The 144,179-nt window shown below is 33.2% G+C and overlaps 1 protein-coding gene across 3 annotated transcripts; it reads left to right on the top strand.

The window, feature by feature from the left end:
* The first annotated feature begins 48,455 nt into the window (after window positions 1-48,455).
* LOC127712122 (dynein axonemal heavy chain 10-like) lies at window positions 48,456-131,069 on the top strand. 3 transcript variants are annotated; one of them, XM_052218385.1, is made up of 70 exons: window positions 48,456-48,753; window positions 52,061-52,219; window positions 54,485-54,642; window positions 55,325-55,555; window positions 55,836-56,644; window positions 57,247-57,445; window positions 58,426-58,542; window positions 59,236-59,484; window positions 59,813-59,989; window positions 60,451-60,610; window positions 63,734-63,748; window positions 65,249-65,370; window positions 65,701-65,787; window positions 67,446-67,559; window positions 68,547-68,687; window positions 69,144-69,332; window positions 69,833-69,993; window positions 72,018-72,504; window positions 73,040-73,198; window positions 74,751-74,867; window positions 79,358-79,460; window positions 80,134-80,312; window positions 81,234-81,445; window positions 83,134-83,290; window positions 83,730-83,963; window positions 85,082-85,204; window positions 85,766-85,999; window positions 86,539-86,765; window positions 87,258-87,527; window positions 89,469-89,652; window positions 89,951-90,085; window positions 90,690-90,842; window positions 91,377-91,712; window positions 92,261-92,452; window positions 93,536-93,654; window positions 94,301-94,595; window positions 95,241-95,498; window positions 95,851-96,058; window positions 97,690-97,967; window positions 101,220-101,372; window positions 101,594-101,919; window positions 102,303-102,510; window positions 103,099-103,263; window positions 105,177-105,498; window positions 105,891-105,979; window positions 107,324-107,474; window positions 107,913-108,001; window positions 108,126-108,323; window positions 108,929-109,162; window positions 109,863-109,960; window positions 110,494-110,675; window positions 111,481-111,623; window positions 112,276-112,493; window positions 113,306-113,527; window positions 116,871-117,018; window positions 117,486-117,621; window positions 119,949-120,103; window positions 120,350-120,568; window positions 121,121-121,498; window positions 121,842-121,997; window positions 122,314-122,652; window positions 123,004-123,204; window positions 123,661-123,966; window positions 125,097-125,268; window positions 126,389-126,520; window positions 127,181-127,392; window positions 128,089-128,256; window positions 128,987-129,167; window positions 129,534-129,679; window positions 130,343-131,069. In XM_052218385.1, the coding sequence occupies exons 1-70, from the start codon at window positions 48,537-48,539 to the stop codon at window positions 130,487-130,489; spliced, it is 13,959 nt and encodes a 4,652-aa protein (XP_052074345.1). In that variant the 5' UTR covers window positions 48,456-48,536; the 3' UTR covers window positions 130,490-131,069. The 3 variants fall into 3 exon arrangements, with proteins under 3 accessions (XP_052074345.1, XP_052074344.1, XP_052074346.1); XM_052218384.1 differs by lacking the exon at window positions 63,734-63,748 and adding an exon at window positions 62,689-62,736; XM_052218386.1 differs by lacking the exon at window positions 63,734-63,748.
* Window positions 131,070-144,179: the final 13,110 nt, after the last annotated feature.

The following is a 144,179-nucleotide window of genomic DNA, read 5'->3' as shown; positions in this document are numbered from 1 at the left end:
TACAAGAAAATGGGTAAAGCGCAAACCAGACGAACCAGAACTGGACACTTTGTCTGAATGGATCAAAGCTATTTGATCATGCATTCAGAAGCGCATTCAAAAACTACGATGTACTATTAATTAGATTTTAGTTTGGGTCAACTAAATTTATACGATATATTTGGTTTACAGTTTGATTTAGAAGAAACACCGACATAGCTAGATAATACTATTAATTATCTAATTACTACCACATTTTATATTAATTAGTATTGTAATTTTCATTGTTATTAATAAATGTTATATGAGTATTATAAACCAAATCTTTAATTCTATCCGTATTCTATCCTATTTTGGGGAAATTTCAGAAATTCAAATGTGACGTCACCCTTTTTTTGAGTTGATCTCTTTGGCTAACTCGGCTGTGAATTTTTATGTGCTGGTTTATGTTGTTTTATGTATCCGTTTTTATTCTGTAGTTAGTCACCACTTCGGTGTTATCATGTATATCTATTATATAGTCATGTTTATAAATTTACTGTTTGCAAAAGTATGAATTATTCTAAATACTAAGGATTTTTTTATCCCAGACATATAACCTTAGCCGTATTTGGCACAACTTTTTGGAACTTTTGGTCCTCAATGCTCTTCAACTTTGTACTTGTTTTGGCTTTCGTACTTTTTTTATCTGAGTATCACTGGTTAGTCTTGTGTGGACGAAACGCGTCTTGCGTATTAAATTTTAAACCTGGTACCTTTTGTTAGCTATTATTCGTGTGTTTCTCTGTCCTATATGTTCTCTCATGTAATGTTGTCATGTTAATGTTATATTTAACATTGCCATAAAAGCGGGAGGTTTGGCTAGCCACAAAACCAGGATCAACCCACCAATTTTTTCTTAAAATGTTCTGTACCAAGTCAGGAAAATGGCCATTGTTATATTATAGTTCGTTTCTGTGTGTGATACATTTTAATGTTGTGTTTCTGTTGTGTCGTAGTTATCCTCTTATATTTGAAGTGTTTCCCTCAGTTTTAGTTTGTAACACAGATTTGTTTTTTTTCTCAATCGATTTATGAATTTCGAACAGCGGTATACTACTGTTGCCTTTATTTACGTAATGGAAAGAAATTAAATTACAACCCAACTTCTAGGATATCCACTTGCATAAACAAACGTATTTGTAATGCCTCAGCAGCAATATTGTTAAACAAAAATGCACGTGGATATCCACAAATTTTTCCGTGCAATGCCAAAAAATGACTTACCTGTTTTAGATTAACTTCACAAAATACTGTTAGGTCAACAGTGAACGGGAGAGCTTTTTCACTTTCCTTTTCCTGTGACATTACCTGAAAAAACTCAAAACCTTGTATATGTGGTAACTTGAACCCAGCCTAAGTGTGGTATTCAATATGTGGGACAGACCGGACGAGAATATTACAGAAGAAATCAAGAGCACCTTTACCGCTTTCGAAGACCTTAAAAATTCAAAAGTTTGATATACCAACATTTAGATAAGCATAATCACAATCTAAAATTTATAAAATTCCAACCACTTGAAACCGTTCAGAAATAACCAGGAGAATCACACAAGAAATTTGAAAAATCCAATGAACTTCGCGAACTATTTTGGATAAAAAGACTTCAGCTTATCCTCTCGGTCTCAATGACAAAATATTGGGACAAGGGAACATGTCGAAAACTTCTATCGATGTAATTGATATTGTCGATAAACGACTAAGAAATAATAGGTCTCATGGTAAACGCAAAAACCGTAATCAATGTATTAAACATCGTATAAATTATACACTTGCTGATCGGTAATCTATATTAAAAAAATAATGGTAGACATCAAGTATTATGCAAACTGGGTCATATACCAATAAGTAAATTATATGATATTTTTCAGGAGTGAAAAAGTTTTTCATTTTTTAGACCGTTGTATGAATACACCCGTTTTATTACAGCGTTTTGTCATCACAGGCTGTTTCCTAGTATCGATAAACCTGAAAATCATAAACGGCATTGTCTTAAATTAAAATATATGAATAGAGGTATTGATTTTATTAACTTATCTAGTATATTCAATTACTCTACCATCCATAGCCATATACCTCCATATTTTTATAATACAGAACCACCTATCATTTTGTATTCGTTAAAAAAAACAGCAGAAGTTTGATTTTTAATTATACGTCAGTTACATCAGACTTCAATATAGAAAATAATGATCCTTCCACTTGAGACTGTGAAACATCTAGTTTTAGATATGTTCCATATGGTCATGTCATTACAGGAGACCTCAACATCGTCGAAGACCGTGAGGTAAACACTTTTCTGAAGAAAGGACCTACATATCGTCCTCCATCTATAATAGATTGGAAACAGTGTCGTCAGGTCATTATAGACGCTTTGTCTGCCTACTGTAAAAATTGGTGTAAACGTGAAAAATCTGATAAAAAATCTCTAGACAGTTATTTGAATAAAATTATGAATACTGTTGATATTCGTATATCTCATTTTGAAAACAATTCTGAAATTAATAATAGGGTCCATGATATACCCATTTCTGGAATCAAAAATAAACTCCAAGTACTCGCAAAGCGGTTTGTGTTCGTTCTGGCAGACAAAGAGGCCAATAATGTAGTGGTGGTGTGACGCATACACTACACGGAAGTTCTCCAAAACGAAATTATCAATTCGTCCACATTCAGGTCCGTACGCTCCACAGAGAGTCAAATTGTAAACAAGCATATCGCTGCCACTATCCAGCTTAAAGCCTCTTCCGAACATTTGAAAGTCCCGACTATGTACTGGTTTCCTAAATTACACAAACAACCATTTAAATTCCGGTTCATATCCGCATCTAGTAAGTGTTCTTCTACTATTCTGTCAGTTCTTCTAACTACCTCACTTACTACAATGAAAGAACTTGTTATTAACATTTGTAATAAACCTTATGAAAATAATGGTATTAATTATTTTTGCAGTGTTAAAAATTCTTTAGAGGTTTTAGATAACATACGTGCGTTTGATGGTCCTTTTAATCCTGTTGACAGTTATGATTTTTCTACTCTCTACACTACACTTCCACACAATGTTATCAAGAAAAAGTTTTTATATTTAATTAAATGGTCTTTTGATAAATCTCACTGCAAATTTATTTGTTGTAATTCGTTTTAAGCCTTTCTGTAACGAAAAAGGAAAGTATGATAGATACACTTACTTGAAATGTGAAGATATGATTGAAGCTTAAAAGTTTCTCCTGGACAACATATATGTACGTTTCGGCAATAAAGTGTATCGACAGGTAGTAGGTATTCCTATGGGCACTAACTGCGCCCCTTTAATAGCAGATTTATCCCTGTATTGCTATGAATCTCAGTGTATGACCAAACTTAGTAAAGACACGTCATTGTTGCATTTGGTTGATACATTCAACAATACCTACCGTTATCTTGATGATATTTTTTCGTTAAATAATCTAGAGTTCTCTAAATATTCAACCGAAATTTGCCCAAAGGAACTTACTTTAAATAAATCCAACATAAACAGCAGTAGTTGTCCTTTTCCAGATTTAGACATTTCAATTTCTAAAGGGAACTCCATACTAAAATTTACGACAAAAGAGACGATTTTTCATTCCCTATTGTTAATTTTCCTTTTTTAGACGGCAATGCTCCTTTGGCTCCATCATACGGTGTTTATATATCCCATCTCTTTCGTTATGCCCGTGTGTTTAGTGATGTCATAGATTTTAACGAACGTAATAAATGCATCACTGGTAAATTATTAAGTCAGAAATTTCGTTACCATAAATTACTTAAACCTTTTACTACATTCTTTCATAGATACAAAGATTTGATTAGTAAATGTGGCTGCACCTTTAGAAAACTTATTAAAAACGGTATTTCACATCCTAAATTTTACGGTAATAGTGTACTAAAAGCGCGGAAATCCGTGTAAACTCATCGAACCTTTAAACAAACTTATTAGTAAAGATTATCTTACCAATGTTGTAATTAGATCTTTGAATATAGTATCCATTGGCACAAATATCGATTTTGTCATCAGCAAATTAAAACATAACTAAATTTGTATTCTTTTCAAACGTTTTTTTCTGGGGGGGGGGGGGGGGGGGGGGGGGTATAAATACACATACACGTTCATTATCTATAGAGATTACTCTATTTATAGCATTATACATATTTATAAAAAGATTAACTCCTAACTATCCTACTACCTGTCGATACTTTTATTTTGGCATTGCACAAGTCATGTCTTCTTTGACTGTCCATGACGTTAAAACACTAAATCCCTGGGATGTGTATTAGTTGATTTTATTCTCTGATGCATGATTTTTTATTATTGATTGTTTTTGGCTTTTAACTAGCTATCAGTAACTTCCAATACTCTCATATCGTACTTTCGTGTTAATTTGACCTGTTGATACAATTTGTAATGCATTTTTGTTATTTAATGTTTACCTATTTAGTGTTATATCTCGTCACACTATTTTTGATAGATACCACCATTGATAAGTGTTTGGTATGACAATAATTTTCACGTCTGTTCTCGTACTATGAACAACAAAATTATTTATTTTGTATAACAAATATTTCCGTACTTCATGTATACCTTACAACAAATTATTTTTATTTACTTGTGTACGATATTTTATTTGGCGGCATTTTGTCCAAGGTTATTGTTGTCTTCTGATATTCTTTTACATCTAAACCCCTTGCTTTATTTATTTTGTATTTACATTGTGTCATAGATCAAATTTATTCGTGCAGTATAGGTTCACTTGATTTTGTTAATATGTCTTTTGATTGAGTTAAGCCATTTCAATTGATATTTTATAGTTTGTCTTTCTATGTTGTGATGTTACACTATTGATTCAGATGAGGGTGAAGGTTGGCGCCTATTAATACGGTTAAACCCGCTGCGTTTGTTTGCACCTGTCGTAAGTCAGGAACCTGATGTTCAGTAGTTGTCGTTTGTTGATGTGGTTCATAAGTGTTTCTCGTTTCTCGTTTTTTTTATATAGATTAGACCGTTGGTTTTCCTGTTTGAATGGTTTTACACTAGTAATTTTTGGGGCCCTTTATATATTGCTGTTCGGTGTGAGCCAAGGCTCCGTGTTGAAGGCCGTACTTTGACCTATAATGATTTTCTTTTACAAATGGTGACTTGGATGGAGAGTTGTCTCAGTGGCACTCATACCACATCTTCTTATATCTAATTATTTATTAAAAGGTGAACTCCTAACTATCCTACTGCCTGTCGATACTTTTACCTTTGGCATTGCACAAGTCATGTCTTCTTTGACTGTCCATGACGTTAAAATACAAAATCCCTGGGATGTGTTTTAGTTGATTTTAGTCTCTGATGCATGATTTTTTATTATTGATTGTTTTTGGCTTTTAACTAGCTTTCAGTAACTGCCAGTACTCTCAAATCGTACTTTCGTGTTAATTTGACCTGTTGATACAATTTGTAATGTTTTTTTGTTATTTAATGTTTACTTCTTTAGCTTCAATTCTCGTCTCTCATTTTTTAATATATACCAGCTTTGATAAGTGTTTGGTATGACTAGAAATGTTCATGTTCTCGTACGATGAACAACAAAATTATTTATTTTGTAAAAAATAATTCCGTATTCCATTACTGTATATCTTACTACAAAATTATTTTAATTTACCTGTGTACATTATTTTATTTGGCGGCATGTTGTTCAAGGTTATGATTGTCTTTCTGATATCGTTTAACATCTCACCCCTTATCTAATTGATTTTGTATTTACATTGTGTCCTCTGACATCGGACTCGGACTTCTTTTTAACTGAGTTTTACTGTGCTTATTGCTGTGTGTTTGTTTAATTTACATTAGCTAGAAGTATAGAGAGTGGGTTGAGATCTCACAAAACATGTTTAACCCCACCGCATTTTTGCGCCTGTCCCAAGTCAGAAGTCTCTGGCCTTTGTAAGTCTTAAATGTTTTTTTTTAATTTTAGTTCATTTATATGTTTTGGAGTTTAGTATGACGTCCATTTTCACTGAACAAGTACATACTTTTGTTTTGGGGCCAGCTGAAGCCAGCCTCCGAATGTGGGATTTTCTCGCTGTGTTGAAGACCCTTTGGTGGCCTTCCGCTGTTTTTTTGTGTTTTGTTTTTTGGTAGTGTTGTTGTCACTTTGACAGATTCCCCATTTCCATTTTCAATTTTATTGCTCTTTGGTAGTGTTGTTGTCACTTTGACATATTCCCCATTTCCATTTTCATATTTATTGCTTCCTTTTCGATCTCCTTTTCCTCAAATTGATGTGTGGAAAAGACGTTCAAATGAACTGTCGATGTTGAAGGCTTGGTGATGGTTCTACAGATTAGTTATGATAAAAATATTCCGACGATTGACTTGTCAGCGGTAGATCCTTACACAGGCAAATTTTGCCTACTTGAATTTCACATGGTTATCGATCATCATTCTGTGATGAATCTACGAACACAGACAGATGAATGCTTAACCGTCGTTTATATTTCCAATTTGTTTCAACTACGTTGATCGCTCCTGTGTCGTACCTGTAATCACCTGTAATGACCTCTCTTCCTTTACACATGCTAGCGTGATGAATTCCGCTACGTACGTTTTGCATCGTTTTGTAGAAGTACAATACAGTCACTCGGTGTAACTCTACCTTAGTGCACTCTGTCGGAAGAGCTCATCTGAACAAAAAATGCATGAACGTGTATCTTCTTTCTTTCCTTCTTACGTGTGTCTGTACATTTGACCTTATTGTATGATCTCTATTTGGGTTGCGTTCCAGTGAACGATGTGGTTGCGTGCAATCTGCCTGACTCCTTGACGCCTTATCCTGAAGTGCCGAAAACCTACTGATATAAAAGGAGAACACTCTCTATTAAATAAAGCTATTCTGGTAACTTAAGATCCAAGACTGCAAAATATTGTCAGTAGTGGTTTGAGACACAGACATATGGTATTAACAAACTAATTCCTGATGGTGACCGCAAAACGTATCTAGTACACATCATGGAACTGATTTAGATATGACTATTAATAAAATTGGATAACAAAAAAATTGGATTTTTTTATCAGAAAAGGATGCATGTTTCTTAACATGATGGCTCGATAAAGTTGTGACTTTTTGTGTACAAAAGAAAACCCTAGGAATTAAATCAGTTTTGTTTAAACAACCTCTCTGTAATGCAAATTAGAATTATAAAAGTGAATCATATGATGATAAAACATTCTGCTAGTATCTTCATTAGTAAAAATAAAAAATTAAATCAGAATTCATGTATAAGGACTCATCTGACATTACAGCTAATACTGTATCTTTAACAACTTTTATGTAAATTGTGATTAATATCAAACTATATATAATGTTTCTTTTTTTTCTATTCATAGCAAGCCGAATAGGTAGATTCGGCAAAGTGGTTCCACCAAAATGAAGGACGGAACTGTCTCTTGATAAAAAGACGGGGTGGATAGGGGTAGATATATGGACTTCCAACAGGCCACCTACGGACATCTTAAAAAGTTGTTGCAATGCTTCTGGAGAAATCAAACCAGGGTATCTTTTATCCTCTAGTCAAGCATTGGGATTATAAGGAGGGATTGACAAGGGACTATGCGTATTGTACCACATAATGACACTAGTCAATAGTAGTATAAAACACATACAAAGAGATTTTAATTATGTTTTAACACATATCCTTACCAATTCTTATTATTTCTAGTTTGACTCAAACATCAACATCCTTTTCAAAACTTTGTTATCTGCTGGTACCATTCAAATAATTTCTATTAATTTGTATGTTAATAAGAAGAAAACAAAACGTGTACTCTACGAACTGATTATAAAGATTGTGCTGCTAAAGACAAAGTAATGTCTAAGAGAAAACCGATTTGCGGCGCCTCAATTTTTTCGGGGCAAACTCTAGCTTTCTTCAATTTGATGGGAACATTTTTATTTTTTTTGAAACGGAGTAATATCGTGAAATACAACCAGATAAATTTAAAATAACTTGAAAGCCAAGACAAAAAAACCGTAATAAAACTTTGTTGTTTCGAATTGGGAATTTTATTGTAAAACCGCTTAAAATCTTTGTACATTTAACCTTTTGCTTTGTTTGTTTTTTTTTTGTTTTGTTTTTAGCATCAATGGCCATAGGAGCATTTCAGACAGTTGAGTCATACACTTGATGACTTTAACCGCATGAAAATCCTAGTGACTGAACAAGCCATTCACTGGAGTGATGCCTAGCGACAGGTTCGGGAAAGCTTTTGGATAAAAGAATTAAATATACATCATCTAAACGGCACAAATAGAAAAAAAAAAGAAGTTTTATTTTACACTCATTTCGGGTTTTATATATACAAAGTCACGTCTATTGAGTATCGAGTTTTGTTTTTAATTATGATGAACAAGACTTGGGATTAAAAGAGGGACGAAAGATACCAGAGGGACAGTCAAACTCATCGATCGAAAACAAACTGACAACGCCATGGCCAAAAATAAAAAGACAAACAGAAAAATAATAGTACAGATGACACAACATAGAAAACTAAAGACTAAGCAACACGAACCCCACCAAAAACTGTAGACCGAAACTTACCTGTATTATTGGGCTATTTTCAACATACAATTAGCATTGTTAAAATTATTGACACTGACGAAGGCTATTTGTTAAGCCGAAATATTAGTCAAAACGATTTTATAACATCATCTTCGTTTATAACCATCTGATATTAGTACCGTTGTGCAAATCTTTAGACTTATATATATATATAGTCTATCCTAAATTGAGGTAAATTATATGGCCTTCTAAATACCGTTTCGATTCCTAACATCACTGAAGATACATTAATTGTCGAAATCCGGATATGGTGTACAAATTTTTGCACCTTGTGTTTGCGATATACCATCTTTTCCGCAAGTGTATTGTTTTCTGTTTGGCATTAAATTGATAATAAAGATCCATTTTGTTACATCTTGTGATCCGTTTATTTGGCAATCGCCAATGGCAGTCAACAGGGTTTAAGAACATCCGTTGTTCGACCTGTTAGTCAAATGCGTTTTGTTTAAATTTACTTTTTCACTTTTGTGGTCTTTTGGAAAATGTTGTTTGTGCTGTATTTAGGCCCATCTACCAAGAAATTTGTTTTGCATGCACAAGTATAAAAATTGCGGTTTTCATCCAACGCAATCATAGGTTTGAACGTTGTTTTCAATTAAGACTTATTTATATTTTTTCGTTTGGGCTTGTATTACATTTGCCTTCGGGTTTATATGATCCGTTCATCCTATTTCGACTCTTCAAAATCAAAGAGTCTATCCTAAATTGAGGTAAATTATATGTCCTTCCTAATACCGTTTCGATTCCTAACATCACTGAAGAGACATTAATTGTCGGAATCCGGATATGGTGTACAAATGTTTGCACCTCATGTTTACGGTATACCATCTTTTCCGCAAGTGTATTGTTTCTGTTTGGTATTAAATTAATAATAAATCAGTTAGTTACTTTTTCTGATCCGTTTATTTGGCAATCGCCGATGGAAGTCAGCTGGGTTTAGGAACATCCGTTGTTCGACCTGTTAGTCAAATGCGTGTTGTTTAAATATACTTTTTCACTTTATTGGTCTTTTGGAAAATGTTGTTTGTGCTGTATTTAGACCCCTCTACGAAGAAATTTGTTTTGCATGAACACGTATAAAAATGTCGGTTTTTATCCAACGCAATCATAGGTTTGAACGTTGTTTTCAATTTAGACTAATATAAATATATATATATATACATATGTATTTTCAGCCTTGTGTCACCATCACTGCTGGTGATCCGATGGATCAAATCTGTTGTAGAGTCGTCACTGGTTCAGACGTACTTATAATATATTTATTTCTGTTAATGCACCTTACATTAATTTGTAGGATCCTTTACAATAGATAATTCAGCTGATCTGTAACAATTCCATATTCATGCCGTAAATATCATGTACTATGTTACGACGCTAGATAGAAACTGACGAGGGAAGGTAACACCCGGCCACCGCAAGCTTTATTATTATAGAGTCTAGGTGGTCCAGTGGTCTAGCGCGTCGGTCATAGTGCAAGGCGATTTGGTGCCACGATATCTCAGTAGCATGAGTTCGAATCCCGGCCAGGAAGAACAAAAAATTTGCTTCTGCAAATTTACATCCGATGGATATAATCTGTTGTAGAGTCGTCACTGGTTCAGAAGTACTTATAATATAATTATTTCTGTGACTGCATCTTACATTAATTTGTAGGATCCTTTACAATAGATAATTCAGCTGATCTGTAACAATTCCATATTCATGCCGTAAATATCATGTACTATGTTACGACGCTAGATAGAAACTGACGAGGGAAGGTAACACCCGGCCACCGCAAGCTTTATTATTATAGAGTCTAGGTGGTCCAGTGGTCTAGCGCGTCGGGCATAGTGCAAGGCGATTTGGTGCCACGATATCTCAGTAGCATGAGTTCGAATCCCGGCCAGGAAGAACAAAAAATTTGCTTCTGCAAATTTACATCCGATGGATATAATCTGTTGTAGAGTCGTCACTGGTTCAGAAGTACTTATAATATAATTATTTCTGTGACTGCATCTTACATTAATTTGTAGGATCCTTTACAATAGATAATTCAGCTGATCTGTAACAATTCCATCTTCATGCCTTATATAGCATGTACTGTGTTACGACGCTAGATAAAAACTGACGAGGAAAGGTAACACCCGGCCACCGAAAGCTTTATTATTATAGAGTCTAGGTGGTCCAGTGGTCTAGCGCGTCGGGCATAGTGCAAGGCGATTTGGTGCCACGATATCTCAGTAGCATGAGTTCGAATCCCGGCCAGGAAGAACAAAAAATTTGCTTCTGCAAATTTACATCCGATGGATATAATCTGTTGTAGAGTCGTCACTGGTTCAGAAGTACTTATAATATAATTATTTCTGTGACTGCATCTTACATTAATTTGTAGGATCCTTTACAATAGATAATTCAGCTGATCTGTAACAATTCCATCTTCATGCCTTATATAGCATGTACTGTGTTACGACGCTAGATAAAAACTGACGAGGAAAGGTAACACCCGGCCACCGAAAGCTTTATTATTATAGAGTCTAGGTGGTCCAGTGGTCTAGCGCGTCGGGCATAGTGCAAGGCGATTTGGTGCCACGATATCTCAGTAGCATGAGTTCGAATCCCGGCCAGGAAGAACAAAAAATTTGCTTCTGCAAATTTACATCCGATGGATATAATCTGTTGTAGAGTCGTCACTGGTTCAGAAGTACTTATAATATAATTATTTCTGTGACTGCATCTTACATTAATTTGTAGGATCCTTTACAATAGATAATTCAGCTGATCTGTAACAATTCCATCTTCATGCCTTATATAGCATGTACTGTGTTACGACGCTAGATAAAAACTGACGAGGAAAGGTAACACCCGGCCACCGAAAGCTTTATTATTATAGAGCCTATGTGGTTGAGTGGTCTAGCGCGTCGGGCATAGTGCAAGGCGATTTGGTGCCACGATATCTCAGTAGCATGAGTTCGAATTTGGAATTTAATAAGCACACGAAGTGTGCGAAATAGAATTCTTATTTTATGAATAACCGAAACAAGATATGCAAGTGTTATCTCTTGCTGCGCACGCAACCTGATTAGCCAATCCCTAAGATAATGCATGTTCCACGTGCATTTCCTCGTTCTCTTACTGAAGAGCGTCCAGTGAAGAGAAAAAAGAATTTGACTGCAAAATCTAAACATAGGCTCAACGAAATCAATCAGAAATAAACTTCAGGAAACGACTGACGATAAACCCCATTAAAGAAAGCATGTCCTTCAGTGGATAATTGTCTCATTTATATTATACCACATTTCATAATTATGTACTTCTTGTTGATTTTATAAACCTGTTAACATTTGTGTATTTTTTTGTTTATTGTGTTATCTATTTTAGAACACTGAAATACAAATACTCTAAACAAAGCAAAACATTTAATATCATTTATTTTGATAATCCTGGTCCAATCTTGGTCATCAATCTTTCTTGGTTCCACCAATACTCCTTGGACTGTTCGGAATTCATCCCTGTTCCCTTGTTCTACTTCCCAGATCTGCAAAATACAGAGATAGAATATAAGATGTAAATAGTGAGTATATCTAGTAAATAAAATAGAATAACCGATAAATTTGAAAGTGATTAAAGGCGAGTGAGGGAGGGAACACTTTCATATCTTGTTTCGGTTATTCATAAAATTAGAATTCCATTTCGCACACTTCGTATCATAACCTCAACTAGATATTCCAGTGTTAGTTCAAAGCTTACCTAGTAAGTACTGCTTGTTAAAAATTATTGGAAATTATAGGTTTACAGTAAAATCTCATAAAAGTAGACTCATTTTTCCATTTTGCCTGATCTATTACATCTTAGGTAGATAATCCAACGCGTTTTGCCTTTGAAGTAGAGGCTGAACGTGTCGAATGACCATTAAAAAGGGATGAGAAACAAGATTTTCTTATTGTCTCTTTTAACACTCTTGCAACTAATGAAGGAACTATATGATGATGAGGTTTAACAACACTCAAAAGGAGCCACGATCTATCAATATTATCTCCTTGTTCTCTCCATGATTGTGTGCGAGACATATAGTCAGTAATGCAAGTAACAACACATAAACTCTTTTCATTAGGGAAAAAGTTGAAAGCTATTGATTTAGTTTAAGAACCAGGACGACAAGTTTTGGTTAGTTTTGGTAACTCAAACAATATTTGTGAACCTTGTTGTTTCATATATTTACAATTTAACATGCCTATTTCAGATGCTCTACCAGCTGAAGATAGAGCCAACAACATCACTAACTTCCATGAAAGGTGTTTAATGTCTAAAGCTTGATTTGTACCCCATGATGAAATTTCATTCAAGACAATATCAACATCCCAAGAAAACTCATATTTTGACGTTGGTGTCCTTTCATTGAAAATGGCTCTCATATGTCGAATAACAAGAGGATGTTTTCCTACTTGTAAACTATCAATTAATGGAGGATTCTTTGAAATTGCAGGCCTATAAGTATTTATTGTTCTATATTGTAAACCATCTCTGAACAATTTTTGAAAAGAAATTCAATGACAGTGGCCAAAGGGGCCTGAAAAGGATTAACTGATTGTTCACTACACCAGCTGACCCATTTTCCCCAGGAGCTCTTGTAAGAAAGTTAGGTTCCTGGTCTCCAAGCTTTTTCATGCAACTCTGCAGCTGCTTTTGATAGTCCCTCTGTAGTACTTCGTTCCCTGAAATTTTCCATGCCACAAGATTGAGAGACTCTGTTTGAATCAGTAGGTGTGGTTCCCCCTGGGGTGACATCAAAAGATTTTGAAATATTGGTATTTTTATTTGATCTTGTATTAACATTTCCAATAACATTGGATACCATGGTTGCGCTTCCATGCAGGGGCTATTACTTATAACGTTGCCTTCTCCTTTCTGGCTTTGGAAAGACAGCGACCTATCATTGAAAAAGGGGAGAAGACATAGCCCTTTATTGTTGTCTATGGCATCAGGAATGCATCTATCGCATGACTGATTGGATCTGGTTTCCAACTCACAATTTTTTTCAGTTTAAAATTTAGTCATGAAGCAAACAGATCTATCTCTAGGGGACCGGTTTGGTCTTGAACTTGTTGAAAAATATTTTGATCTAGACTCCAATCGCTGGTGTCGTTTATATTTCTCGAGTGCCAGTCTGCTATAAGATTTTCTTTCCCTGGGAGGTGCTCTGCAGTGAGACTTATCTTCCTTGCCTGACACCAGTTCCACATGTTTTTCATTATTTGATTTAAATCTTTTGATTTTGTGCCCCCCATTCTGTTTATGTATGATATTGCTGAAGTATTGTCTATTCTTAAATGAAAGGCCAAATGAAGCCTTTATTTTGCGAATGTTTGCACTGCAAAAAAAGCTGCCAATAGTTCTTTTGCATTGATGTGGAAATTTGATTCTTGCTTTCCCCATATGCCACCTGTACTTTCGTCTTGAAAGGAAGCACCCAGCCTAAATTTGAGGCGTCTGATGTGATCACAATATCTGGACAAGGCGTTATTATTGCCTTTCCATTGAACTCTTCTATTTTAGTTACGCATCAAATTAATTCGTCTCTTGCTGTTTGTGAGAGAATTATTTTTTGTTCGTAGGACTTTTCCTGCAACAGACACTTTATTTGATCCATTTGAAGAAAACGACTTTGCAAATTTACTGGAAACATTGCTTGCATAGAGGATGACAGCTTTCCTGTCAACTATGCTAATTGCCTTACTGTCACAATGTCTGCACTTAACATTTATCTGCATTTTGTATTTATCTGAGATACCTTTTCTGTTGGTAGATAGAACATCATTTCTACTGAATTTATCTGAAAACCCAGAAACTCTATCTTTTGAGTTGGATTTAAGCTTGATTTTTTCCAATTTATCAGAAATCATAATTTTTGGAGAAGAAATAATGTTGAATTTCTGTGAATTTCCAGTTTTTGGGGGTTTTCTGCCATTAGGAGTATGTCGTCTAGATATATGATCATACGAACACCATCCTTCGCAATATACCTATTATTGGTTTCATTATTTTGGTGAATAACCTTGGACCCTCTGCAAACCCGAAGGGTAGGGCTGTGTACTCAAACAAGGTTCCTTCCCATTTGAACCTCAGAAATTTTCTGTGGTTTTGACTGATGGACAAAACTGAATATGCCTCCTTTAGATCTATTTTTAGCATGAAATCGCCCACTTTTAGCAGGTCTTTGATCACGAACAAGCCCTTCATTTTGAAATGTTGGTACATTACATGTTGGTTTAATTGTTTTAAGTTTAACACTGGCCTTTGACACCCATCTTTTTGGGGTACTAAGAACCAATTGCTTAGGAATTGATCCCTGCATGGTTTTACTGGTACAATGACTTTTTTTGTCAACATTTCTCTGACCTCTGTTGACATCAGGTGTTTTTCTTTTTGATTGAGTACAGTCATTCGCGGATCTTTCAGTTGTATCGGACGTGACTGAAAATTTACCTCTACATTTTGGATATCTTTTAGTATCTTTTTGTCTGAGGTGATTATTTCCCAGTTCTATACAAAATGTTTTGACCTTCCTGCTATAGGAATGTGTTTTGATAGTGTCACTAGGTTAAGACTATCCAATGAGATTAAAATATTGTGTGTTTTGTCTATATTTTTTGTGTGACAAAGATTTGAAACAAAATTTAACATACCTGATTTCACCTCTTTTATTTCCTCTGTGAAAACCATTTCCACGGGAGTTGCATCTGCCTCCTGAGTTTCTTGCTCCCGGAGGCCTTGACTAAAAGGGCGGTTTATCTTGATGAGATTCCTTTTGTTCCCATCGTTGACTTTGTTGCACCTGACGAGGTGTGTCATAGTTGATCACCTTCTTCTTGTGACTCTTTTTCTTTCCTCCGAGAGCTAATGCCATTTCGGAAGCTTCTTTCTTTGTTTTGCTCCATTCCTTCAGCTCTTCCTTGAATTCACTTCCAAACAGATGCTTGTCGTTTTTCGCTAAACATTCCTGTTTGTCTCTAAGAAGTGATCTAGCCTTCTTTGAATCTTGATTGTTTATTCTTTGAAGGATTGACAAACGTCGCTGATAATTTATTGCAACATTAGATTTTCCTACCAAACAAACTGTTTTCTCTTACAGATCAAGAATATGACGGAAGTCAACATTGTCAACATGCGCCTGCGCACTAGGATCGTCACACCCCTTAACGATTTTTGATCGAATATCTTCAAATAACATCCATAAGTTACCAAGAGGCCCCATGGTGTCTATAAGCTTTGTCTGAATACTGACGAAAGCTTTATCCAACTGCGTATTTGTAATACGACTTTGTTCTTCCATAATAGAGAAAATCAATGGATCAATAGATCTGATAGTAAAGCCCTCGTATGATGGGACGGACATCGTGTTCAAAATTAATTCCTGAACTTTATGTGAAGGAATAAATCTATTGAAATTGTCATCAAGAAATAATTCCATATCTTTGGAAAACTGGAGTCCTGTTTTTTCCTTCTTTTGAGGATTAAAACGATGATAACTTTTGTTGCCGTTTTTGTCACTGTATGTTAAATTAGATACAGTTTCACTAATAACGGACCTTACTTCTTTGTCCGACTAAGAATCGGAAGAAAAGTCATCCTTCTTTGAGGATTTTTTGCTTTTTCTGCCATACTTTGTGGCTTTAGATTTTTTCTTTCTGTGGGAATAATCTTCGCTCTCCGACTCCGAAGAATCAGAAGGAAAATCACGCTTGGCATACTTTGGCCGTTTCCTTTTCTTCTTGTGTTTGTCAGTCAAACTATTGTCACTTTGGACATATGACTGCGAAACACGTGCTTTTTCAATGTCGGCCGTGTGGTCAACATGGAGTTCGTCGGCTAAATCACCAAAAGCACTATTGTCTTCTAATGAAACCTCGTCATATTTTAAATCACTCATGACGACATTTCAATATAAAATCCCGGCGAAAAAATAAAATAAATCCCAAAATCTACTAAAGTAAAACAACAAAAACAGTTTGTTAATTAGCAGGGAATTTCTTGGAGCTCTTCACTCGACGCTAGCCAATACGAGAATGAGGAAATGCACGTGAAACATGCATTATCTTATGGATTGGCTAGTCAGGCTGCGTGTGCAGCAAGAGATAACACTGGAATATCTTGTTGAGGTTATGATATGAAATCCCGGCCAGGGAAGAACATAAAAATTTGCTTCCGCAAATTTACAGATCTAACATTGTTGGGCTGTTGTTTAGACGAATTATATAAATATATATGTATTTTCAGCCTTGTATCACCATCACTGGTGATCCGATGGATGAAATCTGTCGTAGAGTTGTCACTGGTTCAGACGTACTTATAATATAATTATTTCTGTGAATGCATCCTGCATTAATTTGTAAGATCCTGTACGATAGATAATTGAGCTGATCTGTAAGAATTCCATCTTCATGCCTTATATATCATGTACTGTGTTACGCCGCTAGATAAAAACTGACGAGGAAAGGTAACACCCGGCCACCGAAAGCTTTATTATTATAGAGCCTAGGTGGTCGAGTGGTCTAGCGCTTCGGGCACAGTGCAAAGCGATTTTGTGCCACGATATCTCAGTAGCATGAGTTCGAATCCCGGCCAGGGTGGCACCAAATCGCCTTGCACTATGACCAACGCGCTAGACCACTAGACCACCTAGGCTCTATAATAATAAAGCTTTCGGTGGCCGGGTGTTACCTTTCCTCGTCAGTTTTTATCTAGCTTCGTAACACAGTACATGATATATAAGGCATGAAGATGGAATTGTTACAGATCAGCTGAATTATCTATTGTAAAGGATCCTACAAATTAATGTAAGATGCAGTCAAAGAAATATATAGTATTTAGTTGAAACAAATCTTGTAATCAAAAGATAAAATAATAAAATGAATACGACAGGTACTCTGCTAAGACAAATAAATCATTGTTGTGTTTATACCTTATGTATCCGCTTCAAAAAATAAAATTAACATATCCTGTACCAATGTTCCACCAATGAACATAACATGTCCTATTCCGTCTTATTTCAAGCTACACTATTTAAAGGTAGACGAATTACGTTTAATGTCATTATATTTTGTTCATATAAGACAGGTAAGTTTTATCACGTTTTTTTTTTATAATTAAACAATTAAAGGAATTAATATTTAGCATCGTAATAGATTTTATTCAACTTAAACAGGTTTTAATGATAAATATGAATATGAATATTAATTTTATATCCATATTTTATATACGGCAGACTTCTATCATTTATCTTTTTCTAGTAAATTAAAACTTTAAAAAGATTCCAAGTTTATCATTTGATACACCAGACGCACGACTCATCAATGTTCGAAAGCCAAAATTAATTGCAAAATTTTTAAATACATGCATTTAGAATTAAAATTTTCATTAGGTCAATGTTATTCGTGAAGAACTTGTGTAACGTTGAGTGAAGGTCTGTACAAGAGAGGCGAACGATACCAGAGGGACATTCAAACTGATAAGTCGATAACAAACTGACAATGTCTGTAACAATATCATAGTATACTACTATTGCCTTTGTTTATTATTCATACATAATTTTCATTTAGCACTTGAAAACTTTCCTACCCATAAGCTTCTTTATAATTGTACGAAATGAGAACTTTATCACTTCTATTTCATATTAATTCGATAAAATGGATTTATATTACAGGACTACAACAAAATGAGAGCCTTCGTTGCCTTTTGCATCATGTTGGTATGTTTGTCGGGTAAGTAAATATTATTGTTGCAGAAACAAATCATGAATTTTCAAATGTATCATAGTTTGTTTGTTTTTTTTGTTACCTTCCACGGTTCATAACGTGTTCGAATGAACTCCACGTTGAAATAAACCAGTAATCTATTAAGAAAGAAAGGCAATATGGTATTGGTGCCAATGAAACAAATGTCCACCATATTACAAGAAACGAGGATGTTTAACATCTACATGTACGAAACAAATTCTGTATTGTTAACCATGAAAAGCAAAAAAGTGAATTTATTCGGAAAGAGCACTATAGGACAGATTCAAGTACGCAATATAAAATAAAAATCAATATGGCCGACTTCGATCAACGACAATATCTTGACTACAGACTCTTGGTTTGTTATAGGCATATATAAAATAGTGTGGGTAACAATGTTTGCGAGTGTTCAACCATCCAAAACATTGAACAATGGTGTACCAACACAAAATAAGAACATTTTGAAAAAAAAAACGACCGAGGATTAAAATTGCAGTTTGGGCAGGATGTTGGTAACAATGGAGCATGGCTAACAATTTAAAATTAAATCTAGGGAACTATGAAATGCTTAAAGGGTATATATTTTGAAATAACTCAATGAAAGCTGCACACAAACTAAACTTTGTAAGAAGCTCCAAGAATATAGTATGATAACAAAATGTGGTACAGTCTTTCAGTCTTCAGTTTACTTAAAATATTGTTAACTTGCCAAGTATGAAAGGAGACTTCAATTAATCAAACAAATCCATAATAACTGGTCAATAACTTCAATATGTGTGCAATCTATTTGTGAGGTTTCATTGTGTTATTGTACTACGGTAAATTTTTGTATTCTTGTCTTTCGTTTTTTGTTAATGTGCTTTGTCTATATGCCTTTTTGTTTTTCTTTGTTGATATATTTGTTTGTTTTTATAGTAATTAAGATTATAACACAATGTTGACTGCTGTACTCTTATTTTTGACATTTTTATCTATTATGTCTGTTTTTTTTGTTCACACATTGTTGTCAATATAATGGGATTTTATACGACTGTCATACAATTGAGAGGTTTAGCTAGCTATAAAACCAGATTTAATCCATCATTTTCTACATAAGAAAATGCCTGTACCAAGTCAGGAATATGACAGTTGTTATCCATTCGTTTGATGTGTTTGAGCTTTTGATTTTGCCATTTGATTAGGGACTTTCCGTTTTGAATTTTCCTTGGAGTTTGGTATTTTTGTTATTTTACTTTTCATTACTCTAGATTCAAAACTCGAGAACTTGAATACACAAAACTTGAAGTATGTTTTGCTAATTTTGTTGAACAGCGCCTAAGTTCTCAAATCTGCAAAATGTTGAAAAAAATTCCCTAGGTTAATAACAAATAGCAGGTGCACAATTTGAAAATGTATGCAATCGGTGTATAAGGTGTGGGCAACCTGCGTTGAAAACTGTATGAGGAGTTGAGTACACTTAACTGGTACCGTTTTTTTTTTGTGTAAAATATGCTGAAAATTGTTTTTAAGTCTAGAAAATGGAATCAAATTTTTTAAATACTTTCATAATAGTTGTGACAAAGTTTCATCGAGCGTGTACTAAATTTGTGACGTGTGAGGAATTTGGATATAAAAACTGAATGAAGAGTTGATTACACAAAACTGGTACTGTCTTTTGAAAAATGACGGAGTTCCTATTCTGGATTTTTTTTTTCGAAATGCTCTATTATTGTAACGATAGCAGGTGCACAATCGTAGCATGTGTGCAATTTATCTGTGAAGTTTCAGAAATCTAAATTGAAATTTGTAGTAGAAGTGCATTACAAAAAAAAAGGTAAGAATTGATCCCGGGTCATTCCCCCACCTAACCATGCCTGATGTCACAATACTACCAGCCGGTCTTTTCAACCTTGTCCAACCTGGTTAAAAGTCAAATGAAAAGGACTTGACTCCTTTAATCTACTCACAGTTGCTGAAAGCTAGATGCCATGTTTCCAAAACTATAAATGTCAATCAGGACAACTTCATTAGATTTAGTGTGTATACATAATAAGTAGTTAAATCCATTAATAAGTTTTACGCATCACTTTACACTCTGTTAGATTTACTTTTATTTCTCTGATATGAATAAACTCATCATAGATACCTCGATTAAAATTGTGCACGCCAGACGCGCCTTTCGTCTACAAAAGACTATCAATGACTTTATTAATTTATTCCGGTATAGAAAATCCTAAGTATTTCGAAAAATTAAAAAAACTGATAAACAGTTAATTATGATTAATACCATGTTAATGATAGTTCATGTTAACACATACCGGAGGGCTGACTATTGGGCTGGTGATACCCTCGGGGATGAAACCTCCACATGTAATGATCCAGTGGTTGTAAATAACCCCATCATAAATATCAGGATACAAAATTTGTACGCCAAAAGCGCGTTTTGATAACTATTTACACCACTGGGTCGATGCCACTGCTGGTGGACGTTTCGTCCCCGAGGTTATCACCAGCCCAGTAGTCAGCACTTCGGTGTTGACATGAATATCAATTATATGATCATTTTTATAAATTTACTGTTTGCAAAAGAATGAATTATTCGAAATACTAAGGATTGTCTTATCCCAGGCATAGATATCCTTAGCCGTATTTGGTCATAAATGCTCTTCAACTTTGTATTTGTTTGGCTTTCTAACTTTTTTTATCTGAGCGTCACTGATGAGTCTTATATAGACGAAACGCGCGTCTAGCGTATTAAATTATAAGCCTGGTACCTTTGATAACTATTTGATACAAAAGACTCATCAGTGCTCGAATAAAAAAAGTAATAAATGCCAAATAAAGTACAGAGTTGAAGAGCATTGAGGATGCGAAATTCCGAAAGGTTTTGCAAAATAAAACTACGGTTATATATTCCTGTGGTATAAAATCTTTAGTATTTCATAAAATTCAAATTTTGAACAACAGTTAATTTAAACTTTTGACCATATCAATGACAATTCATTTCAACACAGATAGAAGTGCTAACTATTGGGCTGGTGATAGCCTTGGGGAGGAAAAACCTCCACAAGCAGTGGCATAACGAGCAAGCAGGAGCATGATAGCTTCGATGGGTACAAGTTCAAACCAAAGGCTTTAGAATTTTTTAATAGCTATATTGGAGAATCTCAAACACCAATGCTTTATAGCAAATATAATTCCTTTAAAAAAAACGCGATCGCATTCTAAGAAAACTGTTGATCTGAATAGTTACTTGTAATGTTTTATAGAATTGGAGTACACTGCTGCTGTAAAGTGCTTTACTAGTATTGGCTGTAACTATAGTGGATGCAGATCTGTTTGTGATGCCAATGGTTGTGGCAGTAAAACTGATTGTGTAAACAACAAAGAGTGTTGTTGTGATGGTTGTAGATCTCAGTAATTATAAATGAAAGTCAGAAAATAAAATGCCAATTTCCAAGGAATACGTTTAAAATGTTTTAATACTAAATAATTACAATCAATGTGAATTTCATTTCATTCTTCTATTCTGGTTAGTTTTATGAATTAAAGTTCTAAGGCCACAAATAACGCACACTATTGGACACACTCACATTAACCGGTACTACTTTTCATTCATTTGCATGAACTGTATATACAAAATTAAGCCGACGGTAGTTTACCGATATTTAAATATTATTATATCAATTAGGAAGAACAAATCAAGATAACCAGCATATAAAGAAGGTGTTGTATGAACTCAAAAGGAGCGAGACCGCTTGTGTCGACAAGGTTAAGCGTCACCGGATATGCTGCATGACCTGCCATGCGAATTCACATTCAGTATGAATATGGGAGTTTTATTCAGCTCTAAAACCACCCACCGTTTTCTTCGGAAAATGCCTGTACCACGTCAGGAATAGGGCAGTTGTTTTTCACTTGTTCCGTTGATTAATTGCGCTTGATTTTGTCAGTTTTTATAGACTTCACCTTTTTGAATTTGCCTTGTAGTTCTTAGCCCACAAAAATATGTAGCAAATGAGAGGCGATAGATAACAAAGGCGCATTCAAACTTGTAAGTCGAAATTAAACTGACCATGGCCAAAAAAGAAAAAGGCCAACAGACAAACACCAGTACACAAAATACAAAATAGTAAACTAAAGATTGAGAAACACAAACCCCACCAAAAACTGGGGTTGATCTTATGTGCTCCGGAAGGGTAAGCAGATCTTGCTCCACATATGGCACCCGTCGTGTTGCTCATGTAAGTACAAACCCGGTGACAAGTCCAAATCGGTAGGTCACATTTGGGGAAAAGAGGACGGAATTGTAGTTAAGACAATTGGAACATATCCGTCATCATCAGTGAAACAGATATTCCATAACGGTGAACCAACTTGTGATTGCGTCCGTAAAATTGTGCTATCCCGTTTGAAATAATTGAGTAAGTTTTCTTACAGGTACAGTCAAACTTCGAAACCAAATATGTATATCTATGCAAGAATTTAGTAAAGGTTTTAAGCAATTTGTGGTAACGAAATCCCTGACTTAATAATTTACCAGTAATACATAGATTACGTTCATTGAAATCCAAAACGTCACAATAGACATGGGCATAGCGAACGAGTTATGATATATAAACACCGTAAGATGGTGCCAATGGAACATCAGCGTCCAAAAAAGGAAAATTAACAATAGGGAACGAAAAATCGTCCCTTTCGTCGTGAGTTCCTTTGGGTAAATTTCAGCAGTATATTTAGAATATTCTTGATTATTTAACGAAAAAATATCATCAAGATAACGGTAAGTGTTGTTGAATTTATCAATTAAATGCAATTTAGACGGGTCTTACTGAGTTTGGTCATAAACTGTGTCAGTTTGGTTTCGACTTATGAGTTTGAATTCCTTTTGGTATCTTTCGCTTTTATTTTAAGATAGAGCAACACAGTGTGGCCCCGACAAACAACAGTATTGGTCGTCTTGACAACGGATTGAGCACATCTGTTGTTTTTCTTTTCATCTGCCAGTTACTGGAAGGTTTTAATGATGACCTTCAGCTCTTAAAAATAATTTATTTGACCTTTTCAGGGAGCCTTAAATTTTTTATTCTATTTACTTGACAATAAAAAAATTTTATAATACACGGTCTAGAAATTTAAAGATGGTTAAAATACCTGGAACATTAGTTTAAAATCACAATTCAACCATATTATTGCATTGGCATTGCTGTTTACCTATTCTGTTTTAGTTGTTATGTGGTCAGGTTAGTGGTTCTTATTTTATCTTCTTTATTTTTTTATTATATGTAGCATTTTAGCTTACGTTTACGGTTGCTATAATATAAGCGAATGCTGAAGTGGTCCACAAAATAAAACAATACCAAGAGAACAATCGACTCATTTGTCATTGAAGGACAGAACAAATAGATAAGGAGCTAGACAACATTGCATAAAATGTGCAAAGCACTTAATTTGAAACTTAATAATAAACAATAAGATCTAAACCCGACAATCGATCCGGAATTCACTAGGCTCAATAATAGAATGAAATCTTGCATAAAAGGGTTTACGAATTAATTGTAATATAGTCAATTTAAATGCGTATGACTACCAGCATATCAAAAATTCTGTAGTCGTAAAATCGTGCTACTTTTGCTGACGTTTGGGCTTTTAATATATAACTGTCCGAATGCTGGATATTGAAAGTGCGTGCAATTGGCATTATGGAATTAGCATTATCAATTATCATTGTAACTGAGGTCAAGGTCATATGAACTGTGCCAGACAGAAAGTTTCACCTTACAATCATACCATACACCAAAAATGGTTAAGGGTATCCGAGAAACATTCCTAATTAAGAAAATTGAACATTGACCAATGAACCATGAAAATGCAAGGTCAGATGATCCATGCCAGACAACATGTACACCATGCAATCATTTCATACACCAAATATAGTTGATCTATTGCTTACAGTCTATGAAAAACAAATATAACCATGAAAATAAGGTTAAGGTCAGATGAACCCTGCCATACAGACATGTTCACCCTACAATATTTCCATACACCAAATATAGTTGATCTATTGCTTATAAATTATTTGATTAACAGACAAAACCATGAATGAAAACTAATCGTTGACCAATGAACCATGAAAATGAGGTCAAGGTCAGATAAATCCTATCAGACGGACATCTACACGTTGCAATCATTCTATACACCAAATACATTTGACCTAATGTTTATAGTATCTGAAAAATACGTTAAATTAGAAAAAAAACTAACAATGACCAATGAACTATGAAAATGAATTCAAGGTCAGATGAAACCTGTTAGTCGGACATGTACACGTTACATTCATTCCATACACCAAATATAGTTTACTTGTTGCTTACAGCATCTGAGATACGGACTTGACTTCGTAAAGTTAGCCTTGATCACTGATCCATGAAATGAGGTCGAGGTCTGACAGATGAATCCTGTATAACGAACATGAAGACCTTGCAAGGACCCCATATACCAAATATAGTTATCCTATTACTCATAAGTGAACAATTCACATGACTTTTGTCGCAGGCGATACAAAGACTACAAAAAGAACTGTGTATAAATATAAACAAACAAAAAAGAGATATATTACGTAAAAAATAATTATTATGTGGATTCGGTTGTCTCATGGGTACCAATTTGTCTTTGTGATTATGCCAAGGTTTGCAATTTTACTTTATTATATTACTATTATATCATGTATATATTATATTCGTTCTTCTGTAGAAATTTTCAATTATACTACATACGTTTTGTTACAATATGTATGAATTATGATCTCGTCTTTTTGCATAAAATTTATTGCTTCAAATTTTCTCATTTTGCAATCCCAAGTACCACATTCTATGGAGATAAATGCGTCTTATTTCTTTTTAGTAATGTATTGTTTCGATCATTAGAAATGTATTGTTTCGGTCATTAAAAATGTACTGTTTAGATCATTTGAAATGTACTGTTTCGATCATTAGAAATGGATTGTTTCGATCATAAGAAATGTATTGTTTCGATCATTAGATTGAAATGTACTGTTTCGATCATTAGACATGTATTTTACGCACGTATACATTTTTAATCTTACGACGTTGTTCATGTTGTTATTATTTCAATTAACCCAAAACGAAAAAGAATAATAAATCATGTCAAAAATTATAACAGATCTTCACAAATGTATATACAACGGGGATATAATTACTCTTAGCAGTTTAAGTACATTTCTCATTAATTTTGTCATTTTTGTTTCTATCATGCATATAAATTTTGTTTTGTTTCTATAACTAGATAGTACGAGGTAAACTAAAATGGGTATAAAACATAAAAATTATCTTAGAATTTGACAATTAAGCACCAGATAAAAATTAAGTAGATAGCTTTCTGTTGTGGGGATGAAAACATTCTGGACAAAGCAATCTACCAATGAACATAATTTACCATGTTATTTATTAGCAGATTATGTCCTCGTATGATAAAATATGTAAAGGCATCAAATGACACTTAGTATTCTAATACCACGTGATCTGCATACACAAGCTACACACGTGTCCCTGATAATGTTACAACTTGATCTGCATACACAAGTTACACACGTGTCCCTGATAATGTTACAACTTGATCTGCATGCACAAGCTACACACGTGTCCCTGATAATGGTACAACTTGATCTGCATACACAAGCAACACACGTCTTCCTGATAATGTTACAACTTGACCTGCAAGCACAAGCTACACACGTGTTCCTGAGAATGTTAAAAATTTACCTGTATGCACAAGCTACACACGTGTTCCTGAGAATGTTAAAAATTGATCTGCATACACAAGCTACACACGTGTTTCTGAGAATGGTACAAGTTGATCTGCATACACAAGCTACACACTTGTTCCTGAGAATGTTACAAGTTGGAGATGTTGCTCTATTTGACAGGGTTTTATGAAAATTATTATTAATATTATTATTTCCTTAAAAATATCGGATCGATAAAACGTTTTTCCCGTGAGAAAATTGTGCAATAATTGAAATAAACACTAAACCTAAATATTTTAATCTAAGAATGCGTATAAACGCTGTTAGGAGCTATATGACCAAATGGACCTAGAAATCTTAGTCAATTTCGTCTATAGTTAATTTTGCCTGAGTGAGCTAGTTGGACCCTTCGTTTCTTGATAATTCCTTAATTTATGAATAGATAAGAATGAGTCATGTCAGAATCAAAGCACTGACTTCTGAGCTATTTTTAACCACAGGTACTGACATGATTTATAACATCTTCATTCGAACGCACGACATTTATCAATTGTTTATTTCATGTTAAGGGAGCTACCATTTGATTTTTATGGGGATTGGGGGGGGGGGGGGGGGGGGGATGAAAAATTTTGTCCTGCATTTTTTTTTAGTTGTAATCTTGTAATCTCTGTCCTGACTTTTTATTTTTTACTCTATTCGGTCCTGCCTTTTTTTTTATTAGTTTATCCTAACCTTTTGCATAAATTGTCATCCTGTCTTTTTTTTCAAAGTTGCTCATCCTGCCTTTTTTTTAACTCATAACTCCTGTCCTGCCTTTCTTTTCAAATTTCATCCTAGCCCCCCTCCCTAAAAATCAAATGGTAGCTCCCTAACAGTCTACCTGCATTATTATCGAATCAGTGCTAGTAAATGACATAAACACTTAATACATTTCGTGCGTTCGGAACGCTTTTTGAATTAACCATCAACAATTGGGTAAATGACCAGTTCTATTAAAACAAGAACATACATCTTTGTGGATAAACTAAGCATGTTGTCCTCGAGCTCAAATGAAAACGAACTGACAAGTTAATAGTCTTATATTCGAACTCTAACTACTCTGGTGATTTTTTTCTGGATATGTAACAATGTGTAACATTTTTATATGTTAGGTCAAGTGTGTTACGTAATTGTATCAGATTACATACATTTGTATTTTCACAAATAGCCATTTAATACAGTTAGAGATCATCAGAGATATTAATTAAGAGTTATATTTAGATTTCTTTGTTTGACTAGTGATCCCTAATGATTTGCATATGGTGCCCTAGTAAATGTATGTAAGGAGCACGGAACAATATAGGAGCCCGGATTACCGGAGCACGGAATACACGGAGCCCGGTTGCCCCAGTAGTCTATATTTGTATCCGGGCGTGTAGGAGTGATATAAAAGAGAGAAATAGCTTGAGATCAGGCATGAAAGGGGAGAGAGAATTTATAATGAGGAGAGAACCGTATTGTTGAGCCTGAAGCTAGATGTACATTTTGTTATACTTGTAACTTTGTTATAGTCGTGTGATTTTGATAATACAGTATTGAACTTTTATTCGACTTCGTATTTATGTTCACTTACAAGACTTCGTTCAGACTACACCAGGATCCATTTATTTATTTATGTGACCAGCTTAATCACGCTACCAGTAGATTTCTATGGTAACCCTATTAAAGAGTATACTTGGCATTTGTCGTCCGTGTACGAGTGAAAGGCACGACCTGAAACTTATACACCCTACAACACAGCACAAACACACGGATACACACTTTAGTTAAGTCGTATAACAAACTTTTCGTCACAAATGTAATATAGTTTTCATTATTAGCTATTCGAAATAACCTCAAAAAAGTGGTGCACACTTTTAAATAACCCGCTACGCAGGTTATTCAGTGTGCATCACAATTTTGATGTTATTTCTTCATAGACAGAAAAAATAGTACAGTCCTTCCTTAATTATTACTGATAACCGTCTCTTCCATTAGCATCTTTAATCAGCTCATCATAGATACCAGGATAAAAAAAAGTACTCCAAACGAGCGTTTCTTCTAACAAAAACCTCATCAGTGACGCTCGAATCAAAAAAGTTAAAACCTCAAAGCACAAGTACGAAGTTGATGAGCATTGAGGACCCAAAATTCCGAAAGGTTTTGCCAAAAAGAGTTAAGGTAGTCTATTTCCTGGGGTAGAAAATCACTAGTATTTCGAAAAATTCAAAGTTTTGTAAACAGTTAATTTACGATTATGACCATATCAATGATAATGTAGGTCAACACAAATGTGCTGATTACTGGGCTGGTGAAACCATCGGGGTGGAAAACTTCACCAACAGTACCATCGATCCAGTGGTTGTAAGTCAACTCATCATAGATACCAGGATAACAGAATTGTATCTTCTAACGTATTTACATATCCCTGTATGGCTTGCAAATGTTTGGGTTTGAGCATTCTAGATTAAGGTGGTACATAACACTACAGGGAGATAACTCTGTAAAAATCAGCTGAACGTTTTAATCACGTTCTATTGTTAAAGAAATATTAAGCTTCTCAATGATAAAAATTAATGTTTGTCAAACTGCTATATATCCAATGAAATTTTTCCGATAAAGTGTGTGGTTCAAGTTTTTTGAAATTTTTATATTTTTGTCAAAGGGTCAAAGTAAATATTTTGTCAAAATTTTATGAAAATTAAACGAGCCAAATTAATTTTAGTCGAGGTGTTTGATACCACCTTAAAGTAAATCCAGAAAATTGCTTAGGAGGCACGGACTTTATAAAAAGTTGTTTTCAATAACAAATGTAACGAACAGTCTATCGCGACTTTTTTTTATATATATTAACAAGTTATTAAATATATTTTACAGGACTTCCTTTGCTTCATATGAAAGCCTTATTTTGCTTCATCTGTATATGTTTGTCGGGTTAGTAATGAGTTTTGTTTTTTGTTAATAATGTCCTTCTTATATATTATTTTAATGTATACTTTAGATCTACATTTTGGTCATATGTTTAGTGATAAACCAAAAATAGTGTTATGATTTCTATGTACAGGCATGAAGCATTGAATTGAGTAAAGATTAAAAGACTTTTGAAAAATGGCCTGCGTGTGAAATAAGCTTAAGCTCAATAATACCTATACCGATTATCGAGGGTCTGCATGAATGAGGGTTCTTCATTTCTTTATTCTTTAGGTTTTTAGACCATTTTATATATTCATTATTAATTTTGCATATTATTCTTTGTTCTTTATATTTTACCACCCCATTACCGTATTCTCTATTCTTTTTTTTTCTATTTTTGTCACTTCTTTAATTTTTTCCCTTAATTTAGCACGTTTTGCCCAATATGCCCTATTCTGTAAACCCAATCCAGACCCTCATAAGTCCTGATCGTCAATTTTTGAAGCAGTGGTGTTAATTAATGTAAATTAAGGGGACAGTAGTTTACCGATGTTCAAATCTCGCATGTACAAGAATTACGGACATTTCAAGGCGAGATAACTCGTGTTACTTTTGTATTCTGGTTCCCATCTTGTTCTCATCGTCTGGTGACCAGTAGATAAGAATAGATAACTCCCCCTAAACGAACACCCCGCCAATAGATGTCACTTTGACGTTATGCCTATAGGGTAATTTATGATATTAGCAGTTATACGATAATTCCGAACGCAGTTGGATTTAAGAAAGAAACCCCGCGTACACTATACACAGATGAATGATGAAGAAATTGCCGATAGGAAAGAAATAATTAAAAGAAGAAAAGTTTTGCATGCCCTATGATGTAGAAAGAATATTTTCTGTCAACGATGGTTCAAAAGAGATACGTTTACATGTTATTATATTTCCTATATTTATAATATATGTATATCTCTTGATCAATACTTTTTAAAAAAAAAATTTTTAATCTAGTAAATTTTCTTATTGTATCAGTGAAATTTGTAACCCTGTTTATACTACACACGACCTTTTCGGAAGCTTTAAGATAGTCCAAATAATTTATCATCGGTGTTTCTGATTTTAACAAGTTCAATAAAAGCCGCAGGCACACTGATCTATCCTTGTAAATTTCTTTTTAATTGGGTTAGATGAAAATCCAATATACAAATCTTTTCAACATCAAGCAGGCTTGAGTATTATCTAGATTATGTTTTATATAAAAAAAAAATAGCATATAACTCTTCAACGTGATTCTGGAAAAGGATAGACAATTTATGAATATGACGAATACATAATCTTTCAATCAGTTTAATTGAAGTGTGGAGCTGGCATGTCAGTTATTGCTGTAGTAGTCCTTTAGTTTATTTATCATGTATCATTGCCATTTTGCTTAGTGTCTTAAAGACTTTTGTTATCTATTCTGACATCGGACTCGGACTTCTTTTAAACTGAGTTTTACTGTGCGTATTGCTGTGTTTTGTTTATTCTACATAGGCTAGAGGTATAGAGGGAGGGTTGAAATCTCATAAAACATATAAATAAAAGCTACAGAAGGCAATATCATAAATATGACAAGATGTACATTTTTTTTACTGTCAATTTTAGATTTTATTTGATATGGGTAGGTCACATGTATTCGACATTGACATTGTATAAGCCAGATGTATACTCCATGCTGAATTTTATTTGATCTAGGTAACACGTAAACTCATTAACACCTGTGGATTAAATTGTAATATTTTCCTGTCCTCTAGGAACATAAAACTTACATAATTCACTACCCTTAATTAGACATAGATATCAGTAAGTAAAACCGCAGACTTTCTCCTTAAAGTTTAGTGGTTTGTACATATATTGAAGGTGTGCATGTGGTCAGGGTTTAATATTTGCTCTTTTGGGAGATAGTTGAAGTTATTTTAAAATAACACTTTGCATCTGCGGAGGCATCATTTGTTTCTCCCAGATACAATTAAATCTCAGATAAAGTTCTACATTATCTTTGTTATGATACAGTTACTTCAGAGTGAAGTGCGGGGCATGATCACTTTATCTAGTTAATTTTATAATTATTTTTTTTGTTGTAATTAATCTTATTTGAAAATATTCCTTCATATTTTAGCCGTATCTCTTTTTTTTTTACTTTATAAAATTAGTTTATATGTGTTACCCAATATTCTTATGTGTAGAATACTCTTAAACATTTAAACATAAGAATAGAGGGCAACATACATAAATTATTATTGTTAAATCGCATTGATAACAGTTTGAACACTTAAGACAAGGTAAAAAAGTTGATGTGAAAAGACTTTTTTCAAATTATAAATTAACTGCAAAAAATAAAAAAGGGGGTCTCCCAACAATCTCTTTTGCATAGACTACTATATTTTCAATATAATACTTCAATGATAAGATAAAATAGTAACATATGGTATTGAATAGTGATACCGCACCGGAAAGGATTTGCCGTGGCACCATGGGACGCTTAAACAATATACTATGTAAATATTGACACATTCGTGTTTATATGTTAGCTGAGATCGATAATTATGGAGCTTTTCTTGAAAAGGACTTCGATGTTTTTCGTCATTTGTATTATTAAACGAAATTTTATGAATATACTAAACAAGGATTTGTATAGTACTATACAAATCCTTGTACTAAACAATAAGATTAATGTATGAAGGAGAACATAAAGATAGTATATCCTAACAATGATTTTGATGCTATGATATCTTACTGTATACATTCAAAATACTTGCATTTACTTCTCTGATCATTTCTTATAATGATAAGAATAATATTCCCTATACCTTTTCATTATACAAAACTTGTATAAAATTTTGAATGTTTTGAATAACATTAAAAATTGCACGTTGTCATCTTTTCTATTTCAATTTAGTTTTTCAGATTTCGTAGACATTTATTTTCAATAATACAATCATGCAATTGTGTATTAAAATATTTGATAATAATAATATAATTACTCAAATCAAAATAAGATTAATTAGACAGAGCCTTTAAAAAAGAACGAAAAAAAACCCAAATCTTTTTGCATATTTTTCTTCAAGATGTCAACAAAACCACACTACTTTTAAAATTTTGATGTTTAAAGAACTCTTTGGTATAGTAGAAATTAATATATTGTTTAAAACCTAACTAGATATTTAAAATGATGGATGTAATTAGAAAAGAAGTTCACATCATTAAAATGAGAATTCAACTAAATAACAAGACCAATTTGTCTTTGAATATGGTCAATCTTAGTTGAATGAATATACATCGTATTCATAAATAATGAAGTTTCACTTTCAAATGCTTAGGGACAACAGTAAACATTATTTTAAAATGACGATTCTTATACCATTTGATAGGAAAATTATTTGCCAATACTGTATAATTTGTTAATTTGATTTACAATAAAAAATGAATTTAATATGAATTTTTATAAAATATGTAAACCTCGTAATTTAACATATCTCAACCAAAAGAGAACCCGACGTTCAACATGATAGGGACACCAGTAAATATCAAGATAAAGTGAATTTTATTACACCATTTCAAAGCTAAAAAATTGGTGAGATCTCTATAATTTATTAATTTTATATGAGATTTATAAAATAGACATAGTACTCGTTTATTTAGCTAGTGGTCATAATTCCCCATAGACAATAACGTTAAAAAAATTTCAATGATTACGGTTCTCTGTGTGGTAGCTGATAAAACCATCCAGCTGAGCTGTCCGCAATTCTTGTGTATGTACATTGTTTTAAAACGCACAAATCAAGGTCACAAACAATAACTGAGGGAATCGCATCAACTCAAAAATTAGCGTCTCTTGCGATGCCTACATTACCCGCCATGCGCACTCAGTCAAAATGTCACAATTGGTTAAACTATAGATCAGACGGCTACAGTGGTATCCAAAGACCAACGACCGCCAAAACATGTTGCTAGCGAGCTGCGACACCGATACATCGTATCGGACAACCAAATCGTGTTGGTGACCGTATAACTCTGTTGGATGAATTTTTGTGTTAGTACATAACCGTTATTATTATACTTCATGTCAAAAATGTCATTTTTTTATTTTCATACTAGACGTGAAACTGAACTAAATATTCAATTCTGATCATTTGCTCTGCATTGTGCATTTGTATAGAAGGAAATACGGTGTGTGTATATAAATGAGACAGCAATGCAACATCACAACAACAATTAAATAAAAAAAAAAATTCAAAACATCAACATAAGGTCACGGTCACATTCTGTTTATACCATAGGTTATTTATGGTTCAGTAATTTTGATATTCCTCTTTAAGGAATTTATGGTATACGTGTAGCAGAAACTATAAATAGAATTTTTAAATGAAAGAACTATATATTTCAACAATTACTACAAAGAAAATGTCAGAAAAAAATATTATTTTTGTAGCAGTAGCTATATTATATTATTTCCTGAAACAAAAGAATTAATTGATTGTAGCATTAACAACATCTTCCCTTGGCTAGCGAAGATGCATTAACAATGAATAAATTCCTATCTGATTCTTAGAAAAGTGTAGTAATGAAAGGTAACTTTCTATATTTTGTAGGATTGGAATATACTGATATATTAATTTAGCTATTAAATTCGGTATGTATTATCAAACATTTTTCTATACTAACATAAGATCAAGATTACGAATATCCAATGTTCAAATCATGAAATTTTGATGGTCAAAATGACCATAACAGTACATCACTGATTGAATGGGTACCATCAAACAACACAATAAATGAAATGTTATTATTGCATAAGGGGACGACCGTTTTATGTTCTGTAGAGGGAGGGAGATTCTGACCTGATTATATAACTGAAAAAATAACATTGACAAAGACAAGATGAAAATGAATAGTCTGCACAACAAAATAGGGGAAATAAATGTAAACAAAAGTTAATAAAATGTTCGCGAATAAGCAGAACTAGCACAAGTGAAAATGAATATTCCGCACGGAAAAATCCTCCTGTAGTCTTAAATTTTTATTGAAATTTCCCTAATCCATTTTAAATACTGAAATAATGTATTTTCGTCCAGATTAAATCTTTATACAAACAACAGCAGGAACCGCGTAGTCCATAAGGATTTCCTCAGCTAATATAAAAATAAGATGTGGTATGATTGCCAATGAGACCAACTCTCCACAAGAGACCAAATGACACAGAAATTAACAACCATAGGTCACCGTACGGACTTCAACAATGAGTAAAGCCATACTGCTATAAAAGGCCCCGTAACGACAAATGTAAAACAATCCAAACCTCATAGTCCTCATTATTATTATCGGTATTAACATTGGTTATATTTTAATAGTTAATTACATGTATTGCTATCCAGGTATTAACAAGTATGGTCCTACAACCTGTCGATACTTATAGTTTTGGCATTTCCGTGACAAGTTCTTTCTTTTTCAGACTAAATTCGTTGGTCCAAGAAGGTGTTCTGGTTGATTTTGTTTAGCTCGGAGAACATCGTTTATTTATAAATTGAAATTGATTTTGAACTAACTGTAACTGTAACTATTATATTACTATTATATCATGTATATATTATATTCGTTCTTCTGTAGAAATTTTCAATTATACTACATACGTTTTGTTACAATATGTATGAATTATGATCTCTTCTTTTTGCATAAAATATTTATTGCTTCAAATTTTCTCATTTTGCAATCCCAAGTACCAAATTCCATGGAGATAAATGCGACTTATTTCTTTTTAGTAATGTATTGTTTCGATCATTAGAAATGTATTGTTTCGGTCATTAAAAATGTACTGTTTAGATCATTTGAAATGTACTGTTTCGATCATTAGAAATGGATTGTTTCGATCATAAGAAATGTATTGTTTCGATCATTAGATTGAAATGTACTATTTCGATCATTAGACATGTATTTTACGCACGTATACATTTTTAATCTTACGACGTTGTTCATGTTGTTATTATTTCAATTAACCCAAAACGAAAAAGAATAATAAATCATGTCAAAAATATAACAGATCTTCACAAATGTATATACAACGGGGATATAATTACTCTTAGCAGTTTAAGTACATTTCTCATTAATTTTGTCATTTTTGTTTCTATCATGCATATAAATTTTGTTTTGTTTCTATAACTAGATAGTACGAGGTAAACTAATATGGGTATAAAACATAAAAATTATCTTAGAATTTGACAATTAAGCACCAGATAAAAATTTAGTAGATAGCTTTCTGTTGTGGGGATGAAAACATCCTGGACAACAGACTCTACCAATGAACATAATTTACCATGTTATTTATTAGCAGATTATGTACTCGTATGATAAAATATGTAAAGGCATCAAATGACACTTAGTATTTTAATACCACGTCAGTCTGATGATCTGCATACACAAGCTACACACGTGTCCCTGATAATGTTACAACTTGATCTGCATACACAAGCTACACACGTGTCCCTGATAATGTTACAACTTGATCTGCATGCACAAGCTTCACACGTCTTCCTGATAATGTTACAACTTGATCTGCATACACAAGCTACACACGTGTCCCTGATAATGTTACAACTTGACCTGCATGCACAAGCTACACACGTCTTCCTGATAATGTTACAACTTGATATGCATATACAAGCTACACACGTGTTCCTGATAATGTTACAACTTGACCTGCATGCACAAGCTACACACGTCTTCCTGATAATGTTACAACTTGACCTGCATGCACAAGCTACACACGTGTTCCTGAGAATGTTAAAAGAGGGACGATAGAACAGATGACACAACATAGAAAACTAAAGACTAAGCAACACGAACCCCACCAAAAACTGGGGGTGATCTCAGGTGCTCCGGAAGAGTAAGCAGATCCTGCTCCACATGTTAAAAGTTAATCTGCATACACAAGCTACACACGTGTTCCTGAGAATGGTACAAGTTGATCTGCATACACAAGCTACACACTTGTTCCTGAGATTGTTACAAGTTGGAGATGTTGCTCTATTTGACAGGGTTTTATGAAAATTATTATTAATATTATTATTTCCTTAAAAATATCGGATCGATAAAACGTTTTTCCCGTGAGAAAATTGTGCAATAATTGAAATAAACACTAAACCTAAATATTTTAATCTAAGAATGCGTATAAACGCTGTTAGGAGCTATATGACCAAATGGACCTAAAAATCTTAGTCAATTTCGTCTATAGTTAATTTTGCCTGAGTGAGCTAGTTGGACCCTTCGTTTCTTGATAATTCCTTAATTTATGAATAGATAGGATGAAAAATTTTGTCCTGCATTTTTTTTTTTAGTTGTAATCTTGTAATCTCTGTCCTGACTTTTTATTTTTCACTCTATTCGGTCCTGCCTTTTTTTTATTAGTTTATCCTGACTTTTTGCATAAATTGTCATTCTGCCTTTTTTTTCAAAATTGCTCATCCTGCCTTTTTTTTATTTACTCAAAACTCCTGTCCTGCCTTTCTTTTCAAATTTCATCCTAGCCACCCCCAACCCCCCCCCCCCCCCCCTCCCCCAAAAAAAATCAAATGATAGCTCCCTAACAGTCTACCTGCAGTATTATCGAATCAGTGCTAGTAAATGACATAAACACTTAATACATTTCGTGCGTTCGGAACGCTTTTTGAATTAACCATCAACAATTGGGTAAATGACCAGTTCTATTAAAACAAGAACATACATCTTTGTGGATAAACTAAGCATATTGTCCTCGAGCTCAAATGAAAGCGAACTGACAAGTTAATAGTCTTATATTCGAACTCTAACTACTCTGGTGATTTTTTTCTGGATATGTAACAATGTGTTCTATATGTTAGGTCAAGTGTGTTACGTAATTGTATCAGGTTTACATACATTTGTATTTTCACACATTTAATACAGTTAGAGATCATCAGAGATATTAAGAATTATATTTAGATTTCTTTGTTTGACTAGTGAGCCCTAATGATTTGCATATGGTGCCCTAGTAAATTTATGTAAGGAACACGGAACACTATAGGAGCCCGGATTACCGGAGCACCCGGATTTCCGGAGCACGGAATACACGGAGCCCGGTTGTCCCAGTAGTCTATATTTGTATCCGGGCGTGTAGGAGTGATATAAAAGAGAGAAAGAACTTGAGATCAGGCATGAAAGGGGGAGAGAGAATTTATAATGAGGAGAGAACCGTATTGTTGAGCCTGAAGCTAGATGTACATTTTGTTATACTTGTAACTTTGTTATAGTCGTGTGATTTTGATAATACAGTATTGAACTTTTATTCGACTTCGTGTTTATGTTCACTTACAAGACTTCGTTCAGACTACACCAGGATCCATTTATTTATTTATGTGACCAGGATTCCCTTAATCACGCTACCATTAGATTTCTAGGGTTACCCTATTAAAGAGTATACTTGGCATTTGTCGTCCGTGTACGAGTGAAAGGCACGACCTGAAACTTATACACCCTACAACACAGCACAAACACACGGATACACACTTTAGTTAAGTCGTATAACAAACTTTTCGTCACAAATGTAATATAGTTTTCATTATTAGCTAATAATTTAATTTTTGTCTTCTGATTGGCTAAAAGCTTTTTGTCTATCAGCTCATAGACATATAATTTTGTCATGTGACCGTGAGGTCATCAGCGGTTTTTATTCATGATTTACTCCTTTAAATGGAATTTCGAATTAAACTATAAGGAAGGACTGTAATATTTTTTTCTATCTATTCGAAATAACCTCAAAAAAGTGGTGCACACTTTTAAATAACTCACTACGCAGGTTATTCAGTGTGCGTCACAATTTTGATGTTATTTCTTCATAGACAGAAAAAATAGTACAGTCCTTCCTTAATTATTACTGATAACCGTCTCTTCCATTAGCATCTTTAATCAGCTCATCATAGATACCAGGATAAAAAAAGTACTCCAAACGAGCGTTTCTTCTAACAAAAACCTCATCAGTGACGCTATAATCAAAAAAGTTAAAACCTCAAAGCACAAGTACGAAGTTGAGGAGCATTGAGGACCCAAAATTCCGAAAGGTTTTGCCAAAAAGAGTTAAGGTAGTCTATTTCCTGGGGTAGAAAATCACTAAAATTTCGAAAAATTCAAAGTTTTGTAAACAGTTGATTTACGATTATGACCATATCAATGATAATGTAGGTCAACACAAATGTGCTGACTACTGGGCTGGTGAAACCCTCGGGATGGAAAACTTCACCAACAGTACCATCGACCCAGTGGTTGTAAGTCAACTCATCATTTATACCAGGATAACAGAATTGTATCTCCTAACGTATTTACATATCCCTGTATGGCTTGCTAAGGTTTGGGTTTGAGCATTCTAGATTAAGGTGGTACATAACACTACAGGGAAATAACTCTGTAAAAATCAGCTCAACGTTTTAATCACGTTCTATTGTTAAAGAAATATTAAGCTTCTCAATGATAAAAATTAATGTTTGTCAAACTGCTATATATCCAATGAAATTTTTCCGATAAAGTGTGTGGTTCAAGTTTTTTGAAATTTTTATATTTTTGTCAAAGGGTCAAAGTAAATATTTTGTCAAAATTTTATGAAAATTAAATGAGCCAAATTAATTTTAGTCGAGGTGTTTGATACCACCTTAAAGCAAATCCAGAAAATTGCTTAGGAGGCACGGACTTTATAAAAAGTTGTTTTCAATAACAAATGTACGTAACGAACAGTCTATCGCAACTTTTTTTATATATATATTAATAAGTTATTAAATATATTTTACAGGACTTCCTTTGCTTCATATGAAAGCCTTATTTTGCTTCATCTGTATATGTTTGTCGGGTTAGTAATGAGTTTTGTTTTTTGTTAATAATGTCCTTCTTATATATTATTTTAATGTATACTTTAGATCTACATTTTGGTCATATGTTTAGTGATAAACCAAAAATAGTGTTATGATTTCTATGTACAGGCATGAAGCATTGAATTGAGTAAAGATTAAAAGACTTTTGAAAAATGGCCTGCGTGTGAAATAAGCTTAAGCTCAATAATACCTATACCGATTAGCGAGGGTCTGAATGAGGGTTCTTCATTTCTTTATTCTTTAATTTTTTAGACCATTTTATATATTCATTATTAATTTTGCATATTATTCTTTGTTCTTTATATTTTACCACCTCATTATTCTCTTTTTTTTTTCTATTTTTGTCACTTCTTTAATTTTTTCCCTTAATTCAGCACGTTTTGCCCAATATGCCCTATTCTGTAAACCCAATCCAGACCCTCATAAGTCTTGATCGTCAATTTTTGAAGCAGTGGTGTTAATTAATGTAATTTAAGGGGACAGTTGTTTACCGATGTTCAAATCTCGTACATTGTTTTAAAACGCACAAATCAAGGTCACAAACAATAACTGAGAGAATCGCATAAACTCAAAAATTAGCGTCTCCTGCGATGCCTACATCACCCGCCATGCGCACTCAGTCAAAATGTCACAACCGGTTAAACTATAGATCAGACGGCTACAGTGGTATCCAAAGACCAACGACCGCCAAAACATGTTGCTAGCGAGCTGCGACACCGATACATCGTATCGGACAACCAAATCGTGTTGGTGACCGTATAACTCTGTTGGATGAATTTTTGTGTTATTACATAACCGTTATTATTATACTTCATGTCAAAATGCCAGATTTTGATTGGTTAATACGAGGGAGACAATTTACTCTATCCTATGGTAAATACTCTATTACCCTTCACGGAGACGCTTGATCAAGTGTGCGCTTTATTAAATACGAATGGTTGTTATGTACAAGACGTCATAGTTTATTACTTTGAATTTGAAATTTAATAGACAGTAATAACAGAACATTCAGTATAATAAATTAAATAACACATATATGAGAGGGTGATAGAGCAGATTGTTACCCCTCGAAAAGACATTGTCAACCTTGGCTTCGCCTCAGTTGACAATGTTTTCTCGGGTTAACAATATGCTCTATCACCCTCTCAGCTATGTGTTATTTATATAATTAAGTCCGTATAGTGTGAACATGCACGAGTATAACGTATTAACTGAGACATGTAAACGAAAAATTCTTAAATCAAGTAGTTACGTTGGTTGATACAGTCGAGAGATTGGTTTTGTCAGTTTTAATGGACTTTTTAAAATTACATGGGAAATTACCTGGGAATGGGGGAGAGGGGGGGGGGTCATTTCATTTTTTTATTTTCATACTAGACGTGAAACTGAACTAAATATTCAATTCTGATCATTTGCTCTGCATTGTGCATTTGTATAGAAGGAAATACGGTGTGTATATAAATGAGACAGCAATGCAACATCACAACAACAATTAAATAAAAAAAAAACTTCAAAACATCAACATAAGGTCACGGTCACATTCTGTTTATACCATAGGTTATTTATGGTTCAGTAATTTTGATATTCCTCTTTAAGGAATTTATGGTATACGTGTAGCAGAAACTATAAATAGAATTTTTAAATGAAAGAACTATATATTTCAACAATTACTACAAAGAAAATGTCAGAAAAAAATATTATTTTTGTAGCAGTAGCTATATTATATTATTTCCTGAAACAAAAGAATTAATTGATTGTAGCATTAACAACATCTTCGCTAGCCAAGGGTTACGATCCACTTCCCTCCTGAGTGGATCGTAACCCTTGGCTAGCGAAGATGCATTAACAATGAATAAATTCCTATCTGATTCTTAGAAAATTGTAGTAATGAAAGGTAACTTTCTATATTTTGTAGGATTGGAATATACTGATATATTAATTTAGCTATTAAATTCGGTATGTATTATCAAACATTTGTCTATACTAACATAAGATCAAGATTACGAATATCCAATGTTCAAATCATGAAATTTTGATGGTCAAAATGACCATAACAGTACATCACTGATTGAATGGGTACCATCAAACAACACAATAAATGAAATGTTATTATTGCATAAGGGCACGACCGTTTTATGTTCTGTAGAGGGAGGGAGATTCTGACCTGATAATATAACTGAAAAAATAACATTGACAAAGACAAGATGAAAATGAATAGTCTGCACAACAAAATAGGGGAAATAAATGTAAACAAAAGTTAATAAAATGTTCGCGGATAAGCAGAACTAGCACAAGTGAAAATGAATATTCCGCACGGAAAAATCCTCCTGTAGTCTTAAATTTTTATTGAAATTTCCCTAATCCATTTTAAATACTGAAATAATGTATTTTCGTCCAGATTAAATCTTTATACAAACAACAGCAGGAACCGCGTAGTCCATAAGGATTTCCTCAGCTAATATAAAAATAAGATGTGGTATGATTGCCAATGAGACCAACTCTCCACAAGAGACCAAATGACACAGAAATTAACAACCATAGGTCACCGTACGGCCTTCAACAATGAGTAAAGCCATACTGCTATAAAAGGCCCCGTAACGACAAATGTAAAACAATCCAAACCTCATAGTCCTCATTATTATTATCGGTATTAACATTGGTTAGTTACATGTATTGCTATCCAGGTATTAACAAGTATGGTCCTACAACCTGTCGATACTTATAGTTTTGGCATTTCCGTGACAAGTTCTTTCTTTTTCAGACTAAATTCGTTGGTCCAAGAAGGTGTTCTGGTTGATTTTGTTTAGCTCAGAGAACATCGTGTATTTATAAATTGAAATTGATTTTGAACTAACTGTAACTGCGAGTACTCTTAAATTGGTACCGTTTATTTTTGTCTCTTTGATAGGTCTTTTTTTTTGTGTGCTACGTTCCAATCTAATGATTCAAGCCCTTTTCAACTTGTTTAACATTTTGTTATTACGTTGTGCTGTAACACCGTTGTTCATTGTTATTGGGAGCATTGGGCGCTCACAGACATGTTTAAACCCGCTGCATTATTGATTTGGCTGCCCCTAAGTCAGGAGCCTGAAATTCAGTGGTTGTCGTTGGTTGCTGAAGCCATTTTTTTCAATTATTGGTTTTAGTATAAGTCGGGTAGATTGTTTTTGTTCATTTAAATTGTTTCACATTTTGCAAAACTAGGGCCATCCATGGCTTACATGTTGATACATACTTGTGTGCTCCTTATTGTTGAAGGCTCTATGGTGACCTATAGTTTACATCATAGTCCGAAAAGTTGTTTCATTGGCAATTATATCACATTTGCTTATTTTTATATTAATTGTCGTGTGTAAAATATGTCATTTCATAATTCAATATGCAGATTTCATATATTTTACTAAATCTTACAAATAAAATATATTATCAAGTTTATCTTTATTACTTTATGTGTAATTATAAATAGTTAACACATATATTAAATATTTAATCATTCGATTACAATCATACACCTTTCATAATACTGTCACCTACTCATTCAATTATACACTTATATATCACTCACTCTTGGATATTAAAACTGGAATGTTATTGTAATGAATATATTAGTAATAAACTGACCTTATAGAAGAATATGATAGTCCTAGACTATTTCAAAGGTAAAGATATAACAACTTCCAAATAAGCTGAAGAAAATGGCTACCACTTCATATAAAGACTTTAGCCAACTGTCCAAAACAAAGAAAAGTTAAACAAAAGATTCCCGCCTAAATCATACTGACCAATAGAAAAGAAATTAATCAATAGGTAATGTTCTACCTGAATAAACTAGCAGACTACAAATTATAATAAATGTAAATAGAATATATCAAGTATATATTCTAATAACATAAAACCTTAATTAATGTAAAACATAAAAATATAGCTCTACCACAAATATTATATGGAACGTCATGGAATTTAGTAGAATTTATTGAGGAGGGAACATGTAACTTAGTATTTTTTGTTCCTCTTTTGTGACATCTGGATGCCAAAGGTCCAACATCAAGACAGATCTGTATTTGTTTTCATCTTTCACATCATGTGTGTATTCTACACCATGCAAATAGGAATCATCAAATAAAATGACTTTCCCGTTTCTCCATGATTTTTTCTGCCCATCCACAACTATGGAACAAAATGGGGATGTCTGCAGGCCTGAAAATATATTTATCATACATTTAGCGTTGATATCAAAATTACTGCATGTGAAATGTGAACACATGTTATCTAAGGTCCCTCATTTTGCCACTATCAAGATTATTGCCTTCCCCTGGACAAATGCAGAATGTAATACCACATGTTATATAAGGTCCCTCATCTGCCACTATCAAGATTATTGCCTTCCCCTGGACAAATGCAGAATGTAATACCACATGTTATCTAAGGTCCCTCGTCTGCCACTATCAAGATTATTGCCTTCCCCTGGACAAATGTAGCATGTACGTAATCGTCTGCCACTATCAAGATTATTGCCTTCCCCTGGACAAATGCAGCATGTAATACCACATGTTATATAAGGTCCCTCGTCTGCCACTATCAAGATTATTGCCTTCCCTGGACAAATGCAGCATGTAATACCACATGTTATATAAGTTCCCTCATCTGCCACTATCAAGATTATTGCCTTCCCTTGGACGATTGCAGATTGTAATACCACATGTTATATAAGGTCCCTCGTCTGCCACTATCAAGATTATTACCTTCCCCTGGACAAATGCAGCATGTAATACCACAGGGCTCCCGTAGTCTTCTTTCCTGGGTTGCTTATGGATATTATATAACAGAGGAAATTGGAATAAGACGATCTATCAATTAAAAAAAGACGATTGCCTTCAAACTCAATACTGATACTGATATCATGCCCAGCTAATGACGTCACATTTTCATTTATGGGATTGATATCCATATTACATTGCATTAAAAAAATAAACCTTAATATGTTAACAATTAACACGGACATATATCATTGTGACATGGCTATTTTGTCCACATTTAGTGAACACACGGCCGAGTTTGAACAAACTATATTTTTTATTGAAACAATTAAGGTAATTTTGAAGGCAAAACTTATAATTCTTTTCAAATACGGGCTTTTAATAGGTTTATGGGTAATCAAAATTCCATAGAGTACATACGATCTAACTTAGATCTAATCTAATATAAAATCAAATAGTGAATTATTTAGCCTTTACACTAGTATTCGTTATTTTATAAACGTAAAAGAAGGAATGGCCAACGTAGATGGAAATATCTAGTTTTAGGAAGGGATCAAACTTATTAAGCAAAAAACACTTCGATTCAAACCAAAATTGCTCTGACACTGACACCATGCTTGTTTTTTTTTCCCATGATAGCATTTTTGTTACATATGGATAACGTGTTTTCCAAATATCAAACAGTACTATTGGAAGCAATTGAGTTTCTTGTCTTGTTAATTTGTTCCTTTTTTCATATGAGACAAACTTTCTACAAGAACGTTACAGAAAGAATAAAAAGAAGCTAGCATTATCCTTTAACTTCACGTTCCGCTATAGAAATGATGTTCTCTGACTAAATAATTCAGAAAAGTTTGGTGACTATGTTGAACGCATCTATCCCTTAAAAGTTTGATTAAAGGATACCTGTGACAGATACAGTTAAGTCTGCTCACATCTACATGATCTAGAAATTGACAATTCATACGACAAACATGACAAAAGGGATGATTTCAGCTTCCAAACTGTGAATATTCAATTTCTACGTAGCAGCATCCCAGCAGCGCCTGCATATTAAGTATATATCTTCCAGTTGATATTATATTCAAGAGCTTGCATTTTCTATCACGATTTCTTAGATAGAGTTTTTTTTTTTTTTTTGGTTACAAGGAATGTATTGAACCAAGGGTTTCTAGTGATCCCTTTGAAAGTTTTACAAGGGGACGGCCAAAAATAATAAGTCAGAAAAAAAAACAAAAAATACCATGGCCAAAAGTAAAACGTCGAAAAGACGCATAACAGTCTGCAAATCACTTTACAGTACTACCTGTGACATTATCTTATTAATGGTGGCCATAAAAAATATGGTCACCATGATGGCCCTAAATGTCCATCATTATACCTCCTGTTGCTTAATTAATACACAAGGTATTAATCAAAAACTAGTCAAGGATAAAGGGAAATCATGACTGCATTGAAGTGTTAAAATTATATAACTTACAGGTAAAGTGTCTCAGGTAAAATATATGTGTTTGTCAAATTTAATAACTGTGATTATGACAAGAAAATTCTAAAATAAAATGAAATAATAAATCTAGTTGAAAATATAGCTTCCTAACTTTTTTTTGTAAAATTTTTTTTCATGACTGTTTGTTTGATGTTATACCTTTTAAATAATTCCATCAATTTAAGTAATTTTTTACATGTATTTTTTGGCAAATGATTAACAAATGAATATCATCTTCTAATATAATGCAAACTTTCACAATGCCTGCCTTTTTCCATTGAAAAGGTGTTTCTCAAATTAATTTTCTAAAATCAAAATGGTTTATACTTACTGCATTTAACATGGTTTAACAAATGTTTAAGATGATCTTTAGGACTTATTCTAATAAATTTTAGCTATATATATATAGGCAGTTCATTATTTCTCTATTGAATAAATACATGTATATTCAAAATATTCATTACAGAAAAATTTGATAATATTTTTGTTGTCATATAAAAATATTACAATTTAATCAAGTTTCTGACAAAAAAAACAAAAACAATCATTATAATGCAAAGAAATAACAATTTTATAAGAAATCAAAACACATGGAAATAAATTATTAGGTTTTGCCCTAAGTTCTAATGACTTTTTTTTATAAAGGAGCCAGAGGTTTAGCATTTCTTTTTCTTTTTGTTCTTGGTTAAGATTTTATTCATAAGATTCAAGATTTTATTCATTTACTGGTCAGAGACATAATTATGAGAAGGTAAACAATTTTCAAATAGATTATCCCTAAGTTGTTATGTTAATTTTACAAACAATTCTATCCATTCTATCCTTTAATTGTAATAACTTTTATCCACTATTTCTATTTCTAAATTATGACCACTAATTCTTTACTGAGTGAAGCATTTGAGTTTACTGTTTTCATCATGAGTTTTTATTTTTTGATACCTGGTTAGCCATTTGGAAAATTTAAGTCTCTATAGTGATTCATCATGCACAACTCCAGTTTTGAGATTTGGAAAAATATAAAAGATAAACAAAAATAGTTTATTCCTATACCATATAATGATATTTTTAGTTTTCCTGAATAATAATCATGAATATAGATTGTACAACTTTGTAAACAAAATTTATTGTAAAAGGATTGATATTCATGATATTGATAATTTTAATTAGTTAAGAAACAGGCTTGTTAAATTACTTGCTTCATGGTTCCTTAAAACATATCATTTGCATGATTATAAGTTATAATTAATAATAATTCATTTAATAATGCAAACAAACAATTGAATACCATGTACATCATGTACAATAACTTTTTTTTACTGTAAAAATAATTTAAAGGATTCTCTGTTATGTTTTCAAATGCTAGTCATTAACTTAATTTATTTTTGAATTTTTGTCATTTCTACTCAAGATTCTTTCCAAGAAGAAATTAAAAGAATAAGAAGCAAAAAAACAAATAAAAAATAACATTATAAAAAAAGGAAAATATGTAAATATAAAGACAGAAAAATCAACAAATGATATGAATTAACAAAGACTAAAACAACATTCTATTCTACATTTTAAAGAAAAGGTGATATGTCAATTTGAGAAGAAACCTGAGTTACCTGTACAGGTAAATTTTAATGAAACATACAAGCTGAAAACTTCAACCCTGATTGATTTCAACAGGTAACATAATTAGATAAAACATCAACCTATGTTTTATGACCCCAATAAATGGCCAACATCTAAAAATTGAATACCCCAATAAATGGCCACCATTGGATGGTGACCATACAAGAGGGTGGACATAACTAAGAGGAAGTCACAGGTTGTACTGTACCATGTTTACAGAAAACTAAAGACTGAGCAAAACGAACCCCTTAAAAATAAATGATTGTATCTACATGATTTATTGGTTCACACATCGTTTTACTGAAGCAGCCCAAATCTTCCGTTCTGCATTTCGGTCAACCCATTTATGTTTTATCTACTTATTTAATCACTTCTTTAATTTGTTTTTGTACTCACGGAACCTGCATGAAATATTTTCTACTGGACATAAATCAAACAACAATCCACTAATCAATATGGACCCATCAATGTAAATACAAATATACATATCAAATTAGTTTGAATGCAAATTTATTTACCTAGGTGACAACGAAGTCGGATGTTGGTAGGGCCATAATGGTCAGAAATAGTTGTTCCTGGATAAACAACAGAAAACGCCACATTTCCAAAAACAGTATCTAGCATAACTGATTTTAAGTTTTTTATGAGATCGTATGTCTTTGGCACAAGCTGTATGTTCTTTTCAACAACGCTACCTTGGTTAACTAAATGAAATACTTCCCAGAAGCCATTAGGTGTGTTATTAATCAGCCAGTGGTCCTCAGAAGAATCCATTATTCGAACAAAATCTGACTGAATCATTGATATATTTTTCTCCAAGGTGTTCACATCTTGTTCAATGTCACTATTTGTTTCTGATGGCCAAGACTGGCTTTTAAGACTTTCCATGAAAAAGACATTCGGACATTGTTTTCTATTGTGCCTGGTATTGTTTATATCAGCCACTGAAGATTGTATCCTTGTCAAGTCACTATCACAATCGTCAATGTAGTTACTGTACAAAACAACTGCTTTTTCTTTTATTTCTGTATACTTCTTACATCTTACACAGTCTTTATCGTCACATTCGGTTATTTTTCTTTTTGGTCTCACGTTGAATATAAAAAGATACATGTAAACAGCAAAAGCTAATACAAGCCCAATAATACCAGTAAAAAATATTATGAAAACTTCCATTATTAGAGTTGTTGACGGTAAACTTTCGTTTTCTAAAAGGAAAGTAGCGACTGTTGGCGAACTTGTACGAAGATACGAACAAAAAGATACATGGTATGCCAACTGAAAGTTATCTCTATATGTGTAAATTTATAATTATCAAAGAATTAAATGAAATAATTTTTTCAAAATAAAAATTAAAAAGATACGATATAGCCTCCGTTGCTACCGTAACGTCGTTAAACAATATGGACGAAAGAAAGTAGTCCGACATAAAATATATTTATACGCTAGTTACGAATATATCAATTTTTATCATTAAATAAGTGTCAATTACATGCAAGATTAATTATGATTCGAAAATTAAAACAAACAAGGCTTTTGGTATATCTTTATAACTGAGTCACATTTTCATTCAATTGAAACTACCTCAGTAAACACGCACTATATGTCTGACTTAACATTCTCCAAGTAAACAGAAACAAACAGGCGCCCGCAAGTTTCAAAACACATTTTATAATATGAAGCTTTAGAAGAACATATATATACACCATGGATGATCCTCGGTTTGAATGGATTGCAAAGCAAGTTAATTTAGCACTTGGCATTTCAGAAAAGGATGTTTTTGATGACTTTTTAGAGCGGGAAGACGGATTATATGAACGTCAACTAAGCAAATTTTTGAATGACACTCCAGAAGAAAATGAAAATTCAATAATATTTTACAAAGTTATCCGTGAAGAAGAAGAGGATGTAGTTGTTGAATGCGGTAAATAAAGTCTATTTGTCTAGAAGTGTAATGATTACTGAAACAGCCTAATTTTATGGTTTTACAGTTCAAAGTACCCACATAATGCCATAATGATAATGGCACATTGCAGTCTGCCTTGTCTCAGTCACTGAGTCAGTCAGTGTCTGGGTCTGTTTGCCCAGATTGACATTCGTCCTTGGACCGTTCCCCTGTTCACCCTGTGTCAGTTCGCCTGATTCTTATATGAACTGAACTAAGAAAGCAACCATTTAACTTCAAGGGGGGGTATGTTTTTTTCGCACAAAGTGCAAACAAATTGATGTAGTTTTTCGACGCTTTCAATCAAATTATTTTTTTTTTAATTTATCACTATAAGGTATGGGGGAAACTTGCATCAAGAATATTTTTTTTTGTCATCTGCTTGATCTGCGATCAAAAATGTTGCAAAATGGTCGACGTTCACAGTCATGATCAGTCATTTTTAGTGCATGACGATGAAATATATATACTTTTTTCAGATGATAAAATTCCTGATCTCAGGGAACGTGCTGGGCGTCGCGATTTGTGATTTTTTATTTCATCTTGCGACAAAATACTGCTGCTGGCGCTAACAATTTCCTATGTCAAAATTTTCATTTATTGACTGTAACGGTAACAATATCGATCTTCATATTAATAAATTGTACAAACTTTACCTGGCGACAAGTTTATGACTTTGTTAACAACCCCAAGCTAATCAACGGTTACAACAGGTGTCATAATCTGTTGTTACAGGTAATCCATTTATTGGATGGGTCATTTAGGATCATCAACTTTAATTCATTCAAATAGAATCGCTCAGTCGGCATTTGTCTTTTCATTTAAAGAAATTTTCATACAACAACACAATTTGCATTGTTTACCGTAGTTTCATCTAGAAAACGTAATTGACAGAAAGTCGTAAACTGTAATCAACTTGTTAAAAAACACTGCTTTACTTGTTTTCTGTAAAAAATAGCAAATTCAGCTGACTTTTGATACGAAAATAACAAACCCGAGCGCAACTGTTGATTGTATTTACTTCTATTGCGTCCTGTGTATAACCCTCCGAAGAAGGAGCACACCCGAATAAAGAAAGATCACTCAATTTTAATTTTTCCTAGTATTGAAATACCTACCAAAGATATGTCAAAATACTTCTGACTTTAGAATTTATATGTTTAGGAGGCTAGGTCTTTTGAGTTATGGGCAAAGTTAAAGAGGGTCTTACAGTAGTAGCAGGATGGGTAGGGTCCTTTGGTCATCATTTTCTGTATTCTTTATTTTTAATGTTCATTATTCTGTAAATCTAAAACCCATTATTCTCTTTCTTTCATCTAGGAACAGTACTGTACAAATGTATATCAATATATATATGTTCCTGCTTTCATTCAAATTTCAATTCCCCATTTTTTCTATTCTTTATTTTTTGATTTAAAAACATATCTCTATTCTGTAGCATATACAGACCATATGATAATCATAAGGACAATAGTCATTATATAAGTCCCATTAGTCACTGTTTGGAGACATAAACATTCAAATAAAAACAATCAATATGCTGTTTTGCTTTGTTTTAATCTTAATTGTTATATTTTAATTCTTCTACATATGAAATGCTGACAAAGAAAATAATAGTACACATGTTTTTTGTTCATGTATATAAACCCTATGCAATAACTTACTTAGTGTAACATGCAGGGATCTCCATGGATGAAAATTGAACGATGGAGGAACTTTCACCATGACGAAGCTCCGCGTCTATGTCGTACGGCGTAGTGCAATCGAAAGTATTTCATTCCTCCATGTAAGGAGTTGTGAACAGGCTGATATATTGCTTATTTAAATTATATTTATTTGAATTTTCATTATAGAGTAACCAATATTTTCATTAATTCAATAATTGTCATTTGCAACAATTCCAATGCCAAGCCTGCATGGCTCCCCCTTCGTCAAGAATGACCAAAAGCTCTCCTTAATCCTGTGTTGTTTTCCGCTATTTTGGTAATAGTTTAAGGCTTAAAAATTGAGGGGATCTTTATTTTCACTATCAAATTCATAAGTCATGATGAACCGGTATTGCCGATTTGCAGCATCAACAAACAAAACGTTTCCTACCCGCTTTGTAGAAGGTTGAAGATATTTGGAGGGCAAATGTTTACACCTGAAAAGGTTTTAATGACTTTTACTAGCAAAGTTCATAGTTATATACTATGCAACATGCATCTTTCAATTCTGAATGTAAACTGGAAAACTGGATGTATCATTTTGATTGTAAACTACGAAATGAATTTGGAATTACGATACGAAATTTCTTCAGATTATCAAGTAAATATTTTTGTTTTTACTTTTTGACTTGTAAAGTGATTTGATACTATGGTTATTGCTGTACTTTTGTTATTTTGGCAGGAAATTATGTTCTGTTTAACGTTTTATTTTGTACTTGTTTAAAAAGGGGGATGCTGATTGTGTAAGTCAATATAAAAGCATGTGTTCGACTTGTTAAACTTTTTTCTTTGTAATTAGATTAAAAATATATTTATTTAATCTAAATTGTCAATTGCATTTGCTGAAACAGATTTATATAATGCAATAAATCAATCGTCTATCTTAATCAAGTGTTCTCCTGTCACCTGTACAAGTGATTAGCGATCCCTCAGGCGTTAAAACTGTAATCAGGAGGACCTTTGGATTAAAGTACAAAAAGCCTAAGGTTTATGCAATTGATTATAATTGCTAACAAAAAAGGCGGCTGCTAGAAAAACGAAAACAAATTTTGACAATGGCAGGGATCATTTGACGGTGGCGGAAGATATTTGAACGATGGAGGTGCGCCATCATAAAACAGGTCATGGATGATGGAGATCCCTGACATGTTAAATAATGTACATAGTTTCAATTTTGTAGTAGAAATCAAGACTCTAGCTGGCTCTGAAGTTGGCTCCGAGTTTTAAAAACTGGCGACAAAATATAGCAGCTGGCGATTTTTTGGCTCCAACTATTTTGGAGCCAGAGCAGCCCCTGGATCTTCTTATTTCCCTTAATCCAAATGATTGAAGTTACCCTGAAATAATTGTACATATTTCTATGATAAAGCTTTATTCATTATTCACTAAATGTCCAAAGAATGATTTCCCCCTATTTAATCATAATGATTAAATTTTTCAGAAAAACTATGCACCTTAATTTAGACAGTGTCAGACGACAGCCTTATCAGGGTACAATTAAGATTTCACTGATGAATCAGTGCCCTGTTTAAACTTAATGCAATAACCACTAAGTATTATATATAATTATTTATTTGTAGAACCAGAAATTCCTGACATACAAGAAGAGGAAGAAGGAGCAGAAGGAGAGACAGAGCAACAAAAAGCTGAGGATGAAGAAGAGGGAGAAGCACTTCCTGTTGCCTTGCCTACATCATCACCTACGGGAGACGATGAGAGTACATCACGGAAAAGTACAGGTAAAATTGTTAAATGGGATCAGATACATTTTGATAAAAATGATGCAGTATAAATAATCAATTAAATTGATATAGAAAGTATAAGAAAATGTTTCCTGTCAGTATTTCCCGTCAATGGGCTATTAAAATTGAGAATGGAAATGGGGAATGTGTCAAAGAGCTGACAACCCAACCAGAGAGCAGAAAACAGTCCAAGGCAACCAATGGGTCTTTATCACATTGAGAAAATCCAGACACTGTAGGCATGTTTAAGCAAAAACAAAAATGTGTTCTAGAATGTCTAGTTCAGAGAAAAGGGATGTCACACCTAACTATGAAACATATAAATGAACTAAAATTAAAATTTTAAAAAAAAACGCTAACAAACAAAGGCCAGAAGCTCCTGACTTGGGACAGGCACAAAAATGAAAGGGGTTAAACATGTTTTGTGAGTTCTCAACCCACCTATACCTGTAGGCAATGTAGAATAAACAAACACGCCTCAATACGGACAGTGAAATTCAGTTTTAAAGAAGTCTAATGTCAGTAGAACATGTAACAGAAGAAACTTAAGCAAAATGGCAATGATACATAGATTAACAAAAGACTACTAGTAGTTACTGACTGTAATTGACATGCCAGCTTTAACTGAATGGGTAATAGTTTTAGTAACAAGAACATGTTTGCTTCCACTTAATTGTCCATATCTTTTGAAACTGTTTACTGGTAAATTATATACTTAATACTCTTTTTCAGACAAATTTTGTTAAAATAGTAAATTTATTTGTCTATAATTTTATAATGAAAATACATACTGAGGTATGATAATCCTCTTTTTTTATTTTTTTATTTAAAACTTTACAACTAAGTGGAAACTAACAAATCAACAATAAAATTGAGAATGGAAATGGGGAATGTGTCAAAGAGACAACAACCCGACCATAGAGCAGACAACAGCCGAAGGCCACCAATGGGTCTTCAATGCAGCGAGAAACTCCCGCACCCGGAGGCGTCCTTCAGCTGGCCCCTAAACAAATATGTATACTATTTGTGTTTGATAGTTGTATCATTGGCAAATGTACCACATCTCATTATTTTATAGGAATATTAATGTTTTATAAAGAGTTTATTATTCACCTAATTTATGTAATATTATTATCATTATGACAGGAAATGTAACTTATAAAACAGAAATACAATATAGGTGTATTTGACACTTGTATGGAAATTTAAATTTCTGATTTTTTGCCAGCTCAATTAGGTTATAAATTGGCAGCATTTAGATAGATGACTAATATTTCTTTGACCACTTCTACATTCAATGTGAAATATAAGTATTGGTAATCAGTTTAACTTGAATAGTTAATTAATCATTTATTTAATCCTAAGTATTAACATAAACCAGGGTACGTAGTCTAGTATTATTTAATTTTAGACTATAGATGTAATTGAACGTACAGTTTAGGTAATTTTTTTAAAAAGGAGATTAGGTTATTTAGTTGCAGTTTAGAGGTGTTTTATGTATTATAAAGGAACGTGCAGACAAATATTGGCATCTTTAATGTATATACTATTCTCAGTATCCAAAGAACAAAAATATGTCCTCCAATATTTTGCAACCAAAATTAAAATATCGACATGTTTTTATTTCTTTTTTTTACACCAACATCATATTGATTAAACCTTGAACGCTGTATCCGCTACGTTTTTCTTTATGAATCATGATTGATTACATTAAAAAACACAATAAATTCTTTGAAAGAATTTTGATTATTGTGTTAATATACAAAGCATGTACAAAAGTGTGGACAATTTTTGGTTGGACCAAATGTCTATGAATATTGTGAAGACTGACATTATACTTCTAATTTTTATGGACGAGTCATTATTCTGTTGACCTCTTGTCTCCATTTATGGACTTGAGTCATTAATCTGTTGACCTCTTGTCTCCATTTATGGACTTGAGTCATTATTCTGTTGACCTCTTGTCTCCATTTATTGGCATAGAATGAAAAACATAATACTGCCTCTGAAACAATCTTTTTAATAGTTTGGAATTATAGTCACATAGTAGTTGTAATAGAAAACAACAACAACAAAAAAGGAAAGATTCAATTTGCATTGAAAAGTTAAATCCTTTTGCAACTGAAGTTTTTAGGTCTATCATGTTCGAGGAGCAATGGTATAAATAAAGTTACTTGGAAAAATATGATCATGTGATATGTCCAGGGTGTAACTGCGGTGTTGTAAAAGAGTCAGCTATTTAATTTCACTTTTTTTTAATAGGAAAACGAAAGAAGAAAGGAAAAGATGGTGCAGCTGATGAGAAAAAAGAAGATGAAGCTAAAACTCCACTGCCTGAAAGTGAGGCTGCCAAATCTGAGGCTGGAGAAACAGAAGATGACAAGGATGAGGATAAAGAAGAAGAAAAAGTCCCTAAAACAGTAAGAAAAGGAACAATTATCTTGCAACCCAAATATGATGAAATGAATAGAAAATTTAACCAAACAAAAAATATTGGGGTTCTTTGATTCTTTAATGAATCATTTCACCACTGATTAAATGCATGAATTACTGGTTTAGCAACTACAGCATTTTATGGCTGTCAATGTACACCTCTTGGATAAAAACTGGAAGATCCAATATATGTAAATCAGTGGTCACCTAGATATATAGCTGGATTGACTGTGATCCATGTAAATCAGTGGTCACCTAGATAAGAAGCTGGATTGACTCTGGAAGCATTTAAGTTTGCATTCAAGTCTAGTTCATATCAAAATATTAGAAATCATATCAGAATTATGTTTTACCATATTGGATGAATGTTTAATACAAGTGTCAGAAGAAGGTCCAGTCCAACAAAAGTGATTTAAGTTTTAAATAGTTTTGTGTTTATCAATAAGCTGTGTGTCATAGATGGTAGATAGGTTTATACAAAATCTGGATCTTTTCAACCTTATATATGCAAGATTGATTCACGTAAATAAAATATGAGTAACCGTTCAGAAGCAATCAGATACAACATTGTAAGATAATTATGTTAAACAGGTGAAAATGATAACCTGCCATTTATGTCAATTCACTTTCTATATTCTATATCAAAATCATATTTTTTTTATATTTTAGCAAATAATAAAACAGAAAGTACTAAGGACCTACTTGTTTATGTGTTACCTACATTTACCTGAGGAGGTTGCTGATCAGGTAGACTGTGTATACTTCCTACGTAATACCCCTGGAATGGTACCATTACCTAACAGTATGGAAGAGGCTAATGAAACACTACCCGCCTACTTTGAGATGGGAACAATCAACAGTAACTCTGTATTGGTCATGTTAGAACAGGTTATTTCACAGGTAAGTATATGTTACCTTTGGGGGAGTCTATATGATGGAGACCACAACAATTACTTTAATCATGTTATAACTGGTTAAAATTGTCTATTAAAAGAAATTAGCTAATACCATCTATATTCAACTTTGTCTGGGTTAAATTCAAGGTAATTCTTAACCATTCCATCTCTGTGAATAATTGAAATATAATTTGATTACAAGATACAAATACATAGATATAAATAATATTCACAGTTATAAACCATGAAGATATCTTTTAACTTCTTTTTTGAATTGATTTTAGGTATACATGCCATTACTGTCTTATAACCAACACAAAAATGGTGAAGGACCAAAACCTATTGAGAGAGCAGTTAGTCGAACAGATACACAAGTAACAGATGTATCTGTCAAATCAGATGGTGATAATGAGAGTAAAACCAGTGTTGCTGAAAGTAGAGCTAAAGCCATGCTTAGAGACGAGTTCCTTATTAACATGGAGAAATTTGCTGCCAGTATTAATAGAACAATTCAACAGATTGACGGTGAAGTTAAGTTAGATATACCTGAGGTAGATTTACCTGAGACAGTTGAGGAAGTCCTTCGCGATCCTACTCTTAAACAGTTAATTAATGACACATGTTCAGAATGGGCCAAGAAAGTTCGAACAGCTTTGGAGGCTCAACTTAAAAAAGTTCCACAGGGAAAAGGACCTTTAGCGGAAATTGACTTTTGGCGGGAAAGAAATGCTGCTCTTAGTGCGCTGACAGAACAGCTTAAAATTCCTAAAGTAAAACAGATGATTGATATATATTCAACATGGGATAATAACTTCGATGACACTAGAGCCGATCTGAATAAACATTATATCGAAGCTAAAGACAATGTCAGATTTTTATCAACCTTGGAAAGACATTTCAAAAATATTACTCATGGTGCTACATTCCAGGTTGTCATAGAAACCATTCCATCAATGATGAACGCTCTTAGAATGGTTTGGATTATATCCAGACATTATAATAAAGATGACCGCATGGTGCCATTAATGAAAAGAATTGCAAATGAGTTACGAGATCGTGTGGCAAAAGTGATCAACATCAAAACTATATTTAAGTACGTTTTTTTCATTAAATAAGTTCATTCATTCAATATTTTTCAATAGACTTTAAGATTATTTAAGATCAACATGAAGTTACATATAAGTTTATACAAAACATGATTGTTCAATTTTACAATAATGTATAAACCAAGACTGATTTCAATACACCCTGTGAAGATCTTTGCTTATTTTTTAATACAACACTTTCATATTGTAAATGTTCCGACAGAGAAGTATGATAATATGCAGGCAATGTTAATTAAAACTTAACTGAAAGGTTGTCAGGTATTTATTGAACTATTGAAGGTTATATAGTAAACCTTAGTTATGATTAGTTTTCTCATAAATTTAAATGAAAATAAAAAATATGGTTATAAGCCTGAATCAACAGACTAAAAGACAAAACCCATTCCACAATATGATGGAGTTAGAATAACCTCAGGAAAATGGCAAGTTATTTTGTGGATGTTAAAAACTGATAATAATTTCTTAATCAACCTCTAATTGTATATACGTAGGGAAAAAAAAGATATCAGCAGCCAACTTGAGAATTCTTTGAAATATAGGTAATTGAAATAAATTTCAATTTGATATAAATTGTTTATTTCACTATCAGAGAAGGGACAGAGGAAGTAAAAAGAAAGACAGCAGAAGCCAAACAGATGTTACAGCAGTGGGAATCATCCTACATGGAGGTCCGTGCCAAGATAGAGGCGTCAGGCAGAGATCAGAGATGGGAGTTCAACAAAAATGATCTGTTTAAAGATACAAAACATATGGCAGAAATATGTCAGAACTTGTACGATGTAGCTCAGGTAAAACATTCAGTTCTAGTTAAGCTGACAGAAAACTTGTTTCTATGATTTAATTCTCTCTTTTTTTTTAAATATCTTAATGAAACCAAAAGTTAGAAGGATGCTTTGGAAGGGGAAGCAGTAAGGAAGGATGCTTTGGAAGGGGAAGCAGTAAGGAAGGATGACATCATTTAGTAATGCAGGGGTCGAAAAATACATAAATGTCTACATTACACAGTGGTAGAAAAAGATTGAAGGCAAATTCTAACCTTGTAAAGACCGTCACAATGAATTAACATATTGAACTTTGTCTGAGTGATTTGGTTGTTAGTAAATAAAAGAATTTGATGTTATAGGTAGAAGCAGCAATTTTTACAAGGATTTGATTAAACCTAACAGCTGATTTAACTTTAAGCATATAAGAACAATTAGTAACAAAGTTCAATTTGACATTTTTATACGCCCATTTACGGGACGTATTATGGTATACTGTTGATCGTCTGTCGTCTGTCGTCAACATGTCGGACAATAACTCAAAAAAGCTTTGACCAATTTGCATGAAACTTTGGTGAATTGTTTATATCTATTGACCTGAGCTCCCTTTCGATTTTATAAATTTTAGATTTTATGTTTCCGAGTTATTGGGTTTTATTCAATAAAAAAGGGGGGATTTTCCAGTTTTCGGACAATAACTCAAAAGTGCTTTGAGCAGTTTTCATGAAACTTTGGTGACTGTTTTATATCTGTTAAAATAAACTCCCTTTAGTTTTTTTTATAAATTTCTGATATGACATTGAGGAGGAATGGAACATTATTGTTTGAAAAAGCGACGGGCATATCATGAGCTCATGGCGCAGCTCTTCTTTGAGCAAGGTACATTACATTGAAACTTTCCAAGATTTTGTCATCACACATACTTTCAGAGCAATTTGTTGGATCACTTTTCTGCACAACCAGAAATGCTTGGGAAAAGTGCTAGTATTTGTTATTTTTTTTATCAGGTGATAGAAGAATTTAAGAATATTTTTGGACCCGAACTAGAAGCAGTTACAGGTGATCCAAAGAGAATTGAGGAAGTTTTAGTCAGAGTTGGTAACCTAGTCAAACCATTGGAAGATGTGAGTCTATCAAATTTTTATATTTATCAGGGGAAAAAAAGAAAAATAGTCTTCATAGAAGTATTGATGATTAGGAAAAAAACTTAACTATTAGAAAATATTAGACATCAAGGAAGTCAATAACAAAGTACACTTTTTGTTTAATAAAAAAAATAATTATTTGGTTGCAGTCTCAAAAATGTATATACCTATTATTATCCAAAATGAACTTTAAAATGGATGTAAGAATGCCCATCAAGATACAAATAAGTGATAGATTTTTATCAGATATTGGCTAAGGTAAGTGCTTTACACAAGACACCAGTTTCCTCCTCAGATAAAACTGACCAATAAATTATTTAAAAGTAAGTAGAAAGAGACAAGAGTAAATTAGCCATGTTCAAACCTTATTACTCTGTTAAGAAGATTCAGATAAAGGTAAAAAACTAAAACAGAGAAATAACATGAACTCAGAAAGGATCTAATCACACTGAACAAACTGTTTTGAACTTACAGATGTTGCAATATATATAGCAAACATTTGGTTGTTCTTTTAAACAGCTTTATATATGTCCATGACGATATTAACTGACATTACTTTAAACAGATGTGTTTATGGCAGCAAGACAAAATGCAACAACAAAAATTCCTGAATAAGTTTCATTGTTCAAATGATCAGTGAGTCGTGTTTTCATCAAGTGGTTCATTTTCTAGGTGACCTTTGACCCATTTGTTGACAAGCATAAGAGTGCCTGGAACAATGTGATGGCTCAGTTCAACATGGATGTCAAGGCCATTGACAATGAAGCTAACAATTTCATTGATGATTCCTTCCGATCATTGAGGTCTGCTGAGGGAGCTTTTGATATGTTGTTGAAGTTTAAACACATCAGGTCAAGAGCAGCCATAAATGCAAGACTCATGCAGAAGTTTGAAGACATTCTGAAACAGTTTGAAAAGGAGGTATGTAAAAATTTAAATAATTTTCTTATTTGTTCAAATATTACAATTCAAATTATTAAATCAAATTTGAATTGCCACATTAGACATACATAATTAAATTTCCAGATAAGTGTGTATATATTTGATTTTAAGATTCTAGAAATGACCCTTCTTGTACCCCTATTAAAGAAATATATGAAATTCAGAAGTATGATATTTTATTCCACATTTTCCTAAGATCTTTACTATGTTTTCAATTTAATTAGTAGGTGCTTAATTTTGTAAAGAAGGAAAGGTCTATTTGAGTGTGTAATACAAGGATGGCCAATTTATTTTTTTATGCTTTCAGGTGGCAACAATGGAAGATTTGTTTCACGACGGAACAGATGTCCCTGCACTGTATAAGAACCACCCGCCTGTGGCAGGATCTATATTCTGGGAGAGATCATTGTTTCATCGTATGAAACACACTATCGTACGGTTCCTGACAATGGATGAGATGATGGAAGGAAATGAGGGACAACAAGTAAGATTTTGGTTCAGTTGATAAATTTGGAATTGTTAACTGTGGACGTATTTATATATTTTGGTCTTTATTTTTCACATATTGCATGGATCACAAAAATTTGTGTTCAACTTTGTAATGGCTTAAATCTCAATAATTACGGAAACATAGACTACCCACAATCAACAAAAACTGGCATCCATATATAATTGTACTTTCATATTTTTGTGAGCAAATTTATTTTAAATGCAAAGATTGTGGAAAAGGCATAGTTTGGAGTTTAAACAAGTGTGGTAATACAGATATAAAATTAGCAGATGGTACAAAAATTCCCATGAAATGCAAGAAAATATATACATGTATCAAGCTTAAGTCAATAGAAATTTAATCGCTGTTATTTTTTACGTGTGCTGAAAGATGTTTAGAGATTTTATAAGCAAAGAGAAGTAGGCGTTGATTTAAGAGCTTTTGTTTTACTGTAGGCAAAGGAGAAATATGCCAGAATAGGTAGAGAAATGTGGGGTTATGAGAAATACAAGTTTGCTAAATGGGTGGAGGAATCTGAACCTAAACTTAAGCAGCTGATCAAACGTAACTTGTTGACTAAACCATCACATCAACCTAAAGAAGCTGAAACAGAAGGTAATGTAGCCAGCTTATTGTGCCAAACGATATTTTTATTTTATTTTGTCAAGCATTTTGTAATATCTTTTTCTTTTTATACCATGATATTCTTGCAGTGTATTCCGTTTAAAAATGTACTGGATGAAAAAGTGAAAGAGTGCTTAATACTAAGAGAGAATGCAATCCAGAATCTTGTTATATGTAACCTAAAAAAATAGTGTAAGACATTTGAATGAAGGGAAATAGAAATGACACTGTTTCATAATTTAATGAATTTAATGTAAAGATGATATTTTCTGTTCTTTTATTACTTGATTTAGACAGAACTTTAGCACACTATCTCTTAGGGAACCTTTAATATGAATAAAATATGTTGTGTAGATATGGATGAGACCTCAAACCAAAACATTAAGTTAATTGAAATTGAACAGCCTGTGGTGAACATTTTTTGTCAAGCCTGCGACTTTCTGTCGAAGAAAGCTGGACATAGGGATAGTGTTCCGGCGGTGGCGGCGGCGTTAACTAACTTCTTAAAAGCTTTATATTTTAGAAGGTAGAAGACCTGGATGCTTCATACTCTGTATATAGATGCCTCATGTTATGAAGTTTCCGTCTCTCATATGTCCATGGTCCTTGACCTCATTTTCATGGTTCAGTGACTACTTGAAAAAAAGTTCAGATTTTTGTAATCTTAATTTCTCTCTTATTTTGAGTAATAGGATAACTATATTTAGTATATGCGTACCTTCCAATGTCCTCATGCCTGTCAGACAGTTTTCATCTGACCTCGACCTCATTTCATGGATCAGTGAACAAGGTTAAGTTTTCGTGGTCAAGTCCATATATCAGATACTATAAGCAATACGTCTACTATATTTGGTGTATGGAATGATTGTAAGGTGAACATGCCCAACTGGCAGGTGTCATCTGACCTTGACCTCATTTTCATGGTTCAGTCTTTAAAGTTAGATTTTTGTGTTTTGGTCTTTTTTTCTAATACTACATGCAACAGGTCAACTATATTTGGTGTATGGAAATATTTTACGATGTACATGTCAGTCTGGCCGATTTTATTTGACCTTGACCTAATTTTCACGGTTCATTGCTCAGTGTTACGTTTTTGTGTTTAAGCAATAGGTCAACTATATTTGGTGTAATGAATGATTGTTAGGTGTATATGGCTGTCTGGCACGTATCATCTGACCTTGACCTCATTTGCATGGTTCATTGGTCAATGTTAAGTTTTCATGGTTAAGTTTGTTTCTTAGATACTATAAGCAATAGGTCAACTATATTTAGTGTATGGAATGATTGCAAGGTGTATATGTCTGTCTGGCAGGTATCATCTGACCTTGACCTCATTTTCATGGTTCATTGGTCAATGTCAAGTTTTCATGGTTAAGTTTGTTTCTTAGATACTATAAACAATAGGTCAACTATATTTAATGCATTGATTGATTGTAAAGTGTACATGTCTATCTGGCATGGTTCTTCTGATCTTGACCTCATTTTCATGGTTCATTGGTCAATGTTAAGTTTTCCTGATTAAGTTTGTTTCTTAGAAACTATAAGCAAAAGGTCACCTATATTTGGTGTATGGAATGATTGTAAGGTGTACATGCATTTCTGGTTTAGTTTATCTGACCTTGACCTCATTTTCTTGAATAATGTAAAGTTTATGTGATACTTGTGGTAAAGCTTTATATTTAGGACTATCAACATAGAATTAATGGTCAGTAAAGCAGGCGAGACATTTCAGCGTGTGCACTCTTGTTTAAAAGGTCATTGACTTCACTTTCTTCTTGACCCCATATAAAATCTTGGAATTTCAACATCATCCACAGATCTTGTCCACATTTTATTATAATTGCATCCGTCTTTTGTTTAATGTTATAAATATGGAAATACATCTGTTCTTTACATCACCCCCTGTGAAGGACAGATCTTGTCCACATTTTATTTTAATTGCATCTGTCTTCTGTTTAATGTTATAAATATGAAAACACATCTGTTCTTTACATCACCCCCTGTGGAGGACAGATTTTGTCCTCATTTTGTATATCTATATTGTTTAAAATATGTCATGGTGTTTGTAGCCACAGATAATGCTGAATCTGGTGCTCTTGAACCAGTCAACAAACAGGGTAAAAAAAACAATTATCCCATACACTGTGTGTGATGTGCTAGTCCTTCAAAAACAATTATCCCATACACTGTGTGTGATGTGCTAGTCCTTCACAAAGATACAAATTTCTCTTGTCTGAATTAAATGGAATATATTAACTGAAAAAATTTAAAACTTTTATTTAAGTTTGTCAATTTGTGATTTTTTTGGAAATTACTTTTTATTTGACAAAAGAAAGAAAAAACAACAAGAGAAGTTTATTGATTGTTTGCAAGCCAGTTGAAATATTACAATTATTTTTGGTTGTTAAAATTTGCATTAGAATTAAATCAAAGAGAAAGACATGAACTTTGGAAATTATTTATGAATAAGTATAATAAAGTAATGTGAACTGTAGTTCCTTGGTTAAAAAGAAAAACAGAAAAATATTGATTTAGTAATTTAGGTAACCTATATCAGGGTTCTCACTAAGGTGAGTCCACGAGTCCTGGACTCTTGAAAATCTGTCTGGAATCATCATTTTCAAAACTGGTAAGTTCAAAGATGCATCAAGATTGTAAAATGTTGTATCTGTGTCAACTAAGCACAAATATAGTCATTTTATAACTAAAAATATTTTAAACTAGATGTCATTTCCTTGCTTTATTTTTTCATAGGACCGAAATACATGAAATAAGTAATGATATAGCATTTCATCAATATACTGTTGGACTTGCCATGATAAAAAATGACAAGTCCCTGGACTCGCCTTCAAAAATCCTTAATGAGAACCCTGTATATTGACTTATATATAAATTAAAATTGTGAATTGATATAATATATTTAGTAATCCTATAGGACATTTTTAGCTGTAATTTGAATTTTTAAAAAGAATTTTGTTTAAATTTTTAATCAACAACAACCAACAATAACTTAGGTATGTACAAGATAGAAAGCGTTAGTCGTCAGCCATGCTCCTATTTCAGATCATTCTCATCTTAGAAAGCATTTAGTCATTAGTCATGCTCCTATTTCAGATCTTTCTCATGGAGGTAAAACAAGAATTTTATTCAGAAATTGCTCTTTATTTTAAAATATATCCTATTTCAGAACTTTTTTCTGTGGTAAATGGGCTGAATAACATATTGTTTCTGATTGTTTCTGAAATAGTTTAGTAGTTTACTAGGCTTTTACAATCCCTTGAAATTAATGGCATCAAGTGTCAAAAGTTTTGCTTAATTCTGCAATGGTACATGGGAGTTTGAAACAGTCTGCTCTGGCTTTACACAATCATGCTTTAATGGATTTCTACAGCCTCCCTCCTTTCTGGTTACTACTTATTTCATTTTCCTTTCATAAAAATAACATTCCAAACTCACAATAACATTTGCCACACAAACTTGAATTGTTACAATAACATGTGCCACACACACTTAAATTGTTACAATAACATGTGCCACACAAATTTAAATTGTTACAATAACCTCTTCCACACAAACTTGAATTGTAACAGTGACATGTGCCACACAACAACTTGTGCCACATAGACTAAATAAAGTTTATTGTGTGAATTATTTACTAAGAAAAACTTTTATTTATTGCATCAATACCAGTGAGTACATCTATCTTAAAGAAGGTTAGATGTCCATTCACCATGAACACTTTGATAATACAATACTTGTAGTTAATATGAAAATAAGAAGACATGGTATGATTTCCAATGAGAAAACTCTCCACCAGAGACCAAATAACATAGAAGTTAACAGGTATAGGTCACTGAACGACCTCCAACAATGAGCAAAACCCATACAGCATAGTCAGCTATATAGGCCCTAAAATGTCGACAAATGCAAACATTTCACACAAGAAAACTAATGGCCTGATTTATGTAAGAAAAAAACAGTGAGGTAGTTAGGCTATTATGTGTGTCTAGCAAAATTAGGCCATAAATATCCTGCTTAAGCTAAATGAATTATCTTAAAATGAAATTATATTATTTTCTGAACTGGATGAAATAAAACCAAATATATATGTTGAGAAATTTGTGAAATTCTATTATTTAATGTATTATTGCAGACCTGAAGGATTATGCATATATACTCTTGATGAAATCAGAATGACTTTACTTGACAGGAACTTATTACTGAGAATTCTGCTCTTTTGGTGAAATTTCCATTGGCCACATTTTTTGTGTCGCCTTGACAGGGTATTAGTTTGTGATTAGGTCAGCTTATGGTGAACCACTATTGGTAGGTCAATGATATTTGGTATGCAGTTTTATTAGCATTGGCACATCTCATTTCCATAAAGATTGTTTGGCCCTGTACCTTCAGTCATGGTTCATTGACAGGATATTTTGTATAACTTACATGTTAACATATTGCTATTTTAATTTCAATATTTGCATTTTACTATCAAAATAACAAAAAGGTGAGATATATCTCTGTGTTAACATTTTATTTATCATTACTGGTGCTGACATTCACAATTATACATTCAGTGTTTAATTGAAATAGAAAGTTGCATGAATGTTTAAAAAAATGTTTTTGTAGGATTAGAAATCAAGTACGTGGTGGACTTTGACCCCAAACTAGGTGAAATTATTGCAGAGACACGTTACATGGAACAGCTTGGTTATCTTGTCCCTGAACAGTGTAGAAATGTGGCATTACAGGTACACATTGTTTTATAAGCATAGGATTAGTAGGAATGAGTGGTGAATTTTAATTTTAAATTCATGAAATTTTTGCTTGGACATGGAACTACTTTTTGCTTTACAAATATTTGTGGACTAACTGATAGAAGGTTAGAGAAGAAAGGTAGTGATTGGTCCTTAAAGGTTAAAATACCTCTGATGCAAGCAAACATATATAACATATATATCTATAATTTTTATGTGTAATGTATTATTTATTGAAAGGGACAACATTTAGGAAAATATTTTTAACTTTTATTTTTCAATTTCTTAAGAGAATTTTGTTGATAACATTGTTTAACTTTTCAGGAGGAGAAATACATAAAGTATGTAGATGGACTACAACACATGCTGGACAGCTACCATAATTTGTTAGGATCACTTGACCAGGCCGAGGTAGGTTTTAGATAGAGGAAGGCTGGACAGCTACAATAACTTGTTAGGATCACTTGACCAGGCTGAGGTAGGTTTTTAGATAGAGGAAGGCTGGACAGCTACCATAATTTGTTAGGATCACTTGACCAGGCTGAGGTAGGTTTTAGATAGAGGAAGGCTGGACAGCTACCATAATTTGTTAGGATCACTTGACCAGGCCAAGGTAGGTTTTAGATAGAGGAAGGCTGGACAGCTACCATAATTTGTTAGGATCACTTGACCAGGCTGAGGTAGGTTTTAGATAGAGGAAGGCTGGACAGCTACCATAATTTGTTAGGATCACTTGACCAGGCCAAGGTAGGTTTCAGATAGAGGAAGGCTGGACAGCTACCATAATTTGTTAGGATCACTTGACCAGGCCAAGGTAGGTTTCAGATAGAGGAAGGCTGGACAGCTACCATAATTTGTTAGGATCACTTGACCAGGCCAAGGTAGGTTTTAGATAGAGGAAGGCTGGACAGCTACCATAATTTGTTAGGATCACTTGACCAGGCTGAGGTAGGTTTTAGATAGAGGAAGGCTGGACAGCTACCATAACTTGTTAGGATCACTTGACCAGGCCGAGGTAGGTTTTAGATAGAGGAAGGCTGGACAGCTACCATAATTTGTTAGGATCACTTGACCAGGCCGAGGTAGGTTTTAGATAGAGGAAGGCTGGACAGCTACCATAATTTGTTAGGATCACTTGACCAGGCTGAGGTAGGTTTTAGATAGAGGAAGGCTGGACAGCTACCATAATTTGTTAGGATCACTTGACCAGGCCAAGGTAGGTTTTAGATAGAGGAAGGCTGGACAGCTACCATAATTTGTTAGGATCACTTGACCAGGCTGAGGTAGGTTTTAGATAGAGGAAGGCTGGACAGCTACCATAATTTGTTAGGATCACTTGACCAGGCTGAGGTAGGTTTTAGATAGAGGAAGGCTGGACAGCTACCATAATTTGTTAGGATCACTTGACCAGGCTGAGGTAGGTTTTAGATAGAGGAAGGCTGGACAGCTACCATAATTTGTTAGGATCACTTGACCAGGCCAAGGTAGGTTTTAGATAGAGGAAGGCTGGACAGCTACCATAATTTGTTAGGATCACTTGACCAGGCCAAGGTAGGTTTCAGATAGAGGAAGGCTGAACAGCTACCATAATTTGTTAGGATCACTTGGCCAGGCCGAGGAAGGTTTCAGATAATTGAAGTCAACATAGTATTCCTCAAAACATTTGGCTCTTAACATTCCTTATGAATCGAATTCCGAAAAGAGTTGTATGTTTTGTTTAATTAGACCAGTTGGAAATTCAGAATAAGCTAATTAAGAATCTAATGGATTGTGGGTAATTTCATTGTTTGTACATCACAATGAATATAACATTACACCATTGGTTGGATATCCATTGCTGAGGACTTTGTTAATCAATCACAATATTTTGGTTTAAGCTTTTAAAAACTTATTACCTGGATTCTGAAATGATTAATTCAGACAATTTTCTTTACTTTCTGTATTTCAGACTGAATTATTTGAAGATCATATATAATGCAGGTTTTTTGTATTACAATTTTTTCTGAATTTCAGAATTATTAGATTATATGAGGTAGATCTTTTATTATAATATTTTTTGTGTATTTCAGACTGAACTATTACAAGATCATATGAGGCAGTTAAGAAGAGTAATCAGACCCGGATCTAAGTTGCTTAACTGGAGTTCCCTTGGTATTAGTGATTTTGTACAGAAAAGCAGTGCAGTATGTTTTAATTACTATTCTTTATGTACTGACAGGTGTTTACCTCATATTGTAAACTAAATCTTCAAGTAACATATCACATGTGTAGTACTCACTTAATTCTGGTATCAAAATACATGAGACACAAATTTAGAACTATAATATAACTAGGGTAATTGCTGTATTTAAATATAAAAAAATAAGACAATGAGTGCCCTAATGGCACTTGTTTAAATAATGAAGAAATACAACAATTATACCTTTTATTAAACAGAAACAGAACATCAAAACACTTTTCAGTGTTTCCGGTGTTAAGTGGATTCACTTTATTGTTGATTTCACTGTACTTTTTTGAATATATGTGTATTGCACACAGTTGTCAAAATGGTGGATGTCACTTCAAGAAGATTAATGCACTTTTGTAATAAGGGTAAAGTGATAAGTTGTTTTAAATGCTGCTTTGATTAAATATTGATTTGTGACACTCTTAATCAATTAGTTTAAAGTCTCAAGTAAGTGTCCTGTAAAAGAAAGGGGAAGTCTTGAGAGTGAAAATAAATAATGATTTCACATTTGGGATTATAGGAATTTATCACAATGTTCAAATTCTTATGAATCACCACCATCTATATATAATAATATAATATTTGTTTTCTCTCTTTTATTGAGAACATTATACATATGTCATATTCTGGTAGGATTTCATCAATTTTTGCAATTAAATTGTTCAACTTTGCTTTAAAACAGGATCCAAGTTTAAACATTTTTAAGATGGAAGTCTGTAAGACATTTGTAATAAATGGAATAGTTGAATGAACCTATGAAATAAAGTTCTATTAGATTTATTCCATGGTCCATAGAACATTTTATGAATTAAACACAACATGTATAAATCAAAATTAGAAAGTCTTGAGATATTTTATTTAGCAGGAAAATGTTTGAACCATAGTTATTTGATATCAGTCACATGCAACAACAACTGATTGTAAAGAGGAACATTTTTTTCAGGCTATTGCTAAATTTGAATCTCTGGTGAACCAAATAAAGAAGAATGCCAAAGATATAAATCAGAGATTACAGATGATAGAAAATGCCAACCTGTTTAAAGCGCCAGTACAGAAATATCCAGACACATTACCTAGTTGTAAGGTAAGGTTCTATGTGTGTTATATGTGTGACAATAAGTTAAACTTAGATCAATGGACTAGAAAACAAAAATTAGTTATAATGATGAATGAGACATAACCTGACAGCATTTTTAAGTCTCACCTGCTGAAACATGCCAAAAAAACAAATATGCTAATATGGCTGCGGAGTGATGGAGGAGGGATGTATAGAATAGAATAATTGTTAAGTTTACATGTTCGGCAGGCTTGGTTCATCTGACCTTGACTTAATTTTCAAGGAACAATGATAATATTCAGTTAATGTTATACTTGTAGGAAAACCTTTCTCTTAAAGACTTCCAAAAAAAATTCAAATCATAACCAGTAAAGCAGGTCAGACATTTCTTGACCCGTGTTTAAACAATAATAGACATTTAGAGGTCACCATGATCTTCAAAAATGAAGCAGACTTTTCTAACATTTGTTTGTCTTTTTTTAGGAATACTTTGAAAATGTTGAGCAGGAGCGAGCCAAAGATTTTGAGATTTTAGCCAGAAAATACCGAGCTATTGGTCCTTTACTAACAAAGATGGAAGGATTAGTTGTCCATACGAACTCTGGAAGGTCAGCCAAACTAGCAGCTTATTACTCTCATTGGGAAAGAAAAGTTTTTGATTCATTAAATAAGGTTAGTATGTTCCTGCTTTTTGTTTTAAATGCAACTGTCTATCTATTGCTTCTCAGGTTATATACTAATTATAGTAATTAAGTAATTGATATGAAAAATAACTATTGAATGCTGATAATGAGTTTAAGAGACCAATAAATCAATGTTGACAGAGGTAGATGGCAGAGGCTATAATTATTTTACGACATGCTATTTTTAATCAGATGAGCACCTAGTAGCCCTCTAAATCAGACAAGCTGAAATATATATACGATCACAACAACTTATGTAGGGAAATTATATCTACGTAAGTCTTGTTGTATTTAAAACTTATGTGTGAAAATATAATGTATAATATAAAAGCAAAGAGACTTGGATTCCAAATAAGCTTTTATCTTTAATTGACATTATCAGCCTAAGAAATATTTATTGATTCTTGTCTTAGAATTTTGAAAGATTTTTGTATTTACAACTAGAAACTTATACAATTACTTATATCATACAATTTTGTTTGTTTTCAGTTGATCCTCAACAACCTGAGGAAATTTGAACTTGCCTTACGTACAGACAAACCTCTGTTCCAAGTGGAAACTCTCTTGGCTGCTCCTGATGTTGTTCTTCATCCACAGGCAAATGAAGTGTATAAACTAACATTACAGTGTGTCAGAGATTGTGTAGAGGGGTAAGTGTATAAACTAACATTACAGTGTGTCAGAGATTGTGTAGAAGGGTAAATGTATACACTCACATTACAGTGTGTCAGAGATTGTGTAGAAGGGTAAGTGTATAAACTGACATTACAGTGTGTCAGAGATTGTGTAGAAGGGTAAGTGTATACACTCACATTGCAGTGTGTCAGAGATTGTGTAGAGGGGTAAGTGTATACACTCACATTGCAGTGTGTCAGAGATTGTGTAGAAGGGTAAGTGTATACACTCACATTGCAGTGTGTCAGAGATTGTGTAGAGGGGTAAGTGTATACACTCACATTGCAGTGTGTCAGAGATTGTGTAGAAGGGTAAGTGTATACACTCACATTACAGTGTGTCAGAGATTGTGTAGAGGGGTAAGTGTATACACTCACATTGCAGTGTGTCAGAGATTGTGTAGAAGGGTAAGTGTATACACTCACATTACAGTGTGTCAGAGATTGTGTAGAGGGGTAAGTGTATACACTCACATTGCAGTGTGTCAGAGATTGTGTAGAGGGGTAAGTGTATACACTGACATTGCAGTGTGTCAGAGATTGTGTAGAGGGGTAAGTGTATACACTCACATTACAGTGTGTCAGAGATTGTGTAGAGGGGTAAGTGTATACACTGACATTACAGTGTGTCAGAGATTGTGTAGAGGGGTAAGTGTATACACTCACATTGCAGTGTGTCAGAGATTGTGTAGAGGGGTAAGTGTATACACTCACATTGCAGTGTGTCAGAGATTGTGTAGAGGGGTAAGTGTATACACTCACATTGCAGTGTGTCAGAGATTGTGTAGAGGGGTAAGTGTATACACTCACATTGCAGTGTGTCAGAGATTGTGTAGAGGGGTAAGTGTATACACTCACATTACAGTGTGTCAGAGATTGTGTAGAGGGGTAAGTGTATACACTCACATTACAGTGTGTCAGAGATTGTGTAGAGGGGTAAGTGTATAAACTAACATTACAGTGTGTCAGAGATTGTGTAGAGGGGTAAGTGTATAAACTAACATTACAGTGTGTCAGAGATTGTGTAGAGGGGTAAGTGTATAAACTAACATTACAGTGTGTCAGAGATTGTGTAGAGGGGTAAGTGTATAAACTAACATTACAGTGTGTCAGAGATTGTGTAGAGGGGTAAGTGTATAAACTAACATTACAGTGTGTCAGAGATTGTGTAGAGGGGTAAGTGTATAAACTAACATTACAGTGTGTCAGAGATTGTGTAGAGGGGTAAGTGTATAAACTAACATTACAGTGTGTCAGAGATTGTGTAGAGGGGTAAGTGTATAAACTAACATTACAGTGTGTCAGAGATTGTGTAGAGGGGTAAGTGTATACACTCACATTGCAGTGTGTCAGAGATTGTGTAGAGGGGTAAGTGTATACACTCACATTACAGTGTGTCAGAGATTGTGTAGAGGGGTAAGTGTATTAACTGAAATACACAAAATTCTTGTAATTTGAATATAATTTTGAAATAAACCCATAAAAGTTTCTTTATGTAAAGATATTTGATATTTGATATAATATTGTTAGATGTACGTTACACAACATTTACAATGGAATAACATGTACAATAAGTACAATTTATAAAACAAAATTAATACTCGCCATTAATGTGAAAATGGGCTTTAGATTAATCTAAATTTAGCTTTTTATTGAAGGAGCGAAAAAAGAATGTGATGAGAGAAACAGAGAGAGATAGAGATAGAGACAGAAAAGAAAAAAAGGAACTATAAATGAATTTCTGGAAAAAATATAGAATCCTTTTTGTTTAAGTATCCAGGGCTAGTCTGTCAAAATGTCATGAACTTTTTTCTTTGTTAATTTGCTAAGCTTTTTCAGATATTTCAGTTGACTTATTGTTTACAGCTATATTCTACTCCATGATGTTAACGTCAAGTGTCTAATCAAATAACTTGTACTATACATATATGCTGTAGAATCCACACAAACCTATTGTTTTGGGGAATAGCAAAGAAATTATAAACACATTTGTATTACAGGACCAAGTTATTTGTGAGATGGATGAACAGTACATGTATTGAGACCCCTCCACAGAAAGTAGAAGGCGAGGACGAACCTTTCGTGTTCAGTTTCTTCTCCGATATCTCAGTTAACCCTGTGGTTATAGACTTTGTACAGACAATTCAAAACAATATAAAGGGTACTCTTACTAACATGACGAGGTACCTCAACAGGTGGAAGAAATATAAAAGTATCTGGAAAGTTGATAAACAAGGGATTGCTGATAAATGGTTCCAGAAGGGACCAACAGTTGTTGCTTTTGATGATAAATTACAATATTATTATAAGACAATTGATGAAATAGATCTACAGCCATTAGTTAAAGATCAGGAATGTGTACGTTTACACATGGGACCATTGGCATCATCAGTCAAGGACAATGCTAAACAGTGGATAGCTTGTCTCGGTAAAATACTCAGAGACTCTGCTAAAGAAAGTCTCTTCAAAATCAGAGATGACCTAGATGTAAGTTTTTCTTCATGAATATTATTGGCTTATAATTGGTAGGAATCTGCTGCTGAAAAATCAGGGGAGAAAACTGGATATATTGTTTCCATAGTAATAAATAGAGTTTGTGCATTCTTGTTTTTTTAAAGATAAGTTCCATACATGTACAGAAATAATAACTATTCGAATTCATATGGAAAACCTCAAAGCTATCTGATTTTAAATGCCAGAGTATTTATATGTTTCAATACAAGAAGAACTATAGATTGGAGGGAGAATTATTCAACTTTTTTCATTTAATGGAGTATTTTTTGGAAATAACAGCATTAAAAAGCAGGTGATATATCAATTTGGGTTAAAACAAAAGGGCCAAATGCTCTATGTAAAAACGTATATAGATCATTTTATAGAGATATTCTTAATGAACTTGAATTATAAAAAAGATTTGACCATTTTTTCCTCAGTAGCTGTCTGAGAAGGAATATGCCATATATAAAAACTTTGTTCAAAATGATTAAGGACATTATCATGAATATGTAAAATAATTTTTCAGGACAAATCTGACGATTTAGAACAGTCACCTAACTCATTAGAAGACCTAAAGTTTGTTCTCACGACAATCTCCGATATCAAAGCTATGTCCCTGGATGTAGAAAATAAGATCAGAGACATACAAGAAAGATATAGGACACTGGCCATGTATGACATAAAGGTATGTTGTATATAAATACTCAGCCTCTGTTTGACATATTTTACCAGCTTATATCGATCAGTGCTGTTTTTTTGGGGGGGAATGTATTTACACGCAGTTGTTGTAACATCTTAACTGACGTCATTTGGAATTTTAGAGTTGTGCCAGTACATATCTCTAATTACTATTTTCATTTTAGGCATGTCTTTGAGTCGTTTTTTGGAAATTTAAAAAATTTATTAGCGTCTTTACATATGATGTTCGGGTGAAACTGTTTCACTTTTTTTATTGTATAGAATTCAAGATTGCTATAGTTTAATAATCAGAATAGATTGACTTGATCATTTTACATCGTGCTCATACTGATGAAGGATATCTGTTATCCGAAATATTTATAGTTACATTTGTTCGTTTATTGTCATTTTTTGGTGATGTTGTACCCTTTTAGACTGGTTATATACTATATTTTGTAGTGTACTGTATCATATTTATATGATCCATCGCCCTGTAAGATTTATCGTTGGCTATTATTCAGTCTTTTTATATATATATATATAAATTGAGGTAAATTGTATGGCTTTCCATTAACTTTTTCGATTCCTAACATCACTGAAGAGACATTAATTGTGGAAATCCGGATATGGTGTACAAAAACCTTTGCACCTTTTGTTTGCGGTATACCATCTTTTCCGCAAGTTTATTGTTTTCTGTTTAGTATTAAATTTATAATTAAGATCCATTTATTACATCGGTGATCCGTTTATTTGGCAATCACCAATGGCAGTCAGCAGGGTTTAAGAACATTTGTTGTTCGACCTGCTAGTCAAATGTGTTTTGTTAAAATATACTTTTTCACTTTTTTGGTCTTTTTGGAAAATGTTGTTTGTGCTGTATTTAGACCCCTCTAACAAGAAATTTGTTTTGCATGCACACGTATAAAAATTTCGGTTTTTATCCAACGCAATCATAGGTTTGAACGTTGTTTTCAATTTAGACTTGTATATATATATATATATATATATATATATTGATAATCCCTGATGTCCCTCGATGTAGAAAATAAGATCAGAGACATACAAGAAAGATATATATGACATAAAGGTTTGTTTTATATATATATTGACAATAAATAAAGAAATAAAGAGCTGCTGAACCAACGCCTCCTATGTTTTGTGCTGGTAGAGTTCCCTTAAGTGGATACCAGATGGTATGCAGGGTTGTCAAATTAAAAAAATCAAATACCGCTACATTGACAACAACACTTAAGTAAACTACATCTTTTATTGTCGACATGTTTCGCCGATTAGATGTAGTTTACTTAAGTGTTGTTGTCAATGTAGCGATATATTGACAATATATTGAGGAAATGTAAAAAACAAAATTAAAAGCAGCTAAGAATTTTCAGATGTTAGATGGATATTTTTTAAAAGTATTACATTTTTCAATACAGATGGAGGCTCATGTTATCAAGAATTCTTGCTACAAAACAAAATTTTAAAAATGTGGTTAAAAATGACTGTGTGCTGTTGCATGTTGCAGATTAAAATGCTAAAGATTTTGAATGTGTTTCTAGGTAACAGATGAAGAGAAGGAGTTACAATGGAAGATGTGGCAGATCTGGGATGAACTTGTGTACAAGTCTAAAAATACAGATGCTGGACTCTTTAATGTCAAGAAGAAATTCACTGAGGTATATAATTTAATGTAACAGTCTTTCTATTCAAAGTTTGAGCTTCATATGACCTTTCTATACAGAATACCTAACCGCCTCTGTGGTCTCCTAGCTTGCTGGCCTCGAGTGGTGGAGGTTGTAGGTTTGATCACCAGGCTGGTCAAATCAAAATATGAAAATTTGGAATAGCTGCTTCTTTGCTTAGTTAGCACCGGCATTTAGGAGTAAGAGCAAAGACTGGTAAGTCCAGAGTCACAACATTGTGTCCTTGCAGGATTGGTGATATGACTTCCTGGTGACTGGTACCTTACAAACTAGCATGTTCAACCTTGGCTCAGCATGTCAGTCCAGAGTTACAACATTGTGTCCTTGCAGGATTGGTGATATGACTTCCTGGTGACTGGTACCTTATGAACTAGCATGTTCAAACTTGCCTAAGCATGTCAGTCTATTACAAAGCAGGGTTCATAATGTACATCCTGAATATACATTTATTTTTGCCACTCGACATTAAACAGCCATCCTTCAACATCATCATAATACATAATATTTCATTATATTTCAAATGATTTCTATTTAAATAAAGCCATGTTGATAAGGTTAAAATTTGGAGGTTGAACGTCCACTCTTGTTAAGTCTCCCAAACGAAGTTTGGGAAGACTTATTGTTTTTGCTCAGTTCTTATTATTATTATTCTTCTTCTTCTTCTTCTTCTTCTTCTTCTTCTTCTTCTTCTTCTTCTTCTTCTTCTTCTTCTTCTTCTTCTTCTTCCGCCGCTTTTAAATTTGAACTTGTCCGCACCCGTTCTCCAAAACCGCTTGTCAGATTAACTTAGGGTTTCACAATATGTTAGACTAACATGTCTAGTGGTGCAATCAGGGTTTTGTTTGTGCAATGGGGTTTATAAAGGGGTACTTTGAGGGGCAAAAAGAAAAGAGGGTTTTACTATAGAACCCTATGGGATTTTATTTTTTTAAATTTTCAAATGATTATAAATTGAAAACCGTTTGTGATAGACACAATCTTTTTAATTGAAAATGTTCTAAATGATAAAGCCCATTAAATGAAATACAGGGTTAGTCCCCAGGGGTCACCCCCCACCCCCTGCCATTTAAGAAAGTTCTAATATCTTGTAAGTGGTCAAGATCCCCACCCCTAAACCATATATATTTTGGTTTGTTATGCTAAGATGGTTTGAATGATATACAGGGTTAGTCCCCAGGGGTCACCCCGACCCCCTGCCATTTGAGAAAGTTCTAATATCTTGTAAATGGTCGAGATCCCCACCCCTAAACCATATATATTCTGGTTTGTCATGACAAAGCACATCAAATGAAATACAGGGTTAGTCCCCAGGGGTCACCCCCATCCCCTGCCATTTAAGAAAGTTCTAATATCTTCTAAGTGGTCAAGATCCCCACCCCTAAACCATATATATTCTGGTTTGTCATGCTAAGATGGTTTGAATGATATACAGGGTTAGTCCCCAGGGGTTATCCCGACCCCCTGCCATTTGAGAAAGTTCTAATATCTTGTAAATGGTGGAGATCCCCACCCCTAAACCATATATCTTCTGGTTTGTCATGATAAAGCACATCATATGAAATACAGGGTTAGTCCCCAGGGGTTCCTCCCCACCCCCTGCCATTAAGAAAGTTCTAATATCTTGTAAGTGGTCAAGATCCCCACCCCTAAACCATATATATTCTGGTTTGTCATGCTAAGATGGTTTGAATGATATACAGGGTTAGTCCCCAGGGGTCATCCCGACCCCTGCAATTTGAGAAAGTTCTAATATCTTGTAAATGGTCGAGATCCCCACCCCTAAACCATATATATTCTGGTTTGTCATGATAAAGCACATCATATGAAATACAGGGTTAGTCCCCAGGGGTCACCCCCACCCCCTGCCATTTAAGAAAGTTCTAATATCTTGTAAGTGGTCAAGATCCCCACCCCTAAACCATATATATTCTGGTTTGTCATGCTAAGATGGTTTGATTGATATACAGGGTTAGTCCCCAGGTGTCATCCCGACCCCCTGCCATTTGAGAAAGTTCTAATATCTTGTAAATGGTCGAGATCCCCACCCTAAACTATATATATTCTGGTTTGTCATGATAAAGCACTTCAAATGAAATACAGGGTTAGTCCCCAGGGGTCAGTCCCACCCCCTGCCATTTAAGAAAGTTCTAATATCTTCTAAGTGGTCAAGATCCCCACCCCTAAACCATATATATTCTGGTTTGTCATGCTAAGATGGTTTGAATGATATACAGGGTGAGTCCCCAGGGGTCATCCCGACCCCCTGCCATTTGAGAAAGTTCTAATATCTTGTAAATGGTTGAGATCCCCACCCCTAAACCATATATATTCCTATTTGTCATGTCTCGAACATTTGAATGACGTATAAGGTCAGTCCCCAGGGGTCCCCCCCCCCCCCCCCCCACCCCCAATGTTCTAATATCTTGTAAATGGTTGAGATCCCCACCCCTAAACCATATATATTCCTGTTCGTCATGTAATGAACATTTGAATGACGTATAGGGCCAGTCCCCAGGGGTTCCTCCCCACCCCCAATGTTCTAGTATCTTGTAAATGGTCGAGATCCCCACCCCTAAACCATATATATTCTGGTTTGTCATGACAAAGCACATCAAATGAAATACAGGGTTAGTCCCCAGGGGTCACCCCCATCCCCTGCCATTTAAGAAAGTTCTAATATCTTCTAAGTGGTCAAGATCCCCACCCATAAACCATATATATTCTGGTTTGTCATGCTAAGATGGTTTGAATGATATACAGGGTTAGTCCCCAGGGGTTATCCCGACCCCCTGCCATTTGAGAAAGTTCTAATATCTTGTAAATGGTGGAGATCCCCACCCCTAAACCATATATCTTCTGGTTTGTCATGATAAAGCACATCATATGAAATACAGGGTTAGTCCCCAGGGGTTCCTCCCCACCCCCTGCCATTAAGAAAGTTCTAATATCTTGTAAGTGGTCAAGATCCCCACCCCTAAACCATATATATTCTGGTTTGTCATGCTAAGATGGTTTGAATGATATACAGGGTTAGTCCCCAGGGGTCATCCCGACCCCTGCAATTTGAGAAAGTTCTAATATCTTGTAAATGGTCGAGATCCCCACCCCTAAACCATATATATTCTGGTTTGTCATGATAAAGCACATCATATGAAATACAGGGTTAGTCCCCAGGGGTCACCCCCACCCCCTGCCATTTAAGAAAGTTCTAATATCTTTGTAAGTGGTCAAGATCCCCACCCCTAAACCATATATATTCTGGTTTGTCATGCTAAGATGGTTTGATTGATATACAGGGTTAGTCCCCAGGTGTCATCCCGACCCCCTGCCATTTGAGAAAGTTCTAATATCTTGTAAATGGTGGAGATCCCCACCCCTAATTTATATATATTCTGGTTTGTCATGATAAAGCACTTCAAATGAAATACAGGGTTAGTCCCCAGGGGTCAGTCCCACCCCCTGCCATTTAAGAAAGTTCTAATATCTTCTAAGTGGTCAAGATCCCCACCCCTAAACCATATATATTCTGGTTTGTCATGCTAAGATGGTTTGAATGATATACAGGGTTAGTCCCCAGGGGTCATCCCGACCCCCTGCCATTTGAGAAAGTTCTAATATCTTGTAAATGGTTGAGATCCCCACCCCTAAACCATATATATTCCTATTTGTCATGTCTCGAACATTTGAATGACGTATAAGGTCAGTCCCCAGGGGTTATGAATTAGGGGAGCTTCGTTTGGGAGACTTCGTAACAGCATCCTGTTACATTCATTTCTTGTTTTAGATAACATAAATTTGATTTCCATAGTTTATTTGGAATAGCTTTTCTATTTGAGTTGTCCAGTTCAAAATCTGGAGCAGTCTGAACTACATTTCAAAGGTTTTGATTGGTTAAGAAAAGATATTCCATCAATGCAGTAACTTTACATACAATTTGCAACACTTCCATCATGATACAGTCCCATAGCATTGGTTTGTAATCATGAGATAGTCTCATTGTATTCAATTATCAACGTGAGACACTCGTGCTATTTGTTATCATGAGACTGTCTCATGGCAGTCGTTTTATTGGACTATAAAACTTACAAGACAAACCATATGGCAAAATTTGGGGTACTTTGCTAATTTGCATAGCGGTCATATTGCCTTATCATGACGACAGCCATTAAAATAGGATTATACAGGCCCCTAAAATAAAAATGCAAATATGCCAATTCCAATGTCGAATTAACAATTTGTCAGCATATAGGTGAATTGTACATGTTTTTTTGCCTTCTGTCCATGTACAAATGAACATTGTTTACTTTGAAAACTTCCAGTTATAGAACTTTAAAAATCAAAAGGGCCAATGTCACATGGTGCAAATCATATGAATAAAGTGCCTAGGATTTTGCCATATGCTCAATATAATTATATTTACTAAAAGATTTGAATTGTAACTACATCATTATTTCTATTTACAGTATACAACTGACCAGATAAAGGAATTTAAGAAGGATATTACAACTTTCTTGACCAAGTTTTATGAATCTGGCCCAGGAGCTGTAGGAACAGATTTAGATAAAGGTCAGTTGATTTGTTTAATGGTTCAGTGTAATGGTTTCATATTGATACAATATTAGAATGTCAAATTTTATTGATTCAGAGTGTACCTTGTCATTTTAGACAGCCCTGTGTAAGAAAAAGATTTGAACCAAAGTGAGTCTAATCGAAAGGTCAATCAATTAAAATTGTTAATGTTGATTTATATGAAAAAGCTACAATTTTCTGGGATCAAATTTTTCAAAAAAGTTTAGACTATCATGCATTTCATTATATTTAAAAGCTAAATAGACACCCCCTTTTCCAACTGTGAACAACTAGCATGCTCTTTACATGTAAGAATCATGTTCTACAATTGATCAAACAATTAAAAAGGATAGTTAATAGAAGAGATACTGTGATTGATTGGTTGTTGGTGTTTAACACCATTTTCAGCACAATTGGCCAAATTGTGGCTGCCAATCTCTTTCAGTTGAAGAAGCCGGAGTGACTGGAGAGAAGTTTGTCCTTCGGCAGGAAAACTGGCAATCCTCAGTCAATATAGATTGGAATAGAATGTTCCTGTCATGTACAGGTTAGAACTCACGACCTCAGTGTTGACATGCTAGAGATACAGACCACTTGGCTACTGAGGTCCCTAGAGATATTGTGAGAATGTTTTTCAATTAGATATGATTATTATTTGTTGATTTTTCAGGTCTGGAGCTAATGAAAACCTTCAGAAAGGAAGTTGGTGATTTAGAGACTGTAAGACAGGAACTTGCCAATGCTGAAAAGTTGTTTGATCTGGCCATCACAATGTACCCTGATCTGTTAGAGGTCCAAAAACAAATGAAGGGACTTGAAATGGTCTATGGATTGTATGAAGAACAAATGGTATGTACACATTAGCTTAGAAACTATGCAGAAAAAGGACTTATGAATAAACTGTGAGGAAATAATTGTTCAAAAACTGATTTTTAAAGATGTTATTAGGTACTTAAATTGACGTTTCTGGGTCAAAGATTGGTCTTATGTTACCTTTTAAATATCATTTTCCTTAGAACTCTTGAAAGTAGACAGATATAAATAGATGGAAACATGTTTTAATTGAGACTTGATGTTTTTTATAATTTTTAACCTTAAAAAATGCATTAGTTTCTTCAGTCTTTGCACTCAACTACAGGCCCACCAGGCCAGGCTTGTAAAAATGCTGTCGGGCCTGAAAAAATCATCTCTACAGGCCAATAGAATCTAAGATTTTCTTTCTGTATATTTCTCTTGATTTTAATTATTTCTAAATGTAAAAATTAATAAATATAAATGCTTCATATAGTCCACGCTTCTATGGCATTTAAAATAACTCTATTGGGTAATATTTCTAAAAATATTGCCTATATAGATAATTTTTAAAAGTAACACCACAATGACATTCTGAATTTTATATAGATACAGTGCTAAATTTATTAATAAGACAACAACCCAACAACACATTTTCAAAACATCTTTCTTTAAGGATTTAAAAGTAGGAGTTGTACCAAAATGGTATAACACAGTCTTAAGGATTGTGATGATTTCTGTTGAAATGAATGAATTGCTTTAATACACATATGTTATACACACATGTAATAATACCTTGTAAAATTTATACACATGTAATCATAAACATATTTTGTTATACATATGTTTAAATACACATGTTTTATACACATATGTTTGATAATGCACATATGTAATAATACACATGTTATAATACACATATGCTATAATACACATATATTATAATACACATATATTATAATACACATATATTTACAGGCTGCCAGAGAACAATGGGCAGAAACATTATGGTCCAATCTTAACGTACAAGTGTTACAAGATGGTATAGAGTTGTTCTTAAAGAACATTAGAAAGATGCCAAGAGAGGTGAAATCATCACAGACAGCCAGAGCTTTAGAATCTAAGATGAAAGAGTTCAGAGACGCCTTACCATTGTTTGTTGATCTGAAACATGATGCTCTTAGAGAAAGGTAAAAGACTGTTCATTTTGTGTTCATATGTTAACATCATTGATGTCAAAAATAATAGTGATCATAAATCTTTTATTCTTAATTAAAAAAAAACTCATCCAAGATACCAGGCTTATAATTTAGCACTTTTCACACATTTTGGGTACACAAGACTCATCAGTGGTGTTAGAATAAACAAAATCGGGAGGCTAAATCGATTACATTCTGAAAACCAAAAGTTCAACTTTCACTGGATTTAAAATTTTGTCTTCCACTGATAAAATACATCAGTTTTGAGTTTCTGGGTTTTTCTTCATCTGACCTAAGTTTTACACTGGTGACCTAACGATTTTTTCAAAATAACAAATTTTGGTCTGTGATGTCTAACGTTTATAGTACAGGACTGGTTCTCTACTGTTTTTATACGCTTGTCAAATTTTTGACGGGACGTATTATGGTATACAAATGTCCGGCGTCTGTCCGTCCGTCTGTCTGTCTGTCCGTCTGTCTGTCTTTCCGGCGTAAACATGTCGCACCGTAACTTGAGAATGACTTATCCAAATTTCATGAAACTTAACATAGTTGTTTCTTATGATGGTCAAATGATCTGTATACTTTTTGGTGAAAATAAGATTAAAACTTTTTGAGTTACGGGACTTAGTAACTAAAACAGGTGTGTGTTTTTTCACATGTCGCGCCGTATCTCAAAAACAATTTATGATTATTGCTTAAAACTTTACACACTTCTTAGTTATATTAATCTTAAGATCTATATACTTATTGGTGATGATTCAAAATTTTATTTTAGAGATATTGAGTATTTTGTTAAAAAAGGGGGAAGGGGTTTTTCACATGTCGCGCCGTATCTCAAAAACTGTTCATGATTATTGCTTAAAACTTTACACACTTCTTAGTTATATTAACCTTAAGATCTGTATACTTTTTGGTGATGATTCAAAATTTTATTTTTGAGTTATTGAGTATTTTGTAAAAAAGGGGAGGGGTTTTTCACATGTCATGCCGTATCTCAAAAATGATTTATGATTATTGCTTAAAATTTTACACATTTATTAGTTATATTAATCTAAAGATCTGTATACTTTTTGGTTTTGATTCAAAATTTTATTTTTGAGATATTGATTTTTTTTTTTTTAAAAGGGGGGGTTTTCACATGTCGCGCCGTATCTCAAAAACGATTTATGATTATTGCTTAAAATTTTACACACTTCTTAGTTATATTAATCTAAAGATCTGTATACTTTTTGGTTTTGATTCAAAATTTTATTTTAGAGATATTGAGTTTTTTGTAAAAAAAAAAAGGGGGGTTTTCGCATGTCACGCCGTATGTCAGAAACTATTTATGCTTATTGCATAAAAATTCACACACAAGACGACGGGCGTATCATGCGCTCATGGCGCAGCTGTTTATTTTATAAGATTTCCACTATTGTCAGTTCAGAATTTACTATTAAGATATTGTTACACTACACAGAGATTGTCTTTATGTACAGCCATTCCCCCTTTTTTCTGTGAATTAGAATACATGTGTGGTATTTGTCTGCATCTTAGAAATATTGTAATAGGAATAAATGGGCGGGAGGTATATTTGTGAGATCAGTGCTCACATGGATCAATATTTTTGTCATTTAAATTAGTATTATTTAAATGTAGAAGTCTTAAGAATTATTAAATGAACATATTTTGAACAGACATTGGAAAGAATTAATGGAAAAGACAGGACAGAAGTTTGATATAAATCCTGAGACGTTTACACTGGCCAATGTGTTTGCTATGGAGTTACATAGATACCAGGACACGATCGCTGAGATTGTCACCAAAGCCAGTAAAGAAATGAGCATTGAAAAGGTTGGTTGTACTTGTGAACAATATTGACAGCCTATCAGTACTATAAGTTCAAAACATTTTGATAGCATTCATTATAGTGATTGTCGAAAAATGGACAAAAAGGTCAGATTCATTATTGAGAATTTTAAGAAATTGAATATTTAAGTAAGTAAGTAAGTAAAACTTTATTTTGATTCGGCATATTGACATATTGTGTATTCCTATTCTCATGCATTACTTAATTAAACCTTCTTCTAAGTCAATAGGTGTCTTTTGGACAGTTGTCTCATTGGCAATCATACCAACTGTTCTTATTTTTATATTATTTGATGAATTTTTAGATAAACCAAAAAGTAATCTGCGATTTCAAAGAGAATTTTTGCAAGTAAACTCTGAATTTTATCTCATTGAATTATATGATGTCATTACTCCATGAATTAATATATTTTTCTTTCTTCAGGGTGTAAAAGAAGTAGAGGAGACGTGGAACAACATGAAGTTCCATGTGTACAGTTACATGAAGGGAACATCTAATCGGGGATTTATACTGGGTACTATCGATGAAGTCTTACAGATCCTTGATGATAGTGCCATGAACTTACAGAGTATGTCAGCCTCCAGATTCATAGGACCATTCCTTAACACTGTACAAAACTGGGAGAAAAGTTTGTCACTCATCTCAGAAGTTTTAGATGTAAGTTTTCACATAATCTATTTTCCACAGCAGGACCAAAAAAATACCCTTCACTCAGTTATAGACAAGTGCCTATCCAAAACTCTAAATTGCCTTTGGTGAATGAATCCCTTCACTCAGTTATAGACAAGTGCCTATCTAAAACTCTAAATTGCCTTTGGTGAATGAATCCCTTCACTCAGTTATAGACAAGTGCCTATCCAAAACTCTAAATTGCCTTTGGTGAATGAATCCCTTCACTCAGTTATAGACAAGTGCCAATCTAAAACTCTAAATTGCCTTTGGTGAATGAATCCCTTCACTCAGTTGTAGACAAGTGCCTATCCAAAACTCTAAATTGCCTTTGGTGAATGAATCCCTTCACTCAGTTATAGACAAGTGCCTATCTAAAACTCTAAATTGCCTTTGGTGAATGAATCCCTTCACTCAGTTATAGACAAGTGCCTATCCAAAACTCTAAATTGCCTTTGGTGAATGAATCCCTTCACTCAGTTATAGACAAGTGCCTATCTAAAACTCTAAATTGCCTTTGCTGAATAAATCCCTTCACTCAGTTATAGACAAGTGCCTATCTAAAACTCTTAAATTGCCTTTGGTGAATAAATCGAACAGAGGCAACAAAAGATATGCCACTGACAACAAATTCTTTAACTATTCTTTAATATTCTCTGTAAATTGGATGTAAAAAAACTGTTATTTATTATTATTCAAACTGTTTAAAACAAATCTACTTTTGTTATAAGATTGAGATGTCCTTGCACATCTTTTTATACTTAAATTTTAGCCTTTGAAAAGAATCTGTTTTTTATGGAATAATTGGATATTCAATTGTGAAAAAATAAAAGTACAGTCAAACCTGCCACCAAGGTCACGTCTATTAAATGAAAAGCTGTCTGGTCAGGTTACATTCTTCTTGTCTCGCTGTAGTAATACCTACATGTATATATTTTGAACCTCAATTAAAAGGTCACCTCTCTTTAGGTCAGTTTTCACTGGTTTTGAGGGTGACCTTTATACACGGGTTTTACTATATACTTATCTGCCATTTTACAGGTTTGGATGGTGGTACAGAGAGAAATAAATTAAATACATGTGTATTCTTATCTGCTATTTTACAGGTTTGGATGGTCGTACAGAGAAAGTGGATGTACTTGGAGGGAATCTTTATAGGAGGGGACATCAGATCACAGCTACCTGAGGAGGCTAAGAAGTTTGACAGCATAGATAAAACTTTCAAAAAGGTATGATATAATCGAAATCTTTTGTATTGGTTGATTAGAGGGTTTATAGATAATCCATATTGACAGAGGCTATGTATGAGGTCTGTCAAGTCTTGATTTATAGATATTCAGTATTGACAGAGGATATATATGAGGTTCATCAGCATGACAGCATAAGAATCACATCAATTGACAATGTATTCATGTCACTTTGTAAGAATGCAGCATTTTCTGGATTTGCATAAATTATTAATCTCCGTACTCCACATATTTTGAACAAATGACAAAGACTTACAATCGCCCATTTTGTTTTTTGTTTGATGTTAATTACAAATTATTCCTTTTAAATTCCTGTGGTAAGATTATTTTCCTACAAATGTTCATTTTTTCTTGAAGAATAAAAGAATGATTTCAGTCAGCAGTTGAGTACACTACCAAATTAAGCTAAAGATGTTTTATTAGAATCTCAATATTCATATTTTGCATTTACTCATTATTTAAACCCCTCTCAAATTTTCTTGAAGAATGCATTGAAAATTTGATGTGAATATGTATACTGAACCATTACTGTTTGATTTCCAGATAATGAATGAAACTCACAAGACTCCATTGATTAAGGCATCATGCCATGCACAGAACAGATTAGCTGACTTAGAAAATCTGAGTATGGGACTTGAAAAGTGTCAGAAGTCATTGAATGATTATTTGGACTCTAAACGTAATGCTTTCCCTAGATTCTTCTTCATCTCAGATGATGAACTTCTCAGTATCCTTGGAAGCAGTGATCCATCGTGTGTACAAGAACATATGATTAAGGTGAGACTAATGTCAGATTTGCAAGCAGTGATTCTGTGATATGATGAAAAATATACCAACAAAACGACTATTTTAATTGCAAAAAGTGTTCTTAATGAATGGAGTAACTTTCTATGATATTTTAAGTTCAAAAGAAGGGACAAACTGAATTTTCATTAATGAAACTAAATAAACTGCACATTTTTTTTAACTAATTTTCTGAGCAAATATTCAACACAAGCAAGAACCACACAAATATTTATTTATATAAGTTGTAGTTTTCTTAAACTCGGATATGGTTTATTATATTGTGGGTTCTCGCTTAAGGTGGATATTTGTGATTTAAAATAAAAATCAACCCCTATTTATTCTATTTCATGTTTGAAAATGATTCACTATGTATTCTGTCACTGACCATGCGAGCCCCTCATGGGAAGTCAAGGTTGTTAAACACCCCTTAGTAGTAAATTATATTCTGTCAACAACCTTTCAAGACCCTTAGTGGTAGTTAAGACAGTTTAATCCTATTGTAAAACTATGCATTCCACTTATATTTATAGATGTACGACAACATTGCCAAGCTACAATTCCAACAGGGCCCTAATGGTGAAACCGTGGTAACGGCTATGATCTCTGCTGAAGGTGAAGTGATGGAGTTTAGAAAACATGTCCCTGCTGAAGGTCGTGTAGAGGATTGGATGACTGCTGTACTGGAGGAGATGAGGAGTACAAACAGATTAATTACCAAAGAGGCCATCTTCTTCTACGGTGCCGATGGTAAAAATAGGTATGTGTCTCAATTGTGTAAAGTAAGATTACTGATAAGAAATGTCCTGGCAAACCTTTTATTTATACTGATATCTATTAGAGACATACAAATGTATCCAAAGTTTTGATATATATGAGATCTTTTGTGTGTATTTTGTAAGAGTGGTTTTTTTTTTTAAGAATTTTATCTCATTTTGAGAATTTTACCTCTGTTTAGGTAAATTTTGTGAGAATATTTTCTTTTAAGTGTATTTTACAAGAAATTCTCTTGTTGTGGGTGTATTTATTAGAATTTTTTCTCCTTTGTGATATATTTTGTAAAAATTTTTATCTCTTGCTGTATTCCAATATCCGTTTAAACAAACCAGATAATCAAAGTGCTTCTGAAATATGTGTACTGGTTATTGGACATTTTACAACTAACAACGTCCATCATAGTTTACACATGCCTAACTATAACATATTCATGTGATGTCATTCATTTTGATGGATATCTTTTTGTAACTTACAGAGTACAGTGGATGTTGGGATACCAGGGTATGATATGTTTGGCAGGGAACCAGGTTTGGTGGACATGGGAGGTTGAGGACGTATTTAGGAAAGTTAAAAAAGCAGAAAAAACAGCAATGAAAGACTACGCCAAAAGACTTCATGGACAGATTGGTGATTTAGTAGTACAAGTCAGATCTCCGTTGTCTAAGAATGACAGGGCAAAGTTCAACAGTGTTCTAATTATAGATGTACATGCCAGAGATATTGTTGATAATTTTGTCAGAGACAGGTATGAGACATAGATTATGCTCACAAATTTTTGCGATGTTTTACATTTTTTTGAGGCAGGTGTTTCCTGCGAAAGAGGACAAAGCCCATATTATTTTTATGATACTTTTTGGTAATCAGATGTACAAATTCGCAGAAAATGTCAGTGTCTATCAACAGGCAAATGCACAAGGACAATTTTGTTCAAAAAAAATAACAATTTTAGATTCACTAGTATATTGATTTTTCTTTTTATTGGTTTGCTTACTGTCAGTGATTTTGCTAGCGCTCGTCATTTTCGTCATTTACGAAAAGGTTTTCAAAATGACGAAAGTATTCCAAATCAATTTCATCACTTAAATTTGGAAAGAGTAAAAATATTTTCGCATGAAAATACTATGATTCTACCTGTCTTATTGTTTCTGACAAGTTTATGACCCTCAGCTAATTAACATTTACAACAGGTGTTAAAGTTGTGATTACAGATAATCCGCTTATCGTCATCGGATGGGTTACTAATCCGTTAATTATTTATCAACCTCATAATTGATCATCATAATTATTTTTCTCAGTAAAATCCGTCAGTCGGCATTTTAATTTCAATATTTATCAAACGAGCACAATTTGCAGTTTGTTTGTCGTAGTTTCGTCATTCAAGTTTTCCATCCGACAGTTCGCATTTTAATTTCAATATTTCTCAAACGATCACAATTTGCAGTTCGCTTGTCGTAGTTTCGTCAAATGAACATATTTTCTTCATATTTGATATAACTTTTAATCAAAAACTTTCAACAATTTCGATTAAAAAGATAGAACTTTATTCATAACATTCAGAAATGTTTTCACGAGTCAAACAGGTGCTTCCTTTACGATGAACTGCGCATGTGCGAAAGTATTCTTATGAATTTAAAGACACTAAAACGTAAAATATGAAATTTATAAATATAGTTCTTATTTAGCAAATTTAATTTAAAAAATGATAATTTCCTGCCTTTTTTAAACACGTACTAATTCGTAAATGAATCCGGATTCATTCTGAATTTGTTATCCACTTGTCACTTCCCGTTTTCATTTCATTTGGAAATCGAAAGTAAACGTGATCTATTCGGGCGATCTATTCATGATAAATTTACAATTTAAAGTCATTAGAATTGTTCCAATAAGGATTTGTACAAATCCTTGGTTCCAACTTCATGGAATTAATTCTAAATATCGCTTTAAAACGTTTTTAAGGATAATGAGTATGAATAATGCAGTGAAATAGTCCTTACAAGTTCATTTATGCTGTGATTTCTGGTTTTAAAAAAATTGATCCCAACTTTTACTGATTAGGAATGTACCCTGAAACTAACTGAAGTGAAATTGTGAACTTGATTTCTAGATCTTATATCCTAATCTTCGTATTAAAGTGCCATATCAGTCAAATCATGCAGTAACTGCCTAGTATGCCTAAGTCCTTCAAAGTCTGACAAAGATGTATAGATAGTAATATACATCCTAGGTCCCTTGCTGCTACCCAAAATAAGGTTGATTTTCATCCCGCGCAAAAGTGACTAAAGCCCTCAAAATCCTAGCTTAAACCCTGCTTACTGTAATTGTGAAAATTGTGATGGGATAGGTTTCATAAAAGTAAAAAAATTGTATTTTAAATTATAAATATTGTAGTGTTATTTGTATGCAGCATTTCTTGATATTGGAATAATTGATCTCACATTTTTTTCCATTGTTCAACAATTACTATAATGAATGCACCCAACATTTTCTGAACTTTTATTGTGGATTTCATGGTTGTCTTATCTATTGATGGCTATATTCCTCATCTTTTTTCCTTGAAATTTTTTCGAAGAAACATTTGTATATGGAGTTATCCTTTGGCACTGATAATATTTTTTAGTTTATTTTAGTATTTCATAAGCCATAAGTTTAGATATAATTTATAAATGGATTGTGTGTTCTATTTCAGTATTCTAGATGCTCGTGAGTTTGAGTGGGAGAGTCAGCTAAGATTTTATTGGGAAAAAGAGCCAGATGAACTGTTAGTTAGACAATGTACGGGAGAGTTTGGTTACGGATATGAATACATGGGTTTGAATGGTCGTTTGGTCATTACACCTCTGACCGACAGAATTTACCTTACACTGACACAGGTAATTTACCTTTTATAAAAATAAATATAAATCCACATCATTTGGACTCTGATGGAAAATGTTCATTGGCAGTCATACCACATCTTCTTATCTTTATAAGAATATAAAAGACAAGATAGCATTAAGTCAGAATTAAATTGACATTTGATTATTCAGTATACTAAAATTCAAATAGTATCACTAAAACATACAAAAAGTAAAAAATAAGTTTGCATGGCAGTACCTTTTTTTTTTTTAGTTGCTTACAGAAAAACTTATGTACTGTTATTAATGTCTTTTTATCAATACTTATTTTCAGGCTTTGTCAATGAATCTAGGTGGCGCCCCAGCAGGTCCTGCAGGTACAGGTAAAACCGAGACTGTCAAGGATCTGGCTAAAGCTTTAGGCTTACTCTGTGTTGTTACAAATTGTGGAGAGGGTATGGATTACAAGGTGAGAAAAATAAGATTAAAAGAGTTTTTCTGTAAACATTTACGAAATGAAGTAAAAACTAGATATTTTTGACAGACATCACATTGAAAATATGATTAGATGTCTGGTAAATTTTCAAAAATTACAAATACTGTTATTTGTGGAAATATTCTGACCCAAATTCTATCACAATCAAAACCACTGAATTAAAACACAATTGTCATCTCCTTATTTACCAGCAGTGTTTTGTAGGGGATACAAAGTGTTTCCGTAAACATGGATATTTTTTAAATTTCAATGTATAGCCTTTCAGGAAGGGTTAAATTCAGTTATACAAGGGTTCATTTGCATTTACATCAATATTGTTGCTTTCTACAAAATATTGAAGAGGGGTATAATTTATGCGATCACGAAATTAGCAAAATTAACCCTGCATCAAAATCTCCATGTTTATAGTAACTAAATCTGTTGGTTCAAATCATTTTTTATAAAAATGGATTTGTAGACAGAATTTTTTACAGTAAATAAAATTTGTATAACAGTAAAATAGTGGACATGTATAATATATTATCCAAGAAAATTACATTTTTTGCAAGACTTAAAAATGTTTACAAATATTTTTCAGGCTGTTGGTAAAATTTATTCTGGTCTGTGCCAGTGTGGTGCCTGGGGTTGTTTTGATGAGTTTAATCGTATTGACGTGTCTGTATTGTCTGTAATCTCCACACAGTTAAAAACCATTCAAAATGGTCTCATCATGAAACTGAAGAGATTCCATGTAAGTATCATACACATTTATTTTGTAATGCATTAAATTTTTCATGGTTTTGTGTATCATGATATGTTGGGGTATAATTCTTTCCTTACCTTTATAGCATAACACATGTTTTAGTCCTTACTTTTACAGCATAACTTAGTATCAGATCTATTTATGTATGTTGATGGTTCAACAAAAAGGGTAAAAAACCTGTACAGTTAACTGAAATTGCTATATATCTGACGACACAGCATGTCTGTATAGTCTATTCATTTAAAGACTTTTTTATGCTATTATCAATATATCAGTAGTTATTTTGATAAAAAAGAATTTAAGCAAATTTCAAGGAGAGAAGGATTATTAGGTTTGCAAATGGATATGTTATCTTATACCAAGTATGAATATAATGGCCACTTTTACATTCGTCCTTTTCCATGATTATATTAAATTTTTCAATGAATTATTTTTCCTGTTGAGTGTTCTTTCAAGTTTAGATTTTAATCTTCATTTCAATATTGATAACCTCTTTATAAATGATTATTTTTGTTTGAATAGTTTGAAGGGCAGGAGATTAGCCTTGATTTACGTGTGGGTATCTTCATCACTATGAATCCTGGATACGCTGGTCGTACAGAATTACCAGAGTCTGTCAAAGCTTTGTTCCGTCCTGTTGTCGTCATCGTACCAGATTTACAGCAGATCTGTGAGATCATGTTGTTCTCAGAAGGTTTCCTCCTTGCTAAAGTTTTGGCTAAGAAGATGACAGTGTTATATAAACTGGCTAAAGAACAATTATCTAAACAGTACCATTATGATTTTGGTCTGAGAGCTTTGAAATCTGTCCTAGTCATGGCTGGTGAATTGAAGAGAGGCTCTGCAGAGCTCCCAGAGGTAAAGTATAAGAAGAGTAGTATTAGGCCATGGAAACAGGAATATTACAGTGACATATATGAAAACAGCATAATTTATATCATGAAAGTTAAACTTACATATAAAAATGTTGTGTATAGAAATTTTTGTTATATATGGTTTAAATATTTTAAATTTCCATATTTTTTTTAATTTTCTATTCTAGATAGAGAACGTAAATATATTCTTATTCGTATATTTGCATAAAAAATAGAAAATGCTCATTTTTGTACGTGTCGTACAATTTATAATAAAGGTAAAGGTATTTGATATATAATGTTTACCCTGTCTACATAAAAAAAATCATAACTTTGTTACAGCATATTATTTAAACATACCCCCTTAAAAAGAGAGAGAAATTACCAAAAAAATTATAAGTCCAATAAAATTAGACAACACCATGGCCAAAGATATAAACAATAGCAAAACATAGCATTGAAAACTGAGCAACACAAACCCCACCTAATACCAAGGGGTAAACTTTTAAATAAAAGAATTTGAATGATTTAGATTTATGTATTATTTTATAGGATGTAGTGTTGATGAGAGCTTTAAGAGACATGAACTTGCCTAAATTTGTGTTTGAGGATGTACCACTATTCTTAGGATTGATTGGTGATCTGTTCCCTGGCTTAGACTGTCCACGTGTCCGATATCCTAATTTCAATGATGCTGTGGAGGCTGTCTTGGAAGACAATGGATACCAGTTATTACCAATACAGGTAACTAGTTTGAACTGTGGCCTAAGGCTACAAGTTTAATGTTTTCAGGATTTGATTTGATATGCATTTTAAATCTTAGCTTTACTGATACTTTGAAAATTTATAAGCTAGTAGTATATCTTTAATATAAGATTGTTTTGAACCAACTTAACTTGTTGTAAATTTATTTCCTTCATCTTAAAGCCATAAAGTTGTAAACAAATATACATTTTTTTGCTCCAATTGTATTCAAATAAGCACTAAAGAAATGGAAATATTTATTTGATAAAATTGAGAATGGAAACAGGGAATGTGTCAGAGGGACAACAACCCCACCAAAGATCAGTAAACAGCCGAAGGCCACCAATGGGTCTTCAACACATCGAGAAAATCTCGCACCTGGAGGCGGGCTTCAGCTTGCCCCTTAAAAAATGTATACTAGTTCAGCTAAAATGGACGTTACATTAAACTCCGAAACATATATATGAACCAAAATTAAAAAAACATACAAGACTAACAAAGGCCAGAGGTTTCTGACTTGGGACAGGCGCAAAAATGTTGACATTTTTATGCCCCACCTATGATAGTAGAGGGGCATTATGTTTTTTGGTCTGTGCGTCCGTTTGTCCGTCCGTCTGTCCCACTTCAGGTTAAAGTTTTTGGTCAAGGTAGTTTTTGATGCAGTTGAAGTCCAATCAACTTGAAACTTAGTACACATTTTAATGCCAAATTAGAGTTTTGACCCCAATTTCACGGTCCACTGAACATAGAAAATGATAGTGAGAGTGGGGCATCCGTGTACTATGGACACATTCTTGTTTTAGATTATAAAATGTAAAATGCAAGAAATTTTCAAAAAAATTCAGCAAGAAACAATGTGTGAAGAAAAAAAAGGAAAAAGAAAGATGTATATCATAATACGTTCTTGCTAAGTTGTCCATTGTTGATTGTAATGTTTGAAACACACCATATGAATTACATGATTAAAAAAGAATTGGTATGTCCTTTACTTGGTTTGTGGGGTAATGCATCACAATGGACTTATTTTTATAGCCTCACAGTTTTTATTGTATTTAATCTAAAGAAAAAGTATTGATTTGACAGGTTGACAAGGTTGTACAGTTGTACGAGACCATGATGACACGTCACACCACTATGATTGTTGGGCCGACAGGAGGAGGAAAATCTGTTGTTATAAATACACTGGCACAGTCACAAACAAAGTAAGTATGTAGTGACATTATTGTGTTGCCTGACAGCGTCCACCAGGGGCCACACATAGGGAACACTTCTATTGTCTTGTGTTATTGCTGTTGTATTTCATGACATTTTAAAAATTGTTGTAGATCTATTTTTTGAGTTTCCCATACCAAAACATGATTAGTTATTTTTGCTTATATTAGTTTTTTTATCTGCAGCTCCTTGAGAACAACTGTACAGAATTCAACCAAACTTGCACAGATTCATCTACAGGACAACTGCTATTTTACATTTTGATCTGTGTGAATTTTGAGTTACAAATATTACGAGTGTATTCAGATTAACATTTAAAATGATTGTACTAGACTGATTTTCCTCGGACATGTTATCCAAGCTAACCATTCTTAGCTCTGAGTAATTGAGGAGCAGCAAATACAAGTTTTAAAGTCTTTGACTTGACCTATGAACTTCGATTTAACCAACAAACATTTGCACTGTAGACAAGACCATGAGGGAGTTATTTAATCAGTTATCTGTAAAGACTTCAAAATTGCTGTCTTAATATAAGGCTATTTATCAATTTTATCTGCTATAACATGATACATGTACATATCAAATTGCCTGATAACTATTGCTTCTCTTTAATTATTTTTTTTTATCTTTTTTTAGGTTAGGAACAGCAACAAAACTCTTTGTAATAAATCCCAAGGACAGAAGTGTGATAGACTTGTATGGTATATTGGACCCAATCACCAGAGACTGGACTGATGGTTTGCTGTCAAATATCTTCAGAGAAATCAACAGACCAACAGACAAAAATGAAAGGAAGTACATTGTATATGATGGAGACGTTGATGCATTATGGGTAGAAAACATGAACTCTGTCATGGACGACAATAGGTTGATGACCTTAGCCAATGGTGAACGTATTAGGTTACAGAAACATTGTGCCATGTTGTTTGAGGTAAGATGATTTTTTCAAAAAAAGAGGGAGAACTTTCCAAGGAGGGGGTTGGGGTTGAACATATAAGGTTTTGTGTCATGTTGTTAAAGCTAAGAAGATTCATGTTGTTAAAGCTAAGAAGATTCTTCAAGAAAAAAAGAGGAAGATCTGAAGGGGTGATAAAAAATCATAAATTGACAAGAGAACAAAGGAAAAGACAAACATCTGTACATGAAACTAAGGATTGAGCAAAAGGAACCCCATCCAAAATTTGGGATGGAGATAGAGACAGATGCTTTGGAAGGGTCAGCAGTTTAATCTGTTATTTGTTGTTCAAAGTCAATGGTTAAGTGATGGTTTATATTTTTATTCACAGAAGGTTTGTGTTCTTGTTACTTTCAGTTTTAATTAAAGGGAAAGTAATTTTTGACTTATTTTATATTGGAAGGCAATGTATTATGTTCTATCAGTATAGATTTTTGGAGAATATGTTTTAAAATGATCATAAAAAGACAAAAAGAAAGGAATAGATATAATCATCTATTGACTGTTTATTTTGAAGTGAAGGGACTATGAATTCACCCCAAACCATAAATGATATAACATATTAACTAATAGCATAGTAGATATTGAACTATGATATTTAATTGACAATTTTCGTTATAGGTATTTGATCTCCAGTATGCCTCTCCGGCTACTGTATCTAGATGTGGTATGGTTTATGTGGATCCTAAGAATCTTGGCTATGATCCATTCTGGTACAAATGGATAAACTCTCGACAGTTTAAGTTGGAGAAAGATGAATTCAAGAGACTGTATGATAAATATGTACCAACTCTGATCGACATGGTGGTTGAAGGTCTGGTTGATGGTCGACAGGGAGAAAAAATGAAGACAATAGTACCACTCACCAATCTTAATATGGTAGGTCAAAGGTTATCAAATCTGCAATCTTTAGTTAAATACTGGTACCTTATTTTGAAATATTTATCATTACTAATTAGAACCAGAATGTAGTTTGGTGGGATTGATGTGAAGATAATAATTTTTGATAACCATTTTGTGTTTTCTGCCTCCTTACATACCCTAGATATTCATCCCTACCACAACACATTATATGGACATTTTTGGTTCAGCAATGTTAAAATCCAGAGCATATCCCTTTTATATCTTAAGTGAAATATTTGAAAAAATAAAATTATTTTACCTTTCTATCTATCCTATTTTTTCTGCCATGAGACAGGAAACATGTATACATATTTTTGTTTTTGTATAGGTTAGACAGCTGAGTAAGATGTTAGATGCTCTGGTAACAAAGGAAGTGACTGAAGCTGATGAACTGGAATGTTACTTCCTGGAGGCATTGTACTGGTCAATCGGTGCTGGACTACTGGAGGATGGTCGCTTGAAGTTTGATGCACAAGTCAGAACCTTGGCCGCACTTCAACAGGTCAAAGATGAAGATAAAACTTATGCAGGAATGGGTAAGTCTGACTAGTGGAATAGACGTAGCTTTGACAATAGCTATATCATTCTGCCCTGTTCATGTTTGCCCTTGAACAGTAAAGAGAATTAAGTTCATTTAAATATACAATCAAACCTGTTTTAAAGGTCACCTTGATAAAGTGAAAACCTATCATGTCAGGTCTCCCTCTTCTTGTTCCTCTGTACCAGTAGAATGCATTTTGAACCTCAAATCAAAGGTCATCTCTCAAGGTCAGTCTTCTCTGGTCCTGATTGTGACCTTTATATAAATTAAGAAGATGTGGTATAATTGCCAATGAGACAACTATATAAGCTGTGACTATAAATGAATTTTTAGTTTGGAAAGAAAAAAATTATGATGATATAATTTTCAAAATGACATCGTCTGAATACAATGATCATTGTGTAAAATTTTGGAATTAATGAACAAAAAAATTGTATTTGCTCAGTATACACATTTGATTTTTGATTTGATCTATAGTGTAGGTTTATGTGTAAAAAATTGACAATTGAAAGTTTGATATTGATGTATCATACAGAAAATTTTAGAAACATATTTGCATATTTATGTGAATGTAGAATATGTATTGTTATTTTAGCTAAGAAACGCAAGAATAAGTATCTGGGTATGTTCAACACTCAATGTTCAAGTATTTCACTTTTTTGTTCATCCCAATATTTTTATCCAAATTTTTGTTCCTCACATTTATGGAAAAGAAAAGAAAGATAAGAAAACCACATATTAAATTATACTTGTATGTTTATTTCAAAACTACAATATTTTATTTTAATTTTTTCTTATTTCTTTGGCAAAATTTACATGGCACAGAAACATATTTTCTCACATTGTAAATTTTGATTCATTTATCTTTGTATAGGAGATACACAGTTTGATATTTGAAGCATACAATATTGTTCTGGTTGATAATGGTACTTTGTTATGAAGGCTTTAAAATAATCATAAAAGATCAGAGTTTTTTGTACTTCAATATAAAAATAAGAAGATGTGGTATGATCGCCAATGAGACAACTATCCACTAGAGACTAAATGACGTAGAAGTTTGCAACTATAGGTCACTGTTAATAATATTTAAAGCAGTGTTTTCTCAGAAAAGTAGGGGTCCTTGGTGGCCTAGTGGTCTAAGTAGTTACTACTGTAATCACTAGCCAGTCAACACTGAGGTTGTGAGTTCCTACCCCGCTCGTGTGGGTGCACATGACTCCAATCTTAATTGACTAGGATTGTCAGTTTTCCTATCAAAGGTCATGGTTTTCTCCGGGCACTCCAGCTCCCTCCACCAATAAGAACTGGCCGCCACAAAAATAGCCCAAAAGCGGTGCTTAAAAGTGGCGTTAAAACACCAAAAATCAAATCAATCTCAGAACAGTACACACAATATGACTAATTTTCTAGAGATAAAAACCAAAACTGGTCTTAGTACAAAAAGGAATCAATTCTTTTAGAAGAAAGACAATGAAAAATTTGCAGATATTTGAATGTAAAACATTGAAGCATATTCAGGAAACAAAGGAATTTAACAACTAATTACTAAAAACAATACAATATTATAGTTATAATAGTCCTATGACTCATAAACATAAACATAATAAGTACAATTATTACCACCAGGTGAACTACCCACCACACAGCCATCTTTGTTTGAGTACTTCTGGGATAGCGAACAGAAAAAATGGATGCCATGGGCACAGAAAGTACCAAAGTATATACATGATCCGGTCAAAAAGTACAATGAAATATTAGTACCCACCGTTGATACTGTCCGTACAACTTGGCTGTTAGAGCTGATGGTTGGAATTAAACAACCGGTTGTGTTAGTTGGTGAAACTGGAACATCTAAAACAGCTACAACGGCTAACTTCCTCAGAACTCTCGACTCAGAAACACACGTAAGTTTAATATTACATTAAGTTATTTTATTACTTATTTGAGGATTGTTACTGAAGTTTGTCTTTAAAATATTTTTTTTTATGTCATTGAATGTGACATGTGAAATATAGGTCAGAGACAAGTTTTTATTTGAAAAGAGAATGGCAGATGGTTGATGCTGATAAGTAGATTTTAGATTTTGTTATTCATTGTAATAACATTTTATGATATCATTGTAATAACATTTTATGATATCATTGTAATAACATTTTATGATACTCCAATACTTATGTATTTGATTTTTTATGTTTAGATTATATGCTTCACCATTCACTGAACAGGAGATCATCAATATAAACATTTGTATGGTGAATTGCTTACATTATTTATTGAACAGGACCTTATATGACAATAATTTTGTATAGTCATTTGATAATGACAAGAACTTGGTATAGTCATTTGCCTACATCATTTTTGTTGAGCCTGCGACTTTTGTCGCAGAAAGCTCGACATAGGGATAGTGATCCGGCGGCGGCGTTAGTTAACTTCTTAAAAGCTTTATATTTTAGAAGCTAGAAGACCTGGATGCTTCATACTTTCTATATAGATGCCTTATGTTTGGAAGTTTCCGTCTGTCATATGTCCAATGTCCTTGACCTCATTTTCATGGTTCAGTGACTACTTGAATAAAAAGTCAACATTTTTTGTAATGTTAATTTCTTTCTTATTATGAGTAATAGGATAACTATATTTAGTATGTGTGTACCTTGCAAGGTCCTCATGCCCGTCAGACAATTTTCATTTGACCTCGACCTCATTTCATGGATCAGTGAACAAGGTTAAGTTTTCGTGGTCAAGTCCATATCTCAGATACTATAAGCAGTAGGTCTACTATATTTGGTATATGGAATGATTGTAAGGTGTACATGTCCAACTGGTAGTTGTCATCTGACCTTGACCTCATTTTCATGGTTCAGTGGTCAAAGTTAAGTTTTTGAGTTTTGGTCTTTTTTTCTAATACTATATGCAATGGGTCAACTATAAATGGTGTATGGAAATATTTTGTGATGTACATGTCAGTCTCACAGGTTTTATTTGACCTTGACCTCATTTTCACGGTTCATTTCTCAGTGTTTAGTTTTTGTGTTTTGGTCTGTTTTTCTTCAACTATAAGCAATAGATCAACTATATTTGATGTATGGAAGGATTGTAAGGTGTATATGTCTGTCTGGCAGGTATCATCTGACCTTGACGTCATTTTCATGGTTCATTGGTCAATGTTAACTTTTCATGGTTAAGTTTGTTTCTTAGATACTATAAGCAATAGGTCAACTATATTTAATGCCTAAATTGATTGTAAGGTGTACATGTCTGTCTGGCATGGTTCATCTGACCTTGACCTCATTTTCATGGTTCATTGGTCAATGTTAAGTTTTCTTGTTTAAGACTGTTTCTTAGAAATAATAAGCAATAGGTCATTTATGTTTGGTTTATTGAATGATTGTAAGGTGTACATGTATTTCTCGTTTGATTTATCTGACCTTGACCTCATTTTCTTGGATCATGTTAAGTTTATGTGTTACTTGTAGTAAAGCTTTGTATTTAGGACTATCAACATAAAATCAATGGTTAGTAAAGAAGGCGAGACACTTCAGCATGTGCACTCTTGTTGTCTTGACTGTGACGAAAGTCACGGAAAGCGAGATATAGCGATTGCTTTTCCGGCAAGGATGACAATGGCGTCAACAATTGTTAAGTTTTCTGCTTAAGTTTGTTTGATAGGAACTACTTGTGATAGATAATTGCTATTTAATACAAAGTTGCTTTACTACCAGTACATATGAGTTTGGCGACTATTTCAAGGCCCTGCCTCCTAGGTCAAGGTTTAGTGACTTTAAATTAATTAGCAATTTTCAATAATAATTTTTCTGCTGAAGTAAGATTGATAGGAACTACTTACAATAGACAACGATACTTTCTATAAAGTTACATTACTGTCTGTACATCTCAGTAAATCATTTCTAGGCAAGATCATGGTCTAGTGACTTTGAAATAATAAGCAATGTTGCTCTCCATCAGATTGTCTTTTTCTAAATTTTATGCCGATAGGGGAGACATAACTCTGTGTCAACAGCTTATTTGACCAACAAGAATTTTGTATAGTCATTTGCTTATTTGACAAGAATTTGTATAATCATTTGCCTTCATCATTTTTTAAACAGGAAATAATTGAAAAAGACAGTGACAAACTGATCTCAGGATATGTTAGTAATTTGTAGAGGGTATTCAGGTTTTAGTTGGTCTTTTAGATATATATGGTTGAATAAGGCTAAACTTTTTTGTTGTTGCAATAGCCTAAACACTCAATTGAATTATGAGTTGGTCTGCCAAAGAAATACTTAATTTATTCCTTTTACTTGTACCCAGCTAAGGACCATTCCAGAAAAATTGTTTATCATACATAATAATGCTATAAGCCCTCATCAACTAGGTGGCGGTAAAATAAGATCAGTGTATGTTTTTTGTTGATATGGTGGGCTATGGCAACCAAACATTTCTTTTATTTTGGTCTACTGGAAAATCTCTGAAAGTTTAATAAAAACTGCATGGAAATGTAAACTTAAGATGTAATATTTTAAAAGTAGTATTATAGTGGGAATAGAGGTATTACTTAATTTTAAATAAATAATTAAAGCAGGAGTTCCAATAGTTTACTATTGCTTTTGAAAATTTTAAGTAAAGAAAAGAGAACTTGCGTTTGATACTATTTAATGGTAAGTATGATCTATTTGTTGTTAGGATAACCTGAACCAAAAGTACCATCTGAAAGTTATAGCATTTATTTACATGGTATATATTATTCTGCAACAATACTTGACTAGATATTGTTAATACAGATAAAAATATTGAAACTTATAAAATGCCTTTAAAATACTTTCTACTTTCTCCAAATTTTACTTTTTCAAATGAATTATAAACTTTTTGAAATAATGAATAGTCAGGTTACTGTTTTTTTTGTTAATAGGAAATCAGATATGAATTAGTTGATGAGAAAATGCTCTTGTATCAAAGTTTTACATTGAAAATAACTATAGAAATCTAGAGACAGAAAGCAAGATTTACAAAATATTTTGCTTAATATATCTTTTAAAGAAAAAATAGGGTATGCTGGGACTAAATTTTTTTATATGATAAAATTGCCCAATAGGTTACTATTTGTTTAGAAATAGTTGGAAACAGGATCGTCAAAATCTGTACGTTTATATTTGTAGTTGTTGTTGAACATGAACTTCTCTAGTAGGACCACATCACTGGATGTACAACGTAACTTGGAGGCCAATGTAGAGAAAAGGACCAAAGATACTTACGGTCCTCCACCAGGCAGGAGATTACTTATCTTTATTGATGATATGAACATGCCACAGGTAAACAAATAATACAAACATTGTATCAGTGATTTTTTTATCGACACAACAAAATTACTCTCAATAATGGAATTTTTATGAAGATTTGAAAAATTTGAAAAATTTCTTCAATCTTCAAGAAAATGGTTAAGATTTTTTTTTTAATTAGAAAATAGTTGCTTTTAAAATTTGTAAATTATTTTTTGTATATTTGTTCATTGATCTGATGTTTTTGACAACAGGTTGATACTTACGGAACACAGCAACCTATTGCTTTATTAAAACTTCTATTAGAACGTGGAGGTTGTTATGACAGAGGTAAAGATTTGAACTGGAAAAACATGAAGGATATCGGTTACATTGCTGCCATGGGTAAAGCTGGAGGTGGTCGTAACGAAACTGATCCCAGATTTGTGTCGTTATTCTCTGTGTTTAATATGACATTCCCATCTGATGAGTCGCTGTTCCTGATTTACAATTCAATTCTGGTCGGACATTTACAACCATTTAGTAAAGATATTCAGGATCTAGCTAAAACAATCACCAACATGACAATGTCTCTGTACAGGTATGTTTACTTGTGTCAATTGGAACACATTTTATGTTTGATGGAATACATTACATGTAAGGGAAATTACTCTTTAAATACAAAAACAAAATTTATTGGTATTTTGAAAATAAGGCATTTTATGAATATGTTTTAGATTTCAAAGCAGACGGCAACACCTCTTGCTATTGAAATATGATGTTTCAGTTTTGATAAGTTTTAAAATTACTTGAATTCATGTATTTCTCTCAAATTTAATTTTTCTAAATTTTTCAATATTCACAAAAATTCACACTGACAGTTAAATGTGCTTACTCAGTCCATCATCCACCACCCTGATCTTTAGAATCACTAACTTATAATGATTTAGATTTAATACAAGTGACAAATGATTTATTTTGCAGCACTATCGTAAAGGATCTCCCACCTACACCATCCAAGTTTCATTATATCTTTAACCTGAGAGATCTGTCAAGGATTTACCATGGACTATCACTCACTACACCAGACAGATTCTCTAAACCAGAATTATTTGTTCGTGTGTGGAGAAATGAATGTTCTCGCGTTATCTGTGATAGATTGATCAATGAGGAGGATAAGACACATGTCACTGTAAGTTCATCTCTATAATAGTTGCCACTTTGTTCTTTCTTTCCTGATAAGTTAACCTTGTTTTATTGCCTGCTTTTGGACCAAGTGAAACTTCGGTGTAAGGTTATGGTGGCCATATATAGAAGTGGAAATTTATACAAAAACCACTTACAATTTGGAAAAGTTTGAAGAAGAAATTAAAAAATGAAACAGCCTTATTATTGTCTTGCCTGCAATAAATGTCACAGAAGACTTAAGAGTGCTTTTTTTCTGGCTATTTTTACAATTGTTAAAGTTTGTGATTAGGTCAGACAGGAATGCTCTATCTATGTGTTAACATTTTGACAAAGAAATACATGTTATATGAAAGTTGAACATTTGTACAGATTGTACTAATTTTGATTGGAGGAATATATAGCATTATAAAATGGAAAGTCTAAAGTGAATGAATTTTAAGTTACCACAATGGTTTTTAGTAAGAACTATTTTGAAGTTGGCCACAAACAACAGTTAGCAGAAGTTTTCTTGTTTTTTTCAGATATAAATGCCTAAAAGACAACACAATTTGGAATATGTATAAATAACTTGTATCCATTTATTTGATATTAGGGTTTGATTAAAGCTTTGTTGGAAGAAAATTACAAACCATATGTAGAACTAGCTATGCGTGACCCTTGTTTGTTTGGAGATTATCGTACAGCCATGGAGGAATCAGAACCTCGTCTGTATGAGGACATACAAGATTATGATGCTGCTAAAGCGCTCTTCCAAGAGGTATATGATTAATTTGATTTCCCTTTTTAGATGTTATATGGATATCATTGCCATCTTCCAAAAGATAAATACTCAAGCAGCTTTTATCAAATTCTTTGCATAGGTGTACATGTATAATCAGGACTATTTTCACATCAGTCAGAAAATAATATGTCTTCCTACATTGTGAGCTAGCATGTTATAAACATGCCTCAGTGATTCAATATAGGATTAAACGCCTTTTTAAAGGAATTTATTGGTGTACAAACTTGACCAAGTCACTCACAAACAAATGAGTGACTTGGTCCAGTTTATACACCAATAAATTCCTTTAAAAAGGCGTTTAATCCTTATTATTCTTTAAAATTGGAGATTTTATTTTTCCACACGTAACCTCTATCGCACGTAAATTGAATATATTTGTTAGTTAACGCAAAAATATGTTCTCCATGAAATTTGCTATCTGATAAAAAAATAAACTACAAAAATAACTTATCATTCAAATGAATATTTTGTGTTTATTGTCGAGCCTTCGACTTTAGTCGAAAAAGCGAGACAAAGCGATCCTACATTCCGTCAGCGTCGTCGTCGGCGGCGTCCACAAATATTCACTCTGTGGTTAAAGTTTTTGAAATTTTAATAAGTTTCTTAAACTATCCTTGATTTCTACCAAACTTGGACAGAAGCTTGTTTATGATCATAAGATAGTATCTAGAAGTAAATTTTGTAAAAATAAAATTCCATTTTTTCCGTATTTTACTTATAAATGGACTTAGTTTTTCTGCCGGGAAATATCACATTCACTCTGTGGTTAAAGTTTTTAAAATTTTAATAACTTTCTTAAACTATCCTGGGTTTGTACCAAACTTGGACAGAAGCTTGTTTATGATCATAAGATAGTATCCAGAAGTAAATTTTGTAAAAAAATAAATCCATTTTTTCCTTATTTTACTTTTAAATGGACTAAGATTTTCTGCCAGGAAACAACACATTCACTCTGTGGTTAAAGTTTTTAAAATTTTAATAACTTTCTTATACTATTTTGGATTTGTACCAAACTTGGACAGAAGCTTGTTTATGATCAAAAGCTAGTATCTAGAAGGAAATTTTGTAAAAAAAATAAATCCATTTTTTCCATTTTTTACTTTTAAATGGACTTAGATTTTCTGCCAGGAAACAACACATTCACTCTGTGGTTAAAGTTTTTAAAATTTTAATAACTTTCTTATACTATTTTCGATTTGTACCAAACTTGGACAGAAGCTTGTTTATGATCAAATGCTAGTATCTAGAAGGAAATTTTGTTTTCTTCCAGTTAACATTACATTCAGTCTGCAGTTAAAGTTTTTAAACATTTATTAGATTCATAAACTATCCTGGATTTTTACCAAACTTGGACAGAAGCTTCTTACAATCAAAAGATAGTATCAAGAGGAATATTTTTATTGATTTACTTCCTCATTTTTGTTGAGCCTGCGATTAACAGAAAAAGTAGGCGAGACACTGGGTTCCGCGGAACCCTTACAAATTTTTATTTGATTTAACGATTAACGTGAAGTGAAAATAAATATTTTTAACGTCGAGCCGGATTGCGTTATTATCGCCAGCATCTTGTTTACATTGGTTACAAAAAGTAGTTCGGTCAACGTCCTTTATCAAAAAAATAAATAACGTCAAGAGCCACTACCGGAAGTCCTCTCGACCAATCATATAAACGTATTCCCTAATATGCAAATCATATAAGAATTATTTCAGTATAAAGAATACAATCAAATCTCATTAACATTTTATTGTAATGATATCCATGTAATGTTTGCTACTTGACGTAAAGCAGCCATCAGTTAAACAATCAATATGATAGTTATGTAATGATAACCCTTATATTTACCCTATTAGAAAAGTAACAAACTTGTCTACTTTTTCTCTGTTTTCAGATTTTAGAAGAATATAATGAAAGTAATACCCCTATGAACCTCGTCCTGTTTGACGATGCATTAGAACATTTGACACGTATACATCGTGTGATCCGTATGGACCAAGGTCACGCCCTGTTGGTGGGTGTAGGAGGTAGTGGTAAACAGTCGTTATGTAAATTAGCATCATTCACCGCTGGCTGTGAAGTATTTGAGATACAGCTCAGTAGAGGATATAACGAGAGCTCCTTCAGGGATGATTTGAAAGTTCTGTATAATAAACTGGGAATAGAGAATAAGAAAGTAGTATTCTTGTTTACTGATCAACATGTAGCTGAAGAAGGTATGTCAAATGATTTCATGACATCAGTTACTTATTTGATTATTTCTAATTGATTAGACAAATATTACTCATTTTTGAAATAAACAGCACCGGATCAGATAGTTATTAAGCTTGTAAGATCAAAGTATTTTTTAGGTTAGACAAAGTTCTAATTAACACCTTAATACATGAAAAGATTTTATGATACAGTGAACAGAGCCATTATTGTGTCACCTGACAGCTGGGTCGACATATACAAATTACTTCTATTGTCTCACATTGTAGTTTTCTGTGTCTTTTTATTCACAACTTCTTGAAAACGGCATGATAGAAGTCAACCATTTTATTGTATATGCCATCTTACTTAAAATCAGGACAAAGCTTGCTAAATGAGAGATTATATTTTTTATCAGGGTTCCTTGAGTTGATAAACAACATGTTGACATCAGGAATGGTACCAGCTCTGTATGCTGATGACGAGAAGGAAGCCATACTTAGTGGTGTAAGTCTTTAATATTTCTTTATAAACACATAATGACTGTGCCATTGAGGTTTAGTGTGGATTTATTTTTATTCGTGGGATAAAAATTTGCATGGATTTCGTGGGTATAGCTAAACCACGAAATTCAAATGTACAACAAAGTTCATATTTTCAACAGGCTTGTATGGAGACTGGCAAAACCACAAATCAAATATCTACGAAATTACTATAAAGTGTGAAATTTTGTTAATGAGAGGTCTATTTTTCCTTATTTCGCAATCAAGATAAAATCTTTAAAATACCCTCTTGTAAATTTGATATTTAAGGAAGTTCAGAATCAATGATACGAAAAAACGCATAAAACAAAACATAGTGAATAGCTTTGGCCCTAGTAAATCAAGAAATATTGAATTCTGTAAAAAATAAAGCACTATACACATGTTACAGTTACTGCTAAGGAACTAAGTTATTCACGCATCATATATACTGTTAGTAAATATGTAAAGTTATGTTCAAGGTTCACTCAGAAACAGTAAATATGTAAAGTTATGTTCCTGGTTCTCTCAGAAACAGTAAATATGTAAAGTTATGTTCGAGGTTCACTCAGAAACAGTAAATATGTAAAGTTATGTTCCTGGTTCTCTCAGAAACAGTAAATATGTAAAGTTATGTTCAAGGTTCACTCAGAAACAGTAAATATGTAAAGTTATGTTCCTGGTTCACTCAGAAACAGTAAATATGTAAAGTTATGTTCCTGGTTCGCTCAGAAACAGTAAATATGTAAAGTTCTGTTCCTGGTTCGCTCAGAAACAGTAAATATGTAAAGTTCTGTTCCTGGTTCGCTCAGAAACAGTAAATATGTAAAGTTATGTTCCTGGTTCGCTCAGAAACAGTAAATATGTAAAGTTATGTTCAAGGTTCACTCAGAAACAGTAAATATGTAAAGTTATTTTCCTGGTTCGCTCAGAAACAGTAAATATGTAAAGTTATGTTCAAGGTTCACTCAGAAACAGTAAATATGTAAAGTTATGTTCAAGGTTCACTCAGAAACAGTAAATATGTAAAGTTATGTTCCTGGTTCTCTCAGAAACAGTAAATATGTAAAGTTTTGTTCCTGGTTCACTCAGAAACAGTAAATATGTAAAGTTATGTTCCTGGTTCGCTCAGAAACAGTAAATATGTAAAGTTATGTTCAAGGTTCACTCAGAAACATATTCAGATGCATCAGAATGTATGAAGGGGGAAATCTGTAATGTAATCATTTCTATGAATCTCACACACACTGAAGAAATAAATCTTCTAAATGAAAGATATTCGTAGTATACATTTGGTTTACAGTTTATATTATTTGGGTTTTTTTTTCAGATCAGGGACGAAGCTGTGAAAGCAGGAACTCCCCACGCCAGGGAAATGATCTGGGGGTATTTTGTCAATAAATGTTCAAACAATCTTCATGTAGTCTTAGCCATGTCACCTGTTGGTGATGCCCTAAGGACGAGATGTAGAAACTTCCCAGGTAAGGCTTTTAAATGCAGCTTCTCACTTTACTACAAGTATGCTGACCAGTATACTGTTAATTGGAATAATGTTTGTAAACTTCAGTTTATCCATCGTTAGTTCTTATGTCAAATTATCACAATTGATTCTTTCTACTTTTTATCAAAATGAAGTTTGTCTTAGATGGTTTTGTATTTTGTCCAATTTCAGATGTCAAAACAAATGTATTTAACACTTAGTATATTTACCAAGACATGAAGTTGAACAATATGTTTTATGCCAAAAATTTGAGACACCAAAATTCAACCACTATTACTTTGGTGAAACAGCCAAAATATGCCTATTTACCATGTTCACAGTATACAAAATTTAAAAAAAAACATATTTTGTTTTAAAAAAAAAGTGTATACACTGAAATATTATTATACTTAAATGTAAAATATTTGTGTTTTTGCAGGTTTGGTGAACAATGCTAACATTGATTGGTTCTTCCCATGGCCAGAACAAGCTTTATATGCTGTTGCCAGTGTATTTATCTCCCCTGAAGTAAGTAATTGTCTTCATTTTACAGTAAATTCAGAAATTTGTTAGCCTTATGTTCACTGTTGTGTATCTTAATTACCTCCCTTTTGTTCAGTATTAATTTTATGAGTGTATTCTTATTTTTTAGAATCAGCTGATACCAGATGAACATCGTAGCTCTGTTGTCAGCCATATTGTAATGGTACATCAGGCTGTTGGCAGCTATAGTAAACTTTTCCTTCAAAGACTCAGAAGAAATAATTACGTCACACCGAAAAATTATCTGGATTTCGTCAATTCCTATCTCAAACTTCTGGAGAGTCAAGATAAATACATTCTGTCACAGGTAATAATTCATCCATAATTATCGGTAGTTTAGATTGTACATTGTTTACATCCATAATTATTGGTAGTTTAGATTGTACATTGTTTACATCCATAATTATCGGTAGTTTAGATTGTACATTGTTTACATCCATAATTAACGGTAGTTTAGATTGTACATTGTTTACATCCATAATTATCGGTAGTTTAGATTGTACATTGTTTACATCCATAATTATCGGTAGTTTAGATTGTACATTGTTTACATCCATAATTATCGGTAGTTTAGATTGTACATTGTTTACATCCATAATTATGGCTATTTGACAATGAACATAGTTATATATCCATCAAGATCAGTATTACAGAATTTACATGGTTTTGCATATATATTGTAATCACCTTGTCGTCCGATTAATCTTTTTCGTTACACTCTTCTCAGGACTTACTGGACATAATGACTTTATATTTAATCACCAGCTTAGCAGTAATGAGTTGTAACAAGTCAGTGTCTTTGGAATCTGTCAGACAACTACACTGATACTTTTATGTTATCAGAGTGTATACTGAGGACAGCATTGCATCCATTCTTGTGCCATTAATTAATGTTTTTTTATAAATTAACAGTGTGACCGTTTAAGTGGAGGTTTACAGAAGATCTTTGAGGCCAGTGAACAGTTAGCTGTATTGAATGACAGATTGGCTGTCCAAAAAGTAGCAGTCACTGAATCAACAGAAGCCTGTGAGAAAATGTTGGAGGAAATCTCGTCTGGTACAGCAATGGCCACTGAAAAGAAAAAAATGGCAGAGGAAAAAGCTACAGAAATAGCTGAACAGAGTAAAGTCATTGCAGTAGAAAAGGTATGATGATGTAAATTACAGTTGATGTGAGTTATCAATGATGACCAGACTCCCCAAAATTCAACAAAAGACTGTCAAACATTTGGTCAGACAAACTGCAATGATTCATCTGACTGACCGAAAATCAGTCCGACCAAAAACATTTAGATGAAAATCTGTTATCTGTAAAATCCAGAAACATCTTAAAATCTATCCAAGTATTTGACACTGTGAATGAACATGTCAGAGATACATGGAAGATCTAAGATATCACTCAATGACCTCTTCAAAGATGATTTAAGATATTAAATAATAGCAAATTAAACATGAGATTATTCATAATGATTCCTCTCAATTTATGCACTTAATATAAAAATAAGAAGATGTGGTATGATTGCCAATAAGACAACTCTCCACAAGAGACCAAATGACACAGAAATTAACAACTATATGTCACCATACAGCCTTCAAGAATGAGTAAAACCCATACCCCATAGTCAGCTCTAAAAGGCCCAGAAATGACAAATGTAAAACAATTCAAACGAGAAAACTAACGGCCTGATTTATGTACAAAATAATGAACGTAAAACAAATATGATATACAGCAGATATCCAACGGCCTAATTTATAACAGTACAAATTATGAAAAAACAAATATAACAGACATGTACCAAGGACAACCACTGAATCTCTTTTACACTTTCAATATTTTGTATTGTAGAAAGATGCTGAGGATTCTTTAGCAGAAGCTTTACCAGCATTGGAGGCTGCTAGAATAGCTTTGGAAGATCTCGATAAAGGGGATGTCACTGAAATCAGGTCAGTTCAATATACCTACCGTGCAATACCCTCAGGAGGAGAAAGACACGCTTTAAGGATGTGGAATATAGGGGTTAAATAAGGGGGGGGGATATACAGGTAAAAAAGGGGGGATCTGGGGAAAAGAAGAAAAACAATTGGAATCTTGGAGGAAAATAACAAAAAAGTGGGATTTGCGAAATGAGCACCCCCTTGTCACCCTTTCCTCAGGAGAAGTCAAGGTCGTTTGAATACTAGTAGTAGTAGTTCAATATCATGTCATTAAGTTCTAGTTCATTGAATTCTATAGGACAAAACAAATGATATGAAATCCGTGTGCACATGTTCCTAGAATACTGTAAATTCATAATTTTTTTGCATGGATTTATTATTGAGATTTTTAAAGAATGGACAAAAATGTGGGATTATCACGATTATAGTAAATGCTGCATATTAATAATGCTATCAAGTATTGAAATGCAAGTTTTTATTTTTTACAATATCTATTCAATGATAATTTTCACAAAAAGTTAAAACATGTTTAATGATTGTAGATCATTTGCCAAACCACCAGCAGAAGTACAACGTGTTTGTGAATGTATTGTAATATTCAAAGGAATAAAGGAGGTATCGTGGAAATCTGCAAAGGCCATGATGTCAGAGGCTAACTTCCTGAAATCATTAACAGAGATGGACGTAGATGGCATTAGCCAAAGACAAACTAACGCTGTAAAAGGTATCATACTGCTGTCATATATAGGTTATGTTATCATTTGTAAACTCAACTGAACATATAACATTTGTCAATATAATTCAAAAGTCTCATATGGGAGTAGCCACATGAATAAGCCAAGCTCTTGACTACAATTGCTGGAATAAGTTACAACTAACAAACTTCTCATGCATGAAATTCTACCTGTTTTCATTCATTAAGATATCCCATCAAACAGACATGTCTTTTAAAATGTGCACCTTGATAATAAACACAACAAAGAAGGTCATGGCAACCATGCCTGATGGCGTCATGTATAGAGAACACTTCTTTTTGCAGATCATTCAAAAAGAAAGATAAAGTATGTCTTTATATCGTCTAAAAATCACTAGAGAAACAGATTCCACCATGGAATCTTGTGCAATAAGATATTTCTCCATTTTGTGTTTTGAATTTGAAAATTTAACTGTCATGGGTGGAGAAATATCATACCACACCAGATGCAGTGGTAGAATCTATATTAAAATTCATATCTCATTTATATATGTACATGTAACATTTGCTGAACACTAAGTAACCATCAATCAATTGATAAAAACAATGAATGTTGTTCCCTATGAAATTTCTTCTTTGATAGATCTTTGAGTAAGCAAACTGCATTCAGCCAAGCAAAACATTCACACCAGAAATTAGTATTTTCTGGAAATTCACAATATTCACATAGCAACTAAATTAAGTTTGTACTGTTATTGAATAAATAAAAAAAACATTGCAAAATTTCAAGTTTTCTGACGAGAAAAAAACACCAAATATTGCTTTTTATTTGCAGCCATGTTGTCTGATAAATCGTGTAACATGAGCGTTGAAGTGATGAAGAATATCAGTAAAGCAGGAACTGGACTGTTGAAGTTTGTAGAAGCTGTGATGGGATACTGTGTTGTAGCCAGAGAAATCAAACCTAAGAGAGACAAGGTCAGTATACTTACAATGTAACTACATTCATCAAAGTTTTCACAAATTTACAGGATTTTGATGTTTGTTGGCCTCATACCATCCTTTATGAAATATTGCATTTTTCTGATTTCCAGATATTGGCACTTTCTGTACTCTTACCTTTATAACTGTTTCAACATATATTTAATCGGTCAAGTTTGCTTGTTTGTTAGGTGAACCAGAAAAATAAATAAATACCTGCCAACTTTCACAATTTAGGCGTGAACTACATGATTTTGACCCCTATTCCCAATTGCACGATCATGATCTCGAAAAAAGCTCCAAAACATGATTTTGTGAAAATCTACACAATAAAAATGTTGTTTCTGATTTTTAACTTTTCCCAAGGGGGACAAACGTAATTAGCCAATCAAAATCGCTATTTCTCGCAATTACGTTGATTAGCCTTCAAGACTTTCAAAATATTTATTTGATACTGATCATAATCGATTTTGAAATCTTACATTGGATTATCTAGTAGAATTGCCTCAAACGTCGGATTTTCGATTATATACGTTGTCTGCTGTATAACATATAAATAAAATAGAATGTGTGTATTATGTGAGTATCCAATATAAAATCAAATCAAAAAGTAAAAACACATTGTTATCCTTTTATTCTTTGTTTTCAGGTAGCAAAATTAGAGAGAAGTTTCCATCAAGCCAAGAGAGATTTAGAGAAAATTACAAATGAAGTGGGTTCATTAGAAAAGCAGTTAAATGATCTAGGGAAGAAATATGAAGAAGCCATGGCCGAGAAACAGAAACTACAAGAGGAAACCGAAATCATGGAACGAAGATTGATTGCTGCAGATAAACTTATATCTGGTTTGAGTTCAGAAAATGTCAGGTAAATTTCTTCAGTAAAGAATAAGGTAAAATTCTTCTGTAAAGATTAAGGTAAAATTCTTCTGTAAAGATTAAGGTAAATTTCTTCAGTAAAGAATATGGTAAACTTCTTCAGTAAAGAATATGGTAAACTTCTTCTGTAAAGAATATGGTAAACTTCTTCTGTAAAGAAGAAGGTAAAATTCTTCTGTAAAGAATAAGGTAAACTTCTTCAGAAAAGAATTAGGATAGGATTTCTCTTCTTCATAATAAAATGAAAAAAAGAGCTGGCCTGGGTTTCACAAAAAATCTTACGACTGAAATTGAACGCTTGTATAATGAATTGTTCAAAACTTCAAATCAATTTCAGTCTGGATGTCTCCTTCATTGGAAGAAAGGCACATTTTGATAAGCACTTCTCCCCCTCCTTCCATTTGCTTTTTTCTTTGTTTTTTTTTCTGTTAGCTATCTAATTTGTAGAATAAAGCTGAACCTATTGAATATGGTTGTTTCCAATGGTTCCTTCACTTGGAAAAAATTGTGAATCTCATGCACCTTTTGTGACCCCCATTTACTAGTTAGAATGGCAAGCTTGTATTCCTATGTTATTTTAGGTTGGTAACTCAAAAAAAAAGTGGTTTGAATTAATTTTTAAGGCAGTGGTAGGCTTTCAAACACATTTTTTGTTTTCTTTTGAGAGTTGGTGGTGAAGAGATAATAGTCATGTTGCCAATTTTATATGAGTTTCTTTCAGTTTAATTGTATTAATTCTTCAAAAAAAAAATGTTTTTATAAATAAAAACATTTCTATTTATATAATTACTTGCATTTCAGGTGGACCATCGACTTGGAGGAATTAAAAAAGAAGCGAGTTAAATTATTGGGTGACTGTCTTGTAAGTTCTGCCTTCCTCAGTTATGTTGGGGCTTTTAGCTGGGAATTCCGTATGGATATGGTATTTAAAGACTGGGTAACTGACTTAAGAAGCAGAGATGTGCCAATGAGTGACCCATTCAAACTGGAGGACCTTCTTACTAATGATGTAGAAATTAGCAAGTAAGTATTTGTTCCAGTAACATATTTATTATAGGAACCAGTAACATATTTATAATAGGAAGGGCATTATGTTTTTGAGTTTGCAGGTTCTGTGTTCGGTTAACTTTTTGGGTCAAGGACCAATGAAGTTGTGGTCACATCAAATTGAAACTTAGACCACATGTTCATTATGAATGTTTTGATTATATGCCAAATTAGAGTTTTTACTCTGATTTAACAATTCACTGAACATAGAATTGTAGTGGGTTTGGGGCATGGTGTTCCATGGACACTTTATTCTTGTTTGAAAGGAAGTATTTTTTGAAAAAGATTGAACACAATTTTAAAAGCAAAAATAGATATGTATTACATGTATTTTGTTTGAAAATGGATGACTCATGACTGTATTTTCAATGTTCCTTTAATTGCTGAAGATTTTCTCAGAAAAAATGTTAAAGAAGTTTTAAACCTTTGGATTGGTTACCATCTTATAGGGCAAAGAATCAGTCCACCCCTGTTGATCAGAAAATGTTACTGGTATTCAAATCAGACCATTTTTTTGCCATTTTTTTAAAAACAAATGGCAATTCATGTTTCCCTTACATAGACATATAAAGATCCACAACTTGAGACTGCATTTTTTTTTTTGTTCTTGGTTTAACATCATAAACTTATATATCTCTGAAGAATGGATAATTAAGTCTCCCAAACGAAGTTTGGGAAGACTTATTGTTTTTGCTCAGTTCTTATTATTATTATTATTCTTCTTCTTCTTCTTCTTCTTCTTCTTCCTCCGCTTTTAAATTTGAACTTGTCCGCACCCGTTCTCCAAAACCGCTTGTCGGATTAACTTAGGGTTTCACAATATGTTAGACTAACATGTCTAGTGGTGCAATCAGGGTTTTGTTTTTGCAATGGGGTTTATAAAGGGGTACTTTGAGGGGCAAAAAGAAAAGAGGGTTTTACTATAGAACCCTATGGGATTTTATTTTTTAAAATTTTCAAATGATTATAAATTGAAAACCGTTCGTGATAGACACAAACTTTTTAATTGAAAATGTTCTAAATGATAAAGCCCATTAAGTGAAATACAGGGTTAGTCCCCAGGGGTCACCCCCACCCCCTGCCATTTAAGAAAGTTCTAATACCTTGTAAGTGGTCAAGATCCCCACCCCTAAACCATATATATTCTGGTTTGTCATGCTAAGATGGTTTGAATGATATACAGGGTTAGTCCCCAGGGGTCATCCCGACCCCCTGTCATTTGAGAAAGTTCTAATATCTTGTAAATGGTCGAGATCCCCACCCCTAAACCATATATATTCTGGTTTGTCATGATAAAGAACATCAAATGTAATACAGGGTTAGTCCCCAGGGGTCACCCCCACCCCCTGCCATTTAAGAAAGTTCTAATATCTTCTAAGTTGTCAAGATCCCCACCCCTAAACCATATATATTCTGGTTTGTCATGATAAAGCACATCAAATGTTATACAGGGTAAGTCCCCAGGGGTCACCCCCACCCCCTGCCATTTAAGAAAGTTCTAATATCTTCTAAGTGGTCAAGATCCCCACCCCTAAACCATATATATTCTGGTTTGTCATGCTGAGATGGTTTGAATGATATACAGGGTAAGTCCCCAGGGGTCATCCCGACCCCCTGCCATTTGAGAAAGTTCTAATATCTTGTAAATGGTTGAGATCCCCACCCCTAAACCATATATATTCTGGTTTGTCATGATAAAGCACATCAAATGTTATACAGGGTTAGTCCCCAGTGGTCACCCCCACCCCTTGCCATTTGAGAAAGTTCTAATATCTTGTAAATGGTCGAGATCCCCACCCCTAAACCATATATATTCTGGTTTGTCATGATAAAGCACATCAAATGAAATACAGGGGTAGTCTCCAGGGGTCACCCCCACCCCTTGCCATTTAAGAAAGTTCTAATATCTTGTAAATGGTCGAGATCCCCACCCCTAAACCATATATATTCTGGTTTGTCATGATAAAGCACATCAAATGTTATACAGGGTAAGTCCCCAGGGGTCACCCCCACCCCCTGCCATTTAAGAAAGTTCTAATATCTTCTAAGTGGTCAAGATCCCCACCCCTAAACCATATATATTCTGGTTTGTCATGCTGAGATGGTTTGAATGATATACAGGGTAAGTCCCCAGGGGTCATCCCGACCCCCTGCCATTTGAGAAAGTTCTAATATCTTGTAAATGGTCGAGATCCCCACCCCTAAACCATATATATTCTGGTTTGTCATGATAAAGCACATCAAATGTTATACAGGGTTAGTCCCCAGCGGTCACCCCCACCCCTTGCCATTTGAGAAAGTTCTAATATCTTGTAAATGGTCGAGTTCCCCACCCCTAAACCATATATATTCTGGTTTGTCATGATAAAGCACATCAAATGAAATACAGGGTTAGTCTCCAGGGATCACCCCCACCCCCTGCCATTTAAGAAAGTTCTAATATCTTCTAAGTGGTCAAGATCCCCACCCCTAAACCATATATATTCTGGTTTGTCATGCGAAGATGGTTTGAATGATAGACAGGGTTAGTCCCCAGGGGTCATCCCGACCCCCTGTCATTTGAGAAAGTTCTAATATCTTGTAAATGGTCGAGATCCCCACCCCTAAACCATATATATTCCTATTTGTCATGTCTCGAACATTTGAATGACGTATACGGTCAGTCCCCAGGGGTTCCCCCCACCCCCAATGTTCTAATATCTTGTAAATGGTTGAGATCGCCACCCCTAAACCATATATATATTCCTGTTCGTCATGTAATGAACATTTGAATGACGTATAGGGCCAGTCCCCAGGGGTTCCTCCCCACCCCCAATATTCTAGTATCTTGTAAATGGTTGAGATCCCCACCCCTAAACCATATATATTCTGGTTTGTCATGCCAAGATGATTTGAATGATATACAAGGTTAGTCCCCAGGCATCACTAATGCATATAACTTTACTGGACCAAACCAATTTTCAATGGATGTTGCCCAATGTCAGGCGACCCTGGGAATTACGAATTATGGGAGCTTTGTTTGGGAGACTTCGTAACAGCATCCTGTTACATTCATTTCTTGTTAATACATATGTACACTGATTTGATACTCCGCTATATTGCAATCACTATGTCCATTTGTCCATTAAATGTTTTCTCACACTTTCTAATGAACTACTGAACAGAATAACTTCATATTTGGTCAGCAGTGATGAATTGTAACGTGTCTGCGCTGTTCCGATTAGTAAGTCATCTACATCCTGTTTTCCAATTTTTATAAGTTACAAGTGGGGGTATGTTTAGCATGACAATGCATGCATTCTTGGTCTGTATATTTCAGATGGACATCTGAGGGATTACCACCAGATGAACTGTCCATACAGAATGGTATATTAACAACACAAGCCAGCAGGTTCCCTATGTGTATTGATCCTCAACAGCAAGCTCTCAACTGGATCAAAAAGAAAGAAGAAGCTAACAACCTTAAGGTAACAGTTCATTCTTATAAAAGATCCAGATTCTGAAATTGAATAGGCAAGGGTTTTGGTCACCAAACAAATACATGTATAGCTATATACTACTAAAGTAATACTGTGAATTCAGAAATTTTTGCGACATTTCCATTATTTAAAAACATTGCTATGGGGTATGTGTGGCAAAAATAAAAACTTTAAACTTGTTGCATTTTTTAATTTTGACAGCATTATTAATGTAAGTAGCTTTCATGAAATTGTTAAACAACAATGCAGATTTTGAATTAACATAATACATATCTTCTACCATACTTTTATATATAATTAGCAAAGGAAGATTCCTATTCATTTTTAGGTAACCAGATCTCCTGAAATATTCTGATTTTGAGAAATAAAAGTTTCAAGATTTTCTCATAAATATGTATTGAGGACATTTATATGTATCCACACTTGTAAACTGATCTCTTCCTTCCTGTTTTCAGATTTGTACTTTTAACGACAATGATTTCCTGAAGCAGTTAGAGCTGGCCATTAAGTATGGATTTCCTTTCCTGTTTAAAGATGTAGACGAGTACATTGATCCCGTTATAGATAATGTACTAGAGAAAAATATTAAAGGTAAATACATGTCCAAATATGGATAAAGTAGTGTTAATATTTAAAGTAAATATTGACCCTGAACTAATCAGATATATAGGTGAAGTGGTAAAAACTTTTAAATGTTCAAATATGAGTATCATATGCACAGTTTAAAAAATGACATTTTTAAAAACTCATTGAATAGAAAAATATCAAAAGCACACATTGATCTAATAAAGTATGAAGTAACAGCCAATTTTTTATCTGATGGGTTAAATTAAGTGGGTTTTTTAAACATTTATAGAAGCCACTTGTTAAATTCTTTAACCCACTGTTAAGGATGTTCACTGCAGTAAATCATAATAACAGCACTTTCATAAATATACAGATATTTGTTAATGCATGAAAATTATGGAAAATGATGCAAGGTTAGCGTGCTTGTTTAAGGGATACATGCATATATATGAAAAATAGAATGTTTGGCCAAAAAGGGCTATGGATTTTTCTAATGAAATCTAGGCGACATATATTTATAATGTATATAAAAAAAATTATAGAGAAAATTTTGAAATTAACACTTTATAAATTTGGTGTGTCCAAACACTTTTCTGGATTTACCTTCATCAGGAAACCTGAAAGCCAAGGCTGTATAGATACTTTTAACATGTATAAAGGAACTTAAAGAAAAAACTTAAGGTCAATTTTGTCTGAGGAGGTTTGGACCTTAATTGTTATAGTTTCTAAATTTAGGAATGGAGAAAACAAAATTTTGAAATATTGAAATTAAAGATTACTGAGCAAATTTTGTCCATGCTTATTCTAGGAAAAGTTAAAAACATGAAAAAAGCAAACATCCTAAAATATTTTGATTATATGATGCATAAATATATGGAAAATAACCAAACAGTTAAAATGTGACTAAATTTAAAATATTTGTTCATTGATAGAACAGTAATGTTATTGATAAGTTTTACTTAGTTAAGACTTGGGATTTACATGTAAATAATATAGAACTATCTGTTATAAATTGAGACATAAGATTTACATCTAAATGACTTTATCTGTTTGAAGTGAAGAAAGGTAAGATCAATGTCACATAGTCCAATGTTTACTCATCAAATCCACTTTATGTTTATACCAAAACATAGTCCAATGTTTACACATCAAATCCACTTTTTGTTTATACCAATACATACATTTTTGTCTTTTATTTCAGAGGGTATTCACACCTTAATGAAGTTATTTTGCTTTTTTTATTATTTTTTATTCGTTGAGAGTTAATTCCTTGTTTTATTTTTGTAAATAATTTAGAAGTGTGAGTTTAGAAAAAAAAATCCGAAGAGAAATGCTCAAAAGTAATCTCATTATGAAAGTTCTATTTATTACATTTTGTTCTGCGGTCAATTTGAAAGAACTTTCCTGGCTAGAAGTTTGAATGCAACAATTAAACTGGTATTTTTGTCCTTTGATAAAAAAAAAATCTGAATGAATATTTATAAAATATCATGACTAATCAAATGTTTAATAAAAAACTGCTGAATTTTATAAAATTTTGAGAATTTATCAGCATCTAAGAAACAAAAACTTGCACTTGAATTATTGAAATTATTTGTTGAAAGAACCTATTGTTTATTTCCAAACTGCATGAATAAGCTTTGAATATGCATGAATTGTGTATAAAATATGAATAGATTATACATAAATTATATGAAGTCTGATTTTCTTTATTCCTATGGATTATGTACTTAAGATGCTTAATATTTAACATAAATCAACTTATAATTTTTCTTTAAGCTTTGTTCTTTAATTTTCAAAGTAAGACAACTTTATTACAGAAAAAAGCAATTTCTTAAGTAAAAAAATAAAAGAATGTTTAATCAAAAGAGAAAAAAGTGATTTAAAGAGGTGTGTGGATGGTAACATTATACATGTAGAAAGTTTTCTTATTATAAATAAATTCAGAAGACCTGTGTAAGATACCTATAGTTCTGTAGATCAGACAAACTATCTCTCTGAAAGTTTCTAATCAGAGATTATATACTATATACCTATAGTTCTGTAGATCAGACAAACTATCTCTCTGAAAGTTTCTAATCAGAGTTGTCTTTCTTTCAATTGTTATTTTTATAATATTTTTTTGATTAATTCAGACAAGTATATAGAAGTGCAGAGTACATAAGTACATATTTTATTTTTATGAATATCTAGAGATATCTGTAGTGGACACAAATAGCTTATCCACCTATTGATAGTTACCGTCGAAATTTGGTAACGTTAAATTGACAGATTTACAGTATCTCTGAAATAACTGGTCAGCATGAAATATAATATATAATATATGATAATATTGTCTTTCTTGATTGTAGGAGGTCAAGGCAAAGAGTTTGTGATCCTAGGAGATAAAGAAGTAGACTATGATCCTAACTTCCGGTTGTATCTGAACACCAAACTGGCCAATCCTAAATATACACCAAATGTGTTTGGCAAATCCATGGTCATCAATTACACTGTCACATTGAAGGTAGGTTTTGTAGGGGAGATAACTCATTTTTCTATCTGAATGCGGATAAATAAAATTTCAAAGAAAAGACCTATTTCCTAACTATTCTCATTGTACAATAATTTTATAATTAAACTAGAATTGTGGACCTTATTTTGGCTTTATGGAACATATTCTTTTGTGATGTAATGAAATGTACTTTAATTGATTTACAGAATCATATTTTAGGAATTTTGATAAGAGTTTTATATAATTGTCACATTTCAGGGTCTTGAAGATCAATTGTTGAGTGTTATTGTGAAATTTGAAAGAAGAGAGTTGGAGGAACAAAGAGAACGTCTAATTCAGGAAACCAGCGACAATAAAAAATTACTGAAAGATTTAGAAGATGCTTTGTTGAGAGAACTAGCACAGTCTCAAGGCAACATGTTGGACAACTCAGAATTGATTCAGACTCTCGAGGAAACTAAAACCAAGGCTACAGAGGTAATTACATTATTTATTATCAGTTATTATTGTGGGTTTTATTGAAGGAGGAAAACCTTGAATATACACGTGCAACAAAGTACATATCTTCTATTGTTTTGAGGAATTCACAACATCTTATGTCATTACAATAGTATTTTTTTCTGAAAACATTAAAATTGGTGCCAATAAAATTCAATAAACTAGTAGTATGTACGTATACTTTCTGCACTGCAGTTTAGAAAAGATTCAGAACTTACAATACAAATAAAAAGGCATAAGAGAATAGATCATAGCAATAGGAGTAAATGAATAAATATATAAAAGTTTCCACAGTTTTTAAAGTTATGTTTTGAAGCTTAATTGCACATAAGAAAATTCCATTTTGAATGGCTGTATTAGTGAATAAACATTATGATAAAGAAGAAATATTTTAAAATTTAAATCCTCACAAAATTAAAAACTATGACTAACGTTTATATAATTGTGGACATTCACAGTCTTTCATGGATTATATATATATTTCAACAGCAGACACAGATGTATAAAATTCATTTTTTGTTTATCTTTTAGGTTTCAGAAAAATTAAAACTTGGAGCCAAGACAGCTTTGGACATTGACAAACTTCGTGATGGTTACCGTCCTGCTGCTAGGAGAGGAGCCATCTTGTTTTTCATCCTGGCAGAGATGTCCTCTATAAACACTATGTACCAGTATTCTCTCTCATCTTACTTGGAAGTGTTCCAATTCTCTCTGAAGAAATCGTTACCGGACGCCATGTTACAGAAACGTTTACGTAACATCATGGACACACTGACACATAACATGTATAACTACGGTTGTACTGGTATCTTTGAGAAACATAAGTTACTTTTCTCCTTCCAAATTGCCATCAAGTTGGAGCAGGATTTGGGAAATGTCACACAGGAAGAACTTGACTTCTTTATAAAGGTTTGTTTTATTGGTTTTTGGTTTCTTTTCATGTCATCTTTTTTGTCAATTCTTTGATTTTTTTTGTCCATTATTCTTTATTTTTGTCCTATTTTTGTCTATTCTTTATTTTGGTTGCCCTGTATTCTGTACTTTTTACCCATTATTCTTTATTCTGTAAACCCCATCCAGACCCTCAGGCATGCGTTGAATCGTTAGTTACTACTCACTCCATTATAGGTATCTATTCAACTTCACCTACTGCATGCTGGTAATTGAGACTTTGCAACTTTAGAATCACCAATACAAAAATCTTTGTAACATTAATTATGAAGTAAGCATAATGTATTGTTACATATTTCAGGGTAACATTGCTCTAGAGAAGAGTAAAAGGAAGAAGCCATTTAGTTGGTTCCCAGAAGAAGGTTGGGAGGACTGTATCAGACTAGTCGAGGTTTTACCTGACAAGTTTGGATCACTGCTAGAAGATATAGAAAGGAATGAAAAAATATGGAAAAAGGTAAAGAACACACGAAAAATAACAAATCCAAAGTGATCAAAAAGTGTAAAATTGAATGTGAAAAAAGTGCTCAATTTGTTAAAACAACTAATTAAATAACCATGGAAATTTAATACTTTCTTAAACTGCACTTTTTGTTGACAATGGAATAAAGTTTTTGATGAAATATGAAATTAGGAATTATTTGAAAGATTTAAGAAATGTGCATTAATTCATTCATCATTCACTGCTTTCAAAGCTTTTTTTATTTTCTATCTTTAAGCCGTACATATTTTCCTGTGAGATGTTGAATGAATGAAATGTTTTCTACTTCCAGTGGTTTGACCATGATACACCAGAGTCCCAAAAATACCCACTGAAGTATGAAGATTCCCTCACTCATTTCCAGAGACTTGTACTCCTCCGATGTTTCCGAATTGACCGTATTTACCGAGCTGTAGAGGAGTATGTCACCAAATCTATGGGAGAGAAATATGTCACACCTCCAATTATCAGTTTTGAGACAGTCTTTGAACAGAGTATGCCAACATCACCAATCGTGTTTATATTGAGTCCTGGTTCAGATCCTGCAAGTGACTTGGTCAAACTTGCTGAAAGAATTGAATTTGGATCTAACAAATTGAAGTTCTTGTCTATGGGACAAGGTCAAGAAAAGGTAAACTTAATTGTTTACAGTCTTCACTCTTGACCATCAACCTGTAAAATTACTATAGAGCCTGTAGATATTTCTACAGGCCAATAGAATCAACATCACTTTTTTTCAAAAAAAGAGTATTTATAGGTCTGTGGTTGCAAAAGTTTATTGTGAAAACTGTGTTCAGATGATATTTGTTGTTATAAAGGGTATTTGTAAAAGGGCAAATGATAATGAAAACAATAAGTAAAATTGGAAATGGTCTAAACCAAATGGCTCTAAAAAATAGAGGCTTTATAGCAATTTATAAAAAAACTTGCTGAAACTGAATATTTTGTGATTGCTAAATTTTCATTATCTTTATAATTTTAGCTTGCTCTACAATACCTAGAAACAGCTGTTGCTAGGGGACAGTGGTTGATGTTGCAGAACTGCCACTTGTTGGTGAAATGGTTGAGGGATTTGGAGAAACAACTTGAGAAACTGACCAAACCGCATCCAGACTTCAGACTTTGGTTGACAACAGAACCAACACCAAGCTTTCCTATAGGAATCCTCCAAAGATCACTGAAGGTAAGAAATATTACACCAGAGAAAGGTCAAACAGCTGCTAACTTAGTGTTAAACTTTCTGTACTGTCAATGTATGCACTGTAGCATGTTATTGGCCTTCATTGAATTCTACTTACAATCCAATGCATTATAATCCCACTAGAGGACTCAGAGTGTATTTTGACCCAACAAATATTTTCATTACACTTTTCTCAGAAACTACTTTGTATTTAGTCATCAGTTTAACAATGATGAGTTGTAACATGTGACTTTTTTTCAGATCTGTCAGAAACCCTGCTTCCTGTTTGCTGATACCTTGAATTTTTTCAGTATGTTGAATAAACTTTTAATTTTCTTCATACATTTCTCAAATACTACTGAAAAGAATGACTTCATTAAGCAGCTTAACACTGAGACGTTGTAAGGTGTGCACCCTTTATCAAGATGATAGGAAATTAAAAAATTGTTGTTTTTATAGGTTGTGACAGAACCACCTAATGGTTTGAAGTTAAACCTGAGAGGAACATACCACAAGATATCAGCCACAGCCCTATCAGAATGTCCACATCCAGCTTTCCCAGCTCTTGTATTTGTACTTGGATTCTTCCACGCTGTGGTCCAGGAGAGGAGAAAGTACGGAAAGATCGGATGGAACATTGGTTATGACTTCAATGAATCTGACCATCGTGTCTGTATGCAGATTTTGAACACTTATCTGACCAAGGCACACGAACAGGCTGAAGTCAAGATACCATGGAACAGCTTGAAATACCTTATTGGAGAGGTAAGAACTCCAAGGAATAGGGTGAAATAACTCATGGGGGAGGGGGTAAGAAGGAATAGCTTGAAATACCTTATAGGAGAGGTAAGGACTCCAAGGAATAGCACTAAATAACTCATGGGGGAGGGGGGAAGAGGGAACAGCTTGAAATACTTTATTGGAGAGGTAAGAACTCCAAGGAATAGCGCCAAATTTTGTAAATTCTGAAATTTTTTGCAATGTTATTATATTAAGAAAAATGAGACAGGAAAAGTTCAACAATTATAAAAATAAATTTAAACAGCATTGTTTGTATTGAACTTTCCCTGAAATACCAATAATTAATTTTGCATTTTACAAATATACTGAAATAGACATGTCTAAAGAATATGTTAAAATGGTCTATTACAAGAAAAAGAGGAGTTCAAATAGGTCATTAAAATAACTGCATGGAAGTAGCTCATTATACATGTATGATAGATGTTTATGCCCTTATATTGTGCTCCGAAATTTCAGTTCTCAATTTGATAGACAGCAATGAAAGTTCCAGGTATAGTTTTCTTTTCATCTGCTCCTTACAAATAGAACTTCTATCAGAAGTTCATTTGTTTAAACTGCATTGCCTTCAGTTATTGGTTGTCATCAGTCAAGGAATTTAAAGCTCCAAATTTCTGTGCCAGTCTTTGTAAGAATCAGGCAATTTAGAAAAATTTCAAAAAATATGGCAAAAAAAAAAAACACCGACCTAACCATCCTATTTTGAAATTACCCTCATCCTGAGTTAGAAATGGCAAATCTTTTGTTTCTGAGTGTTTGGTAATTCGAGAAATCTCTAGATAACTTTTGGTTAGAATGATAGCAAATTATGGAGTTAGTTCCCCTTAATTGTTAATTTTCTAGTGCATTTCAACCAAATTATATCTTGAATTACCAGAACAAGAAAAGGAAACGAATGTTATATTCGTGCACCATTATACAATTTGAACATAAATAAATGTCAACTTGAGTGGGTTTTTGTTTGTCATGTTTTCACCACTGCCTGATTCTTAGACAGATTGGCACTTAACTATAAACTTTTATAAACAATAATTATTAGGGAAAGAAAATATTTAACCGCAAAAACTCATTCAAGTATAAGAATATTTTTGTTGTAGGTTATGTACGGAGGTCGAGCCATTGATGATTTTGACAGACGTGTATTGAGGACCTATATGGATGAATATATGGGAGACTTTATATTTGATACGTTCCAGCCATTCCATTTCTATGTGAATGAGAACGTAGATTATAGGATTCCAGAAGATGGTCCCAGGGATAATTATGTTGGTGAGTATAGACCATTGTCTGGCCAAACAAATCATGTATTTATAGTTTGATGGTCTCTGTTAAAGGAGAAAGTTTGATAAGGCCCTATTAAAGTTTCAAATTAGAATGTATTGGCCAGTATCACAATGAATCATAACTAAAGCAATGACTAGATAGGAAATAAATCTTTTTGTTGAAAATTTACGTATTGGCGATCTTTTCATGACGTCACATATAGTACACATTGTGTTTTTCAATGAAAACAGGTCCACGTACATTGATTTTCTTGACTGGAAACATAGAGCGCATGCATCAACAAAAAAGATCTTTTTAAATAACGTGTGTTGTAACATTTTACATATCTGACATGAATATCTAGTTTGTTGAAGCCTGAGCTCAATGTTTCCTAGGTTTAGATTTGGTTGAAATTCAGTTGAATTTGTCGAAATTCACCAAAATCTATAGTTTTGATCTATTTGGGTTGTAGATATTAACTTGTTAGAAGAAAAGCTTGACAAAAATTGTTCTAATTCATTTACTTACTTGTCTTTTCACCAAATTGGAATATTCCTTTAAAACAATTGATTTAATATTCAGGGCCAAATATAGCCCTTACCGATCTTACTCCTTTATTAAAAACTTTTCTAGACTTAAGGCGATTAAGAGCTGGACATATTGGTGTTAATTAACTGTGTAGATGGGTTGCTATTTCATTAAATGTATACCCCACATGTTCTTTTATCCATAAGAATTAAACCAACATTATGAATAAAATGTAATAATTTAATTTTGGATGTAACGCGTCATCTGATTGGCTGACGTTGTTTTGTTTATCAGCTCATAGACATAACTTTGTCATGTGACCGTGACGTCATCAACGTTTTTTCATGTTTTACTACGGTTTAAAATGGAATTTAGAATTAAATTATAAGAAATGACTGTAATATTTTTTCTGTCTATTAGAAATAACATAAAAAATGTGGTGCACACTTTAAAATAACACGCTACACAGGTTATTTAGTGTGCACCACATTTTTGATGTTATTTCTTCATAGACAGAAAAAATATTACAGTCATTCCTTAAATGGATTAGTGCATCATTCTATGTCAGAAACTAATGTTTTGTTGTATAATTTTTCAGACTTGATTGAAGGACTCCCCCATGCTAACACACCAGAAGTATTTGGTCTCCATCCTAACGCAGAGATTGGTTACTACACTCAGGCAGCCAGAGACATGTGGATGAACTTGATAGAGCTACAACCACAAACAGGTTGGTTGTCTTAAAGCCAATATTGGAATACATGTAAAATATATATAGAATAACCATACATTGTCTGGAAATTTAAAATTTATTTGTACAAGGCTTAGAAACAGGTCAAATGCAAGGCCTTGCCCAACATTTCTATCTTATTTCCAGCTTAGTACAAATAAAATTTATGTTTTGAGACAGTTTTGTTTTTCTCTTTATACTGCAACTCTTAATACTGCTTCAAATGAATGGTTCTGTATAAAATCAACAATTATTAATTTGCAGTGGACCACATAAAAATTCTACCAATTTTTCATTCTACCAATTTTCATGGTGTCATAGATAAAATTTTACTGAAACACATTATCAACTTCACAAACAAGGCTTTATACCATCAGTGACTCTATCAAGCAATAGATTATATGGTTAATGCATTTATACTGTTCATATGGCACGGATGAAGTACTTTTACATGAAGAGTACTAGTGGCTACTGTTGTGTAGCTCATTGCAAATACAAATTGAGTAGTAAGTCATAATATAGTGCCAATTCATAAGCAAGAAAAGGAGTACATGATTGTGGCTACAACAAATGGAACATTCTCATTTAAGAAAGTCAGATGAAAAATTTCTCATTTACATTTATTTTAGATTTTACATTATATTTGCTTTCTACTAACAGGAGGTGATGCTGGTGGAATTAGTAGAGAGGAATTTATTGGCAAGGTTGCACAGGAAGTACTCAATAAGATTCCACAGGAGTTTGAACTAGACAAGATTAAGAAGAAATATGGCCTTGAGATCTCACCGACCACTGTGGTACTGTTACAGGAACTAGAGAGGTTTAACAACCTACTTAACAGGATGAGGAAGTCACTGAACACTCTACAGAAGGTAGGTGTCAATAGATTAACCCAGTGATGGGATGTGTTCTCTAAATATGAAAGAACACTTACAACTATTATCAAAGGTTGCTTATAATTGCTTACATCCACTTCTTTTGAACTTTGGTGGATAGTTGTCTCATTGGCAATCATACCACATCTGCTTGTTTTTATAAAGGCCTGCTAATATCTCCAATATTGTCAGTATTATACCAAATTTTAGATGTGAACCTGAATCCTGATCTTAAAACTAGCTTTAAACCTAATTTTCATAAAATATACAAAACTCCATATTATACTGATGCAAGTTTGATTCATGAAAGTCTTGTAATGATTTTTTTAAGAAATCCCTTATAGATACTCTGTTATTGAAAGATTGTTGATTGGGGATACCTGTGATTCCACCACCATATCAGGTATGGGCAACCTTTTAAAAGTAATTTCTGAAGCCTAAGCAATGTTATAAAAAATGTTTCATGTCATAATCATGATAATAGTTAGAACTATACTGAAATTTTTCTGAAATAAAAAAAAATAAAAAGTTAACTTGACTAAGATGTACACACAGGTTTAGGTACACATGAGTGTGGGTGTAACAGTGGAACTGATAATTTACAAAATAAATTGATATTTTATTCCATAAAGTACGAACACACATTTTCATTTTCAAATTGATTAGAATTTGATTTGAGTGACTATTTTCCAGGCATTGATTGGTGAAGTTGGTATGAGTAGTGAGTTAGATGATGTAGCTAGAGCATTGTTTAATGGCCTCATTCCATCCATTTGGAGAAGGTTGGCTCCAGATACACTCAAGTCGCTTGGAAACTGGATGATCCACTTTGAAAGAAGATATAAGCAGTATTACGGCTGGGTAAGTCTATAAACCAAAGGCTTACATTGTGGTATTCAGTAATCATTCAATCTCAAACAGGATTTATTTATGTTTGTGGCTGGCAAATTTATGTTCTAAAAGATACTTATTTTCTTGTTTTTTTTACAAATTCTGCATAAAAGTTTATAGTAAATATGTATTTCGATATCTTGCCTGTGATGAAATGAGACTAAGATGTGTCTGCAGAAGCATCAACAGAAATATAACATAAAGATGGCCTTAAACAATTTCCAATGATCATCGAAGTTAGATTCATATGGAGACTTTGGCAAAAACTCTAAAATCAAATATCCATTAAATACAAATTTTCCTGAATCCATGAAAATTGGTACTTACGAAAAATAAATGAATCCACAGTATTTTGTAAGTGACATAACACATTTTGCATTAAGCACTGATTGTCTTCTTGCCTAAAAATGTGCTATGTCACTTAAAACATATGCATCAATTTTTATATATATTTAATAAATTAATATAGCATTTAGTAAGTCAGATGATTATAAAATTAAGGGAATAAATATTTGATTGCATAGATTTTTACTATTTTTAAAGATTTGTGTGTTATTCAGTATGTGGCACATGCTTTGAAATTATATAACTTGTTTTCATACATGAAAGATTGTCACAGTACCATGTGGCATATATTCTAGCTGAATAATGACACAGATTGTATGAAATGGAAGACTTTCATATATCACTTATTTTGTAGGTAAATGAAAGTGAACCCCAGGTCATGTGGTTGTCAGGGTTACATATACCAGAATCCTATTTGACAGCTTTAGTACAGGCAACATGTCGTAAGAATGGCTGGCCACTAGATAAATCTACATTGTACACATCTGTAACACACTGGAAAAAGGCAGAGGATGTCACAGAGAGAGCTCATCAAGGTAAGTAACTCTTACTGTGTTAGTCAGGCTAAATAGAGGAATTTCAAATTCGTGCACTTTCCCGTGAATTTCCTACGTCACAGTGCTTATGTTTAATGTATGTTTTATGCTCGATGATTGGTGTATAGTGCTAGAATGCCCTGTCAACTAAATAATAAAGCAGTAGCATGTCTGCCAAACGATATATTTATATATTTTACTATTTTATAAGGATGATAATGTTAAGCCATTACATTAAATTACAACCTAAAATAAGCAGAAAATTGTGAATTTCTCTGTCTTTTGCAATTCACAAAAATTCTACATATTTGAATTTCTTTTAAACTTGTACAGAAACAAATGTGATTATTCCTATTTTTGACTTAGGATGCTTTGTGGATGGTTTGTTCTTGGAAGGTGCAGGATGGGACAATGAAAACAGCTGTTTAATCAGACAAAATCCTAAACAATTGATAGAGGAATTACCTGTCTTAAAGATCATACCAATAGAGGCTCACAGGCTCAAACTACAGGTAAAATTAGTTATCTTTTGGCAAATTAAGTTTAACTACTGGTGACTAAGTCAAAGATAATATATATTGTTTATGGTTACTAAGTTGACCCTCTTCTTTATCCCTTTCCTTGCCTGGGGATGGTTGACCCCTATCAAACAGTCCAAAGTTAACATTCTTCATACTGGTTGACCTACTTTACTGAACCTATCTTTTGCATTAATTGTTGATTTATTTTTGTTCTGAACATATTTGAAATATTTGCCACTTTACATAGAGCAATTAACAAACATTAATTATCCCCTTGTGTTTTTTTCATATCTGTTGTCCATCAAAGCCAAAAAGCCTTCTTTTGTAACTTAAAATAAAGTCTTGAACTTTATATGAATCAATGCAGGTCTGGAAATACCCTTGAAATTCACAAAAATGTTAAAAATCCTGGAATAAACCTCTCATAAAGTTTGATACCATGTTTTAAATTCCTACTATTTCTCAGCTGAAATTCCTTGTACTTTTCAACTTTGGGGAAAAAAATCTCATTTAAAGAATCACTGGAAAGACGATGGAATTTTATATATTAGGTATGACCTCTGAAATGACAGTTTACATTTTGCTCTTTATAAGTGAAAAAAAAATATGCTGTAAAAAAATTCTTTGGTTGTTATTTTGATGTTTTTATTTCAGAATACATTTAAAACCCCAGTATATGTGACATCACAGAGAAGAAATGCAATGGGTGTTGGTCTGGTCTTTGAAGCTGATCTGGCCACAACAGAACATATCAGTCACTGGACACTACAAGGAGTTTGTCTTACTCTAAACACAGACTAGACATTAACATAAACACTTTATACTGGTGCATAATAACAAAAAAGAAGAGAGATAGAGCTATTGGACATAATTAATATACATTTATTATGACAATCATCAAGTGCTTCATTATGCTATATGTCAAACTGTAAAAATTTAGATGCTTTAGTCCATAATTTCAAAACGTCAGTGTTATTATTTATGATTTGTGTGTATATTTATTTTTATACATATATTTTTGAACTATTGTGATATATTTTTAACAGATTTTATACATTTTTACTGCATTCTAACTTATTTGCATTTTTCTTTTCTTTTTTTGCTTTTGTTTAGTTGATGAAGAAGAATTTACAAAATTGTCCGTCCATATATATCTGACAGTACTTGTTACATATCAGTCCCAATAGTATTTATTGTATGTTGTATATGTACAGTTTTATGACAAATACAATATACCAATAATCCGTCCATAAATAAAAACTTATTTAAAGGGAGATAATTTGTGATTTTTTTTTTATATTTATACTGTTGTTATCTGTTACAATTTACTTTAAAACCAATATTTTGAAAGTTGAAGTTAAATAAAAATTAATTATAAAAATATGTGTTGCGTTCTTATAGAAGTTCTGATATGAAAGGTTTTATATTTTAGAATGAAGACACATTTTATATTGCCCATTTTGATTAGTATGTTTCACCAAACTTATGTACAGTCATACTTGTCAGATTTTGGTCAACAGGATTATTATAAGGCACAAAATATTTATCTTAATGGGTTCAACTGGCGTTGACCTCATTTATGCTTATATGGCCATGTGAGTTATTACAACCACTTGGTGTTTACCCTTGTCCTTCATCCCATCCTTTTTTGCTCACCTGGCCTAAATTTTACAAAAATATTTTTCTCTGAAAATGCAGGGCTACTTGGAACCAAACATCATCATTGGCATATCTAGTTTAAAACTTTGACCAATGATCCCACCTGCCATTTAACTATGTTAACATGGCTGACATGGATAACATTTTACATAGGGGCTTTTTAATAAATGTCTATTATTATCTTCTAAACAATTATAGATAGAGATTTTGGCTCACACTGAACAGCAAGCTATAAAGGGCCCCAAAAAATGACTAGTGTAAAACCATTCAAACAGGAAAACCAATGGTCTAAGCTATATAAACAAGAGGCTCATGAGAGCCTGATATCACTCACCTGTAATTTCAGTTTCAGGCATTTGACTTATTTGCAGATCTTACTTTGCTGAACAATTTTGTAAATTCTCTCTTTCTATAATAATATTAAAGATAATACATAACCCAAAACTGTAAAATTTCCTAAAAATTAACTTTTTCTGGACAGTAACCCAACAATAAGTTGTCCTATTGGTCTGAAGATTACTTGACAGGTAGATCTAAACCTGTTTAACACTTTCACCTATGTCAGTTTTGCTCTTACTGCTTTAGTTTTTGAGATGAAAGCCAAAAACTTCATTGGATCCCTATGTTCTATTTTTAGAAACTGCCGCCATGTTTTTGAATGGATCAAATCCCTGAATAAATCTTTCAACTAGATACCCTAAGGAACATTCCATTAAAATTTTTAAGTATTTGGCCAAGTAGTTTCAGAGAAGACTTTCACAAAAAATGTAAAAAAAAAACGTTTTAAGGGCAATAACTCCTTAAGGGGTCAATTGACTATTTTGATCATGATGACTTATTTGTAGATCTTACTTAGCTGAACATTTATTGCCATTTATACTTTCTCTCTATCTATTATAATATTAAAGAAAATAACCAAAAACAGTAAAGTTTAATAAAAATAAACTATTTCCAACAGTAACCCAATAATGGGTTGTCGAACTTGTCTCAAAAATTTCATAACAGATAGATCATGACCCATTTATCACTTTAACTCCCATTCACTTTTGCTCTAACTGCTGTAGTTTTTGAGATATAAGCCAAAAACTGTATTTGACCCCTATGTTCTATTTTTAGCCATGGTGGCCATGTTTGTTAATGGATCAAAACTTCGGATACAAATTATAAACCAGTTACCCTAAGGAACATTCAGTTAAAGTTTAGAAGTATTAGGCCCAGTAGTTTCAGAGGAGAAGATTTTTAAATATTGGCAAACATGATGAACAAATTGTGTAAAATTGTCTTTAAAGGGCAATAACTCCTTAAGGGGTCAATTGACAATTTTGGTCATACTTAACTTTTTTGTAGATCTTACTTTGCTGAACATTTTTGCTGTTTACAGTTTATCTTTATCTTCAATGATATTCAAGATAATAACCAAAAACTGCAAAATTTCGTTAAAATTACCAATTTAGTGGCAGCAACCCAACAATGGATTGTTCAGTTTGTCTGAAAATTTTAGGGCTGATAGATCTTGACCTATTGAACATTTATACCCTGTGTCAGATTTGCTCTAAATGCTTTAGTTTTTGAGATATAAGCCAAAAACTGCATTTGACCCCTATGTTCTATTTTTAGCCATGGCGGCCATGTTTGTTGATGGATCAAAACTTCGGATACAATTTAGAAATAAGATACCCTAATGAAACATTCAGTTAAAGTTTGAAGGTATTTGGCCCTGTAGTTTCAGAGGAGAAGATTCTTGAAATAGTTTTACGACAGACGACGGACGCCAAGTGATGGCATAAGCTCACATGGGTACCTTCGGGCCCGGTGAGCCAAAAAACGAGAAACGAGAAACACATATACCTATCTGAAATTGTCAGTCAACTTTTGTTTGTTTGTGTTTTTGACCAATACAATACGAGATAAAGAAAAATTGTATACTGAAAAACTAATAAGCAAGACGAGATCTACAAATTAGTCATGAAATTATCAGTTGACTCCTTTTAGGAGTTATTGCCCTTAAATGACGATTTTTACGATTTTTATGCTTTTGACAAAAACTTGGAAAAATAGAGTGAAACTGAAAACAGCAAAAATTAACAACAGGACAATATCTATGTCAACAAAGCTGAAACTGTCAGTCCACTTCTTACAGATGTTGTTGCACTTGAATTATGATTTCTTTCAACCATTTTGTATGTCTTTGGCAAATACTAGAGTAAGAAGAGAGAAACTGAAATAAAACTAGAGGTTCTAAGTCTGTGTCACTCACCTGGATCTAAGTGCATAATTGACAATGGACACACTGAAGCATTGTAGACTATAATATAATTCATGAGAAATCTCTTTTTTGTTGATCTTGTATTGCTGATAATTTTTTCTGTATATTTTCTCTCGATCTGCTTTTGCCAAAAACACAAAAATGTGTAAAAATCATCACTCAAGGAAAGAAATTCCTATAAGTGTAGACTCACAATTTTACTTTGTTGACCTATTTGTTGATCGTGTTTTGCTGATCATTTTTGTCTTGCCTGGAACGAAAGTGACAGAATACAGGAGGTAGGAATAAATATCTGGCAGCATTGGCTGCTGCAGCGTAAATTTTTTGTATAAAGCTTTAAATTTCAGAGGGTAGAAGACCTGGATGCTTCACACTTTGCATACAAATGCCTTATGTTACGAAGTTTCTGTCTGTCATATGTCCATTGTCCTTTACCTCATTTTCATGGTTCAGCGACTGCTTGAAAAAAATTGAAGTTTTTTTGTCATTTGAATTTCTCACTTATTATGAGTAATAGGATATCTAAATTTGGTATATGGGTTTTGTGACATGTCCATCAGACAGGGTTCACCTGACCTCGACCTCATTTCATGGATCAGTGATCAAGGTTAAAGTTACATGATTAGGTTGTTTTCTCAGATATTGTAAGCAGTAGGTCACTATATGTGGTGTATTAAATGATTGTAAGATGTACATGTCAGTCTGGCAGGTTTCCTCTGACCTTGACCTCATTTTAATGGTTCCTTGGTCAATGATTAGGTTGTTTTCTCAGATATTGTAAGCAGTAGGTCAATATATGTGGTGCATGAAATGATTGTAAGATGTACATGTCAGTCTGGCAGGTTTTATCTGACATTGACCTCATTTTAATTGTTCATTGGTCAGTGTCAGTTTAAGGGGAACTACTTATGATAAGTCTTTGATATTTTGTATGCAGTTATGTAAGGATTGGCACATCTCATTTCCATGGAGATTATTTGGCGTCGCCCCTCAGTCATTAAAACATTTCAAACAAAATTCAATTGTAATATCAACTATTTTGTAATGAGAAAAATAGATACAAGTAATACTGAACGGGGTAAATTCCTGATTTAATATGACGGCGGCGACGATCACGCTGATGACGACAACGACGACGATTATGATGATGACGATTACGACGATGATGATGATAACGACGATGACGACGACGATGATGATGAAGACGATTACGACGATGATGACGATTACGACGATGATGATGATGACGACGATGATAATGATGACGATGATAATGACGATGATGAAGACGATTACGACGACGACGATTATGTGCTTATGTTAATACAATTGCATACCAATTATTATTGACATACCACTTGTGGTTCCTAACAAACTGACCTTATCAAAAACTAAAACCATGCAGTCACAGTGATGCAGCTGCCGGAAACAGCATGCGCGTATGTTATACGCAAAACACTGTCAAATACACAGATTATTACTAGTACGTCAAAGTCTTTCAAAACCTTTTTTAAAGTGATCATGGAAAACTGAATTGGGATTTATTACTTCTGGTAACCTCTGTATTTGTTGTAATCACAGATTCACAATATAAAAGTTAACAAACACTTCTGGAATTCGAATATGTTTAAAACTATTCATGACACTGTATAAGTCTCAAGGTAAACATTCTGATTTGTGATACTGAAAGTTAGAGGCTTTTCGACAGTAGCTCTGTTGTGAAATGAATTCAGGGGAAATTATATCTTTCTCTTTGATTTCAAAGTCAAATCAATATGAAAACGAACACCCGCATACATGCTCACACGATAGACATACGGACTTCAAAAATAGACACGCATGTATGAACATCTATATTATATGTCATTCTGCTACAACGTCCCGCGTATCAAACTTAAGTTTAGTCATCAAAGGACGTAAGATATTGAAGCATAAAATTAATTAATACAGTTACATACAAAAACTTAATTAATTGAATGGGACAACTAAAAAATGACATATTGTAAATCAAAAAATTTGTAAGAGGTTCCACGGAACCCTGTGTCTCGCCTACGATTGCTGCTGTCAGTGTAAAAGTGTAATGTTGACTTAAAAAGATATTCCATTTATCAGTAAAATACAGAATTTTAAAAAAAATCTAACTTTTTCTTTAGATGCTATTTCTTGGTCTTGAAGATTAGCTTCTGTCCAAGTTTCATCACAATCCATGAAGGTTTACAAATTTATCATGTCAAAAAAATTTAATCCCAGACTATCTGTAAATGATAACTGTAAAAAACGAAGTCCATTTATCAGAAAAATACTAAAAATGAAAAAAAATATATTTTCAAAGGTTTGCTTCAGACATTATCTATTAATCATTAAAAAGCTACTGCCAAAGTGTCATAAAACTCTACGAAGGTTTGACAAAGTAATTGATGAGTAACAAACTTTAACACCAGACTGTATCTACTTGCTAACTGTAAAAAAAACTAAGTCCATTTATCAGTAAAATACGGAAAAATGAAAATAAATATTATCAAAATTTTTCTCTGGATACTGTATTTTGGTCATAAACAAGCTTCTGTACAAATTTCAGAAATTTCCGTGAAGGTTTGACAAAGTTATTGATGACTGAAAAACTTAACCACAGACTAAATATGAATGTTAACTGTAAAAAAAACTAAGTCTATTTATTAGTAAAATATGGAAAAATGAAAATAAATATTTTCAAAATTTTGCTCTGGATACAATATTTTAGTCATAAACAAGCTTCTGTCCAAATTTCATAAAATTCCAAGACAGTGGCGAAAAGAAATAATAGTACATTTCATCTTCATGTTACCTGAAAAAAAATAACAATTAATTATTAGAACTTCAAATAAAAGACCTTGTTGCTAGCCTTAAGTAAAATTTATCAATCATGATTTTGATTGAATTAAGTGATTACTCAGCTGTCTAAAAATGAATTTTATTACACAATAACTTTCATATTTGAAAAATCCAAAACCAAACTCCTAACTGTGTATTGCTACCTGAGGTCAGGCATGCATGCCCTTTATTCCAATTTCGGAAGTTCAGCAAGCATTTTTGTTTTCGATCGACACTGAATATTTTGCTCAATACCTCCTTATTTGTATCTATAAAATTATGTTATTATATATTTGTAAAAAAAAACAGCAACGACACAACGATGGTACCACACGTGGAGCAGGATCTGATTACCCTTCCAGTGACACAACGATGGTACCACACGTGGACAGGATCTGCTTACCCTTCCAGTGACACAATGATGGTACCACACGTGGAGCAGGATCTGCTTACCCTTCTAGTGACACAACGATGGTACCACCCGTGGAGCAGGATCTGCCTACCCTTCCAGTGCACATAAGATTATCCCCTAGTGGAGTAGGATCTGCTTACCCTTCCAGTGCACCTAAGATCATCCCCTAGTGGAGCAGGAACTACTTATCCTTCCAGTGCACCTAAGATCACCTCCGGTTTTTGGCGGGGTTCGTGTTGCTCAGTGTTTGGTTTTCTATGTTGTGTTTTGTATATCGTTGTTAGTCTTTTGATCGTTTTTTGGGGGGTTTTTTGCTATGGCATTGTCAATTTGTTTACGACTAATGAGTTTGAACTCCCATAGGTATCTTTCGTCTCTCTTATACAGCAATTAAATGGGGTCATGCCAAGATTACAAAAGAGGGACAATGCCTTGAATAAGGACTATTTCGAATTTATCAAACAATATAAAAGACAGTGTTGAAAATAAAGGTTCACGTTGTGGATTTTTAGTGGAAAGGGGGCAACCATCGAATAATATATATACAATCAAGGGTCAGTATAGTAAAATTGGTCACATACACTGACTTCTTATAGGAAGAACTATTAGGGGCATTGTGTTTGTGTGGCAGTTTCATACATAATCACGTCCGCTCGGAATGAAAACATTTATTGATATACAAATAAGGAGATGCGGTATGATTGCCAATGAGACAACTATCTACCTAAGTTCAAATGAAGTGAATGTAAGCAATTATAGGCAACCGTACGGCCTTCAACAATGAGAAAACCCATACCGTATAGTCGGCAAATAAAAGGTCCCGTCATGAAAAATATGAAACAATTCAATTGAGAAAACTAACGGCCGGCCAAATTTATAACAAAACAATTTACGAAAAACAAATATGACCGACATGAACCAACGACAACCACTGAACTATAGGCTCCTGACTTGGGACAGGCACATAAAGAATGTGGCGGGGTTAAACATGTTTGTGAAAAACCGTCTGGTTCAACTTGTCAATTTTCTGATTTGTCAAAATTCAAGGGTTGAAGTTAGTAGATATATTATTCATTATAGAATACCATTTAATATTCAACATTGTATGCAATGCATGCGTATTTTATCTAAAATGGATGAAAACGTCAACACAGAATATATTCATATTAATGACCCCATTAATATGACCAACTTACAAAAAATAAAATAGCATTGTACGGTGATAATTTTTTGAGTGACTGAATTCAGTCACCTGATTGCATCTTTATATCACATAATTCAATAAGTACAATAGAAAGTAACATTACCATTTTATTCGTAAAATATCTATCAAATACATTTGTACTTGTTGCTTCTTAACTAAAACCTATTACTGTTAATTCAGATGAAACAGAATTCGGATTATAGATTAATACAAGCAACATATAACAGGATAACAGCTAAATGAAATTAACTCTTTATCCTGTTCATTATTTTCACAAAATCCTGACTGAATTCAGTCACACAGCATTTGATAGAAGCTACAAGAAATTGTACTAAATTAGAATGTTTTCTTAGACTTAAATTACACCAAGTGCGATTACATAGTATACACATCTATAATACAGATGACTGAATTCAGTCAATACACATTCAGGAAATATTTGTTGAAAAGACCAATTCTGCAGCAGTAAAAAAAATATTATGACTGAATTCAGTCACAAAATTAGGTTTACACATTTATATTCACTAGAGCATCAACTCATAGCAATGTATATTGCTGTTTAGTTCAGTCAGAAGGGACATAACTTGGGGATGTCACTCTAGTAACCATTAATAAAAAGACACTGGAAATTATTTCCATGGCGATTATCCCTCCCCCAATCACTGTCTATTGATTTCGAAAATGCATAGTTAGTTTACAGGTTTATGTTTGTGATTTGGTCAGTTTAAGTCTGAACATTAACGGTTATTACATTAGATGTGCAGTTGTACTAGATTTTGCACATCTCATCTCAATAATGATTATTTTCCCTCCCCCAGTCATGATTCATTGACTTTGAAACTTTTACATAGGGTCAATTTCTATACTTTAATATATCAGAATACTGATGAAAAATGGATAAGTAGTCATTTAAGTATTGTAATTTTAATTTCAACATTTACATAATATATATCTATCAAAATTGCACACAGGTGATTCATATCTCTGTATATATTGATTGGTTACTAATACTTGCCATCAAAATTAAGTGAATTTTTGAAAGCTGTTGTTTTAAAATGATACTGTACTAAATAAATGCTTATTCTTATGTTGTGCTGTTACACCACTGTCCCAGGCTAGGAGAGGGTTGAGCGATCACAAACATGTTTCACCCTGCCACCTCCGTTATGTGACTGTCCCAAGTCAGGAGCCTGTTGTTCAGTGGTTGTTGTTGGTTCATGTCTGTCATATTGTTTTTCGTAAATTGTAATAAATTAGGCCGTTATTCTTCTCAATTGAATTTGGTGTTTAATGTCGGGGTCTTTTATAGATGACTATGCAGTATGGCTTTTTCTCATGTCGTTGAAGGTCGTATGCCTACGGTTACATCATTTGAACTTTCGTGGAAAGCTGTCTCAATGGTAATCAAATCAAATAGTTCCAAACTTTCCAAATATTTTTTTTAATTATTTACAATTTTATGAAAATGAATAAAAGCAACCTTTGGGATGAACTTCACCTTAACATATTAATTTTTAATTAAAAGGGTTTTTCATTGTTTAAGAAAAAAAAATTAAGCACAATTAACTGTTAAGTTTCATTGGTAAGAACACAATTTGCAATTTCACCAAAAAACAAAAAACACAAAATACAATGAAAGCCAGAATATACCATATGAAATGTGACAATGTTTTAAATGTAGTGTGTAACAACTAGAAGCATCAAGAAGTCTGACTTTCTCACTTAGAAAAGGTAAAAAAAATTGATAAAAACATTGCGAAAAAATGAGAATAAAATGAAGTGAAATCAATTTCAACATTTTTTTTTAATGTCTGGATAATATTATTTATTCAATGTAAATCCAGTAAAAACAATTGTTGTCACTTCATAAATTTAAAAAAGCTTGATTTTTTTTCAAGCGAAAAGCGGTTAAAAACTGGATCACACTTGAGACTTACATGTTCATCTTTTAATAATGTTTTGTAGATCATCACAGTATTTAAAGTTTTAAAAAAAACTGTTTCATAAAAATAGAGATTGTCTAAATGCAACATTGTGATAATATGTATCATTTTGAAATTTCTTCTTTCAACTATCCCATATTAATTTCAATTGTGCTGGCATTTTGTAAAGATTAACATTATCCCACTTAAAAGAGACAAGAATGTGTTCAGTTGTTGTTTGTTCAAGATTTTGGAATCAATGTACCAGTCTGCTACTCCTGCCCAAAATATCCATTAAACCAATCGAATGTGTTGCTGTCACTTTTGTTACTTCTATCCATGGTAAATTCTCCAGACTGTCTGGTCTGATCAATATCCATTGTTCTGCTTGAAGATACTGTGGGTACTCATAGAAAGTAAAATCTAAAAAAGAAAACAAATTATTCTAATGATCTATTTCCGAAAAAAAAAAGATGATTTAGATAGTGAGGATACTGGTTACTCTGAATAGAAATGCATTTACAAAGAATGGTACTATGATAGTACCATTCTTTGTAAATGCATTTCTATTCAGAGTAACGGTACATGTTGCTTCATTTTTTTTTTTAATTACGTTACTTGTAAAAACACCTTATTTCATAAAAGCATATATTTTTTTTAATTTTAAAATTTAGTTTAATTACATCAAATACCAGAAACAGTTGATGATTTTAATTATTGCTATATGTTCAACAGTTTGCCGGATTAGTTGAATAGCATCAGACAAAGGACATGGTACAAGGGTTCATTCCTCCTATTCCCACTGTTTATAAATCTTTTAATATAAATAAGAAAAGTTAAAATTTCATGTGGGAATAGGGGGAAAACTTGTACAAACAAAGGATTATACTGTATAAACATTGTTTATTCAACTTTTAATTGACAAGTTGGGTAGGTAATAGGTTATTTTTTTATGTGTATGAATTCTGTGTTTTTAATTAAAATAGACATGAAAGAAATGGAAACAAATATAAGTAAATTATTTTATTTCTTTTATAACACAAATTCAACAGTAGATTCAAGCAAGCATTTTAAGTTAACAGCACTAAAACAAATAAAACATATTGCACACACATTAGAAATTCACTGTATATAAGTCTATTAAAGTTTATTAATCTATTCAACGTGAAGAAGGTGGGAGGCTGCATCACCAAACTGTACTGTTGTAACTTCCTGGCTGCGGTGTTCTTTTAATCTGTTGTTGATTTCGACATACTTTCGTTTTTGGGCCACTCTCTTCCCACCGGCTGCATACTGGATCATGGTCAGGGCGTTGAAAGCTTCCTCATGATTCAGTAGTTTTAAGATTTGCATGTACAACAATTTGAACGCAAGAAGAACCTTCCAGTTTTACCAAAAACTATTGATGAAATCAACATAGATGGTATGTGGGCACGTACTATGATCGAAGATGTGTGGTTTAATGTCCTAACCGACATAGATCAGATTGATACTAACATCAACTACACGCCCTTTACAGACTATGTAACAACATACTGGGTCGAACAGAACAGTCACCTTTGGGACCATTACACAACATAGGGACCGATGACTACATCTAGAGAGATGGCACAGCAAGCTGAAGAAATATGTCCAGCACCCACATTCAAACATCTTTAAACTCATAAAACTACTGAATCATGAGGAAGCTTTCAACGCCCTGACCATGATCCAGTATGCAGCCGGTGGGAAGAGAGTGGCCCAAAAACGACATCGCCGTAAAATTTAGGATGTGCTGTTCCGTCTGAAATAAGTTTTTTACAGGTAAAGCCAAACTTGCAAACCAACTCTTAGTATCTTTGTTAGAATTTAGTTAAGGTTTTAAGTAATTTGTGGTAACGAAATCCCTGACATCATAGGCCATCATAATTTACCAGTAATACATAGATTACGCTCATTGAAATCCAAAACGTCACTACAGACACGGGCATAACGAACGAGTTGGGATATATATAAACACCGCGTAAGAAGATGTCAGAGGAACAACACCGTCCAAAAAAGGAAAATGAACAATTGGATTCATTATCCAGCGTTCAGACAGGGCGTAGCACGTTCAATCTTTTTTATGTTGTCCCTTTGACTTCTCGTGCCCTCAGAACCTAACAATTGATTGACTGTTTGATAAATATTATCGACCTCATTCATTTGTTATTGTGGCTGAAATATTTAACACGTAAGAAAACAAACTGCATTTTACAGGGATATGTAATTCTGTATGATTGTATGATTTATTCGACAGCCAACAAATTGTGGCGTCATCGGAGTTAACAGTACTTCAGTACTTTTATTCTTTGTTTTTATTTGATAATTGATAATTACATACTTGAATTCCATTAACCACTGCGTAGGAGCCGGGGGGAGGGGGACAAAGCGGAAAGTCCTCCTCCATTTTCAAAAGTATAAGTATAAATTTTTAAGACTATAGAAAAGCTTGGGGCCATAATTTTTCACTTTCAGAAGTTTACCCCCCATCCCCAACCCAACTAACAACCTCAACTTTTCAAGCAGTTTTGTATTTTGAGTGCCAATAGATAAGATAATTAAGATAAGACATTTTTATTCAAATTAAAGGGCCTATGAATGCAACGTAATTTTTTATAATGATTTTTATAACTTGACACAAAATAAATTGATCATCATATGAATATAATTTTATGTTTACTGTTAGCGTTGGTTTGGCTTTGTCGAGTCACTGATTCGGCTTCTGACGGAATTTTTCCAAATATGGGGTAGAGGTCTATAATATCCGTATAAAGTTTCGTAAGTTCGTAATGAAATACTGACTAAAATATGTGGTATGATTGCCAATGAGACAACTATACACCAGATTTCAAATGACGAAGATAAAAGGATATGTCTTTGTTTACATACAATATATTGATATATACAATGTTGTCAGTCGTATAAAAATAGAATACAGGTAAGAAGAAATTCCTAAAAAAAACTTATGGGACATAACTCCTGTTTGAAAATAGGTAAATATCCTTTTATGTCCAACAAGAAGAACCATTTGCCCATATATGGAAAGAATCAAAACGGTGGTCAGAACTCAGAGAAAGCAATGTTTGATATAAATTGGATAGTTATTCAATAGATTGACATAAACTTTAAGGAGAATTACAAGCATTCGTGTTGCTTTCCATTAAGGTAAAAAATCTGGTAATTATTACTATTACTTTTTCATGCTTCATAAACAAATAGAAATATACATGTATTTCTCCCATACAAGTGTGGACACAGTTCAGTGTGGATAGTACCCCCATAGTAATTAATTCTTTTATTATTGTTAGTATGTTTAAAGGTGTTTTCTTCAGCGAGTTTACGAATGGTGGTGCCACCAGCAGATGTGTTCTGACGAAAGTTTTTTTCTGTTTCCTTCTCAGAAGGTTCTATGCTAAACTGTGTTCAACGATAACAGCCGTCTTGGAATTCAGACCAGAAGCAAAAAACTCATCAGAAATAAGCACATATATTGTCATGTATTGTATCAGTGGCGGATCCAGGGGGGGGGGGGGGGGGTCCGGGGGTTGGAACCCCCCTTTTTTTTTTACCATCAATGCTTTTGAATGGAGAAATGGTTGGAACCCCCCCCCCCCCTTTAAAAATGGTGGATCCGCCCCTGTGTATAGTTGGTTATAATGAGTCTATAATATTCGAGACTGTTTACTTTTGTATGATAAACTATTTGCATGGGTTTCCCACATAATTATATCATAAATTATGTTCCACAGTAGTGACCATCCTTGTTTCGATTACAAAAACTCAAAATTCTAATATGATGTCCTGCTTCAGCGTTGTAAGCAACAACGTGATATTTAGCGCAGAATCACAGATGCACATATTTATGGCTTACAGTTTACCTCCCACGTAAATCCACATGTTATTGTATCGTTACCTATGTGCAAACACTATGTCGATTTCGCTGTTTAACTTGAAAAAAATGAAATTGAAAACAAAACGACAGAACTGTTCTTTCTATTCTAATTCATAACAATATTTTATCTTATCTTATCTTATCATAACAAAAAAAATTAATGCACCAGAGCTCGAAAAAATGTATAAATTGTCGGAGGGACACGTACATGTGTCCACACCGACTGTGCCGGGGAGACACATATGCCCATATTTTCTAATTGATG

The sequence above is a fragment of the Mytilus californianus genome, unplaced genomic scaffold (genome assembly GCF_021869535.1).
Source record: "Mytilus californianus isolate M0D057914Y unplaced genomic scaffold, xbMytCali1.0.p SCAF_8, whole genome shotgun sequence".
Taxonomy (NCBI): Eukaryota; Metazoa; Mollusca; class Bivalvia; order Mytilida; family Mytilidae; genus Mytilus; species Mytilus californianus.
The sequence above is the reverse complement of the archived record's forward strand: the minus strand, read 5'-3'. Positions and strand labels throughout refer to the sequence as shown.

Bases quoted from the DNA above. Each gene is read 5' to 3' on its own strand.
- LOC127712122 (XM_052218384.1), top strand. From the start codon at position 48,537: ATGGATGATCCTCGGTTTGAATGGATTGCAAAGCAAGTTAATTTAGCA. The intron at 73,199-74,750 runs GTATGTTGTATA...ATGTGTTTCTAG, and splicing joins TGGCCATGTATGACATAAAG to GTAACAGATGAAGAGAAGGA. The intron at 109,163-109,862 runs GTATGATGATGT...TTTGTATTGTAG, and splicing joins AAGTCATTGCAGTAGAAAAG to AAAGATGCTGAGGATTCTTT.